This window comes from Lampetra fluviatilis, chromosome 35 (genome assembly GCF_964198595.1).
Source record: "Lampetra fluviatilis chromosome 35, kcLamFluv1.1, whole genome shotgun sequence".
NCBI classification, from domain to species: Eukaryota; Metazoa; Chordata; class Hyperoartia; order Petromyzontiformes; family Petromyzontidae; genus Lampetra; species Lampetra fluviatilis.
Genome location: NC_136309.1, coordinates 1,846,594 through 1,990,772, shown reverse-complemented (window position 1 = coordinate 1,990,772; position 144,179 = coordinate 1,846,594). Strand labels below are relative to the sequence as shown.

At 50.4% G+C, this 144,179-nt stretch overlaps 2 protein-coding genes across 3 annotated transcripts; both read left to right on the top strand.

Annotated features, from left to right (window-relative positions):
• Window positions 1–37,890: 37,890 nt before the first annotated feature.
• ITGB4 (integrin subunit beta 4) lies at window positions 37,891–97,436 on the top strand. 2 transcript variants are annotated; one of them, XM_078872675.1, is made up of 42 exons: window positions 37,891–38,553; window positions 52,198–52,280; window positions 52,570–52,655; window positions 52,838–52,933; window positions 53,938–54,016; window positions 54,814–54,945; window positions 55,718–55,814; window positions 58,286–58,457; window positions 59,524–59,787; window positions 60,995–61,084; window positions 62,081–62,209; window positions 63,403–63,567; window positions 64,553–64,629; window positions 65,779–66,002; window positions 66,861–66,964; window positions 68,080–68,169; window positions 68,841–68,970; window positions 70,014–70,136; window positions 71,439–71,557; window positions 72,739–72,775; window positions 73,500–73,685; window positions 74,576–74,679; window positions 75,127–75,185; window positions 75,508–75,531; window positions 76,048–76,196; window positions 77,191–77,370; window positions 78,031–78,179; window positions 78,932–79,136; window positions 79,632–79,973; window positions 80,638–80,777; window positions 81,403–81,583; window positions 82,182–82,319; window positions 82,717–82,899; window positions 83,456–83,617; window positions 84,088–84,255; window positions 86,704–86,799; window positions 88,523–88,690; window positions 89,516–89,704; window positions 90,294–90,449; window positions 90,985–91,155; window positions 91,706–91,840; window positions 93,755–97,436. In XM_078872675.1, exons 2-42 carry the CDS (start codon window positions 52,217–52,219, stop codon window positions 93,868–93,870), a joined length of 5,679 nt encoding a protein of 1,892 aa, XP_078728801.1. In that variant the 5' UTR covers window positions 37,891–38,553; window positions 52,198–52,216; the 3' UTR covers window positions 93,871–97,436. The 2 variants fall into 2 exon arrangements, with proteins under 2 accessions (XP_078728801.1, XP_078728802.1); XM_078872676.1 differs by lacking the exon at window positions 86,704–86,799 and having other exon boundaries at window positions 37,893–38,553.
• Window positions 97,437–101,985: 4,549 nt separating this feature from the next.
• LOC144944490 (uncharacterized) lies at window positions 101,986–130,490 on the top strand. The gene is made up of 16 exons (XM_078872674.1): window positions 101,986–102,239; window positions 104,138–104,248; window positions 105,157–105,232; window positions 106,542–106,701; window positions 108,011–108,059; window positions 110,130–110,188; window positions 114,740–114,775; window positions 116,323–116,375; window positions 117,654–117,786; window positions 118,813–119,042; window positions 119,954–119,999; window positions 120,835–120,900; window positions 123,083–123,142; window positions 124,382–124,464; window positions 124,838–124,929; window positions 126,085–130,490. Exons 1-16 carry the CDS (start codon window positions 102,203–102,205, stop codon window positions 126,117–126,119), a joined length of 1,326 nt encoding a protein of 441 aa, XP_078728800.1. The 5' UTR covers window positions 101,986–102,202; the 3' UTR covers window positions 126,120–130,490.
• The last annotated feature ends 13,689 nt before the right edge of the window (window positions 130,491–144,179 follow it).

Sequence of the window (144,179 nt, the reverse complement as noted above, 5' to 3'; positions counted from 1 at the left end):
AGAGGGACCTTTTGGGACGAGTGAATGCCATGGCACAGCAATGGGTCGAGAGCCCTCGTGGACACGCAGACACGAGCCCGTGGCCGTTGCCGTGCCAGGAAAGTGACATTTTACAGCAAGCAAAGGATTCCTGCCTGCACTGCATGCGATGATGGGCCACCGCCACACCTGTGTTGGCCGGTTGTTTTGGTGCGTCTAAAAGCAACTTCGGCAGTAGCTGGGACCAATTGCCATTGCCCAAGAGGCGTACGCAACTCGTCGGCCTTCAACAATGAGCAAGATCGCTGTTGTAAAGTCCCGACGTTCACCAGACAGTGGCACAGAATATTATTCTTTGACGGCCACCCACACACACACATTGCTTAACGTGCGTAACTGCGGTCCGGGTACTGCCTGGTGGGAGTGTGATGTATCCTCGCTTTGTTGTGATCACGTTTTTTAGTTTTTGTAGTGAAACCGCGCAGATCACACACACAAAACTCTTCTCGTCACGGAGCATAAACCATCGCGTGAACCCCGATCATCCTCGGAGCATCGAGCAAAGACGGTCACTGCACCGAATCCTTTCGGATGCGCTTCTGCGGCCGTCGTGAACGCTCTTGCGATATTACGAAGCCACTGGAGCTATGCGCTTTCAAATGTATATTGAAATTTTTTTTCTTTAAAACTGCTTTTTGTATGTAGTTTGTTGTCCTTCCCCCGCACCTCCGACTAGCACGGTCGGCTACGTACGGTGCGAAAGAAGTTCAACGAACATACGTTACTCATGACCCATGGCCACTTCTAGCTGTAAGCCTCCCCAAGTCGTCGCTGGCTGTCTCAGTCTGCCGATGCAACAATCCATCTCGCTCTACTGCACATGATATGCTAGCTCCAATGTTAGCATCTTGTGATAATGGCTTGCCATGTTACCGAAATTGTCACTTGTCGCTAAGCGGTGCTCACGTATCCCTGTTTTAAGTGTGAAATGTCCACGCGGCTCCGACAGATGGGGCTGATGTAGCAATAATGGCACGTCTCTCGCTGCTTGTCACCACACTGAAGTTCACCAGCGTCGACTCGAGACACACCAGCCCAGATCGCCAAAGAACATTCCACTTTGTGGCACCTCGTAAGGTTCCACGGTGCGTCTTCTGGTCGCGCCGCGTGTCGTTCGGCGCGGTGTCCGACGTTTCGTGCCACGTTTTTTTCCTTTTTCTTCCTCAAGGTGCTCGGTTTCAGTTTTCAGTTTCATTCATTAGGTACAGCCCTGTGAGCCATTCGGCTCTTGAATCGGGTGCAACCGCAACAAACAAAAACATGAACAAGAAAACATCTTAAAGTGACTACGCGCTTATTCTGGATCGTCGGCGATCGTGCTGGAAAACCACGCAAGAAAGTTGAGCGACAACTGGCAGAAACAAACGCACTGTAGTAACAAAAAAATACAGCGGAACGTCACCACCATTGACGACGGGCTTCGGGTCAGGAGGGAATTAAGCAAACCAACAATGTTAAGTCCGGTAATGACGCTTGCGAGACGGGGGATGATTATGAACGGTCGGTCACGTGGGGCTGCCCGGGGGGCGAGTGGGCCCCTCGCAGCGGCAGGTCCCCGAGGAGGATGAACGACCCCGGCTGGAGAGGGGAAACTGCCGATGCACTTGCACGCGTGCCTGGCAATGCTACGCCATCAACGCCGGCTCAACGTCACCACTGCAATCTGGGCGCAAACCCAGGCTGGCCTCTGCTGCCTTGGGTATGCCACGTTGAATAGTTTCACGGATGCGTTGATGTGTGTGTGTGGAATAGCCCGAATGGGTCTTTCATAATCAACGTTTTTTGGTTAGATCGCGTTATTTATAAATGTGTCGTAACCCTCCACCACCCGACATGGCCAATCAGCAAAAAAAAAGTGTCACGTTGACATTTATAAATAACGCGATCTAACCCAAGAACGTTGATTATGAATAATATTGGTCGCGCCTACACTGCTGGATGTGAAGCCTTACACCAAGACGACAATGGGGTTGGTGAAGATGGTTGCAGGACTGAGGTTCAGATGTCACATTACTTTCGCTACGGCTGGGAATATAACTTGGGTCACCAATTTCAAAGCGGATTGTGCTAACCATTATACCACTGCTCCCCCCCTCCCCGCGCCCGTCTGTAATAGGATTTAGTTTCTTATAAGGAACACGGGTTCACACTGAGCCACACTGCTCATGAACTCATTGCCTTGTGTTTACAGCCCTGTGTGGATCCACTGCTGGGTGAAGGCCTCCCCGTTCCAGCTCAGTCACGGGGGTTGTTTGACCATACTTCACCATGCTGGTCAACGTGGGTTGGTGTGATGGAGTTGCCAAATGCTCGTTGGGGCATCACTCGCCACGGACGTTATCCATGGCCAGTAAGCGAACTTATCGCCAGAAAGGATGACACCTATTCTTATTTTTGATACTGGCAAAAAGGTCCCATGATATGGCTGCTCACCCCGAGCTTAAATGATGTGTGCGTTGTATTTCTACTGTTCGATCTCTGGTCTGACACTGGTGAGACTTGACCATGAAGAAGGCTGTCTGGTGTAGAACAATCCGTTTCAAAGACAACATGATCAGAGCATGTTTTGTTTGCATGTTCACCGTGTGGTGAATGCAGTACCTTGATTCCTTGCAAAAGGTTTCTATTGGGTGTCTGAACATCTTAACACAACTCCTGTTTTGTTGCCCTAGAGGGTAAAACCTGTTCTTATTTTTCATAAGCGAACTTTGGTCGCCGGTTTCAGAGGCGAGTGTCTAAAAGACGCCGCGTCACCTCTGCCGTTCAAACGCCTCGCATTCTCAATGCTCAACATTGCCGAAGTAAAGGAGATTATTAACAAAGCTGCCTTTCTTCACACTCAACACGCACGCGGATTATTATATTTTCAGTGGAACAACCGCCGTGAAACCGACTCCTGCACGGGGCGAAACACTCGAGTGGTGGTGGTGGATTGTGGTGGTGGGGGGTGGGTTGGGGTGGTGGTGGTGTGAGGGGGTGGTGGTGTTAGGAGGTGGTGGTGATGGTGTTAGGGCATTGTGGTGGTGGTGGTGGTGTTAGGGGGTGGTGGTGGTGGTGTTAGGGGGTGGTGGTGGGGGGGGTGTCGACCTGGGTAGTGTAGCGGTCAGCGCGCTGCGCTACGAACCCGGCAAAGCATTGAAAAAACAAACAAAAAAACTAAATGATGAACGAAGCAAAGTGCCGACTACACCGAGCATCTTCTTGTTTTCTTTGATCATAAAAAGAGAGAGAGAGGGAGGGAGGGGAGCGAGGCTCAAAGTCTGGTCGCGATTCGTAGCCCTGCAGCAGCAGGGACGTTGTCGTGCAGACGCGTCCCTGCCGCGCTAATCGCACACCCGTCAAGCCCCTATCAGAGCCCCCGCCTGATTACAGACCAATGTAGACCTGATTGGTCACCCCGTGCCCCCTTATAAATCTCAACGTTCATCCTGTAAAGGCCCCATCGCAAGGGAGAAACGCAAACAAATAGACAGACACATCTTTATTTTATTTTTGTCGCCTGGATTGAAACGGCTGCACGCCGTATGGACCTGAAAACTCAATTCCTCTGTACAAGAATAGGGGGTAATCCGAATGGGTTGACAGCTATGCTACTATACACTACTATACACTACGCTATACACTACACTCACCACTACACTATACATTACACATTTTACACTACTATACGCTACACTATACACTACACTCACCACTACACTATACACTACACTATACACTACACTCACCACTACACTACACTATACACTACTATACACTACACTATACACTACTATACACTACACTATACACTACATACCTGTCAAACCCTATCAGTGCCGATGCGGCAGGTTTGACCGCGCAATTCAATTTAGAAGGGCTGTTGCGTCCGCACGCCTATTGAACTTCTTTCGCGCCGTACGTAGCCGACGAGCGCTAATCGAAGGTGGCCCAGCGCATACTGTTTGACGCTGTTTAGTGAGGATTTAACAGTGTGCGTGATCTCAAGCTGGCAACACGCACAGTTGGGAGGTATCCACGCGGTAGGGTCGACGCCAACAATTGTCCAAGCTCTGCGCTCCACTCTCTATATGTACATGACGGCGTTGTCGGACAATTAATGAGCGTTCACATGTGGGAGGAAACCGGGGCACATGAAGAAAACCCACGCGTGCGAGGGAGAAACGCTCTATCCCATGCAGACGTCACAAGTGGAGTGCCGTACCGCCTTCTCGTGGCGAGCCAGGGTACATGGCACACGGTCCACGACAGTTGTGCGATCCACCTACCCTCGCCTGAGCGGTGCTGGATCGCAGGCGTGCATAGCCACTACCGCCCGGCTAACACCTCACTTCACCTCGGGACTCTTGTTCAGGAGGGTCCTGCGTTGAGATGCTTGGCCGATTCTATAAATGAGGCTTCACGTGAGAGGAAATCGAAGGAAGCCGGAGAGAACCTGTACAAAATGGGTTTAGTTTGTAGTCCTTCCGCCGTACCTCCCAATTAGCACGTTTGGCTACGTACGGTCCGGAAGAGGTTCAACATACACACACAGTTTACACACATTACCCATGGCCGTGCCACTGCTGGCTGAAGGCGTCCCCAAGTCATGGCTGTCTAATAGTGTGCTAATTGCAACAATCCATCGAGCTATACTGGACATCATATGATAGCTCCAATCCATATTATATTAGTAAGGTTTGTCACGTAAACAGAACGTGCCGATTCGTTACCAGTACAGCACTAACCGGTGTGTTGGAGAGCAAATCCACAACATTTACAACTCGAGTACGACGTTTCGCCAGTAATTACAACTAGCATCATCAGGCCACAGCCATATTCGTGGAGACATCCTCTTGTTTCGTTCCTGAAATAGAGGAGCAGATGCGATGACGTCCATTGTTAGCAGCTTGTTATTATAATGGCTCCAATGTTAATCCAGACACATTGGTTAGCATCCCTCCAATGTCTATATGTTTCTGCTATTATGCACTTCTCAGCTTCCATATGGTACAGTCAACGTCCAGGGGACATACAAATAAGAGGGGCTGATATCTCACGCTGCCATTCCCTGACAATTTGCTGTCGTCACTTTACAGCCTCTCGACTACAACACCTGGCAAGCCCTGGCGGTCACGTGCCCCGCAGTAGGATTGCGTCTCAACCCTGCACAGCTTCTGAGAGCTTTCATGGTCGGGTGCTTTTAGACCTAACTGTGCTGGTGAGAGAAACTAACAAGAAAAACACAAGTTGAATCTTGCCCAGCATTTGCCTGCTTCAACAAACCCTGCTGTTTAGTAGCAGCCTTGGTCAAGCGGACACCTTGCGTGATGTACAACAATGGTACAGCATCTCTCTTGCACACGATCTCGAGTGCTTATTAGTTTGCTGACCTGTCTGTAAGCACCTTTGGGCAATGTTGTGTCAAAGTCACCTGTGTACGTTCAATCATAGGGGACATAAAACAGATTCTCATGAAAACTGAAGAAAAAATCCCTTAACCAATCACTCCGGAATTTGCAACACAGCTTGCCAACAACGATATCTGTTTCGTTTTTTTTGGCAACAGTGGCAATTAAATTCTTTCAAAGAAAGATTATTCTTAAATTTATTTCGAAGATAACGTTGCACTGCCTACCAGCGCTGTTAGCGTGCGTGCCTTTAGACCGTGACCACGTGGGTGTGAGCGGTTTGGGTTGCCACCTATGGTACTAACGACAATAAAAAAAACCCGGGACATATCATGGGAAGAAGAATACTGTATGTCACAATGACCAGAAAAATATAGAACTACACGTAAATGTATTGTCTTGAGTGGTGTTGTTTTATCGCAACTGTCACGAATCTTGAATGTTAATGTCGTGGGAAGAAAAGGCAGATTTTGCAGTACAGCAGCTACCTCCAACAGAGGAGGATACGAGCCATACCAGGACAGCTGGCAACCCGAGCAAATGGCACACCAACGTGTGGCGTCTGCATGTATGTGCGTGACCACTGACGATTATCTGAACCGGTGCTGGGCCTCCCGTAAGTTGACACAGCCTTAAATGAGTACCTAGTTTGGAGTGGACACATCGCCCCAAGGGAGACAAAGGCAGCCTGGCGTGATGCCGGCCACACACCCCCACGTGTGCCGTGCTGATCTTCATAGGTGCTTGCTAACAGCACTTGCCCAAATCGTCGGATAAGGCGATACGGGGGATCTTTGTCTTTGCTGTTTCTAAACGCGCGTTCCTCAAGCTGGCAAACCAGTACAACGAGGCCCCCTTATTGGATCGGATCGTCAGCTTGTCGGTCACTGACAATGTTGTTGAGCCACTTTTTTAGCCGGAGAGAGTTACAGCTTTTCCTCTGCACGCAGAAGCGCTCCTGTCTCCAGGGCTCTGCATCTTGGGCAGTAACAGTTTACGTGTTTTCATGTTGACCAATATTCTTTGGCAAGCTACACACGCGCAGTCCATCTGCTCAATAAAACTACAAGGCGTGCCCCTTTTCGGTTGAGTGGGATAGCATCCAGAACCAATGGTGGAAATTCCACATTCCCACGGCATGCCGCACTTTCTTTGCATAGAAACACCACTGTCTAGTGGCTCCAGTAGCCGGAGTGGTACTTGTTTTTATCAATTCCAGAGAGGCGATGGGCTGCGTTGATCCTTGACCCGGATTTGAACTTGCGACCTTTCAGTTGTTACGAGTTCAGTATCAGAACTCGTTCAGAAAACAAAGAGATTCGGCAATAAAAGCCAGAGGGGTGAACATTAAGTCAGCAGTCTTATTGTCAGCCTGTGCAATGTACTTTTAAAAAAAAATGTATGCCCTGTAACAAAACGAGATCAATTGGCAACTTTCATGTTTATCCTGGGTGACCACATTTCACCACCTCGGTCTGTGTGGGCCAGTTCCAGGGAGTCCCAGTATCAGTTCAGATCTCTCAGCGATGACTTTGGAGCCCCGATTCAGAATCACAATATTTATTTATACCGGAGGAATCCGATGAGCTATAAAGCTCGTTTTTCAAAGATGTCCGGTAGGGGCGGGTAAGAACGTTGCAACAATTAACTACGTTTCGGAAAAGTAAACAAATCACTTCAACTTATATACAAGTAAAACTAAACTACTTTTATTTTACCAGGTTAATCCCACTGAGCTATTCGGAAGCGACCTGGCCACAAATGATCGCCTTAATAGGTGATCGCTAACAGCACTTGCCCCAACAGCCTGTGCAGGCTACCTGGGGGGTCTTTGCCTTTGCTACGCCGCCTGGGGGAGGGGGTGGGGTGAATAGTGCAGAAGAAGTGTGCAATGCGCTAATCCACTGTGCCACCATTCACCCTCGCACATAAAAAAAACAGCAGGCAGCATTTAATATTTGAAAGTGACAATTAAGACATGAATTCGCACGCACGTCTGACACCAGGAACGTGTTGCCGACCTGCGAGAATGTTTCTGCTCGCCGTGAATTCATCTTCGCCGCAGTTATTCTTGAGTAAATATGCATTCAAACATTTTTTTTTATGAGAGTTCCCATTAAAATGATCACTGCGACAGTCGCCGAGTCGGCAACGGTCATGAAGACATGACGGCCGGTCTCTTAACCGTTCACAGTGACACCCCCCTCGCCTCCCCCCCACCTCCCTCCCCGAGTTGTAAAGACGTTGAGTGAATGCGTGGAGAAACAAGAGGCGAGATCAAGCGTGAATAATCACAGCGGCGTTCCTGCAAGTTCCCCGTCAAGTGCCCAACTCGGCGCAGATTCATCTTCTTGGTTCTTTCGGTAAAGTCACGTAGAAGGGAAGTAATACAATTATAAAAAATAAAACATAATAAAACAATTCTCACGACGTTTCGGCCACAACGCAAGCAGCCGTCCTCAGGTGAAAACCAGGTCTGTCGAGGCGACAGCGTCTGAAATCATTCATTTTGAAAAAATTCATTCAGACGCTGTCGCCTCGACAGACCTGGTCTTCACCTGAGGACGGCTGCTTGCGTTGTGGCCGAAACGTCGTGAGAATTATTTTATTATGTTTTATTTTTATAATTGTATTACTTCCCTTCTACGTGACTTTACCGAAAGAACCAAGAAGATGAATCCCTGCAGTCACGAAAGCTTCAAATCGAAATTGAATTCGGCGCAGATTGTTCCCGATCGGAGGGCGGCGCTGTGAAACGAGACGACGCGTCTCGCTCAGCACGGCCGCCGCTGCACTCCGCAGGCTTTTTTGCCGAAGCGTAATGTCGCATTTTTAGTAATTTTCTGTGTGTCCTCCTGAACTGTTCGTGGGCTCGTCTCTGGTCGATGAATGCGAGCGGGGGGGATGGGGGGGGTCGAGTATCCGCGTGGCTATGGGCAACGGGTCCTGAAAAGGGACACAAAAAAACGCACGCATCAGCTCCACACTTTTTTTGCTGTGGCATGAAAGGGTCCTTTGTGTGGTCTCCCTCGTTGCCTGCCTGCCTCAACTCTGCAGAGAGAGGCGGGCCACGGTGGCTGTGAGATGTTAACTACCTCGCCCGGTACACAGGAGGTCGAGGGTTCCATCACGACCCTGACGCCTGCTGCTGTATATTTGGAGTTTGCGTGTCGCTCTCTCTCATCATCATCATCACGGTGGTTAGGAGATGTTAACTACCTCGCCTGGTGTGCAGGAGGTCGTGGGTCCGATCACGACCCTGACGCCTGCTGCTGTATATTTGGACTTTGCGTGCCGCTCTCCTCGTGGTCGCGTGCATTTTTCTCCAGGTCCTCCCGATTTTCCCCTCCACATTTAGAACCAATATCACCACGCGTTCAGAGTTATTTGGCTGCAACAACAAAAAGTCCACGTGATAAGCCACTTCGTTGAGCAATCATTTGTGATAGCCAGTGCTCAGTGGGACCTTACCTGGCAAAATAAAAAAAAAAGAAATATAATTAAATGAGTTGTTGCGTTAGCTACAAGTAGCAGGGGAAAAAGCTCCCAGCCAGCGCTGGGCCCAACATCACCGCACGCGGCTTCGCTCTGCTCCTTCTCATCCTCCCTCCCCCTCACAGCCAGCAAATGTCACGGGAGGCGACGTCTTCGCTTCTCACAGGCAGCCGTGGGTCACTTTGTGCGGCGCATAAAGAACACCCGCAGGGCGTCGTCAACTCGCGTTGCAAACCGCCTCTGACCCACCACCATCACCACGTGCGTTGCGCGGTGTTGAAGCACCGCCAGCCAATGCATTGCCACGGCGTTGCATCCAAGCGAATGTAAACGCCACTCACACAAATCAGGAATTCATCAATATACTTATTGATGGATGTGAGATGTGTAATGGAGGGGGGGGGGGGGGTTGGGGGGGGGGGCTGCAGCGAATGAGGTGACAGGGGTGTTTGATTTGTAAAAAATAAAAATTTAAATCTGATGTTGCTGCGGCGCTTCTGCGGCCGTCTGGAACGCTCTTTCTTCCGATATTAGGAAGTCACTTGGAGCTATGTACACTTTTACATCTAAATTGCAAACTAATTTCTTTAGAACTGGTTTTTGTGTTTAGTTTGTTGACTTTTCCCCGCGCCTCCGATTATCACGGTTGGCTACGTACGGTGCAAAGGAAGTTCAACACGCGGTATTTAGACCACACCGCAGGCCACAACACTAATCCTTGTGCCACTCCCCTCTCGCACCGCTCGACTTTGGAATTCCATCTCATCGTCTCTTGTGCCAAGTCCTTGCACAATAACCGCACTCAGTTTAAGAAACGAAGTCACTGCTGTTCTTTTACACGTTCAACCGTGCTGTCTGTTGCTGGCCGTCTTGGCCCTGTCCTTAGCAGCCGCGATTTATTTTTAGGTAAAATGTTTATCCTTCTGTTTAACACGACCAATATAATCCATGAAAGAGGGTTTTTTGGGAGTTAGATCGTGTAAATATTAATGTTGTGGGCTTACCCTCCAACACACAACCGTGTGCTGAACTAGTAATGAATTGGCACATTTTGTTTACGTTACAAACCCTTATTAATTGGCTGTGTCGGGTGGTGGCGGGTTTAACGACACATTTATTTTTACGCGATTTAACCTTAACAAAACAACCTCTATTATGGTTTAGGGGCTGTCCATAAATGACGTCACGCGATTTTGGACGGTTTTTTACCCCCCCTCCCCCTTCGTCACACGGCGTCAAAAAAAGTCAGACCCCCCTCAAATATGACGTCACAAAGCTCTGCCCGTCCCCAAATGAAACATGCTTCAAATCGCTTTAAACTATTGTCATTGTAGTGCGTATTTAATGTGGCGCTGCACTATGATGTTGTAGGAGAAAACAATTATTAAAAAGTCCATTGAATTAAGTAGAACGTGTTGTCTATATTTATTTAAAGTTGCGCATTTTGATGTAACGTCACATTTCTCAACCCCCCCCCCCCCCTCGTCACACATCGTCACAAATGTCTGACCCCCCCGCCCCCCAGGTGTGTGACGTCATTTATGGACGGCCCCTTATCTTTCTTCCAGTATATTTCTGTCATGGAAACTAAACTGCACAGATGACCCTATCGTTGTGAATGCCACATCGTACGTCGCTTGCTCGTCCAGGTGCCGCGTGCCGCCTTTGTGTTAGAGATGCGGCTACGTTCGAGACAGACGGAAACGGAAAGTTTGTTGAGCAACAGCGGCAATCAAGGGGGGGTTGCGGTTTAACGGTGCGTGGATCTCCCGGGGCTCAACTCGTTACCTTCAGTTGCCATAACCCAGTGCGGTGGGCTTGGGAGGGTGTTACACGTCTACATATCCCCTCGGGATAACGTTTTGAATTGGCAATGCTTGGCATGCTTGAGCCTGGTTAGTGCGTGAATGGAGACTGTGTGGGAGTGGCGAGGGTTGTTAGGGTTCTGATCGCGTGTTTGACTTCTTTCGCACCGTACGTAGCCAACCGTGCTGATTAGAGGTGAGGGAGGCAGGGCAACAAACGAAACACAAAAAATAAATTTCGTTTTCAATCCAGATTTTTCAATATATGTGAGTCTGTGCGCCTCTGTGTGAGTCTGTTGGGTCTCTATGTGTGTCGGTGAGTCTCTGTGTGAGTCTGTGGGTCTCTATGTGAGTCGGTGAGTCTCTGTGTGAGTATGTGGGTCTCTGTGTGAGTCGGTAGGTCTCTGTGTGAGTCTGTGGGTCTCTGTGTGAGTCGGTAGGTCTCTGTGTGAGTCTGTGGGTCTCTATGTGAGCCGGTGAGTCTCTGTGAGTCTGTGGGTCTCTATGTGAGTCTGTGGGTCTCTGTGTGAGTCTGTGGGTCTCTGTGTGAGTTGGTGAGTCTCTGTGTGAGTCTGTTGGTCTCTATGTGAGTCTGGGTCTCTGTGTGAGTCGGCGAATCTCTATGTGAGTCTGTGGGTCTCTATGTGAGTCTGTGGGTCTCTGTGTGAGTCTGTGGGTCCCTGTGTGAGTCTGTGAGTCTCTGTGTGAGTCTGTGGGTCTTTGTGTGAGTCTGTGGGTCTCTATGTGAGCCTGTTGGGTCTCTGTGTGAGTCTGTGGGTCTCTATGTGAGTCTGTGAGTCTCTGTGTGAGTCTGTGGGTCTCTATGTGAGTCTGTGGGTCTCTGTGTGAGCCTGTGGGTCTCTGTGTGAGTTGGTGAGTCTCTGTGTGAGTTTGTGGGTCTCTATGTGAGTCTGGGTCTCTGTGTGAGTCGGTGCATCTCTGTGTGAGTCTGTGGGTCTCTGTGTGAGTCTGTGGGTCTCTATGTGAGTCTGTGGGTCTCTATGTGAGCCTGTTGGGTCTCTGTGTGAGTCTGTGGGTCTCTATGTGAGTCTGTGAGTCTCTGTGTGAGCCTGTGGGTCTCTATGTGAGTCTGTGGGTCTCTGTGTGAGTCTGGGTCTCTGTGTGAGTCGGTGAATCTCTGTGTGAGTCTGTGGGTCTCTGTGTGAGTCTGTGGGTCTCTATGTGAGTCTGTGGGTCTCTATGTGAGCCTGTGGGTCTCTGTGTGAGTCTGTAGGTCTCTGTGTGAGTCTGTGGGTCTCTGTGTGAGTCTGTGGGTCTCTGTGTGAGTCTGTGGGTCTCTGTGTGAGCCTGTGGGTCTCTGTGTACGTGCATTGAACTTATCTCGCACCGCACGTGGCCAACTACGCTAATCGGAGGGGCGGGTTAGCAATGGCTTCGAGGTGGCCACGCAGGAAATGGAAGCTCTTGAATCTATCCGCGCGTGGGCTTTGAGTGTCACCCCCTCCTCGTGTCCGTGGGTGGGTTGTCTCTGGGCTCTGCGGTCTCCTCGAGCAAAAAGCCAAACTGTCACTGTCGGAATTGGACATCGCCTCCACGCGCAGCAGCAAGGAGCCACCTTCCACTGCCCTGGCGCTGAGATGTTGCCCTACCGATGGGTGCAAATGCGTTCGCGTTGGCCGGGGGACACCTTGTAAAAGTCGGCCGAGTTTCATTCACTACAATTTACCGTCACGTTTTTTTTGTTTCTTTGTTTTGAAACCAAACGAAGCGTGGCAGCGGCGCACTGGTAACCGGCCACGTACAGTAGAACGTTTAGCCACTTGATCTGCAAAGCGAAGGAACGACCCAATGGACTCGAGGCATTTTCCAGTTTCAGTAAACAAGGCGCTTCGCACGGCCACCCGAGGCACCGCGCGACAGGAATGCGACGTCGCCTTGACGCGGCGAGTCGCGCCCCCGTTAGCCACGGCTCGGCCCAGGTCATCGGCGACTGCGCGGGGTCAAACCTCGTCTGCTGCTTCTTGCTGCGACAGCCACCCGCTATGTACGACGATGAACTCCCCCGGCACGCAACCGGTGGTGCCGAATCAGTCAATGAATTTGGCACGTTTTGTCCACGTGACAAACCTCACCGAGCGGCTGCTGTCGGGTGGAGGTGGGTGTACGACACATTTTTCGTGATCCAACCCAAAACCACAACAACAACAGCAAACTGCATCACCGTATGTACGTACGTGTGAACTTCTTTCGCGCCGTACGTAGCAGTGCTCGAGAGAGGAGTGAGGCACGAAGTTCTACGTTTACCGGCTCGACCCCAACCTCACCCGCCATAGGAATGTGGAATTCCCACCGCCATGGCTTAGGGTTGTGGACGGCACATGTTCACCGTCTCAACAGCTCATCTGAGCAGGGATTACTTTAGTGAGCGTTACTCTCACACGGTGGGGGCAGTGGGAGGCTCAGTACCGGATTCTCCTAGTAGCGCAAGTAGCTACACTTGTAGTAGCAACTACATGTGTAGTAACTACATGTGTGTAGCTACTACATACATGTGTAGTAGCTACACATGTGTGTAGTAGCAGCTACATGTGTGTAGCTGCTACTCCATATGTAGTAGCTACGAGCCCCGCACTTTCAAGGGCCCCGCGCTAAATGCTTTCAAGCTATCAACTCCGGTTCAGTGATTCTGCACTTGCTCTATTATTATAGTACTATACCGCCTTCAACTTTTACGAACGACTGGGTGTTTAAGGTTAGCGGTTTGTCGTATTATCCGGCTGTATAGCAAATGAAAAAATACAATTACTTTACTATGCAAGTAAAAAATGTGTGTGTTTAATATGTACGTGTTTTTTATATCTAGGGCCCCTTTATACCATCAATCATATGCTAGAGGCCTCGCACCAACTTCATGCGGCACTGGGGAGGCTCCATCGCCTCCAGGCGAGCGGCCACGCACAGATCCCTCCCCGTGCTCACCGTGGCCACGTGAAGGTTGTGGTCGCAGTTGCCATGGAGGTGGGTGGGAAGGTGGGGGGGGGGAAGGTGGGTGGGGAAGGTGGGTGGGGAAGGTGGGTGGGGATGGTGGGTGGGGAGGGTGGGTGGGGATGGTGGGTGGGGAAGGTGGGTGGGGAGGGTGGGTGGGGATGGTGGGTGGGGAAGGTGGGTGGGGAGGGTGGGTGGGGATGGTGGGTGGGGAGGGTGGGTGGGGAGGGTGGGTGGGGATGGTGGGTGGGGAAGGTGGGTTGGGAAGGTGGGTGGGGATGGTGGGTGGGGAGGGTGGGTGGGGATGGTGGGTGGGGAAGGTGGGTGGGGAGGGTGGGTGGGGATGGTGGGTGGGGAGGGTGGGTGGGGAAGGTGGGTGGGGAGGGTGGGTGGGGATGGTGGGTGGGGAAGGTGGGTGGGGAAGGTGGGTGGGGAGGGTGGGTGGGGATGGTGGGTGGGGAAGGTGGGTGGGGAGGGTGGGTGGGGATGGTGGGTGGGGAAGGTGGGTGGGGAGGGTGGGTGGGGATGGTGGGTGGGGAGGGTGGGTGGGGAAGCTGGGTGGAGAAGGTGGGTGGAGAAGGTGGGTGGGGATGGAATGTGCCCCCGCGTCGTCCCCTCGTGTGTCCACACCCCCCGCTAACACCGTCAGCCCCACACCCCGGGGAGGAGGAGGGACTGGGGACCCAGACCAGACAGGGCCAGAGCGGGCTGCCCCGTGCTGCCCGAACGCCCGAATGAATGAATGTTCGCGCGAACCACAAGCACGCAGAGAGGGCGCGCCGCCTTAGCCCGTGCGCGCAGACGGCACACAGACATGTCGACATTCCTCAGGGGGACCGCTCAGCGAACGGGCTGTTCTTCTGAAATTATTTATATTATATGTGTGTGTGTTTATTGTTGAATCACGTAAAAAGCCCCCCCCACCTCCTCCCCCCCACCAACAACAAAAAAGGCCGAAAAACTGTCAGGCGGTTCAAAGGTGTCAATTTGACGAGAACATCCGAACATCCATCACACGACGGACACGTGAGTGCTGCCAGGAAAACGAAATAGATTTAACGACATGCGAGAAATGTGCACAGCTTCACAAAACTTCATGAAGAAATGGACTTGAAAAGCACCATTGGTACGCATGCAGTTCGTTTGATGCTGGTGGTCTGGACAAGGCTGAGAGCTTTTGTGCATGCGTTTGCTAATTTGTGCGTATGTTGTTAATTGTAATTTCGAAGGTGTAACAGATTATGTATTTATGTTGAACGTCTTTCGCGCCACGCTGAACGGAGGTGCATGGGGAAGGACAACAAACTGAACACAAAAAGGCATTTCTCAAGAAATAAGTTCTCCATCGAGATGATTTAAAAGTGCATAGCTCCAGTGGCTTCCCAATAATTGGACGGAAGAGCTTTCCAGACGGCCGCAGAAGTGCATTTGTTAGTGCGCGATGCCGCGACTGTCTTTAAGAGTTATACCTACTCGGGTTAGACCTATTATCCAGATTGTAAGACACACTTTCCCACCTTGTATTGCAAATCAAATGTTTGGGGTGGGTATACGGAGGATCTTTGTCTTTGGGGCCAGATTTGTAAAACCTTAATTGACACAGGGGCACACGTTTGTGGTGCGTGCTATTTCCCGGTGCCTCGTATGAGAATGCAGTATTTACAGTAACGTTTCTTGGACGGAGCAAGGATTATTGAAAGAACTTGAAACAAAAGACAGTGGGGGATAATTGCAAAGGGAAGAAGCGATGAGAAAAGTGTTGTGACCTGCAGCGTGGTGGCTAACCACAGAGTGTATGCGATGAAACAGTCCGGGAGACCAATCCTCATCATGGGTGGAGGAATGAATGAGTGAAGCGAATTATTATTTGACCAGGTAAGGCCCCTCTGACCTAGCTCTATAGCTCTTTTTAGTAGGCAACCTCGCCACAAATGATAGCTCAACGAAGTGGCTTATCGTGTGGACATTTCTAGCAGCGAAATACTCTAAACGTTGATTCTAAATGTGGAGAGAAAAACCGGAGGACCCGGAGAAAAATCCACACGAGAAGATGGAAACTACAAATATACAGCAGCAGGCGTCAGGGTTGGGATCGAACCCACGACCTCCTGTATATTAGAGGCGAGGCCAGTCAGCATCTCGCCACAGCGGAGCCCCTTACGTCTGAGGTCCCTTCAAGTGACCTCTTATCCACACTCGGGAGCAGCACTCTACCGCCTGGCATGCTTGACAGAGTACTGATGTTTATCGCATGACAGTCAAACTTGATCTGTTTTATTCTGAGAGCTGGGATTTATAAAAAAAAAAGAGCTGAAAAACCAAACATTTCACATGAGAACTTTTTTGTACACTTGAAAACACCTGGTTCAATTGCAGTCCAGTCTACGTGAGCCTCTGCGTCTCTATGTGAGTCACCACACTTGAGAACTCTGTTTCATTCACGGCTGATTGAAACCCAAATTCGAGCCCAGAACCTCAGCATTGCCATCTCAGTGCTCTGTTCTCTGAGCCACCTCTTCAGATTTATTTTTTATTGAAAGTTAAAAGTCATAAAAAGCCACGTAGATGTAGCCCCGCACTGTGCGTGTGTGGGCTTGTTGTAAAGATGGCGGGAGTGGGCCTGTTGCCAACATGGCGGACATTGCTGGTGTAGATGGGTACATTTTCTATGGTTCAGTGTTTATGCCTGAGGCTCAGAGAAGCAGGCTAAAAGAGGCACTTTAAAGCAAAAAGTACCTTTCAAGTGTTTACTGATATTCCTTATACCTCGGGGTGCAACGATATGCCACTCTTTCGACTGTTATGTTTCATTGTTGATATTGGAGTTTCACAAACCAAACCCGTATATATTTCTTAGTCTGCCTCGTTGAACACAATACCCGGTACCAGATCTCGGTACAAATAAATTCCGGCCACCGGAATATAGATGACACTTACATAAAACTCGGAATGAAAGATTGTAAACGGCAAATTTGAAAACATAAATATATCCTGTCCCATTTCTAAGCCCACAAAACATCGATTCTCTCACACGAAATGTAATGATTGTATCGTGAGATTAAAAATTAAGAAGAGCGATATTTTATTTACATCGCATTTACATACAACCCCATCTCCAGACGCCTTCCACAGCCAATATGACACGGTGAATCGACACGCTCATCTCTGCACTATAAAATCTCCAGTCACAGATCGATCCGTTAACCCCCCAATCAGAGGATGTAAGGATTTGTATTTAAAGTTGTTTTCCTTTGAAAGACTAAAGCCTCTGTCATTACTAATCCTAATTGTTATGCTTCTCTCCAGACGATGATGATTATTGTTATTGTTACTGCAATGGGTGTTCGCAAATCCTAACTCAATTTGGGACGGGACACTTTTGGGATTATGAAACGACGTGGATTCATCTTCTTGGTTCTTTCGGTAAAGTCACGTAGAAGGGAAATAATAAAATAATAAAAGTAAAACATAATAAAATACAAATTATGTTTTATTTTTTATTATTTTATTATTTCCCTTCTACGTGACTTTACCGAAAGAACCAAGAAGATGAGATAATAAAATAATAAAAATAAAACATCACCTGCAATGGGGCCTCACTCAACATGAGCGTGGCAGTGGCTTGTGGTTATCTAGATGATGGACCTACACACGACGGTGTTTTTCAGCATCTAATTCTGTAATTGCCCTCGAGCAGCCCACTGTGGCCCAGCAAGTCGGCAAGCCTGCGGCTCCGGAGAAGCATGCGGCTCTTTACAAACTGTTGTGCTTCACCTACGACTAACGCGGTTGACTACGTACGGTGCGAAAGAAGATCAACATATATACATAACGGCGTTATTCAACACATTCCTGCGGAGGGAGCTGGTAGGAACGTTGGGTTGCTCGGTCAATGGCCAGGGTCAACGGCGGCGTGGTGTGTTCCGCAAATATGTCCGACTGTGAGGGCGGGCACAAGCCGGCGTGAGTAGGTTAAACGTTGAGTTTTATAAGGGCACCACGGGGTGGCCAACCCCCCCCACCCAGCCCCACCCCTCCCACCCCCCACCCAGTCCCACCCTCCCCACCCATCCCCTCTCCACCCTCCTCACCCATCCCCACACCACCCAGCCCCTCCCCACCCTCCCCTCCCCACCCAGCCCCACCCTCCACACCCAGCCCCTCCCCACCCTCCCCTCCCCACCCAGTCCCTCCCTTCCCACCCAGCCCCTCCCTGCATGACGGACGGACGGACACAATAATCCCCTGTAGGCTGGTGTAACCAGAGGTTCCTACCAGTATTAAGGACCGTCTCATATTTACCCCACGGTGCACCAGACTTAGATTAGGATCAGCTGTTTGTCTTGTTTTGATTTGGGCTCTGCGGCACTGCATTGGCATGCAGGTGAAACGCGTGGGGCTCGCAGGACACACACACACACCCACCCACACGCAGACGATCTTCAAAACAAAACGGAATCTTATGTTACGAGATTTAAAACGCTCGAATCTCGCTTGCGTTGGCGTTTAAACACGTGCCATATCATTGCACTGTTAGGGGGGAGTGGTGGTGCAGCGGTTAGCGCTCACGGCCAACACCACGTGACGAAAATCCGAACCGGTGCTGGGCCTACTCCTAGGTAGACTCAGCCTCAAATGAGTTCCTGCTACTTTTTGGGACAAGTGTTCACGGACAGCACTTGCCCCGAAAGCCTGTTAAGAGCTATACGGGGGATATTTGTATTTTTTTGTAAAAAAAAAAATGATTTGCTTTTAAAGTAGCGCTTGCTTAAATGCTGTAGTAATTAAATCCCCCTTTGATCACATGTCAAGCCATGACAATGCCCTGCTGCAGTCTGGCCTAGGGGAACCCCAGTGGAAGCTGTCCCAAAGTGCGCTCAGCAAATGGGCGTTTGTTTGCCAGCAGAGGGGAAGTCACGGGGATGAAGATATTGGGAAAGACGAGGTGGTTTGTGCGCCGCGGTCTTTCAGCCGCAGCGCACATTGCGACTGTGGTGAGGTGTTCCCTCCTCTTCTTGGTTCTTTCGGTAAAGTCACGTAGAAGGGAAGTAATAAAATAATAAAAATAAAACATAATAAAATAATATAATAATAATAATATAATAATGATAAAAGAATAATATAATATAATACTATAATAATATATTAATCTAATAAAATAATATATTTTTATTATTTTATTACTTCCCTTCTACGTGACTTTACCGAAAGAACCAAGAAGATGAATCCCTGCAGTCACGAAAGCTTTAAATCGAAAAGTGTTTCCTCCTCTTCTGTTGGGATTTCTCCGTGCATTTGTATTCGCAAATTCGCCGCACCAGCCTCTTATCAATAGACGCGCCGTACAATACACGAATGCTGTCAGATTCCATTACATTGACATGCGACGAACACACTTTGCAGGGCACATAAATGTGGTTTTTTACCCCCCCGAGTGCGGATAAAAGAGTCAAATTCGTGCACACCTGCACACGCGTTTCTGCGATGTCATCTTCTGGGCTGCCCTCTGACGCAGGGTAGTGCACTGCTCACTCACTCCCAAGCGTCATGAATAGAAACGTCTTCACCTCCTTTGACCTCCAAGCCAAACGTCCTCTTATTGCATTGCGGTTGCATTGATGTTGCGTGTGATTGTTTTCCACCACCTCCGAGATAATTGTCGGAGTTGCCACAATGCCCCCGTCCTTCCATCACGCTCGCTTGGCCAATCTCGCCCCCTGGCAGGAGGCGTCTCTCTCCGCGTCCACTCCGGGACCTTCGCCTGCTCTCTCTCTCTCTCTGCCATTGCCAGAAATATCTCCATCCATGGCAATGGCAATCAGCACAATTTAATTACAAAATTGATTTCTTTAAAGCAAAACACTTTAGGGGGGGCGGGGTGGGTAATGCGGGGGGGGGGGTGTCCAGGTGGCTGCTGCACCCCCACCGCACACAGCAGACGCTGGAGGCAGCAGAGCGCGATGCCTCTTCGGCCTTCAACGCCTCGAGCTCCCACATGACCCTCAACGCCTCTTGACCTCTGACCCTCTTGAACTCTGCTCCTCTTGACCTCTTACACACAGCACTCACCAGACAGGGTCACAGCGACTTTTGCTAAAGATATATATGTGTGTGTATGTCTCTTCTTGGTTCTTTCGGTAAAGTCACGTAGAAGGGAAATAATAAAATAATAAAAATAAAACATAATAAAATACAATTCTCACGAAGTTTCGGCCACAACGCAAGCAGCCGTCCTCAGGTGAAGAACAGGGCTGTCGAAAAGACAGCGTCTGAATGAATGTATTTTATTACGTTTAATTTGTATTATTTTATTATTTCCCTTCTACGTGACTTTACCGAAAGAACCAAAAAGATGAATCTGTGCAGTCACGAAAGCTTTACATCGAAAAAAAAGTGTACGTCTGTTGTACGTGCAGCAGAGCTGTAATGCTGTTGCACAGGGCGTGGTATTGACCACCCAGCACCCCCTCGTCTATTCTGCCTCCGGCCTCCTGAACAATAACTTCACCAAGCCCCGATCCTTATCACACGGCCCCATCTACAGGGGGGGGGGACCGGGGGGGTCATGGATTAAGGAGTTGCCGCTGGTGGACCGGTTCAGTGTGTGGCAATTACTGCACAGGGAGAACGGCCGAAGTGAATCCCCGCTCACACAGCCAATACACGACACCAAGCTCCTACTGATCGCACGGATGCTTTTATGGCTTTATTTTGGTGATTTTTGAAAAGTTTTTCGGTTTGGCCATGTTCGTTTGTTGTAGTACAGAGTTAGACTGATGGCCTTAATCTAAGTTGTCTTGTGGTTGTTGTTGTTGTTTGACTTGCATCCCACTGGGATTTTTGCACACAGTGTTGGTGTACGGTGCTTTTTCTGCAATATTTTGCTGTCTTTTCTTGGATTTTCTGTTTGCACATAGTCACTTTAAGATGTTTTCTTGTTTATGTTTTGTTTTTGTTTGTTGCGGTTGCACCCGATTCAAGAGCCGAATAGCTCACAGGACTATACCTAATAGATGAAACTTGAAACTTGAACTTGATGCGCAGAGAGATGTTGTCTGCGTGTCGCGGTTAGCGCGCTGCGCTACGAACGCTTACGAACCGGGTTCGATAAGCACTCACGGCCAATACCAGTGACGATTATCTGAACCGGTCCTGGGCCTCCCCAAAGACTCAGCTTCAAACGAGTGCCTTGTTCGCTGCGTAAACATCGCCACTCGGGAGACAAAGGCGGCCTGGCGTGGTGCTGGCCATCCACCCCCTCGTGTGCCGTGCCGGCCTTCACAGGCGCTCGCTAACAGCACTTGCTCCGATAGTCTGTTAAGCCGAAACGGGTGATCTTCGTACGTATGTGTCCGTGAGTGTGTGTGTGTGACGATTATCTGAACCAGTTCTGGGTGTCCCCTAGGTCGACTCAGCCTTCTTTCAAGCAGAACGTTTGATCACTGCATGAGGTTGGCTGCTCGCATTTGCTCTCTCCGCGTTCCACGCATTCTGCGCCTCTTCTCCAGCCACATGCACTGTCCTCATGTCTCGTTCCACCGCATTCTCCCATCTCACCCTCAGTCTCCCTCTACTCCTTTGGTCCCTTCACCGGTAGAATCTTCATAACCCTCTGCTCCATCATGGGACCTCCTTTGCCAGTACCAAAATATGATAATAGGGTTTTCCCCTTTTTTCTGGCAACAAAACAGGTGTTAAGATGTTAAAACACCAAACTGAAACCTTTTACAAGGAATCATGTCTGCATTAATCGCAATGCTTGTGGTCAGAATGCAAAAAAAAACATACTCTGATAATAAATGCAACCTCTTCTCATCGATGGGTCTTTGTGTGTGTCGATGCGACTCTGTGCGGGACTACGAGTCTCTCTGTGAGCGTGTGGGAATCTCTTTTGAGCGCCACGTTGGCGAGATGTTAACTACCTCGCCTGGTCTACAGGAGGTCGTGAGTTAGTACGCAGGCACTTTCGCGCCGTACGTAGCCAACCGTGTTCATCGGAGGTGCGGGGGAAGGACAACAAACGAAACACCCTGACGCCTGCTGCTTTATATTTGGAGTTTGCGGTGTCTCTCTCCCCGTGGTCGAATGGATTTTTCTCTGGGTCCTCCGGTTTCCACCCCCCTCCCCCCCCCCCCCACATTTAGAAACATGAGTTTTGATGTAAATTTCCACGTGATAAGCCACTTCGTTGAGCCAGATTGCTTCTGAAAAAGAACTACATCGCTCAGTGGACCTTGCCTTGTGAAATTAAAAAAAGTTTAGTTGAATGTGATTCTATGGTTCTCTATTTGAGTCTATTGGTCTCAATATGAGTCTATGGGTCTCTACGTGAGTCTGTGCAACTCTATGTGAGACTATGAGTCTCTCTGAGAGCCCATGGACATGTGTGAGTTTATGGGTCTCCTACCGGAGCCTATGGGTCTCTATGTGAGTCTACGGGTCTGTTCTTGCTGCACCATCTTCATCTCTTCTCCACAAAGTGTCCAAACCGTCTGAGTGTGCCGCCCGTGACTTCTTGAGAAATGTTCAAGAAGCTCTTCAAGGACTGCTTCGTGACGCAATGTATTAAGGACTCCGCCGACTCGTGATCATCACACAGCGCATTGCGGCACTTAAAATACCGAGTTCTTTGTACCGAATTCGAACAAAAAATGTCTCTTCTTGTTATTTTATTTGCTCATCCCCTGCTCTAAGCCAACAACGCAAAGACACAAAGCACGCGAGTGAAAGCAAATCAAACACGAATTATATGGCGCGCGGTGCGAAAGAAGTTCAACGTCCTGTGGAATGAAACCAGAGAGCCTGGAGGAAACGGCACTCTCGCGAGGGGTGCAACCACTCTCATCCCGCACAGATGGAACCGGCGGAGTTCACGACTCTGGCAAGGCGAGGAAGTTAGCACCTCCTCGACGCCCACGGGAAAGGTGACTTTCGTGACATTTGTGTGACCCACGAACCCTCGCTGCCAGACCTCCCACGCTTGCTGGATTCGCGGGCAGCCACGCGTGCCTCGTAGCAACGCGGGCAGCTACACGTGCCTCGTATCCACGCGGGCAGCTACACGTGCCTCGTAGCCACGCGGGCAGCTACACGTGCCTCGTAGCCACGCGGGCAGCTACACGTGCCTCGTAGCCACGCGGGCAGCTACACGTGCCTCGTAGCCACGCGGGCAGCTACACGTGCCTCGTAGCCACGCGGGCAGCTACACGTGCCTCGTATCCACGCGGGCATCTACACGTGCCTCGTAGCCACGCGGGCAGCTACACGTGCCTCGTATCCACGCGGGCAGCTACACGTGCCGAGGAGCCACGCGGGCAGCTACACGTGCCTCGTATCCACGCGGGCAGCTACACGTGCCTCGTAGCCACGCGGGCAGCTACACGTGCCTCGTATCCACGCGGGCAGCTACACGTGCCGAGGAGCCACGCGGGCAGCTACACGTGCCTCGTAGCCACGCGGGCAGCTACACGTGCCGAGGAGCAGCGCCGAGGCACGTGTCGGTGCGCGGGTAGCGGAGTCCGAGCACGGCGTGGCGGGGAAAGTGTCACCGAGGCAAATATTTACAGCGGATGTCGGCGCCAAGTGCACACCAGAGTCTGGGGTTCAGTCACCTCTCTGCCTTCTGCAGGGCAACGTTTGTAAAGTGTGAATTGTAACTTTTTTTTGCTTCTGAACTGCTGGAAAACACAAGAAAATTACAAGTATTTACTGTGTATTCCGTGCGGATCGGAGCGTACGGGGGAAGGACAACAAACAAGGCGTATGAAATTGATCGATAACACCTTAATGTAGAGAGGACCGCAGAGCTCAGTGTCGAGTATCTGGCGCCTGCTCATCGTCTGCCTGTCTTTGCCCGCTACTCGTCTGTGCTTCCTCCTCGAGCCTTTGAGTCACCCCCCCCCCGTCTCTCTCTCGCACACAGCTAAAGCTGGGAATGCAATGTTTTGTTTGCTTGAAGAGAGGAGTGCAGTGAGTGGTTTATGTTTGATTGTAACTGTTGTGGCTTGGCTCTCCAACACACCAGTGGTGCTGTACGAGTAACGAATTGGCACGTTCTGTTTACGTGACAAACCTTACTAATTGGTTGTGTCGGGTGGTGGCGGGTTTACCGACACATTTATATATTTATGCAATCTAATCCACCCAAAAAACCTGGATTATGTTTGATGAATCTGCCTTGATTTGAATGCATTCATTAGTTACACATCGGTTGATAAATATGCTTGATGGCTAAATGTTTATTTTTTATTCTGCTGCAAGATGTAATAACACCCTGCACATACTCAGGCACCTTCCCTCGTATCCATCTTGGTCCCGTCATAACCTGAATCCGGACCTGTCCCTGACGCACCTGGCCAACGTAGAAGTCTTTGGTTTGTTCAGGAATTCGTCTGTGCAAAAAAATCTGCGGACGCAAGCGGACGTGAAAATGTACAATCATACGTATACAAACTTACGTACAATCATATGTATACAAAAGTGCGTACAATCATATGTATACAAAAGTACGTACAAACGTACGTATACAAACGAGACGCGCGCATCTGACAGGACGAACGGTGAAGTCACAAACAGGCGGTGTACGGCAACGATTTCTGTTGCAAATACAACTCCAGAGATTGGTGGCATTGGTGTGAGTGAGGCCGTGTGTGTGCACGTGATACGCGTCATTGCCATTGCTTCAAGGGCTTTGGAAGTCTTCGTGAAGACGCGCGAAGTGCCGCACCTGCGATTAGCGCTCACGGCTACGTACGGTGCGAAAGAAGTTCAACATACAAGTGAAATCCTCCCTCGCCTAGGTAGTAACACCACAATGAGTCGGTCGGCCAGTTGCGCGCAGTGAGGTTAAAGTGTGGGCACTCCACCTATTCAAATAAATGTAGAATCTGTGCAAGAGCAGAACCAAAAAAAACCCTTCAGAAGAGGCTTTCTGTAGGTCTCCCACGAGCAGAGGCCACTTGTGGCAGGCAGTGGTGCGAGGGAGCCAATTGCACCTTCAGCTACAGCAGCATGGCTAGAAAAGAAGTGGCCTTGTCGCAAACCATTTAAAGAATTTAAACAAAACAAAAAATCATCATCATCTTCATCCGGCCCTGCATGGACAGTCGGTACGCGCGCTAGCCGCCAGCCCATCTCTGCCACAGTCCGTGACCTCTGCTACAGCCCGTGACCTCTGCCACAGCCCGTGTCCTCTGCCACAGCCCGTGACCTCTGCTACAGTCCGTGACCTCTGCCACAGCCCGTGACCTCTGCTACAGTCCGTGACCTCTGCCACAGCCCGTGTCCTCTGCCATAGCCCGTGACCTCTGCCACAGCCCGTGTCTTCTGCCACAGCCCGTGACCTCTGCCACAGCCCGTGTCTTCTGCCACAGCCCGTGTCCTCTGCTACAGCCCGTGTCCTCTGCTACAGCCCATGACCTCTGCTACCGCCCGTGACCTCTGCTACAGCCCGTGTCCTCTGCTACAGCCCATGACCTCTGCTACAGCCCGTTTCCTTTGCCACTCTCCACCGATCCGCGAGGGAGCAGAGCCACTACACGGGGCTCGCGAGCGGCGTGACAGACAGCCTCAAGAACCTGGCCACCAGAGGAATGGGAGCGATCGCTTTTGTTTCGTGAGCGGCGATTCCTCGCGTGCGGCTTGGACGAAGCGACGCGGAGGCCACCCCATGAAGGGGTGGGGGGGGGGGTCAGGCGCGCGTCATCGTGGAGGAGAGGGGGGAGTAGCGGGGGAGTATGAGATGAATGCATCTGCGTGCAGCCGCTGCAGTGTTGGGATTTCAAAGTGAGCACCTGCGGCACCCAAGAGACTACAACGAAACACTTTTATTTTTTATTAAACCAGGTAAGACCCACTGAGCTATATCCTGTAGCTCGTTTTTCAGAAGCGATGTAAAAGTGCATCGCCTCCATTTGCTTCCTAATATCGGATGGAAGAGCGTTCCAGACGGCCGCAGAAGCGTGCGTGAAAGCGCGGCTATGCAGTGACCGTCTTTGTTCGATGGTGAGCCAAGCGTGTTGAACTTCATTCGGGAGCGCCTAGACGAAATCCAGCCCGCATTCGAAGGGAGCGAACGCTCAACACTCTCGCCAACTGGCCACTCCACAGTGATCCGTGGTGGTGGTGGTGGTGCATCGTCATTCATTCGTGACTCACCATCGCAGCTGTCCTTTCCCTACATCTCACAGAATGTGACGAAACGTGACATTCTACACTCAGGTAAACGTTTGACGGAGTGGATTGAGTTTTGGCACAAGTTTATATATTTTTTAAACTCACAAGTATTTAAAATGTTCACGTAATTAGTTCCGTGTTGTTAATGCGCTCGGCCATTGCACGTGGACGCGTGGTAACCTCCGTGCACCCAGCGCAAACCAAACGAGAGCTCGGCAAAGCCTCTCCTACACACGCCAGTCAGCACCAAGGCAAATTACTGGACATTTGTTGCAATAATCTTCGGAATTTTAGACAAATAGAGGCGTTGCAATGGTACTAAAAGTCAAGATCTTTACCAATTTCGTTCTGTAAATACTTAGAAACGCATGACACATCACCGCCCACCGTTCCCACCCAAAGAGACACCGAGAGAGAAAGCGTCCGTGTAAATGAATCACACGGGAAGCCAATGATTTGCGGCGGTGGAATTCACACCGCTGCGTTACGTTGCGCCCCGTAACCGAGCGGGCACACACTCACCGCTCAGCTATGTGCGGCAAAGCCACAGTCAGCCACTCCACTACCTGTTCACGCTTCCGCCACCGTTGCCTGCCTGCCTCCCTCCCACCCACGATGTGTGCTGACACGCCCAGCACGCCACAGGCGGGGGCACGAGGAGACGGGCACCTGTGTGTGTGTGGAGTAACGTCGTCGCCACCGCCAACCCTCTCCCCGGAAACCGATTCCCGGATGGAGAACAGCTCTCATCCCGTGCCAACACGAAGGGGCCAGGGCCACGGAGCGTTGTTGGCAAATGGCGAATTTATTTGGCCACGAACTTGGGCGCAGTTTCAGAAGGCTCCTGCCATTTGGGATGTTTGGCCAATTGCACGATAGGAGGATACCAGAGTGGCCGGAGAAATCTCACCCGAGCGTGCAAGGGGGATAACGCTCATCACAGATACATTCAACCCACGTGTACAAAGTGAGCCGTATATTACAAAAGCAAACCCAATAGGAAATATTCACGTCCAATCAGAACGCCCCGTTTTGGTTTCGATCTGCTCCAAAGCCGAAAGACAAACACATGGCAAGTCTAACCTTGACTTTCTTTGCTTAAGGACTTTATAGTTGATTCAGTGACCGCTTTATGTTCACAGGAACAACGCAGACTCTGGGTTTATTACAAAAAAAACCACACCGGTGTCGGAATGCTCAAAGCGAGCGCTTTTGCAGGATGACAAAATTTGCGTGTCCCTCCAATGTCAGCGGATAAATGATTAAATGCGAGCCAATAAAAGTTGAACTTTATTCTTACAGGGCGCTGAGTTGGCATCGATTCTAATTGGTTACCGTGCATTGTTTGACCATGCATCAGAATAAATAAAGACATTATCATTCGTAACTTTCAAGTAAACCGCCCTGCAGAGAGGTGTGCGTAATGGACGCAGCAGCATTTCCCTTCCAGCCCCGCAGTTGCCCAGGATTGGTACAACCACGGCCCTGTTGGCTTCACCTGAGGATGGGGTAGTCGAGGGGTCCTGCTAAGCCCCCCACCCCCACCACCTTGTATGGTGGATCCGGGTGCTCCCCCCCACCACCACCTGGGAGGGTGGTGGGGGGGAGTTTGGGGGGGAGGGGTCCTCCTCTGCCCGCCTCCCACACCACCACCAACCCCTCCCACACCTTGACTAACCTCTCCGTGCTCACTGTAACGTTGGCACGGGTTACCAGGTCACCTCCTGTCGGTGGGTTACCAGGTCACCTCCTGTCGTTACGGAGAGAGCGAACTCAACAAGGATAGGTGAATCTTCTTGGTTCTTTCGGTAAAGTCACGTAGAAGGGAAATAATAAAATAATAATAAAAACATTATAAAATACTGTTTTATTAATAAAATAATGTTTCATTTTTATTATTTTATTACTTCCCTTCTACGTGACTTTACCGAAAGAACCAAGAAGATGAATCCCTGCAGTCACGAAAGCTTTAAATCGAAAGGATAGGTGGAGTGTCGCTACCGGAGTCACGAACATCGCAGGACAGCGCAATTAATGTCCGTCGTCCGGCAGGAATGCAAATTCAAGGGGGCGACTGCGCACGGCGTGGTCCGCGGTTGTGATGATGTATGTACGTACAGTATGTGTGTTGGACTTCTTTCGCACCGTACGTAGCCAGCCGTCATAATCGAAGTTGCTCGTGAGTGAAATTAGGGCTCCGATGTAATTTGCTGGATTCTCAAGTTCCCTGCTTTTTTCCGATAAAGTTCTCATGATTGTGAATTAAACAAATATTTTATTAGGGAAATCGATCGGATGGACAGACATCTGAAGCTGTTTTTTTATTTTATTTTAACGTTTTGCCGAATTAAAGCGTCGAGCGGGCAGTGAGCCAGTTTTTGAAGTTGGAGCTGCCATGGGTTTGGCAATTTCTTTTTCACCGAGTGCTGGTGACGATTTGAATAAAAGCCGCTTGGAAAACGTACGAGACGGATGCAAATCCATATTCATCCTTCCACAAACACCTACCCGACTCACACACAGGCGCACATGTACACATCCTTTTAAACATGCGTTTCCCATGCAATGAGAGCAAAGCGAATGCATTAAAACAAATAAGATGCTCCCCTCCACCCCCACCTCCTTCTTCCCCTCCCCTAAACACACGACGCTTCCACCCGATCGTTGCTGCTCCTCCGATTAGCACAGTTGGCTACGTACGGTGCGAAAGAAGTCCAACGTACTGTACCATACGAGCGTGAGTGGTGGGGCAGGGAGCCGAACCACCTTGTCTCTCCCCTGCCCAGTGCGGCACGTGGCCTCGGGGTTGTCGTCTGTACCCCAACTCCCCACCCCAGGGCCGGATTAAGGTTTTCGTGCGCCCTTCGCACTTTAGTTTCGTAGGCCTTGAGTGATAACTTTATACATCTGGTGCTGCTGCTGCTGCCCCCTGTCACTTCGACCGCCGCTGTCACAACGCCTTTGTCTTCGCTTGCACCGCTCTCTGTGGAGAATGAGATTGTGCGAAAAACACCATTTGAAGATGTTATTGATAATGCAATGAAAAAAATCTCAAAGTTCATCTCCGGTGTTAATTTATCTCTCACCTTATGAATAAAAAATAGACGATCGATACGAATCTGTGCCTATCCTTGCTATATAAATATATTTATTCAAGAAGATATCTTGGTGACATTTTTTTATCACTAACACAAAAACATGGTCAATTTGTGTGTTTCGCAGGCCCTTTAGTTTTCGTAGATCCTAGGCACAGCGCCTACTGTGGCATTTTGAATAACACGGCCCTGCCTCCCCCCTTCCCACCGCCGTCGCTTGCGCCTTTGTACCGGGCCCTTGTTTAATCATTGAAGAAGAAAAAACGATTTAAAAAAAACAAAAGTTAAGATGTTCATCATGGACTCGCCCCCCTCCGCTTCCACCGTGACCGCCCGCGCCCAACTTGGCTGGGACAACAGCGGGAGGAGACGGACTCGTGGTCGGACACCACCCAGACACCTCCCGGCTGCCACTGGGCGACCCTGCCACCACGTGTGCTGGCTCACAGAGGCCGACCAGGCTGACGGTGGGGATTCTTCCTCCATCACGGACGGTTCGTGTTGGTACGACCACGAACACGACTGAGACTGAGAATTGCAGCAGCAGCAGCCTTTGGTCAATCCACTGGTGGATGAAGACCTCCCGCCCCACTCCACGTCGGTAGTCGGGGTTGTTTGACCATACTTCACCACTTGGTCGCCGCAGGTTGGTGAGAAAGGCATTCAGACGCTGTCTTTCCGACAGACCTGTTCTTCACCTGAGGACGGCTGCCTGCGCTGTGGCCGAAACGTCGTGAGAATAATTTTATTATGTTTTATTTTTATGATTTTATTATTTCCCTTCTACGTGACTTTACCGAAAGAACCAAGAAGAGAAAGGCACAGTTAGCAGTTCCGATACCACTGTTCAGTTGCGCTAGCCGCGCCTGGGAATCGAACTCAGGTGACTGGTTCTTAGTGCAGTGCGGTAATCGCTCACTGTGCCGCTGCTGCCTTTCTGTTTTCATATTTCCCCCCTCCGTTAAACAACGGGTGCATTAATTTATAAAACCATTCGGGGATGCAGTACAATATAATTATATATATACCATATTTGTTTTGTTTGACCAGAAATGAAGAACTGACCTGCAGGAATTCTGTTTGTAATTTGAGATTTCGTGAGTGCAGCGAAGGGGTGCAGGGGGAACGGGGCCCACCTCTCGCATGAGCCGTGCAAATTCCACGTTTATGTGACACTTTTGTTGTTGTTACGGGGTCGTTCTCGCTTCCATGAAAGAAGTTCAATGTCACCGGGGTGGCGGCCCTCGAGGTGCGGAGCAGCTCAAAGAGCGCGGAGGCAAACAGCCCCGCCGGGTGCTCGGGTCCCGGCGATGTTTTGAAATGAAAGCGGCGTGAATTTGAGGGGTGCGTGTGGATCTCGGTGGAATGTATGTGTGTGTGCGAGAGTGTGAGTGAGTGAGTGTGTGCGAGTGTGATTGAATGAGTGAGTGTGAGTGAGTGTGATTGAATGAGTGAGTTTGAGTGAGTGTGATTGAATGAGTGTGTGCGAGTGAGTGTGTGCGAGTGAGTGAGTGTATGCGAGAGTGTGAGTGAGTGAGTGAGTGTGTGCGAGTGTGATTGAATGAGTGAGTGAGTGTGAGTGAGTGTGATTGAATGAGTGAGTTTGAGTGAGTGTGATTGAATGAGTGTGTGCGAGTGAGTGTGTGCGAGTGAGTGAGTGTATGCGAGAGTGTGAGTGAGTGAGTGTGTGCGAGTGTGATTGAATGAGTGAGTGTGAGTGAGTGTGATTGAATGAGTGAGTTTGAGTGAGTGTGATTGAATGAGTGAGTGTGAGTGTGTGCGAGTGAGTGCGAGTGTGTGTGATTGAATGAGTGTGTCTGAGTGAGTGAATGAGTGTGAGGATGCGGCGAGTGGTGGTGGAGTGGTCAGCGCGCTGCACTACGAACCTGGCGCACCGAGTTCGATTCCCGCTCACGGCCAACACCGGTGACGATTATCTGAACCGGTCCTGGCCCTCCCCTTGGTTGACTCAACTTCAAATGAGTACCTGGTGCGATGTGTAAACATCGCCACTAGGGAGACAAAGGCGGCCGGGCGTGGCGCTGGCCACCCACCCCTCGTGTGCCGTGCCGGCCTTCACAGGTGCTCGCTGACAGTACTTGCCCCAACAGTCTGTCAAGGCTATACAGGGGATCTGTGCCTTTGCAGGTGGATCTTATCACGAGGCCAGCGTTGGATCCATTTATACAAGGGTGGCATATTGCTCCGGTGTGATGGTCTGTACACCGGCCTTGTCCCTGTTTTAATACGATCTCCCAGGGCGGCAGTCTGACGCAACGGGGCAAAGTTTCTTAAAATGTCGCCGCGCTCTGTCCGCCCAGCGGCGCAAGTGGCGTTGGGTGTCCCGGGGAGACGAAGCGCTCGACCGATTCACATCAAAGACCTTGGCCGTGTTAGGACTCGTGACCTTCATATCCTGAGTGAAGTGATCGAGCCACAGCAGCACCACGTGCTGGTATTTTATTTTTTCAAGCAACAACAACAACGACTTTCGATTTAAAGCTTTCGTGACTGCAGGGATTCATCTTCTTGGTTCTTTCGGTAAAGTCACGTAGAAGGGAAATAATAAAATTATAAAAATAAAACATAATAAAATAATTCTCACGACGTTTCGGCCACAACGCAAGCAGCCGTTAGACGATGTCTCCCCGACAGACCTGGTCTTCACCTGAGGACGGCTGCTTGCGTTGTGGCCGAAACGTCGTGAGAATTGTTTTATTATGTTTTATTTTTATAATTGTATTATTTCCCTTCTACGTGACTTTACCGAAAGAACCAAGAAGAGCAACAACGACATTATTTGTTTTAATGTCATCACTTCATTCACTTGGTGGGAAGCCAGAACGAAGCAGACCGGCGATCGGCAGGTGGTCCAGGTGGCTGCTATCGAGAGCGAGACTCTGAGTGTGTCCTCGAACGCATTGCAGTTGCCCTGATGGCACCCACGACTCGCTCCTACGATGCACTTGCTACTCCACGCTGGGTGCAAGAAGCGCCTTAAGGGCAACTGCAATGCGTTGTGGGTTAGGTGGCGCGCCCTGTTGTTGTTGCTGCCGTTCGCCTCGTGTATTGTGGAGCTGCCAAAGGTGTGGGGATTTATGGGCGCGCTCTGACGAAGAGTTAATGTCACGACCGCTTTAGAGTGTGGGTAATAAAGTGTCGGTTGTTTTTTTAAATCTTTCTTTGACTTTCCCTACAATTATTTGCGTCTGTCAACTTTTACGTGACGTTGATAATTGCTTACTGTCGGGGCTATTTACACCGCTGTCGTGATTATACTTCAACAAGGCGTGAAAGCGTGCCGAGTTAATCAACGGCGTTGATGGGAGCACTGGCGGAGCCAGTGGGGGTGGGGTGGCACGTGCCCCCCCCCCCCCAATTATCCGTTCAAAATCTCTCATTTCGATCGGATCATTAGGGTTTATTAGTAATAAATCGACATTTTTCGACCCCCACTGCCACTGTGTAGCATGTTATTACGTGCCATGGACTCTATGAGATGATAGGGCAATAGTCCGAGTCCATAATTGCCAACAAGTAACGGCAAAGCGGTTATAAGCGACTCACAGAATTGTGCGCAGTTGCGTATACAGTCAACACGACTTCCCTGAAGGCATCAACACCTCCAGCGAGCGCGATGCCGATCACACGACGCGGTTCGAATTCGACCCTCGATCGATGGCTGCGCCATCGCCGCACACACGTCGAATAAAAGCAAGGGACAAGTCCTTACTCACTAACAAGTCCTTACTTACTAACAACTCCTTACTTACTAACAACTCCTCTATCATTTTTCATTGCTGGAGGGGTTGCCCCCCCCCTACCTGAAAATCCTGACTCCGCCATTGGATGTGACGAGGACGAGTGGTTAACGCACTGCGATTCAAACCACGGCGACCCAATTCAATTCCCGGCCATGCCCAAGTGGTATCTGAACCGGTCCTTGTGTCCCCCTCTCGTGAGCTGCCCAGTGTGGTGAAGTATGGTCAAACAACTCGAATGGCAGTGAAATTATGAAGGGCCCTCTGTTATTTCGTAAGCGCAGTTATGTTTTCTACTTCTTGATGAAACGAATTCTTCGGCGATGCTGTTGCAGTGCTGAACGAGCAATATGCGGCATTGACATGAACAAAAATATGTAGTAGGCGACGTTTTGGGTAATGGCCCTTCTTAATAGCACATACATGATTTATGTTATACATCGATGTGTTGAGTTGTTTTGTTTGTCATGAGAATGGTTGACGAAAATTCTCCGCTTTCCAAAGCAGAATTGCTTCTCAGCGACGGCCACTCCTGGAATCATGTGGCGGTGATTTAGGCGGTCGAGCAAGACAGCCAGCGTCCCAGGAAGAGCGGAGTGTGTCGCTGCGATGTCTCCGTCGTATGCGCTCATTCACTTCATTCAATTGCAAACCCAGTCATCGTGTCGTGCTGGGAGCGGGGGGGGGGTTGTGGGTTCACCGTGCTAGCGAAGACCACGTGGGGGAATGTGCGCGCAGAGAAAGAGAGACAGAGAGAGACAGAGAGAGAGAGACTTTTGACTTTTAAACAACTTTTATTGCCGCCAGCAGCAAAAGCACTGGAGGCGATTTCAATATGAAATACACAAAGTCACCAGCAAATAAAAGAAAACAAACGCTACAAATCGACGCGCTGTGGCGCTGAAAGCACCGCGCACAACACGAAATAAAAGCCACGTGGTTGTGGTGGTGTCATCGCGCATGCCACGGTGACGAGCGAGCGCTTCAGAAGGTGAACACGAGGGTGCCGTCCACGCTGGTGCAGAGGGCCTTTCCGGCTCCCCAGCGTTCGAAGAAACGTGCACATCACCAACGTGTGTGTGGTGAAAGAGAGAGAGAGACAGAGAGGGAGAGAGACAGAGAGAGAGAGACAGAGAGGGAGAGAGACAGAGAGAGAGAAAGTAGCCGGAGGGGAGACCAGACCCGCACAACGACTCACAATCTCGCACCGCAACTCGCGTTACCCTCCCTCCCTCCCTCCTGATCGTGCCCGTGTGACAGGGGCGTGTGCTGCTGCTGCTGCTGCCGCTACACAGGAGACCCACCCCCCACCCGCCACTCCCCGCTCCCACTGCCACATTCCTGCGGTGCAACGTGCAGCGACAGACACATTCACGTGGCTGGGCCGACGGCTCTCTGCCCACCAGCGAGGCGGGGTGCAAGGTGGAGGTCTGGGCAGGGATGGATCACCTGCCAGCAGCCCACCCCCGCCGCCCGCTATAACCATAACTGTATACCTGGGTCAAAAGTAATTCTCTCCGTCTAACTGTTAGAAGCGTGAACACAAATAGTTGGACTCATTTGAAGTTTTCGTGACTGCAGGGGGGATCCATATACTCTTTGGTTCTTTCGGTAGAGCCCACCTGATGATGATTGCTTGTGTTGCAATCGAAACGTCGTGATTTAATTTATTTTATTGTATACCTACGTGACTTTACCGAAAGAACCAAAGAGTATGTTGCACTAGTTTACAGACCCTTCGTTGTTCCACTGCTGCTGCATGATGAGGCCATGTTGGTGTTTTGACCATACTTCACCACGCTGGTCGGTGCAGATTTTTCAAGCGGAATGTTTAGATATCAATAACCGCCGGTGTCTGCCGTGGCCGGGAGTCAAACTCAGGTCGCCAGGTTTCTAGTGAAGTGGTACACATCGCTGCATGTGCAACCGTTCCACTCCCAACTCTTAATGAACGCGAATTTAGCCGTAATAATGTGTGGCCGTGTATCGGCCCGCTGTTGGATGACGATCTGCCCGTGCCGTGTTCGTCGTCGGGGTTGTTTGACCATACTTCACCACGCTGGTCAGTGCGGATCGGTTGGACGTCACGATGGACCCGGTGTAACAGGCTAGAATAACCCCTGCCCCGATTAACCCCGTGTATAGTTTGGCCCAGGCCAGAGTATACCCGGGGGGATAAAGTGTCCAATAGGCTAAACGATGCCCCCCGGGGCTTTAAACTAGACTGGGCCAGACCATACCCCTCCAGGCCAGAATATGCCCCATGTGAAAGTTCAAAGGAAATTATCCATACAGAGAACAGCCGACAACGAACTTCAATCGATTTCTAAAAAGCGTATCAATGGAAGTAAGAATCTCAATTTGATCAATTGAAGCATTTTTAGGGTTAGGGTTATTATTCACGTTTTTCTGGTTGAAGCAATTAAAGTCTATGCGTTTACAGTTTTAAATAAAATGTTGGAAAAATTTAGTAATTCATGTGTATATCGCTCAACACTATTACTATCATGGGGGTATGATTTTGCCAAGAGGAGCATGATTTTGCCTAGGCCATAATATACCCCAGAGTATAAATTGGCCTAGGCCATAATATACCCGGGTATAATCTAGCCTCGGCCGTTTTAACTCCGGGTATACTACGGCCTGTGGGTATACTACGGCCTGTTACACCGGGACCGGTTCAGACCGCTCGCCCCCAACGAAACAAGAGTTTTGGAAGGGAATCGCCTCTGCCTGCCTGTGTTGTTCAAGCAAATTGCACGTAATGAAATATAAGTACGGGTCTAGCTTTTTAGTTGTTTCTATTGTTTAGCTTCAGGGGAATTTGCCCCAGGGAATATTTGAACATTGTCAAGAAAGCCTTAACGATTTGAAATACACAAGTATTTGTTTTTATTTGTGGTCGTAATATTAGCGCTGATGAATTGCTGTGTTCTAGCGTGTCACGGAATGTCTACTCAAACGGTGTTGTAAAAGCCCTCAGTCCTTTTTTTCATAATTTCTCCAACTGCAGGATGATCGCAAAGTCATTTGTACGTACGTCGAACTTATTTCGAGAAGATGGGCTCGTTCATATGTTCTATCAACGCTAACACAGAACGCATTCTAAATTGTAGCCCAACTCTGCCGTTGAGACCCAGAAAGAAAGAAAACGAACAAGAGTTTGCTTGCTTAAACAAATTGCTACTTGATGATCAGAATCAGATTAATTATTGCCACTAGAAGAATCTGATGAGCTATCAAGCTCTTTTTCACATGTCCAGTCGGGGCGGGTAAGAACGTTACAACAACAAACAATACAAATACACGATAGTGGTGCAAAGTATAAGAAAGGAAAACAAATCACACAAATGATAATTGTTTTTTTACCCTTTTATCTGGCAACAAAACTGACACCTTTTTTCACAAGGAGTCATGTTTGCATTGGCCACAATACCTGCAGTCGGAATGCAAACAAAAACACAACTCTGACAATGTATGCACTGTCCTTGAAATTGATTGGTCCACACCCGAGACAGCTTTCCTTAGAGCCTAGTCTCACATGGTGTTGGACCAGATGACGCCAAAAGGCGCACAACTCAAAGACAATGCACCATCAGAGTATGAGAGCTCGGGGTAAGCATTTACACCATTGGAACCTCATTTGCCAGTAACATCATATTTTGTTACGGGCAAATGAGGTTCCAATGGTGTAAATCACACAAACACAAACAAAAACGACACTAAACCATCCCCATCCCACCAGGTAAAGCCCACTGAGGCATTAACTTATCAGAAGCGACCTGGCCACAAATGACAGCTCAACAAAGTGGCCCCATCATTTGGACATTTCAAGCACCAACATAATCTAAATCATCTCAATGCATGGTGGATTAATACACATTTGTAATTACGTGTGTAGGTGCAGAAATGAGTTTCGCCTACACTTCTATTTGTGTTTAAGCGAAAGTTATGGGGTTGGGGAGGGCGTGTTTTTTGGTCTGTAGCTACGGCAACGTTTGAAAACACTTCAAGAGCATCGGATGTTTGAGTTGAAAGCAACTGGAGTGTGTTTGTGGCACTCAGCATATGTGTGGTCTACACAGCCTGCTGGCAGTACGTAATGCCAGCAGCATTGGTGCAGTACAAGCAACCCCTGTGCCGGTTTCCAACATGCAGTGTCTCATCTTCTTGGTTCTTCGGTAAAGTCACGTAGAATGGAAATAATACAATAATAAAAATAAAACATAATAAAATAATTATCACGACGTTTCGGCCACAACGCAAGTAGCCGTCCTCAGGTCTTCTCGATAGACCTATTCTTTACCGAAAGAACCAAGAAGATGAATCCTTGCAGTCACGAAAGCTTTAAATCGAAATTTATGCAGTGTCTCATCAGCTGAGCGAGAGCTTGCTCCAAAACGTTCTGAACTCGCCGCGGTGCATCGGCAAGGATCGTCTCTTTAAGATGATGGTCCTCGTTCGACGCGACATTATCTAACACTGATTACAAAATCATGATCGTCGTTGTGCAGGATATCACTAACCGCAGGGAAAGGGCAGAGATTACGTCTACTTTGTATATCTGGCTCTCCGCGTATAAAGCATATAAAGGCATTTCTACCACAACCTATCAGACACACAACGGCATTGATTCAGTATCAGGGAATTGGTGGACCGGTTTCGCCAGTCAGTGTCTCATCAGCAGTCGGGCATTGCTTTAATCAATTCATTCGGCACATTTACTATAGCATGTAAACACTCGTATATCTACAGGCCCCGCACTAGCTTCATGCGGCACTTGAGGGCGCCCCTCTGTAAGTAACAGCGCGCGTGGCTAGGTAGGGCGCGAAAGAAGTTCAACGGTGTTTTTTCTGCAATATTTTGCTGTCTTTTCTTGGATTTTCTGTTTGCACTCAGCCACATATTCACTTTAAGATGTTTTTTGTTCATGTTTTTGTTTTTTTGTTTGTTGCGGTTGCACCCGATTCAAGAGCCGAATGGCTCACAGGGCTACACCTAATAAATGAAACTTGAAAACTTGAAAACATGCATACAGCAGCAGCAGTAGCTGTGGTACTCGGCGTGCGCCAAAGTTCCCGCCTGGACCTGAGTCATCCCCTACACCTGCGGTTGAACCCGGTGGATGTATCCGGCGAGGGGTGAGCGAGCACCCCCCAGGCGCAGCCGGGGGGTGGAGGGGATGCGGCGACCCCAACCTGAGTCAGGGGAACGGAGGAAGAGTGGGGGGGGGGAGGAGCCATGCGGGGAGCGGAGTGACAGAGGTAACGCTCACACACACGCGCGCGCACCGCACCACTCCCAAAGCCTCCATCTCCAGCCGCCTCCACGCTTGCCTTGCCGACAAACATCGCCCGTCCCGTCGGAGCCTCCACGCAGCACCCGAAGCGTCTCCATCTCGCGGCGCGCTCGTGGTGCCATCGCGCTCGGAGGCTTCCCGTGACCCCCACCCCCCACCAGCCGGAGCGTCCGAGAGACGGTGTCTGCACGTGTCCATCGAGGGCGCACGGCCGAGTCTCCGTGACTCTCACGCAGGGCTGGTCAACGCCTCGCCCCGAGTAGCGTGTTAAGACTTCCTCCCCTCCACCCCCCCAAGTCGTCTCTTGAGGAGTGTCCCCGCGTTCTCGTTCTCTGTCTGCCTCTCGACACTCGCTAGCACTCTCCTCCATCCTCCGCTGGCAGCGCGAGAGGGATTACCACTCGCGCCGCTCACGTCTGCTGGGCACGGGGGCCATCGAGACGTTCCGTTCCCTGTCCGTCTCGCCTGAGGTGGGGGGAGGAATCCACGGGGGGACGAGAGGCGGAGTGGAACTTTGAGCCGACAACGTTCGCTCGAGGCCCGCAACAGGTAAGGCGAGGTGTGTGTGTGTGTGAGAGAGTTGTGATTACGGCTGTGTGTGTGTCTGTGTGTGACTGTGGCGAGCGGTGGTGTAGCGGTTAGCGCTGCGCTGCGCTACGAACCCGGCCACCCGAGTTCGATTCGCGCTCACGGCCAACACCGGTGACGAGTATCTGAATCGGTCCTTGGCCTCCCTTAGGTCGACTCAGCCTCAAATGATTACCCGGTGCGGTGCGTAAAAACATCGCCACTGGGGAGACAAAGGCGGCCGGGCGTGGTGCTGGTCACCCACGCCCTTCGTGCGCCGTTCCGGCCTTCACAGGCGCTGCTGCTCGCTTGCCCCAACAGAGTGCTAGAGGGTAGGTGGGGGGGGACCTTTGTTTTTGTGACAGTCTATGCAGTATACACACACCGCGAGTGGAGCTATGCGCGTGAATTGCTGTGTGTGTACACGTGCGTGCGTGTACGCGTGTGTGTACGCGTGTGTGTATGTACGTGTGTGTGCGTGCGTGTACGTGTGTGTGTATGGGTGTGTGTGTGTACGCGTGTGTGTGTACGCGTGTGTGTGTACGCGTGTGTGTGTACGCGTGTGTGTGTACGCGTGCATGCGCGTGTGTGTACGCGTGTGCGCGTGTGTGTACGCGTGTGTGTGTACGCGTGTCTGTGTGTACGTACGCGTGCGTGTGTGTGTGTACGCGTGCGTGTGTGTGTGTACGTGTGTGCGCGTGTGTGTACGCGTGTGTGTGTAAGCGTGTGTGTGTGTGTGTACGCGTGCGTGTGTGTGTGTACGCGTGCGTGTGTGTGTGTACGCGTGCGTGTGTGTGTGTACGTGTGTGTGTGCATGACGGTCACTGCAAGGGGGCGGTCACCGCATCGCGCTCTTTCAGATGCGCATCTGCGGCCGTCTGGAACGTTCCTCCTTGCGATATTCGGAAGCCACTGGAGCTACGCACACTTTTCAATCTTTCAGATTTAAAAACTAATTTCTTTAGAACTGAGTTCTGTGTTTAGTTTGTTGCCCTTGCCCCCCCTCACCTCCGATTATTATCACGGTTGGCTACGTACGACGCGAAAGCAGTTAGACATACACGCTATACGCGTGCGTGGATGTGCATGCGAGTTTCCACCTTAATGTTATGCATTTGCACGTGTTTGTGTGGGTATGCATTCGCGCGCGCGCGGGTGTGTGTGCATTTATTCACGTGTATGTTGTCTTTGCGTGGGTGTTTGTGTGTGGGGGGGGCGGTGGTGTAGCGGTTAGCGCGCTGCGCTACGAACCCGGCGACCCGAGTTCGATTCCCGCTCACGGCCAACACCAGTGACGATTATCTGAACCGGTCCTGGGCCTCCCCTAGGTCGACTCAGCCTCAAATGAGTACCTGGTGCTGTGTGTAAACATCGCTACTGGGGAGACAAAGGCGGTCGGGCGAAGGTGTTGGCCACCCACCCCCTCGTGTGCCGTGCCGGCCCTCATAGGTGCTCGCTAACAGCACTTTCCCCAACATTCTGTTAAGGCTATACGGGTGATCTTTGTCTTTGTTCTCGTGTCATTTTTTGTTTTTGATCAGTTGTGGCTGTATGATCGATCATACAGCCACAACTTGCTTTTAAAACTTGCTTTAGAACAACTGTAGATGCTTTATCAGTATATATTTTCTCATTGTTTAGCATGTTCACGTATTTATTTTATGTTGAGTATTCAGGTGATTCAGGTGCTGTGAGTGGTAGATTTGTGCCAAAAAGCCACCACCACCACGAATGTAAACAAAAGTCAACTTGACTTGACTCTACCCCCCTCCTCCTCCGGAACGCATCGTGACGATCGTCTTCGTCCCACGTGACACGTCCTGGTTATATCTGTGCCTCGCGGACGTGGCGACCCCGTAGCTCGAGGTGGCACAGAAAGTGGAGAGCCATTTGTGCAAGGCCTTGCTGGGGAGAGCACCTGCCAGGGCTGCGAGGGTGAGTGGAAGAATATTCCTCTCACTTGATACAGCTATCGTGCTGTGACGGTTCCACCTGAAGACGGAAGCTTGTGTTGCCTCCGAAACGTCGTGATTTTTATTTTATTTTTTATTTTACTTTTATAAATTTTATTTTTTTTACCTACGTGACTTTACCGGAAAAACCTAAGAATATGAATCATTGCAGTCACGAAAGCTTCAAATCTAGAAATGAGTGGAAGAAGCCACGACTATAGCTGTAGGAGCAGGGCATCTCTCATCTGGGACGTGGTGGTGGTGGCTGCAACCTGAACACGCGTAGGGGGTTTGAAGGCACCAACACTGCCCGTAGCCAGGGCCGTCCATAGAATCTGAATCTTTATTTACACTGCGGGGGGGGGGTGGAATCCGATGAGCTATGAAGCTCTTTATCACAGATGTCCAGGAGGGGTTGGTCAGAAAGTTGAAACAACAAACAATGCAAATAAAATCCGATGAGCTATAAAACTTTTTTTCACAGACGACCAGGAGGGGTGGGTCAGAAAGCACAAAGTATAGAAAATATCAAATCACACAAAAAACAAAAAAAACTAATTTTTTTTATTTTACCAGATAAAGTGACGGAGGATTGATGACGAGACATTCTGCCATAAAGGCGACCAGCGCGGCATAACCCAAAAAGAACAAACGTGTTTCTGTGCACCGTATGTTGAACGCTCTCTCGCACCGCACGTAGCCAAGGTGCGGGCGAAGGACAACCAACTGAACACAAGCAATGTGGATCATAGCATTGGCTGAAGAAATCCCTCCCCCTCCCCCACGTTTAAAGTCAGTGCTGTGTAGTGTGTGTTGCCGTCTGTGTGTTGTTCTGGCATCGTTGTTGTTCTGACTAAAGCACAGCGAGTTGGCACGGTAGGGGCCACAGGTGGTGCCATCGGCCACTCATCTCGGTCAGTCGACCCGTGGCACATGTTGGGTCTGTCCCGTGACCTCCTGCCAGCGGGCGTTCGACACTTCACGTGGCCTTAACGTGCACCTAGCCTGGTACAAGCGCCGTGGTTACGTCACCGCCACTTCGTGGCGAATGGCGCTTGTTGTTGTTGTTCTGAGCCTTTAAATTCCCACTCCTCTGCCCCTCGTCCTGCGTCCCAACCTCTCCGTTCCTGAGGTCTCCTCGGCCGGTCGCGACCTCCGAGTGATTTGCTGCGTTGACGCGCTGCCTCCAAGCAAACCGGCCCCATTTCACACCGCACTCATCACATCGCGAAAGCTCAGCAGGTCTGAAGCCTGGATAGTGTTTGGATGGGCGACCGCCCCGTGCACAAACCGGCTGTCATAGGCGTCGTCGCTGCGTCGTGGGCAGTAACAGTGCTGTACAGCAAATAAACCCATTGTTGGACTGCACCTCTATGCTGCCACGTGTGTGCTAGCCAGCATTTGACTGACGCGCACCGAGCAGAGCGGTTAAGTGTGGTGCCAATAACGCGCCGTGGACAGGCGCAGGTGCTGGGATGTCCTCATCCAGCAGAGGATTTATACTAAAAAAGAATCGTGAGTGCATGCGCAGTTGTACGATCGACGAACTCCCTCGTCGATAGGAGCTGACGCCGAGTCTCTGAAAACGGAATCTTGCGCGTTGGGGCAGGTGAGTGAATCCAGGTGTGTGGGTTTTTTTTTATTAGCACAGAAAATGTCGGGGTGCGTTCCATTCCTGCGCGGTTAGCCTTTGGCTTTGTGATACAACAACACTCAGCCGACCGACACTGGATCGAGAATTTATAAAAAAAATATCTTCAGTGTAAGTGACCAAGCCCAACAGACATAAAATAGTTCGTGTGGCGGTGGCGTGACCAGGTGTGTGTTTGTGTCGTGTGTGGTGTTGTGTGCGTGAACGTGTGATGTATTTAGTCGTGTGTGTGGCATTAGGTGTGGCGTTAAGTGTGTATGTAGTGTGTAGTGAGGGCTGTGGTGTGTAGTGAGGGCTGTGTGGAGTGAGACACTGGGTGAGTGGTGAGGAGTGAGACACTGGGTGAGTGGTGAGGAGTGAGACACTGGGTGAGTGGTGAGGAGTGAGACACTGGGTGTGTGGTGAGGAGTGAGACACTGGGTGAGTGGTGAGGAGTGAGACACTGGGTGTGTGGTAAGGAGTGAGACACTGGGTGAGTGGTGAGAGCAACAGACGTGGCTCACGGCTCGTCGCTATCACCTCTCTCCACCAACGCAGCAGTTGCAAAGGTCGCTTCGTGTCCCCCCATTTGATGCCAAGAGCTCTCGAGATCCTGAAGCCAACAGCAGGGAACGTGTTTCGCTCGGTGTAGACTAAGCGGTCAGCAACAAACAGAGCGCTACTGTACTCGTGTTGTTGTTGTTGTTATTATTATTAACGAAGTTTGCCCTGGTTAGCAATGGGAAACGAATAACATTTCTTGAATCGAGAAAGGTTATGAAGCGATTGCGCTCTGGAGCAAGTGCATGGGAAGAAGCAGAAAGAGAAGCGGTGTTGGGATCTGCAGTTGTGGTGGTTAAACACAGTGTGGTGGTGGTGGTTAAACACAGTGTGGTGGTGGTGGTGGTGGTGGTTAAACACAGTGTGGTGGTGGTGGTGGTTGAACACAGTGTGGTGGTGGTGGTGGTGGTTAAACACAGTGTGGTGGTGGTGGTGGTGGTTAAACATAGTGTGGTGGTGGTGGTGGTTGAACACAGTGTGGTGGTGGTGGTGGTGGTGGTTAAACACAGTGTGGTGGTGGTGGTTGAACACAGTGTGGTGGTGGTGGTTGAACACTGTGTGATAGTGGTGGTTGAGCAGAGTGTGGTGGACAATACGAAACAGTCTGGCAGACCGGTTCCTCAGCATGCGTTGAGGAATCCATTGACCAGTCCAGACATCGCCTCACCCACCACTGGTGGACGTACATTGAACTTCTTTTGCGCCGTACGTAGCCAACCGCCACAAATCGGTGGACGCGATCCGTTCTTTCGCGAGCCGCGGATGCCAAGGGATGAATGGTGACCACGATCACCCCCCTCGACGCTTAGCCACCCCGCAAACGCCTTGCCCGGCAAGGGGCCGGCATTTGGGAGTACTTGGGAGCAAGTTCGCGTTGAGGCAGGCTGCTCGACGCCGAACGGACGACACTATCCAAACTCCGCGTCTCCATCGGGGGCGTGGGTGAGAGTGGCTCGTCAAGTTAGAATGCCCTGGCCATCTCGCTGCCTCGAGCCTCCAAAAAAACTCTCTCCTGTCCCCCGCCACCTTTCCCGCTCGAGTCTCAAATCCAGCGCTCCCGAAAGAAAGAAAGAAATTAAACAAATCCTGCTTCGAGCTTCGGTGCATTGAAAAGAGACGCGTGGTGACTACGGCTGTGGAGACAGGACACGTGACACGTGGTGACTACGGCTGTAGGGACAGGACACGTGACACGTGGTGACTACGGCTGTAGGGACAGGACACGTGACACGTGGTGACTACGGCTGTAGAGACAGGACACGTGACGCGTGGTGACTACGGCTGTAGAGACAGGACACGTGACACGTGGTGACTACGGCTGTAGAGACAGGACACGTGACGAGGGGTGACTACGGCTGTAGAGACAGGACACGTGACACGTGGTGACTACGGCTGTGGAGACAGGACACGTGACACGTGGTGACTACGGCTGTAGAGACAGGACACGTGACACGTGGTGACTACGGCTGTGGAGACAGGACACGTGACACGTGGTGACTACGGCTGTAGAGACAGGACACGTGACACGTGGTGACTACGGCTGTGGAGACAGGACACGTGACACGTGGTGACTACGGCTGTAGAGACAGGACACGTGACACGTGGTGACTATGGCTGTAGAGACAGGACACGTGACACGTGGTGACTACGGCTGTGGAGACAGGACACGTGACGCGTGGTGACTACGGCTGTAGAGACAGGACACGTGATACGTGGTGACTACGGCTGTAGAGACAGGACACGTGACGCGTGGTGACTACGGCTGTAGAGACAGGACACGTGACACGTGGTGACTACAGAGACCCATATACAGGTAGTCCCCGAGTTACGATGGTCCGACTTACGTTATTTTCGACTTACGATGGGGTCGTCGTAACGCATCTCCATCGTAAGTCGAGGACTGCCTGTATATATGCTACTAGCGGCTACAAGAGGGGGGGGCGGGGTGGGGTGTAACAAAGAGGGGGAGGATCTGGGAGCTTCAGGGACCTTGCGAGAGAGTTCGAGAAGAGGGGAGTGAGAAGGGGAGGGGGTCCTAGGACTCTGTGGGGGTCGTGGTAGCCACTGTCGTCGTTATCGCCGCTACTACTACTATACAGTCAGCTTCAAATCAAGACGATGCAGTCAGTCGTCGTTATGTGCTCAATGTCGTCCTCTTGCGTCATCGAGTCGACGCTGTGATGAGATCGTGTTGGGGGCCGTCCATAAATGACGTCACGCACTTAGGGGGGGGGGTCAGACTTTTGTGACGTTGTTTGACGAGGAAGGGGGGTGGTGAGAAATGTGACGTCACATCAAAATGCGCAACTTTAAATAAATATAGACAACACGTTCTACTTAATTAAATACACTTTTTAATAAATGTTTTCGCCTACAACATCAGAGTGCAGCTCCACATTAAATACGCACTACAATGACAATAGTTTAAAGCGATTTTAAGCATGTTTTATTTTGGGGGGGGGGGGGGTTGGGGGCAGAGCTTTGTGACGTCATATTTGAGGTGGGGGGGTCTGACTTTTCGTGACGTCGTGTGACGAAGGGGGAGGGGGGGGGTCAAAAATCGTCCAAAATCGCGTGACGTCATTTATGGACGGCCCCTTGTGAATAACGAAAGCCGCTACAGCCGGTGCCTGAGAAGTCGCTCCAGGTACATGCTGCAATGCCTTTCTCTCGCCACTCACTCTCGCTCGCCACGTGGTGATGACAGGCGAGGCAGCTTGGGCAGGGAGAAGGGTTCTTCTTACCTGTTCCTAGCCAGTCCTGCTCCTCCCCCCCACTTCCCTTCAGATACAAATACCAAACATCTGAGTGGATGGGGGTGCGGGGGGTAATAACACTTAACGATGTCTTCTTGGTTCTTTCGGTAAAGTCACGTAGAATGGAAATAATAAAATAATGCAAAAATAAAACATGATTAAATAATTCTCACGACGTTTCGGCCACAACGCAAGCAGCCGTGCGTTGTGGCCGAAACGTCGTGAGAATTATTTGATGATGTTTTATTATTATTATTATTTTATTATTTCCATTCTACGTGACTTTACCGAAAGAACCAAGAAGATGAATCCCTGCAGTCACGAAAGCTTTAAATCGAAACTCAACGATGTATAAACACTGGATGGCCTCCGTACAGATGGAGTAAGAACTCAGCTGTGAGTGACACAGCCTTTGGCTCAGCTGGCTGTCGTGAGAAGTGAAGACTTGGGCCATGTTTGTTTGTTGTAGTACGGAGTTAGAATGATGGCTTTAATCTAAGTTGTCTTGTGGTTGTTGTTGTTTGACTTGCATTCCACTGGGATTTTTGCACACAGCATTGATATACGGTGCTTTTTCTGGAAGACTTCCTGGATTTTTCTGTTTGCGCATAGTCACTTTAAGATGTTTTCTTGATCATGTTTTTGTTTTTTGATTGTTGCGGTTGCACCCGATTCAAGAGCGGAATGGCTCACAGGGCTATACCAAATAAATGCAACTTAAACTGTGAACACCGTCACACCTCGCAGGCCGTCGTACACTCACTCGACTTACCATACTTCTACCAGGGCCCTATTATCCCATAGGCCACAGTAGGCAATGTGCCCAGGGCCGAGGGAAACTAAAGGGCCTGCGAAGCATCAACATTTGACCGTGTTTTTTGTTTGTATGCAAAAAAAAATGTAACCAAGATATATTCCTGAATAAATATATTTATATTCTTGATTCTTTCGGTATAGTCACGTAGAAGGGAAAAAATAAAAATATAAAACAATAAAATTCTCACGACGTTTCGACTGCAACACAAGCAATCATCATCAGGTGTGAAATCCACAGCAAGAAAATGTTCTTGTTGTGGATTTCACACCTGATGATGATTGCTTGTGTTGCAGTCGAAACGTCGTGAGAATTTTATTGTTTTATATTTTTATTATTTCCCTTCTACGTGACTTTACCGAAAGAACCAAGAATTAGAATCCCTGCAGTCACGAAAGCTTTAAATCTAAATATCTTTATATAACAAGGATAGGCACAGTGTATATGTGGTCGTGCGTCTTTTTTTATTCATAAGCTGAGAGAGATTAACACCGGTGGTGAACTTTTAGAGATGTTTTTCATTGCAAAATTATCACTGTAACAAAAATATATAAATATATATTCCTTGTTCCTGGGTAGTAAGTGTTCTTTTCTAATTGCTTATTCCCCACAAACTTTGCTTTTGTGACCAGGACACAAAAGCAAAGTTAATCATTAATCCACTCCATTAATAATAATAGAGACATTTTCTCTGCTCTTGAGGCATAAGCAATTAGAAAAGAACACTTACTACCCAGGAACAAAAATCGTGTAACATAGTGAATTATCAACATCTTCAAATGTGTTTTTTCGCACACTCTCATTAGAGAGCGGTGCTAGGGATGACAAAGGCGTTGTGACAGCGACGGTAGTAGTGACATGGGGCATCAGCAGCACCAATTGCAGAAAGTTATCACTCGCAAGGCCTACGAAACTGAAGTGCCGAGCGCCCACAAGAACCTTAATCCGACCCTCGACTGTACGTCAAATCGCAGCGATTGACCCGTTAATCCAGAGCTGTAAATGGCTGGAAACGATCACAACAACAACAGCTTCATGCAGGCCGGGGCAATACATAGACACCACGAAAGAGCTTTTCAACAAAGCGATTCGCACGTTGTGGTGTGTGCATCTATTGGCTAATTAGTCCTGGATCAACTTCACGATCACGCTCATCGTTTACAACATCATTCCTGGACTCGCGTAAACATTTTACGGACATTTTTCCAATCCACTGCTGCAATATAGTGAGGAGGGGTGGTCACTGCGGATTTGTGAGGTATAGGTCCAGGAAAGGTTGAAATAGTCACAGCAAGGAATATCACTCGGCGAATTTCATCCAGCACCCAACTTTCAAACATTGCACGGTCCTACTCAATATACCCTTACGCGTACAAAGACGTCGCAATAAAGGAGCTGTTTCTACCGTGTTAGTTCATTGTATACACTCCGGTGAATACAATTGCATTAAGTCGTCTTAAAAAAAGAACACGTGTTGTGATCGTAAGTTCAAGTGTGCTCCTACCTATGGGCAGTTGTCTGTTTAGTTCTTCTAAATTCCATTAGGCCCATAACCTGTCAAAATGTACGGTTTACCCGTATTCTTGTACAGGGAAATAGAGTTTTAAACATGTAAATGTTGTTGTGTTTCTCCCTTGTGATGGGACTTTGTAGGATGAACGTTGAGATTTATAAGGTGCACGGGGTGACCAGTGAGGTCTGAATTGGTCTCAGGTAGGGCACTGATATGGGGTTGACAGGTATGTGGGCCCACCAGGTAGTGACCTATACTTTCGCAAGGGGTGGATATCAAGGGATAAATGGTGACGATCACTGTGTCACCGCTCCCCACCCACACACCTCTTTTGCTGACAAGGGCTGGAATCATGGGAACGTGAGCAGTTGGTGTTGCAAAAGCCACTGCGATGCAGAACGGATGATAAAATCCACAGTCTCGTGGTTCATCGAGGTAGCGAGGGAGTGGCTCTAAGGCAGAAACGCCTTTTGCCGGATCAACGAACGCGCGACACACAACGAAACCATCGTGATAAAAAGAGACGCGGGGCAAGTGCCATGCACAATATTTTCAGATTGCAAACAATTTTGTATTGGGTGTGGAGTGATACGTGAAGACTGCGTTACTTTATAACAGCAACAAAAAACTGGACAAAGTGAATGTATCACATGTTGACTCTATGTCATATTATAAACGTAAATATTAAATGAACGGGCCTTTGTCAATCCACTGCTGGATGAACACTTTTGCACAATAGTTGGCACACTGCACAATGAGCCCCAACGGCTCAAGTCGCATTTCTGGCGTTGGCTTTGTGTGTAGATTGTTGTCCTTCACCCACACTTCCGATTAGCGCGGTTGACTACGCACGGTGGGAAATAAAAGTTAACTGTACACACATCAGTGGGGTGAAGTATGGTGACACAAACATGCCCGACACAGTGTAGGCGAGGCCTTCCTCTAACAGTGGATTGACAAAGGGCTGTAAAAAAAAAAGTGTGACTTAATGATTTCATACGACAGGGGTGATATTGGCAACTTTGTACATATTTATCGAGGTTATTGAGGCATTTAGTAGTCTCTGTAGAGGATCGGTGAGTCATAAATACTTTTAAAGCACAGTCCCGTACAGCACTCTAACGTTTCCATGTGTTGGGGGCTGAATGGGTGCGGCACATACCAGAGACGAGATGGGCTGATGCAGTACGGGAAGACCTGAAGGTGAGCGGACTTAGCGTCCATCGGCTGGTGCCAGCAGTGTCAAGGTCAGCCGCTGTGCGAGGAGGTTCATGACAGACGCCACCGAACAGTTGCCAGCAACCTTTGAGCAACAACAAGTAGCGAAATGGCACTCACAACAACAAGCAGAGCGTCGGGCAGTTAAAATGCGCCGTGAGTTGTCACTGCACACGTGGTTTATCTGACAGTCATCTCAGTTACGATCGCCCATCACACCTGGGAATTTCCCGTGGCTCCTTGCCCTGTGAAACTTTGACACTCCACATGGCATCGAAGATGCACCTCGTCTGTCACAGGCACCAGAAGCGTGCGTATGCTGGGGAAGTGGAAGATGTTTGTAAACGTGTGCATGTCACCAGTTTTCCAGGAAAGTCCAGCAATAATGATACAACGTGATGCTCCTGACACCTGCATAACTGGATTTTGATCTGAGAGGGGACGGGCAGTGACAGCTCGTGTGCTGCGTGTGCTTTTCACGGCCAACAAACATCATTCCTCGGGGTTTCTTGATAGCTGCTATCAGACCGTCCATCGCGATTCGTTGGCAATAGACTGAAAGCCCTCATCTCCTCGGTCTGATTACTTTTAAAGCTGACCTACGGACCGGTACCAGCCCCGTTCTGAATAAGTGGTGATGTTTTTTTTTTCTTCTAAACTACAATTCTTGATTTATATACATATTAAAAAAAAATTGTTGCACGAGTAACCTCCAGCCTCCTGGTCGGGGTTTCCCGTCCACTACCACGGCCAGAAGATTCGAACGATGCCAGTTTAAAATGTTCACAAACCACATCAACAGAAGTAACAAGCACAACGAATTAATGCTGAATTGCAGCGCTGCGTCAATTCCCTCTCAGATGAAGGCCTCACGGCCCTTTGTTGGACACGCGGCGTGATGGCCCCTACTTCCCAATTGCTTGTCAGTGCAGGCTAGTGACAGGGCGGTGGTCCAAAAACAATTCAGATAGAGTATCACTCGCCACTGGTGTTATCCGTGGCCGGCAATCAAACTTAGGTCTCCGTTGTTCACGGCGCAGTACGTTGACCACTGCGCTTCCCACTCCCCTCCATGAGGGTGACGTGGTGAAAAATGTTGGTCATGTTCAGTTCAACACGTTGGCTTTCGCGACCAATATCAACCATAATGCAGGTTTTTTTTTTGGGTTAGATCGCGTAAAGATAAATGTGTCGTTAAATCCCGCCACCACCCGACACAGCCGATTAGTAAGGTTTGTCACGTAAACAGAACGTGACAATTCGTTACTAGTACAGCACACTGGTGTGTTGGAGAGCAACACAGCGATGTGGATATTCTCTATCCAAGACACCGGTGTGCTGTACTAGTAACGAATTGGCACGTTCTGTTTACGTGACAAACCTTACTAATTGGCTGTGTCGGGTGGTAGCAGGTTTAACGACACATTTATGTTTACGCGCTCTAACCGAAAAACAACACATGGTCATGTTCAGTTGACCTGAGTCGTACGTAGCCCATCATGCTTTGGGTAAAAATGAGCCCTTGGCAGTGGCATAACGAGCAGCGTGGGGAGCAGAGGGGGTGCATTGCCCCCCCCCCCCCCGCCCTGGTGGTCAGAGCTACGAGTTGGGGGCCCCCCCCCCTTGACAAACACCGTAAGATTTGTTTTCAACAACAGTGGGAAATAACACAGACGCTGATTTAAAACGCAGTTTAAATGTATTTTAATGGAAATGTTGCACGTTGTGTTCTACATTTTAATTGGAGCGGCAGCGTAACATTGCGCAGAGATGCCCACTACGGAGCTGTAGTTGGCTGCATTCTGCGTAGATGGAGCGCGCCCCATACAGCGTTAAATGTTCGAGACCGTGAGCGTGACGACGATGGGATGAGGCAAGAGGAGACACGAAATATGACAGCCCTGGGTGCGACCGTGCGAGACTTAATCAAACATTTTCTTTGTTTGCTGAGAAATGTGTTCCAAACAGATGACCGCCCGTCGCCCCCGTGTCACAGAAACCCTGTTTAGTCTACTCTGGTCTATCAGTGACATTTTATTGGGCTGCAGGGTTGGCCAATTTTATGGCCAGGACCTCGTGTGAACCCGCCGAGTTTGACTTTGCATGCGTGTAAAGTTAAGGCGCTTTGGTATTCGGTATGCAAGACTAAACCAGACCTTTGTCTTTGTGTTCGCGACTGGGCATACTCTAAGGGTAGATTTATGTACGTGCGTGTGTAGCAAGTCATATCTGAACCAGTCCACAGCCACCTCTAGGTCCACTCAGCCTTTAAATGAGTACCAGCTACAGTGATCCGTTGACATCACATTTGACGTGTGTGTGCCAGTGTGAAAATTTGCATGTTGGCTTGGGTCCATGCGTGTATGAATGCGAGCGCCTCCGTAACATACTTTACGTGCTCACGGCCAACACCAGTGACGATTATCTGAACCGGTCTGGGGCCTCCTCTAGGTCGACTCAGCCTCTAAATTAGTACCTGGTGCGGTGTGTAAACATCGCCACTAGGGAGACAAAGGCGGCTGTGGCGTGGTGCAGGCCACCCACCCACCTCGTGTGTCGTGCCGGCCTTCATAGGTGTTACTCGCTAACAGCACTTGCCCCAACGGTCTGTTAAGGCTACACGGGGGATCTTTGTTTTTGTTGCTTGTTTGTGGAGAGTGGTGGCGTAGTTCGCGCACTGCACTACAAACCCATTGAGCAGAGTTCGGTTCCCAGCCATGAATGGCGAGTGAAATCTGTACCAGGCCTCGGCCACCTCTAGATCTACTCAGCCTTAAATGAGTACTGTACGTGGTACAGTGTGGAAATATGAACACTGGGGATACAACTGTGGCTCTGGCTACCCCTCTGTGGCTGCCACACTTTTCATGGGGCCATACTTCTCGGTCAGCCCACGTCTTGTTATCAAAACTGTGCCAGTTTACCGCAGTGAAAAGTTCAACGTGGAAATACCGGTACCAAATCTCGATATAAAAATCAATTCTTGCTGCTACCCGGACAAAGACGCCAAATCCCAGACTGTCCTGGTCAACCTCTGACAAGGTGGCAATGCCGCACACCAGACATTGTCCCACTCACGCGCCGTGCCAGCACGGGCAGGCTGGCGCACAGGCAGCGTTTGGTCCTTGGGAGCTTACAAGGAGCTCAGTAGGCATGTCTGTGTCTGTCTTTTTCACCTGCAGGGACAGAGAGAGAGAGGGCATGGAGGCAGCGTGGCTCTTGGTGCTCCTGGCTGCCTTTGGCCTGAGTCACGGGCAGACCCAAGGTGAGTCAAGGCTAGAACTAACGAAGCTGTTTTTTTATTTTATTTTACCAGGTAAGGCCCCCACTGAGCTGTGTAGCTCTTTTTGAGAAGCGACCTGGCCACAAGTGATAACTCAACAAAGTGGCTTATCTCGTGGAAATTGATAGCAGCCAAATACTCTTAAACGCGTGATGTTGATTCTAAATGTGTATGGTGGCCCCCCCCCAACGAGTCGAGTGGTAGCAGGGCGGAATTGGGTGGGGTGTGATGCGTCTTCTCCCCTCCCCCCTCTCTGCCCCCCCCCCCACAGGGATAAACCAATGTCTCTCAAACAACCCCCTCACCTGCAGGGAATGCCTCAAGATCGGCCCCAAGTGCTCCTACTGCTTCGAGGAGGTGAGGTGCACGGTCGCACGTCCGGCCGACCACCGCGCCAAGCCTCTCGGCGGTGCGGAAGCCGCGCAGGAGGATGAAGTCTTAGACACGGGGGGAGGGGGGGGGTGCAGGAGAGATGAAGGAGCGACCTTCCATTGAGTTGGGGAATGACTTGTGCCCCCACCTTCTCCGGCGTGCGACAGGGTTTCACGGAGAAGCGCTGCGACCTGCTGGAGAATCTTCAGGCCAAGCGATGCGGCCAGATCACGATGGTGCGCACGTCCTCCGAAGTGATGAAGGTGAGCGAAGGGGGCACGCGACGCCCCGGCGGGTAACGAGGAACCGCCAACTGATGCAGCGTCCCGGGGTGGAGCCTCTTATCGCGGGTTTGTATTTTGGGGCGTGCCGACGACGTGCCGATCGATCATCGATCGGTAATGATTGAAAAAGAAAAGATCGTTCTTTTCGGACCCGCGCACATTTATTCCATCTGCGATAATAATCGGTGTTTGTGTCATGAGACGGAGGATCCGTTCGGAAAACTCACGGAACGGTACACGCCATGTCCCAGAAAACAGCTGCGGAAGACCGCATGTTTTGCAGGGCCCCTAAAAATCCTTCACGTCGCCTTTGGTCCCTTTACACATCAGGGGGTCGCGCCTCCAATGAGCATGATTGGCTACGTTCGGTGCGAAAGAAGTTCAACATACATACGTGTACATACAGGGGTCGCACTTTCCCAAGCGCTCCGAGGCTGTCGCACGATGGTGAGGCGAATACTTAAAATGTGAATTCATAGGGCTTCAAATTTGGTTGAGACTCGTGTTGCGCATTCTCGCGGAGCTGGAGGAACGAGTGAGTCTGTGCCGACAGCTGGCACCAATACCTCTTTTCCACTGCACTACCGAGCCGCGCCGAGGCTGTGCCGAGCTAGCCCCGCTCGCCTCTGGAGGCTCCGGGTTTCTTTTCCACTGCAGAAGCCGTGCCGTGCCGCTGGCATTGCACGTCAACAAATACTGACCCACGTCACACACAATTAATGCATCGTTATCCCCGCCCCTGGACAATGCTTGGCCCCAAGGTAGATTCGGATGTCTTGTGAGGTCAGCCTATCACGGTTTGGATCCGACTCGGCACGTCAAATACCCGGTGGAAATCCGCCGGTACCGTGAAGTGCGCTGGCTCAGCTCGGATGTGCTAGTGGGACAGTGGTACGAGTGGCAGGGCTGTCGGGCTACCGGTTTCAGCTGCGTGTGTGCGTGTCGACGAAATGCGCGTCCTCTCGTCTGATTTTGTGTTGCAGAGTTTGTCCACTTCGGACATGATGAGCTCACGCTACGCCCAAGTTTCTCCGCAGTCCATGAACATCAAGATGAGACCAGGTGAGCCACGAGTCCACCAGACATACCCACACAGCCTGTTTAGAATGAGCAGCGAGGATCGAACTCCAGGCCCCGGTCGACGAACACACTTCATCTAGAGAATGCAAAAAACAAGCGCTTTAAATATATATCACACGCGTAACAGGAATCTCAGCCGGCTTTGCATAATCAAGGTGACGTCGGCCATTTTTGAATCTATATTCGGCAAAAAGTTTCGTCTTCGCAGAGTGATAAAGGTGCAGCGATACAGTGGCACAGATACAGTGGAACAGACAGAAGTGCACAGGGTGACACAATGACGCAGATACAATGACGCAGACAAACATCCCCTCATCAGAAATCAAACTCGGGTCATGGTATAGACGCAGATTACGAGTGTTATGGGGTTCCCTGACGAGGTGGCGTGCGTGCGTGCGTGCGTGTGTATGCTGAACTTCTTTTGCACCGTACGAAGCCAACCGTGCAAATCGGAGGTGCATGTGCAGGGGAGCGGTAGTGTACCACTTAGCGCTGCGCTGCACTACAAACCCAGCCACACGAGTTCGATTCCCGCTCATGGCCAACAGCAGTGACGATAATCTGAACTGGTCCTGGGCCTCCTCTGGGTCGACTCGGCCTCAAATGAGTACCTGCTGCGTAAACATCGCCACTCGGGAGACAAAGGCGGCCAAGCATGGTGCTGGCCACCCACCCCCTCGTGTACCGCTCCGGCCTTCATAGGTGCTACCTGCTAAAAGCACTTGCCCCAACAGTCTGTTAAGGCTATACGGGCGATCTTTGTCTCTGTGCGTGTGCAGGGGACTCGCTCAAGTTTGACATGCAGGTAATTGAGCCCCTCAAGACGCCTGTCGACCTCTACTTCCTCATGGACGACTCCAACTCCATGAACGACGACTTGGACAACCTCAAGAAGCTGGGCAAACAGCTGGGTGAGTTCGTGGGCTCCCAGTGGGGGGGGCTCCTCGTCCAGCGGTGGATCAACAAAAGCGTCGCACGTGCACAGGGCTGCCCAAAGGTTCCTGGAGGGCCCTCGGCAGAATACCACGTGGGGGGCTGCTCTGTAATTCGCGACTCAAAAAATAAACAACACAGGCCTGCCATGCGGCCCTCTTTTGTAAACTAAACTCATTTTCATTTTACCAGGCAAGGCCTCACTGAGCTATTTCGCTCTTATTCAGAAGCGACATATCACGCATGATAGCTCACCGAAATGGCTTATCGTGTGGAAATTGATAGCAGCCAAGTACTCTAATCGCACGTTGATTCTAAATGTGGAGGGAAAAATCGGAGGACCCGGAGAAAAATCCATTCGACCACGGGGAGAGAAACATGCAAACTCCAAATATACAGCAGGCGTCAGGGTCAGGATCGAACCCACGATCTCCTGCATACCAGGCGAGGGAGTTAACATCTTTTGTGTGAGGCCTGGGCAAAATTTATCCCTCTGGGTGTCCATGCCCACGGACACGATTCGGGTACACGCTCGCCTCTACCGACAGCGTTGGCTGCACTCGTGAGCTCCGTGCTGTCCCGCGTTGCTGCGTCAATGTGCAGTGTCCCATCCGTTGTATCCTGTGTGCTGTGTCTCGTGTGTTGTGTCTCGTACACGTGCTCAGCGTCCCGTGCGCCGTGTCCCGTGCGCCGTGTCCCGTGCTCCATACCTCACGCACTGCATCTCGTGCGCTGTGTGTGTGGCTGCAGCTGGCGTCGTGCAGGAGCTCTCCGAGGATTTCCACATTGGCTTCGGCAAGTTCGTCGACAAGGTGGTGGCGCCGCAGACGGACATGCGGCCGGAAAAGTGAGGACACTGCGGTCGTGTTTTTCTAAACTATTAACTTTTTTTTTTTTACCAGGTAAGGCCCACTGTACTATTACAGCTCTTTTTCATAAATGGCGTGGCCAGTGACGTGGCTTATCACGTGTCAATTTATAGCCACAGCCAAATACTCTAAACCCACGTTTCTAAACGTGGAGGGGATAACCGGAGGATCCGGAGAAAAATCCACGTGACCACGGGAAGACAGATGGGTGCAAAATATACAGCAGCAGGCGCCAAGGTTGGGATGGAACCCACGACCTCCTGCACACCAGGCGAGGAAGTTAACATCTCACCACCACAACCGCTCATCACGCAGCCAGTGACGCTCCCTGCCAATGGCGCGTTTGCTGCTTGTTCTCACCTTCATCTTAAATCGCATTTATACAACGCCTTACTCCAAGGCGCTTGCAACAGTTATAAGAGTATGAATAAATAAGAATAGGTTTTACCCTTTCTGGCAATAAAACAGGTGTTAAGATGTTCAAACACCAAATGGAAATCTTTTGCAAGGAATCCTGTCTGCATCAACCACACACGTACTTGTGGTGAACATGCAAACAAAACATGACTCTGATATTTATATGGGCATTGTCCTTGAAACTGATTGGCCTACACCAGAGACAGCAGCCTTCTTTATGGCCTAGTCTCACCATCAGTGTCAGACCAGAGAACGACGCCAAAGGGCGACCAGGTCCCGAGTATAAAATAGTACGTAGCATCGTGGCGGTTGAGATAACGAGTGGGGCTTGTCATTAAAAAGAGAGCCCTCAGGCTTGGTGAAACTTTCCTGGGAAAACAAGCATGCTAAGACAACATAAAAAATAAGTTTTACGTGAATGGCGATAGTGGGGGGTTTGGCCACTTTTTGCAAGTTGTTGAACGTCCGTTGCGCAACGTTACAAGTGCAATCTCCTTGCACGCGGACGTAACACCTCGTCTTCTTGGTTCTTTCGGTAAAGTCACATAGAAGGGAAGCAATAAAATAATAAAAATAAAACATAACAAAATAATTATCACGACGTTTCGGCCACAATGCAAGCAGCCGTCCTCAGGTGAAGACCAGGTCTGTCGGGGAGACATGTTTTATTTTTATTATTTTTTTTATTTTATTGCTTCCCTTCTACGTGACTTTACCGAAAGAACCAAGAAGATGAATCCCTGCAGTCACGAAAGCTTTAAATCGAAATGTAACACCTCGTGTCGTGGGCTCGTCCCGTGGGGGTGGCCACGAGATGGCTGCAGAGCAGCGGATTCCGGAATGCGCCTGTGCGGAGCTCTGCGCGTCAATTGCACCGCAACGCTCCGGCTCAAAGCTGCGGCTTGGAAATGATCGTCGAGGGAGCCGTGCTGCCAGTTCAAGAAGGGGGGGGGGGGGAGTGGAGAGGAGTGCGGTCCGATGCACTGGGGGGAGCTTGATCCGTGGACCCGCACTTGGGCAGTAAAGATAAAAGAGAGAAAGGGGTGCGAATATCCGAGGTTGATTGTGCTTGCATGGGACGAGGTTTTTTTTATTTTAGCAAGTGCTCCGTTACATGTTTTACACGTCGCATATGTCAAGGACAACGAGGCGCGCATCCTGACTGCACCGTTGCTGCGGTAGTGCGCCGCAGGAACGTTGGTGAGCTCCGTCTTAAGCGGGGCAACAGGGCATTCATTCCCTTGTGTTCGGCAATGACGGGCAATTGCCGTGCACCACTGCGAGGTGGGCAGCTGGGGCGGTGGTTGGCACACCGATCAGTGAGTTTAATTCCAAAAATAAAGGGTTTTTTTTGGGGGAGGGGTTGGATCGCGTGAATATGGATGTGTCGTTAAACCCGCCACCACCCGACACGGCCAATTAGTGAGGCTTGTCACGTAAACAAAACGTGCCAATTCGTCACTAGTTCAGCACACCGGTTGTTGGGCGTTGGAGAGTAAACTCGCAACAACACGAACAATTTGAGCACGACGTTTTCACTGCTGGTTTACAACCAACCTCGTCAGGCGATTTGCCAGAATTGTGAGGAAGTCTTCCTGCTTCCGGTCTTAAATAGAGGAGAGTCAAGGTGATGGCATCATCGTGAGCCTATCAGGTGCGAAGACCACAGGGTCTGTGTGTGTGTGGGGGGGGTGTTAATGTAGTCTTTTTAATAAATGTTTTCTCCTACAACATCAGAGTGCAGCGCCACAATAGTTTAAAACGATTTGAAGCATGTTTTATTTTCAAAATGGAAAAATGGTTTGGGGCGGGGGGGCAGAGCTTTGTGACGTCATATTTGAGGGAGGGGGTCTGACTTTTTGTGACGCCATGTGACGAAGGGGGTGGGGGGGTCAAAATCGTCCAAAATCACGTGACGTCATTTATGGACGGCCCCAACAACCTTTGCCGGAGGTCGAGTGAGCGGGGAGCATCGATCAACATCGACGCGTATCCTGCCCCCCCCCCCACCCCGCCCGCCTTACCCCCCCAGGCTGAAGCAGCCGTGGGAGGACAGCGACCCCCCCTTCTCCTTCAAGAACGTCATCCCGCTCACGTCCGACGTGCAGCACTTCCAGGACAAGCTGCAGGGCGAGCGGATCTCGGGCAACCGCGACGCTCCCGAGGGCGGCTTCGATGCCATGCTGCAAGTGGCCGTGTGCACGGTGAGGGCACGGGGGGGCAGGTTGGCGAGGGTGGCACTGCGCTCGATGACGTAGAAGTACTGTACAACGACGGAGGTGGTGGCGGGGGGGGGGTGTTAGCGAGCACCTATGACGGAAGGCAATGCACCGTGAGGGGGTGGGTGGCCAACACCACGCCCGGCCGCCTTTGTCTCCCCAGTGACGATGTTTGCACAATGAGTCGACTCGGGGGAGGTCCAGGACCGTTTCGGATAATCGTCACCGGTGTTGGCCGGAATTGAACTCGGGTCGCCGGCTTCGTAGGGCAGCGCGATGACCGTTGCACTCCTGCTCCTCGTGGAGGACCACGCACACACTGACACACACACACACACACTGACACGCACACACACTGACACACTGACACACACTGGCAACAGACAGACACATACTGGCACTGACACACACTCCCTGACGTGCCCTCCGTACCTCGCCATGCATTGAACACGTTCCTTCGGAGTGGGCAGGTAGGAACTTGGTTGGACAGCGCATGACAGACAAATATGCACGACAGACAGACAAATAATCCCTGGTGGGCAGTGTGGAACCTGTTGTTCCTACCTGTACATTTTTTGATACTCCTACTGATTCTCCTACTGTTATGGAGTGACTTATGCAGCCAGCTATGGCTGCAAAGTTTGGTCGTACATGTTATGTATATCGTTTTTATTTGAATCACAGTTCCTATGATCACTGTTACATTGCTTTTATAGCTTTATTTTGGTGATTTCGAAAACGTTTTGGTTTATCCATATGTGTTTGTTGTCGTACAGAGTTAGACTGATACCTTTAATCTAAATTGTCTAATGGTTGTTATTGTTTGACTTGCATCCCACTGGGATTTTTGCACACAGCATTGATAATCGGCGCTTTTTCTGGCAGACTTTGCAGTTTTTTCCTGGATTTTTCTGCTTGCGCGTAGTCACTTTAAGATGTTCCTTGTTCACGTTTTTGTTTGTTGCGGTTGCACCCGATGCAAGAGCCGAATGGCTCACAGGGCTACACCTCATAAATGAAACTGAAAAAACTTTTTTTTTAAACCGTGCAGAAGGAGATCGGCTGGCGCAACCGCACCACCCACCTGCTGGTGTTCTCCACGGAGTCGGCCTTCCACTACGAGGCCGACGGCGCCAACGTCCTTGCGGGGATCCTCAAGCGCAACGACGAGCAGTGCCACCTGACCCCCGACGGCGACTACACGGAGGGCGAGACCCAGGACTACCCCTCCGTGCCCACGCTCGTGCGCCTGCTGGGCAAGAACAACATCATCCCCATCTTTGCCGTCACGCAGCACGCCATCGAGTGGTACACGGTGAGGCCCAGGCCCCCCGCTCCACGTGTCACGCGGAGCGCGCTGGCGTGTGTGTGTGCCGTGCCGGCTCGCTAACAGCACTCGCCCTAACATTCTGTTCAAGTTAGACGGGGGATTCTAGATTTGAAGTTTCCGTGACTGCAAGGATTCATACTCTTTGGTTTTTTCGGTAAAGTCACGTGGGTAAAAATAAATAAATGAAAAAACAACTAAATTAAATCGCGACGTTTCGGAGGCAACACAAGCTTCCGAAGCTTGTGTTGCCTCCGAAACGTAGTGATTTAATTTAGACGGGGGATCTTCGTGTGTGTGTAAGGGGAGCGGCGGTGTCGCAGTTAGCGCGCTGCGCTACGAACCCGGCGACCCGAGTTCGATTCCCGCTCGCGGCCAACATCGGTGACGATTATCTGAACCGGGGCCTCCCCTAGGTTGACTCGGCCTCAAATGAGTTCCTGGTGTGGTTTGTAAACATTGCCACTGGGGAGACAAAGGCCACCGGGCGTGGTGTTGGCCACCCTTCATAGGTGCTACTCGCTAACAGCACTTGCCCCACCAGCCTGTTAAAGGCTACACAAGGGATCTTTGTATGTATGTTGAACTTCTTCCACACCGTACGTAGCCAACCACGCGAATCGGAGGTGCGGGGGACGGACAACAAACTAAACACAAAAAGCAGTTCCAAGGTCACGTGGTGTGTAGCTGGACCATGTGGCCCGCATGCCCAGCCACCGCATGCCCAAGCAGCTTCTGTTCCGCCAGATAGATGGGGCTAAACGGGCGCGGCATGGGCTAGAGTACAGGAGGATGTGGAGCTGATTGGACTCGCCGATGACTGGTAGCAGCAGTGTCAAGATCGACCTCTGTGGCGGAGGTTCGTGTAGGACGCTTCTGGGGAGTTGGAGGCAGTCGCCCTCCAGCAACAACGGAGGGCGGAGGAGCGATGCTCACAACAACGAGCGGAGAGATCCGGGCGGCTAAAACGCAGCAAGTTGGCACAGCAGGGGGCACGGGTGGCGCATCTGCCAGCCATCTCAGTCAGTCAACCGACGGCACCTTCGACACTTCACGTGGCCTCAAAGTGCACCTAGCATGGCACAAGCGCCGCGGTGACGTCACCGCCTGAATTAGTGATGAACGGCGGTTGTTGTCGTCGTTGTTGGTCGAGGGAAGTCGACCGCCCGTGTTTCTCGTGCCCGTGTCTTGGCAGAGTCTGGCGAAGTTCTTCCCGGACTCGACGTACGGAGAGCTCCAGGAGGACTCCTCCAACATCATCCAGCTGCTGCAGTCCTCCTTCAAGGTGCGGCCACCGTCACGCCCAGCGGCCTGGCGCCCCCCGTTGGGGGAGGGGTGTTTTGTGTTACCTTTTACGACGGTAAAACGTCTCTAAATTTCGATTTAAAGCTTTCGTGACTGCAGGGATTCATCTTCTTGGTTCTTTCGGTAAAGTCACGTAGAAGGGAAATAATAAAATGATAAAAATAAAACATTGTATTGTATTTTATTATGTTTTATTTTTATTCTTGTATTATTTCCCTTCTACGTGACTTTACCGAAAGAACCAAGAAGATAAAAGGTCTCTCTTGTCCAATTCTCCACGATCCGTGCTTGCTGCCGTTATCCACACGCTCCTAAGTGATCCGCGCACACCTTGTCTGCGTGCTGAATTCTCATTATTTAGCTTCTTTTTTTATCTGAGGCTTTGTTTGGAATGTTTATTTCTGCTGTAGATGAATGGGAAGAGAGTTTGGCGATTTCTAACACCTCATACGATTAGCACAATTTACATTTTCTCTCGTGTTTTTTTTTACTGAATCAAAGGTTGTGCATAGCTGATCATCAATACCTGTTAGATCCCTGGTTCCTTCTGGTAACAAATACAAATAGCCCTTGGGTTTCCACCTCTGAGGTTAAAAAATCAACGGGACATGTCATGCGAAGAGGAATATCTCACGCTACAGGAAGGGGAGGAGAGCTACATGTAAATGCACCGTCTTGTGTGATGTACTATTATTACTACGACATAAATAAAAAAAATTACCGGGACCGTTAATGTCCCGGGAAGGCCCACAGATTTCCCTGGACAGCGTCTTCAAAGTGAAGGGCGATCGTCGGCAAAACCACAACAGGGGGCAGCCCTCAGGTGCTGTGCCCCACAGGCAACCTATCCGAGGGGCAAATGAGGTTTGTTGCTTGTCAGTCGATGTAAGAGTCGGACTGCGGCGGTGTTGGTGGCGACCGGCGTTCCTCTGCCCGGCCCTTCTCTAATGCGCCGCGCGCTCCCGGCCTTGTGCAGGCTCTGCGCTCCAAGCTGCAGCTGCAGGCCGAGGGGCTCCCTCGCTACCTCAAGGCCGAGTTCCTGCAGGTGGCGGCCGACGGCACGGAGAAGGACGCCAGCGTGGTGACCGCGACGCCGGGCCAGATCGTGAGTGTCTCCTCCTCCGCTGGGTCACGCTGTTGTCCGGCGGTGACGCAGGCCCGGCTCCTGGGCCCAAGCGGCGGATCACGGCAGCAGCCCTGCCTCATGACCTCGTTTTTTAAACTCTTAAAAATGATTTCTCCTTTGAGGGAAATCGATTCTCTGCGGTGGAATTCAGCCAATTTATGTGGAACAAAAAACGACTTTCATATTTTTATTTCACCAGGTAAGGCACCACTGAGATATGAAGCTCTTTTGCAGAAGTGACCTGGCTATCACAAATGATAGCTCAACGAAGTGGCTTATCACGTGGACATTTATAGCAGCCAAATACTCACGTTGATTGTAAACATGGCGGTAAAAACCTGGAGGACCCGGAGAAAAATCCACATGACCACGGCGAGAAAAACATGCAAACTAAAAATATACAGGTGTCAGGGTCGGGATCGGGATCGAACCCATGGCCTCTTGTTTACCAGGCGAGGTAGTTAACATATCGCCACCACGCCATTAGCTCAAAGAGGGGGGGGCAGAGAGGAGCAGCATACAGAAACTCTGAGAGTGAGGGAGGGCACGACCCAGTCATCTATCATGCGTTCTGCTGTCGCTCCCTCGCTCTGTGTGTGTGAGCAAAGGCTGAAGCTACGAACCGACACTAGGGTCAAATGTTGTACCCACACTTTTTTTACTTTGACTATCAGAATATAGGAGGGGCTCGGTCTTCTCCACCCCCCTCGATGCTGTGGTGCAGACCCACGGGCTGTGGCCGAATCAGCCTGCATGCGCCTGATGTCGTCGGATCTTGGAAGTTGAGCAGAGTTGAGCCTTACATGAGAACCTGCTCTGGGATTCCAGGTGTTGTAGGCATCAGCACTCGGCATGGGAGACTGCTTGAGACGAACGGGGGTTGTGGGCTTGGGCAACAAGGTAGCCAGGAGATGGGAGTATGGCAGATGAGTCCTGTCCCCATGCACGGTCCCTGTGCCCTCACGTACTCACGTCCCGCATGACCCCCGTGTGCCCCATGACCCCGTGTCCCCATGTTCCTGTGTCACTATAACTCTGTGACCCCCATCTCCCCTCTACCGCCATCTCCCCCGAGACCCCTTATCCCCGTGCATCATCTCTCCGTGCTCTCACGTGCCCCGTGACCCCGTCTCCCCCCCCCCCCCCCCGCTACCACCCGCGTCGCCGTGCAGGTGAACTACCGCGTGAAGCTGACGGCGGACGAGCGTTATAACGAGCGGTCGCTGTGCGACATGACACCCAGGGAGCGCAGCAACATCAACTTCACGCTGAAGCCGGCGCGCTTCTACGACGGCCTCAACATCAACGCGGAGATCCTGTGTGACTGCCCGTGCGAGGTGAGCTGAGCACCTGGAACCTTCCAGTTCGTCATCTGTCGCTCGCTCCAGCAGTCGCGCTACGTCGAATAGCAGTTGGTGCAGCGGCAGTCGGTTAATTCGTCACCAGCCGTTTTGCCGCATGCCACCTGTTCGTCAATTTACGACCGTTGCGGTAGATGCCCCTACGTAAAATTGGTGAGAGAAGCACGCAATGGGCCACCGTGTGGTACGATTCATCGCTGAGAGTCAGTCTCAGGCAGAGGGAAAAAATGAAGGTCTTGAGACTTACACAGGGCAGGGAGTTGACAGTAAGGATGGCTGGGGGAAGAGAGTTCCAGACATTGGGGACAGCAGAAGATAATGAGCAACCTCCCTGGAGCAGTAGCTCAGACTGGAGATGTAGGAGAGTGCGTGGAGGGGTGTAGAGTGAGATGAGAAGGGAGAGGAAGGCAGAGGTGAGTCCACAGAAGATCTTGAAGATGGTGAGAGCGATCTTTGATTGATCCGGAATTCGATTAGGAGCCAGCGAGGGGCCCGAGTGATGATCTGCGACGGTCTGCACTCAAATCTCCGATTGTCGCACTTACGATTAGCGCGGTTGGCTACGTACGGTGTGAAATAAGTTCAACATACATGTTGTACTTATTTCATATATGTTGAATTTATTTCGCACCGTACATAGCCAATTGCGCTAATCGGAGGTACGGGGAAGGGGAACAACAAACGAAACACAAAAAGCAGTCCTCAATAAATGAGTTTTCAATCTAGATGATTTAAAAGTGCATCGCTCCAGTGGCTTCCTAGTGTCGGAAGGAAGAGCATTCCAGACGGCCGCAGAAGCGCATCTGAAAGCGCCGCGATGCCGCGGCCGTCTTTGCACATACGCACAACACAGCGAGCCACGCCGGTGTAGGCTTCACGCTGACTCCCCTCCGTCTCGCTCCCCCCCCCCCCCGCCGCCGCCTCTCCCCGTGTCCTCGCCCTCTGTCTGCCACGCCCGCAGGCCACGCCGGTGTCGAACCCCATGTGCAGTGGGAACGGACGCTTGACCTGCGGCCACTGCTACTGCAACGATGGCTGGTACGTGGCGGCGCTCGCTCGGCTCCACCCGGAACGACTTCCACCTTTGCCTTAGACTCACGTCACGAGTCGACCGGCAGGCCGCGTGCGGTGGTGGGGGGGGGCGGGTAAGGTCTCCCCCACCACTTCCAAAAGAGAACGACTGGCCAGTGGGTCACTCGCACCGAGACGTGGCCCGGTCGATGGCGCTGGTCAGGTTGGGGACACCTCACAGGTTGGACCGCGTGATGGTGGCCCATCCTGAGTGTGGGAGGGCAGTGATTCTTCACCTTCACTGCAGCCTTGCACACCTTTGGTTCTCCATAAGAATGTTAATAAACACACAGGGTTTGATGAAACAAAGTAGTGGTGCTTAGTTTGTGTTTTTCGATTATTTACCTTTATAAAAATTCTGACAAGAAAGGGCATCTCGTACCCCCAGGGAGTGTGTGCATCTCAGGTGAAGAAGAACCACCACTTCAGAGGGGTTCTCTAGAGAGAGTTGCCTCGAGTGGAGGCCCTTCCGCCAGCAGTGGCTTGAGCAAGACGTTGCGGGGTTGCTCCTTTACCTATTGGGTGCCACGTTGGCTATGAGATGTTAACTACCTCGCTTGGTATACAGGAGGTCGTGGGTTCGATCCCGACGCAGATGCCTGCTGCTGTATATTTGGAGTTTGCGTGTCTCTCCCCGTGGTCGCGTGGATTTTTCTCTGGGTCCTCCGTTTTTTCTCCTCCACATTCAGAATTGCCGTGCGTTTCGAGTATTTGGCTGCTATGCATTTCCACGTGATAAGCCACTTCGTTGAGCTATCATTTGTGATAGCCAAGTCGCTTCTAAAAAGAGTTATATAGCAGCTTAGTAGGCCTGACCTGGTGAAATAAAAAAAGAGTTCATAGTTTAGTTTATTGCGCAACTACCAATGAATGCTAGTTGCTTTTGTGAACGCTCCCATGAGCAACACATTCCTTGCACAAGCGCGGATCGGCGTAGCGTGACTAAAGCAAGCTTGGCGAGACGTGAAGAGTTGAGCTTTTGGGTCGTCCCAACAAAATAAATGACACAAAAGTGTCGGGGGGGTGGGGGCGGCAGGGAGCCGGGGAGGAGGGGGGGGGGGGGTGCCCACCCGCCCGCGCGTGCCCATCCGTGCGTGTGCCGCCGTCCCTGCGCAGGCTGGGCTCCAACTGCAACTGCAGCAAGCTGGGGACGTCGCAGTTGGTGAACGCGGCGTCGTGCACGCGGCCCGGCGACTCGGAGCCCTGCTCGAAGCGCGGCGACTGCGTGTGCGGCAGCTGCTTCTGCTGGCCGCGGCCCAACCCGCTGGAGAAGTACTACGGGCAGTACTGCGAGTGCGACAACTTCCAGTGCCCGCGCGCCAACGGCATCATCTGCAACGGTGCGCAGGCGGGCCGTCCCTAACCCACCGCTGGCGCGGATCTTGCCCCGACAGTCTGTTTAGGCCATTGGAACCTCATTTGCCAGTAAGAAATATGATAATTGTTTTTTTACCCTTTTATCTGGCAACAAAACTGACACCTTTTTTACGAAAAAAAAAATTATCATATTTTTTACTGGCAAATGAGGTTCCAATGGTGTAAATGTTTCACCCCGAGCTCTCATACTCTGATGGTGCAATGTATTTGAGTTGTGCGCCTTTTGGCGTCATCTGCTCCAACACCATGTGAGACTAGGCTCTAAGGAAAGCTGTCTCGGGTGTGGACCAATCAACTTCAAGGACAGTGCATACATTATCAGAGTTATGTGTTTTTTTGCATTATGACTGCAGGTATTGTGGTCTATGGAAACATGACTCCTCGTAAAAAAAAGGTGTCAGTTTTGTTGCCAAATAAAAGGGTAAAAAAACAATTATCAGTCTGTTTAGGCTTCACCCTGGGGGATGGGGGAGATGTTGTACGTATGTTTGTATGAACGCTGAACTTCTTTCGCGCTCTATGTAGCCAACCGTGCCAATCGGAGGTGCCGGTGGGGAAGGACAACGAACTAAACGCAACAAAAAAGCCGTTAGAAAGAAATTAATTTTCAATCTTTCAATGTGAACTCCCTTTGCCTGGCATGCGTTTCAGGTATTTGGCTGCTATCAATTTCCACGTGGGCCAGGTCGCTTCTGAAAAAGAGCTCAGTGGGAATTACCCGGTAAAAATAAAATAGTTTAGTTTATTTTATATAAAAATTCTGGTTTTAGTTGCATCTTTCTGTCTCGTCTCTGTGTCCATGTCCGTGTGTGTGAGTGCAGGTCGCGGCGACTGCAGCTGCGGGAAGTGTGAGTGCAGTGCCGGCTGGACGGGGGAGGCGTGCCAGTGCCCCCTGGGTGTGGAAACATGTCGCGATGGCCGCGGGGTGAGTGCCACACTCACTCACTCACTGACACACTCACTCACTCACTCACACACTCACTCACACACTCACTCACTGACATACTCACTCACTGACACACTCACTAACTGACACACTTACTCACTGACACACTCACTCACTCACACACTCAAAGACAAAGAGACACTCACTCACTCACACACTCACTCATTCACTCACACACTCACTCACTCACACACTCACACACTCACTCACTGACACACTCAAAGACAAAGACACACTCACTCACACACTCACACACTCACTCACTCACACACTCATTGACTGACACACACATTCACTCACACACTCACTCACTCACACACTCACTCACACATTCACACGCCAAGAAAAGACAAAGGGTTTCACACTCACAAAACAACAACAGCCGCCATCCACCACTAAGTAGCGGTTCAAGTTCAAGTTCATTTATTAGGTATAGCCCTGTGAGCCATTCAGCTCTTGAATCGGGTGCAACCGCAACAAACAAAAAACAAAAACATGAACAAAAAACATCTTAAAGTGAATATGTGACTAAGTGCACCACGGCGCTTGTGCCAGGCCAGGTGAATTTTGAGGCCGTGTGAAGTGTCAAAGGCTTGCTGGCAGGAGGTCACAGGACAGACCCAGTTGCCATGGGTTGACTTGACTGAGGTGACTGGCCAATGCGCCAACTTGCTGCGTTTTGCCTCATCGGCGCTCCGCTCGTTGTTTTGAGCGTGGCTCGCGTAACCCTCTGCTATTGTTGGAGGGTGACTGCCTCCAACTGCCCAGTCATGTCCATTTTACCGGACACAATGATAAAGATCCCCCGTATAGCCTTAACAGACTGTAGGGCCAAGTGCTGTTAGCGAGCACCTATGAAGGCCAGAACGGTACACGAGGGGGTGGGTGGCCAGCACCACGCCTGGCCGCCTTTGTCTCCCAAGTGGCGATGTTTACACACCGCACCAGGTACTCATTTGAGGCTGAGTCGACCTACACGCACGCTCACGCGCGTGCATCAGCGACTGCTCTATCCACTGCCACTGTGGCTGCGTGGCCGCGCTGTTCCCCCTCTGTGGCGAGAAGGGGAGCTGACGGATTCGTTGTGTTCGCAGGGAATCTGTAACGGCCGCGGGACGTGTCGCTGCGGCGTGTGCGAGTGTGACAAGCAGCAGTTCAGTGGCTCCACCTGCGAGGTCTGCCTGGTGAGTGGTGGTGAGGGGGGGGGGGCAACGCAGCTCCACTATTTGTACCGGGGTCACATCCTGGAAGAAGCTTTATGCGGTAATTCTCATGTGCCGTGGGGTGTGCGTGTGGGCGGGTGTGTGGGAGGAGCCGGAGTAATAGGTGCTCGCTAACAGCACTTGCTCCAACAGTCTGTGGAGGGTTATGCGGGGATCTTTGTTTTTGGTGCATGAAACTCGAGGTAGGTAACAATACACCCTGCCAGAGATTCTGTGACTCGCCATGGTTTGGTGGCATGATCCCCTTTAAGAATCAATGTTTTGTGTGTATTTTTTATCCCATCTCATTGACATTTTTCCAATTTCTTTTCACTATCTCATTCATACGGTTTTATTTTCTCCGTTAACCTGAATCTACCATAATATAATTCGTGCATAATTTTACATAAATCACAAATGAATTGATTCCCACGTGCACAATTCGACGTGCGTATCACGAGCGGAGGGTTTCGACCCGCGGCCGGGAATCAAACTCGGCTCACCGGATTCCAGAGAGCGGCGCGCGAGTCGCCGCTGTGCCGCCGTGGAAACGCCGAGCGAGTCGGCTGCCTGCCACGATGGCTCGTGAGCGACACCGATGACTCCGAGTGCCCGGCGGTGATGCGCGTGCGTGCGTGCGTCGGTGCGAGCAGAAGTGCCTGGGCCTGTGCGAGGACACGCGCTCCTGCGTGCAGTGCCAGGCGTGGGGCACCGGCGAGAAGAAGGGCGACGAGTGCGGGCGATGCTCCCCGCAAACCGTCATGGTCGACGAGCTCAAGGGAGGTCGGTGCTTCACAACACGCACGCACATACACAACACGCACACACACAACACGCACACACACAACACGCACATACACAACACGCACGCACATACACAACACGCACGCACATACACAACACGCACACAACACGCACACAACACGCACGCACATACACAACACGCACGCACACAACACGCACGCACACAACACGCACGCACACAACACGCACGCACGCACACACACAACACGCACATACACAACACGCACGCACATACACAACACGCACGCACATACACAACACGCACGCACACACACAACACGCACACACACACACACAACACGCATGCACACACACACACACAACACACACACAACACGCATGCACACAACACGCACGCACGCACACACACAACACGCACATACACAACACGCACGCACATACACAACACGCACGCACATACACAACACGCACGCACACACACAACACGCACACACACACACACAACACGCATGCACACACACACACACAACACACACACAACACGCATGCACACAACACGCACGCACGCACACACACAACACGCACATACACAACACGCACGCACATACACAACACGCACATACACAACACGCACGCACACACACAACACGCACACACACACACACAACACGCATGCACACAACACGCACGCACATACACAACACGCACGCACATACACAACACGCACGCACACACACACAACACGCATGCACACACACACACACAACACACACACAACACGCATGCACACAACACGCACGCACACACACAACACGCACATACACAACACGCACGCACATACACAACACGCACGCACATACACAACACGCACGCACACACACAACACGCACACACACACACACAACACGCATGCACACACACACAACACACACACAACACGCACACACACACACACAACACGCATGCACACACACACAACACACACACAACACGCGGTGAACGTGGCACCAACGCTGGCCGTGGCCGCGCGTGTCGCGCTCGCCTGCCGTCTGTCTGCGCAGCCAACTCGGTGCTCGAGGTTTGCAAGTTCAAGGACGAGGAGGACGGCTGCGTGTACCACTACACGGTGGAGAACTCCCCGGACGACCGCAGCGAGTACAGGATCGAGACGCTCAAGAAGAAGGGTGAGAGGCCGCGACACGGTCAGACGTTGCCGGGTGGCTGGCTCCGGGAATGAAAATAAAACTAAAACTGTGCGATTTTTTGGTTTTATGCAAACATCAGAATCAGATTATTTTTTATTTTTTTCCCTGGATAAAAAAAAAAACCGACGAGCTTTGAAGGTTTTCTTTTTCACACATGTCCAGCCGGGGTGGGGGGTCAGAAAGTTACAGCAACAAACGATATTTAAAATAATTAACCCGTAAAAACAAAGTTTTTCACTATAAATCCTTTATATGCGTGGCGGCTAGAGTCTTCTCGTCCTCTGGCTTGAGATGGCTGCCACCTATGGGTCAGATGATTGCCTGCCACCATTAAGCAATTGGTAATTAAATATAATTTATTTTTTCCTAAAAAGTGTACAAATTTTTTCACGAAAATAAATTGTCACGCACAACGAGTCTGTGTGCAAAATGTCAGCTCGATTGGATCACGGGAAGTGGGTTAAAAAACGACCGAAAGATTTGCACGGTCGTAAGCGCGCAAGCAAGCAAGCAAGTGAACTTAATATAAAGGATTTAAAAACGATCGGAATGCAGAGAATAGGAAATGTAATCAAATCGCGATCAATAAATATAAATAACGTATAAAGGTTCAAATTTGACATCAATTCTCAACTCCCAAGGGCAGGCCCTGAAAGGTTAGTTAATCGAGATGCACTACAAATGAAAATAATAATTTTAAACATTTTGGCAGTTGTGTTGCTCGCAGCGTTTGATGATTTGTATTGCTGTGTTTGCATTGATTGCGTGAGAGTCTGCTAAGCCTCACGATAAAATGTGGGGTCACGCCGGGCTGATCTACCTTTGCGTGGCCAATCGTTGTGACGTGTGTGTGTGTCAACGATGAGGGAACACGCTCAGGAAACTTCCTGCAGGCTACTTGAGAGTAGACGTGCCTTGGGATTTCGACTGCTTCATGTTGATGCTTTTACAATCACGTAAATGAATAATGACGATGTCGTTTGGGTGTAAACGGTGCGATGTGATCGCATCGTACAGTGTGCGGCGGCGTTGCGGTTTGGTGATGCGATTCAGCGGTGACATTGTGCGGTGGTCCGGTGGTCGCGACGATGTCATTTTACTGCACGGTGGTGATGTGGTGCGTTGCTGACGTGTGGTGGCGTGGTGCGGCGGTTGTGACGATACCGTTCACTGTGCGGTGCCGACCGCACGCGCGGTGTGGTGATGACATAGCGGTGGCGGCGTGGCGCGGTGGTGGTGACGCCGTCGTCGTGTGCCGTGCGCTCGTTGTCGCTTCCCCAGAGTGCCCGGCGGCTGGCTTCCTGTGGCTCATCCCCCTCATCATGCTCCTCATCCCGCTGCTCGGCCTGCTCGCCTTCCTGTGCTGGAAGTGCTGCGTCGGCGGCTTCGCCTGCTGCAAGGTGACGGCTGACGCACGGCGCCCGGAGAGGAACAACGCGCCGGGAGCATCCGGCCGCTACAAATGTCCACGTGATGATGATAAGCCACTGAGTGGAGCGCTCCTTTGTGGCCAGGTCGCTTCTGAAAGAGAGCTATATAGCTCAGTGGGCCTTGACCTGGTGAAATAAAAATGTAGTTTAGTTTAGACCAGGGCAGAGGGATACAGGGGCAGCGAAGTGACCGGTACAATTCTCTCGTTATCACTGTGTACACGCTCTGCTTGAGGGTGACTGCGTACAGCTTGTACGGAGTGCACGAAATGCAAGATTGCTTTCGGAGTGAGCTGCAGACTCCTTCTCAGCGTATGGAGAGTGTGTGTGTGTGTGTGTAAATTCATCGTCCAGGCTTGAAGCTTGCGAGCCATTGTGATAATAGCTTCGAGAGGAGCGCCTGTTTTAATGCACTCCGAGACGCTGGTATTCACACCTTTGTCACTTTTACGTTACAACTACAACAGACGTTAAGACCGCATTTAATGGGTTTACCTGAAACTTCAGTGTCACACTGATATTATACTCGTCATGTGGCGGGAAGAAAGTGGTGGTACGGTGGTTCGTACAGAGGCAAAGATCTCCCCTATAGCCGTAACAGATTGTTGGGGCAAGTGCTGTTAACGGGCAATTATGAAGGCCGGCATGGCACACGAGGGGGTGGGTGGCCAGCACCATGCCCGACCTCAGCGGCGATGTTTACACACCGCACCAGGTGCTCATTTGAGGCTGAGTCGACCTAGGGGAGGCCCAGGAGCAGTTCAGATAATTACCACTGGCGTTGGCTGTGAGTGGGAATCGAACTCGGGTCGCCAGGTTAGTAGCGCAGCGCGCTAACCGCTACACTACCGCTCCGTTCGTACACACACACGCACTCGCAATGAACCTGGCGACCCGAGTTCGATTCGGAGCCACGGCTGTCTTTGGTTCCACCCCCACAACTTCACCAACTCGCAGTGAGCAGCCCACGTAGGGAAGTGCGGTCGAATGACCCCTTCTGACCGGCACGGCTGCGTGGGGAGGCCTCCATCCGGAAGTGGATTGACAAAAGGGTCTGTGGATTAATGGAAATTATTACCCGTTACGTTGTCTGACCGTGTGACGCCTCATCAGTATTCACATCTGATAACGTGGCTTCTTTTTCTCCACAGGGATACCAAAAGGTTCCGATTGGAGCCTGGACTAAAGGTGAGCACGCAGCCGTTTTCAGAGCTCATATCAGGCCTAGCCTGAATGTAAACGCCTTCCTGGGCAAGCAAAGCATTCCACATTATGTTCTGATAATGATCCTACCCTTAGCTACCACGTGGGTGCACAGAGCAAGCTTTAATAAAGGTGCCTCAATGTTTAAACGGCCGTGCCAGGAGATCAAACAGGCGGACCGCTGGCCTTGCAACGTGCAGTGTGCTCACCATTACACCAAGGCGGATGAGATGGGTTGCTATCTACACGAGACACGTGGTGTCTACAGTAGAAAGGCTATTGGGGACATTGTCTACGTTTTTTTTAACATCCAGGTAAGGCCCACTGAGCTATGTAGCTTTTTTCAGAGGCCACCTGGCTTATCACAAATGATAGCTCATCTAAGTGGCGTATGGTGTGGAAACTTACAGTAGCTCAATACTCGTAACGCACATTGATTCTAAATGTGGAGGGGAAAACCGGAGGAGCCGGAGAAAAATCCACGCGACCACAGGGAGAGAGAGAGACACGCACACTCCAAATACATAAGCAGGCATCAGGGTCAGGATCGAACACACGGCCTCCTGCATACCGGGCGAGGGAGTTAACATCTCTCCACAGCGGCACCATTTCATTAAGGGTCTACAGAAGGTGGGCAGTGTCTACGGGAGACACGGGCGGCGCGGTGTCCTAGACGTTGCCGGAGTTTTGCCGGTTCGCTCGCCCACAGGTCGCACGGTGGGCTGGACGGAGGACCAGTACCTGTTCCACCAGAACGCGCTGACGGCCGACTACGTGGACACGCCGCTGGCCCGCGCCGGGCCCCTGGGCGGCCCCGACATCGTCAAGTGGAAGGTGACGGACAACGTCCACAAGCCGGCGGCCACCATCCCGCCTCCCAGCATGCAGGAGACAGGTGCGCGAGAAGCCGGTGTCCCGCACGCCGGGGAAACCTTTCGGCGGCGCCAACCTCGCCAGCCTTCGGCGCTATCGTTCGCGTCTTCATCGTTTCATTCCCCCCCCCCCCCCCCGATGATTTTGATCCCCAATTGTGCTGTCGGCATCACGTGACGAGACCGAGTGACCGTTCGGGCCTCTTGCGTTTTAGATTCTTTGGATTATTTTGCTGCTGTACATTTCCATGCCGTGAGCCACTTTGTTGAACTGTCATTTGTGGCGAGGTCGCTTCTGAAAAATAATAGTTCAGTGGGCATTACCTGGTAAGATAAAAGTTTCGTTTCATTCGTATAATATTTTTCAAGTGATTTGTTTCCCTTTCCAACACTTTCCTTTTGCATTGTCTGTTGTTATGACGCCATGACCCCGTGCCCCGACTAGACAGCTGTGAAAAAGAGCTTTATAGCTCATCGAATTCCCCCCACTCCCACCCCACTATGTTAGAGAGCGGCCTATGTTTCTCCGCACGGTTGGAACCCAGCGGCCGCCCTGGTTACCACTGCGGACGTATTCACTCTCAAATATTTTGCGCCGTCCGCTTCACGCTGGACGCTGAAGACCCCTCGGCGTCATTCGGCAAAAGGAGGCGGCCGTGTACGCCAGAGTCACAGTCCACATTTTTGGAAAATGATGAAAAAATAAAGAAAAATTTGCCCACAAATATTTCATTTCAGAACACGTTGTAATCATCGCCTCCATAAGAATGACGTGAAGACGAAATGTATGAGTTTACCAGCATAGGGAAGACGATAGTTGTCGGACGTGGTTCTGACCGCACCATCCCCGCCCCTCACAGCACTTGCCACCACCGTCTATGTCGGCTATATGGGGGATCTTTGTCTTTGTCAGTGTACCATGGCATCACCCTTCGTCTGGCGCGGCTCATGAATGATAACCTGGCGCAGCCGGGAACTCCGGAGAACAAGACCCTCATCAAGGAGGTGGAGCAAAATGTGAGTGGCACGGAGCACTTCCAACCACCACACACACACACCTCTAAAAATACAAAGATTCCCCGTATAGCCTCAACAGACTGTTGGGGCAAGTGCTGTTAGCGAGTAGCACCTATGAGGGCCGGCACGGCACACGAGGGGGTGGGTGGCCGGCACCACGCCCGACCGCCTTTGTCTCTCCAGTGGCGATAATTTCACACACCTCACCAGGTACTCATTTGAGGCTGAGTCGACCTAGTGGAGGCCCAGTAGGCCCACTGGTGTTGGCCGTAATTGGGAATAGAACTCGGGTTGCCGGGTTCGTAGCGCAGCTCGCTAACCGCTAGACTACCCCTCATCATGATCATCATCACCACCCCGATCGTCACCACTGCCCCACCAACGTAAGATGACACCGTGGCGCGGCTCGTTCTGGTTCAACCTCGCGTTGTGTTTGCGCGTTTGCAGCTGAACACGGTGTACGGCAACGTCATCGGAACGCAGACCGTCCGCAACACGGTGCTGAGGTGCGTCACCATCGTCTCAGCGTCCGCCACCCACTGAATCGCACCGACAATGAGCAGTGCACTTCACTCGGATCGTTTGGTGCTGTTGCTGACAAAGTGTAGTGGTGCTGCTAACACACTGTGTTCATTACTAATGCTGTGGCCTTAACAGGACCAAACATTTTTAAGAGGCGATGTTTGGCAGTGGCCCTTCTGCATAACATTTGCTTCAGAGTGCACGTCCTTTTTGAGACGTTCATGGGGTAAATAATTGGCGTTGTTATTATCATGACCATTATGCATAACACAAACTAATTCATGCCGAATTGTTTTGCTGTTACAGATTGCAGCCGAATGCTGGCAAAAGGTGAGAGTTTGTCCCTGAAGGGTTTGCCTTACACCTCCCACGCAGATTGTGTACCACGAGCAGACGTCTGATAACAAATAAATTAAGTTGAAAATAAACGTTGAGTTTTTTAAGAAGTCAAGTGACCTCAAGCTTCTAAACTATTTATGTTTTCATCTGATGCCCATTAAAACATACTTCATTGCATACAATCGTATAGATTTTATTTTCATGAATTTAATCTGCTATGTATGTATGTATGTTGAACGTCTTTCGCGCTGTACGTAGCCAACTGTGCTAATCGTAGGTGCTAGAGTTTTCCTTGGGGGTTCCAGCGGTTCAGCAGTGGTTTGCACGCCATGCTACGAATTCGAAGGCCCGAGTCCGATTCTCGGCTACAGCTAACGTCAGCGGCGGGCGATATCTGAACCCTCTCCTTCTTCCCGCGTGTCGTCCCTGGGTCCCGTCTCTCTTTCTCTCCGATGACTCGTTCCGTCTCTCCCCCACCGGCGCCGTCGCGAACCTCTCTCGGCGCAGGGACAGGAACGTGGTGGTGGACACGGTGCTGCCGGCGCCGCGATCGGCCCTCCGGGAGATCATGGAGACCACGGAGAAGCAGGTGAACCTGGGCGCCTTCAGCAAGGTGCCCGTCGTGCCGGGCTTCTACACCGTGGCCACCGACCGCGGTGAGACCCCCGCACGCGCGGCCGCCTCCACGGCAAACAAAATACCCCGGCGGACGAGAGCCGTATAGGTCCGCGCTGAATGGCTCTCCGATGTGTTTTTCGGGCGTTGTGTATCGCTGCGTGATGCTCGGCACGATGTCCGACGTCGTTTCGCCCCACGTGCTGCTGAGCTTCTCCAGGAACTGAGGTGGGCAGCTCGATTTCGCTCTCCTTTATGTAGCGCTGCTGCTGCTGATGCAGGTGTTGCCGGTTCTTGATGCTGATTGGCTCAGCTCTCTGGCGTAGGGCCGCCCAATGTTGTGCCTCTTGGTCTGCGAGCATGTCGGAGTACCACGATGCGTGCATACGAAGGGCAATGGGAAGTCCATCTCAAATAAACAATGGGACGTCTATATTCTTGGTTCTTTCGGTAAAGTCATTCGACCGTACTTATTATTTCCCTTCTACGTGACTTTACCGAAAGAACCAAGAATATGAATCCCTGCAGTCACGAAAGCTTTAAATCAAAATGGGACGTCTGTGAATTGTTTAGGCAGGCAAAGTCTCTTGAAAAAGAGGCGTTTGGTCTGAACAGTCTCTCACGTGGTCTGACATAACTTAGAAGAAAGAACAAATGAATTTCATTGAGCGTGAAACCACTGTGACATTGAGCCCAGCGCGGTGTTAATATTAGGAAGCCACTGGAGCTATGCACTTTTAAATCATCTCGATTGAGAACTTATTTCTTTAGAAATGCCTTTTTGTGTTCCCCCCCCCCCCCCACACTTCCGTTTAGCGCGGTTGACTATGTACGGTGCAAAAGAAGTTCGACATACGTGCATAGAGACCGATAGACTCACACGGCGTCCCATAGGCTCACATAGAGACCCACACATCGATTGAACACTCTAGATTGAAGACTCAGTTCAACGCACGTACATGCGTACGCACACGCACGCACCGTGAACTTACCCGACGCGTCTTTGACGGCGCGGCGCGACGCTGTCCCGTGCAGACGCCCACGGCGAGGTGGAGTACCAGGAGGGCGTGGACGTGCAGGACGTGCGCGTGCCGCTCTTCGTCAAGGAGGAGGACGACATGGAGAAGAAGCTGCTGGTGGAGGCCACGAGCGTCCCCGAGGGGCTGGCACGCATCACGCGCCGCAACGTGCACATCACCATCATCAAGGACATGGGTGCGAGCCGCAACGGTCGGGGGGGGGGGGGGTGGGCGGTGGTCTCGTCGCCGTTGCGTCAAAGCACTCCTCACTGCATTGTGCTCGAGTCTCCGCCAACGCCCATTGGCTGGTGTGGCCCAATACGATCGGGCTGGTCCCTACGACCAATCCGGCACGTGGTGGCGCAGGGGATGTCGTCTCCCTCGCCCGGTGCGCAGGAGGTCATCGGTTGGACGCCGGACCCTGACGATGCCCGTGGTGTATGTTTGGAGTTTGCGTGTGCTCGCTCACCACATTTATGATCAGCACCCGTTTAGATGATTTGGCTGCTTCTATAAATTCCCACGTATGGTGGTGATGATGATAATGACGTCAGTCACTTCGATGAGCTATCATCACGTGTGACCAGGTCGCCTCTGAAAGCACAAATTGACAATAAGGGACGTAAAATTATTACAAAAAATCCAATTCTTTTATCACCGACGTTTCTTTCTTAAGTTCATTCAGCCAGCCGGCCACAATTGGGCAAAGCCTATCCCACTCTCCACGCAGGCAACCGTAGAGCAGCACAGACTAGCTCGGCGTTCCTAGCCCAACGTCGAACGCCAACGACGACGTCTCTAAGAGCCGTCGCGTCACCCGTTTCCCTCTTTCCACCGTCGCGCCTCGTGGCTGCAGCCAAGAGCATCGTGAGCTTCGTGCAGCCGGCGTACACCATCCGAAATGCCGTCTCCAAGGTGGTGGTGCCTGTGGACCGCAACATCCTGGAGGAGAGTCCTGCCCAGATCAAGTACCAGACCCACGACCTCTCGGCCATCGCCCGGCAGGTGCGGCCCTTGCACGCTCACACAAAGATCTCCCCCCACCACCCCACCCCCCCACCGTATAACCTTAACAGACTGTTGGGGCAAGTGCTGTTAAGGAGTAGCAGCACCTATGAGGCACACGAGGTAGACCTAGGGGAAGCCCATGAACGTTTCAGATTATTGTCACCGGTGTTGGCCGTGAGCGGGAATCAAACTCGGGTCACCGGGTTCAGTAACGCAGCGCGCGAACCGCTGCGCCACCGCTCCCCGCCGCTCGCTCGCTCGCACCACTGTGCTATGAACAACCGGGACACTTCATCAAGAGTGTCTCATCACATTGCCGGAATAGGGGAGAGGGTGCTGCAAGGACGTTATTCTCAAGATTATGAGACACGCAACTTTCCCCCCCACATGTTTTTCAAAGCATCTTATCGTGCACCCCATAGTCCGGTAGGTGTGTGTGTGTGGGAGCGGTAGACTGACGAACGGGCACATTATTAGAATTTGTTGCGTTGTATTTAATACAGAAGAGTGGTACTGTGGAGGTAGGTGGCTACTCGGCTGGGCGGCAAAGTGGCAACCCTCCGGCTGGGAGACTGGCGCAGAGCTGAGGATTTAATTTTATTCTCAGACAACGGGGAAGGTTCACGCAGGCCACAGGACAGCGCGCGCCCACCGGCTCGATTCCACTCCGGGCCAGGTATGACTCGTGACGACCCCCTCCCTACCTCCCCCCCCGCCTCGCTTCGGTCGCTTGGGCGCGGCGTGCTCAGGACTACGAGCCCACGGAGGGAGTGCTCAAGTTCACTCCGACGGAGAAGGACAAGGAGATCTCCATTCCGATCCTGCCGGCACGCAGTTCTCCATCCCAGCTCTACGCCCAGCCGCGCCAGTTCGAGGTGGAGCTCTTCGACCCCAAGCTGGGCGCCCGCATCGGCCGCTACAAGCGCTCCATCATCACGCTCCTGGATGACCGCGGTGAGCGGGGTTCACTCGGTATTTCACCGCTCGCTTGGGAGACTCAAGCCAGGCTCGGAATCGGCGATCTTTACTTTAGGCCGCAGGAGGAGGAGGAGGGGGAATCCGAGGAGCTGTGAAGCTCTTTTTTAATAAATGTCCAGTAGGGCGCGGGTCAACAAGGTTACAACAGCAAACAATGCAAAAGAAAAACGAGTGCAAAAATAGAGAAAACGGTAATAAATTAACAAAATATTAATAATTATTTAGTTAACAGAGTCCGATTTCTCGAGATTGGGCAAGGCAGCCAAAACAACAACAAAACCAGTCCTGGACCACACCGAGATAATGCAGAGTCCCCCAACAAGTAGGTGACACGTGACAAGCAGCCTTGGCTGTTCTATAGCTAAGGTGGCAGCAGCGGCGGCGGCGGCCTATGTTTCTAGCACCGCAGCAGCGGGACGGCGGAGGCAAGCCGCGCGACCGCCCGACCTTACCTCCCCGCGTCCCGCACAGACCCCGGCCTGCTGGAGTTCTCCAAGACCTCGCAGGTGCACAAGCAGGGCCAGGCGGAGATCCACGTGCCGGTGGTGCGCACGCGCGGCCACGACGGCGACGTGCGCGTCAAGTGGAAGACGCTGCCCTCGCTGCCGTCGCGCCCCTCCGCCTACCAGAACATGTCGGGCGAGCTGGCGATGCCCGACGGCGAGATCCAAAAGAGCATCACCATCCCGTACCGCCAGCCCGTCGACCCGACGCGCGACGACAACTTCCAGGTGGTGATGTACGAGCCGTCGGGCGGCGTGGCGCTGGGCCAGCGCAAGGAGACCGTGGTCACCGTCAGCGCGCACGGACAAGGTGAGCGGAGCGCGCTCCGGGGTTTTGGGGACCGCCGCCCGGCACTCGTTATGGGCCGCGTGTGGCGGTCGTGGTCGTGTTGGGCAGGCCCGGCGGGGAACTGTCCGGGTCATGCTTTATTGTGCAGGCCAGGTAGCTCTTTTTTCTTTTTTCAGGTAAGGCCCACTGAGCTATGTAGCTGTTTTTCAGAAGCGACCTGGTTTTCACAAAGGATAGTTCAACGAAGTGGCTTATCACGTGGACATTTATAGCAGCCAGAAACGCTAAACGCACGTTGATTCTAAATGTGGAGGGAAAAACCAGAGGATCCAGAGCAAAATCCACGCGACCACGGAGACAACATGGAAACTCGAAATATACAGGCGTCAGGGTCGGGATGGAACCCACGGACTCCTGCATACCAGGGGAGGGCGATAGCATCTCGCCACCGCAGCGAGTTGTGTAGGCCAGGTATTGTACAAGCTAAGTGTTACATTGGACTGGTGTTGTACAAGCCAGGTGTTGTTGTGCAAGGCTACGTTGGACAGGACCGTCGTTACATTGACCAGGTTGTTACACAGAGCAGGTTTTTGTGCCCAGCGGTTGTTGCTGTGAAATCTCAGCGCCGGATGCTGTGTTTGCGCTGGGCGGGCACTGAGCTGTGCGCTGGGCGCGTGTGCCGCAGAAGTCATCGTGCCAGACAGCATGCAGAAGTCACACATGGACATGTCCGGCCCGGGGGACGTGCAGGCCGAGGCTCTGAATGGGAAAACGATCCGCATCAACTGGACGCCACCGCCCGGAGCCACCGTTAACGGATACAAGGTGCGTAACTGCTGTTTGTGTGTAGCTTGTTGTCCTTCCCCTCCGATTATCAGGGTTTTCTATGTATGGTACGAAAGAAGTTCAACGTACAGTACATACAAGTGCCAGATTATCCATGTAGCAAAAGTAGCATATGATACGGGTCCTGCACTTTCAAGGGCCCCACGCTAAATGCTTTCAAGCTGTCAATTCTGGTTCAGTGATTCTGCACTTGCTCTATCACTATAGTACTATACCGCCTACGTTATTTCCCACAATGCATTGTCTCATCTGTTCCATCTCGTTTAGTCAATTGGCATAAGCAGTAAAAAGCTGCATACAAAATTGCATGAAACTAAATCCATCACAAGCCTGACCCATCCACCCGCTGCCCGAGATGCTCGAGGCTTGTGACTGGAGGAGGCGGCACGGTTGGATACGTACGGTGGAAACAAATGACAAAATGTGCAGTGGACACCTACGCGGCTACCTGCCCATGGATCGCGATGACGACGACGATGGTGATGACGATGGCCATCCCTCCGACGTCTCATCGCGTTGTGCCGCGCGCCGTTCGCGAGCGAACGCGAGAGATCCGCTCCGACAGCGCGCAGGAGCGTCACGCTCTGACTCGGTGGCCGCGCAGGTTCGCTACTGGATCGACGGGGAGGACGAGGGCGACGGGCAGCTGGTAGAGACCAAGACGACGGAGGTGCAGCTCACGAGCCTCTACGCGTACTGCGACTACCTGATGTGCGTCTACGCCATCACCCCACGCGGCCTGGGGCCCGCGTCAGAAGTGGTGACCTGCCGCACGCTTGAGGAAGGTGAGGCTGCCCGTGGACCCGGTGGTCAGCTGATCTGTGAGATCCGTGGGATATGTTACCAGTTCCATCTGATATATGTGTATGTATGTATGTACAGTTTGTGTGTGCGTGCGAGTGTGTTTGGGCAAGTAATTTGCTGACCCGCCCCCACTGGACATCTGAGAAAAAGAGCTTCATAGCTCATCAGATTCCTCCCTCCAGAATAAATAAAGATTCTGATTCTGATATGTGTGTGTGTGCTGCGCTACAAATCTGGTGACCCGAGTTCGGTTCCCGCTCACGGCCAACACCGGTGACGATTATCTGAACCGGTCCTTGGCCTCCCCTAGGTCGACTCGGCCTCAAATGAGTACCTGGGACGGTGTGCTAAAAAAAGCACTAAAACTGGGGAGACAAAGGCGGTCGTGCGTGATGCTGCCCACCCACCCCCTTGTGTGCCGCTCTGTCCTTCATGGGCGCCCGCCAACAGCACTTGCTCCAAAAAAGTCTGTTCAGGCTACACGAGGGGGGGACGGGGAGGTGGGAAATATCTTGACCTTGGCACGTGTACAAACGCACGTGTAAAACGCACGTGTGTGCCACCCGCGTGCGCGTGCAGTTCCCGGTGAGCCGGGCCGCCTGGCCTTCACCATCGTGTCGGCCACCACGCTGCAGCTGAGCTGGGGGGAGCCGCCCGAGACCAACGGCCTCATCACGGGCTACGAGGCGTCGTACACGCCCATCAGCGAGGACGGACGTGAGCCCCCCCCCCACTGCCCCCCCTCCCCCCGCCAGCCGCAACACCGCAGAGCGCACGGGGCACGCTGCGGCGTATCATGTGGTGCGTCGGCACACGCTGCGCAGTACATAGCGGACAGTGTATAGGACGGAGCACGTGGTGCAGAGTGGATGGTGGATAGTGCATGTAGTGCGTAGCGCATATTGCACATTACACAATGCATATTGCATCATGTCACATCACACATAGTGTGTAACGTATAGCACGATGCATATTGCGTAGTCCCTTCGTGCACAGTCCATAGCGCAAAGCATATCCGGTAGTAGTGCACACCGCACATTCGACAGCGCACAGCAGAGTGGATAACGTTTCATAGCAGCAGCACTATCAGCAGCACGGTCGTCTGTTGTCGCAGGCTCCATCGGGCAGACCAAGCGCGTGGAGGTGCAGGGCAACAAGCGGCGCGTGATGCTCATCGAGAACCTGCGGCCCATGGTGCCGTACCGCTACCTGGTGCGGGCGCGCAACAGCGCCGGCTGGGGGCCGCCCCGCGAGTCCACCTTGAACATCGCCAACCAGTCCACGCGGCCCCTCTCCAGTGAGTGAGCCCCGGCGCCAGCGGTTCGCTCGCCTGGGAACGCCGCGGCGGCGGCGCGTTGATGTTGCAGTGCGGTGGCAATGAAGGCGACGGGCGACGTGGCTGCCATTGTAGAGTCTCTTGTTCACCCGACGCGCCACACCCCACTGCAGTCTGCCTAGTGGTGGAGGGTGTGGGGGTTGGGATTGAGCCGGGTTCTCAAGCGCAGTGAGTTAAACGGTGTCAGCCCGGTCAACGGCGACGTCTTTTACCGTGCAGAGATCCACAGACTCACGTGGAGACCCTGGCGCTCACCGAGACTGTGCGTTGATTCTCAGGTTCCGCACTCGATGTGACTAAATTGCAGCTCTGAGGATTTCAAACATCGACTGGACTGAACAATGTGGCCCCCTTGCTAAAGTCTCTTTGCTCACCCATCCCTGGTGCAGGGGTAGCTAGCCCACCCACCCCCTCCACTCCATTGCCCACCCGCACCCCCTGTTCCCCTGTCCCCCCGCACTGCCCCCCTCTGCACCGAATGACCGCGTGCTCTGCCCCCCCCCCCCCCCCCCCGCAGTCCCCATCATCCCGGACGTGCCCATCGTGGATGCCCAGGGCCCCGACGACTACGCGGGCTTCTACATGTACGGCGCCATGGAGGGCGGCGGCAAGGCGCTGCCCAGCACCTCCGACGACTCCTACAGCTACCATACGCTGCCCTCGAAGCAGGGCCAGACAGGTGAGTGACAAAGGCAAAGATCCCCCGTGTAGCCTTAACAGACCGTTGGGGCAAGTGCCATTAGTGAGCACCTATGAAGGCAGGCACGGCACACGAGGGGGTGGGTTGCCAGCGCCACGCCTGGTCACCTTTGTCTCCCTAGTGACGATGTTTACACACCGCACCGGGTACTCATTTGAGGCTGGGTCGACCTCGGGGAAGCCCAGGACCGGTTCAGGTAACCGTCACCGGTGTTGGCCGTGAGCGGGAATCGAACTCGGGTCGCCGAATTTTCGGTCGTGCAGGGTGCCAACCGCCATCTCTTGACACAATGCCGACGGCACAATTGGGATTTGAACCCAGGTGCTCTGACCTCTACGCCACGGGACCACCGCCTCCGCCGTGTCTCTCCCCGACCCCTTCACGTCGGCGTGGCCGGCGACGTCGCCCAAACTCGCCGCGCGTTCCGCCTCCTCCCCGCGTGCCAACAGGCGGCAGTTCGATGACCACGAGCACGACGATCCACCAGAGCCACCAACACCAGACCATGCTGGGCACGCTGGAGCTGCCGGGCATGTCGGGCGGCTCGCAGCACATGCACACGCTCACGCGGAGCACGCACGGTGGCTCCTCAACGCTCGGTGACGCCTACGGCTGGGGTGAGTCGGGGCGGGCGGGCGGGTGAGCGAGCGACGCGCTCGGATTTCAGAGAGGGGCACAAAGTTTCGGGACGTTGTCGTGAAAAGAAGAGGGATATGTTTACCGCATTGGATGAGGAGAGACTCACACGTAACAGTCGTTGTCTTGAGTGATCGTGTTGCTGTTCCACAATGTCCCCGGGAAGATCTCCAAGAACAACAGCTGCCTCAAGCATAGGACGATCCGCTACGCACAGCGTACAAGACGGGCGGCAAACCGACACGTCGCCTAATGCTGGCCTTCCTCTGGGCCTCGGGGTGGGGGCTCGCAGGTTGGGCGTTAATCCCAGGCCTCAGGTCTGTGGGAGCCTTACAGAGGCCTCAAAAAGCCTTGGGGGGGGGGGGGGCCTCATCTGACATTTTGTTCCCAGGCCTCCCCAAACGCCTTTGAGTAGGCCTGGGCCCCTCCTCTATTGAGGGGGGGCAAGGACGGCCAGAGTGGTTGAGCAGAATCGAAACGGTGCTTCTTCCTTGATTGCACGCAACCTTATTCTCTTCTTGGTGTGTTGCGCGACACCCGACGTTGAACGCTGCAACCTCGTTGCTTCTCGAGTGCGAGGCAGTCGCACGTCACCGAGTCATCCACGATTGACGTGTGGAGGTTTAGAGGGGTGAAACGCCCGTGATAAAATGGTGGACTCTTCACACGGCCCAGCCCATGCAATGTGTGTATCATTTTATCCACCTCACCGCTCGACCTGCTGTTTGATAATAACTCTTTATTGACGGATGATACCGTTGTAGTCACCTTGTGTACCGTGTTCCCTCGTTATTCGAAAGGGGTCCGTTCTGGAGATGCTCGTGACGAGCTAATTTTGTGGATAATGATATCGGCCTGTGAAAATCTTTTTAACGAATTACCTTAAAGAAATATGTAAATAAGCTATTAAATACATGAATATTATCATAACACAAAAAAGTAAAAATGCACGTGCATTTAATAAAAAACAAATATTTAAGGAGTAAAAAAGACTTTTTATAAATGCGGTCGTGTAGCATTCCAGATGCTTTTCGTGGATAGCCAAAATCGCGGATAGCAAGTTTGCGACTAACGAGGGAACACCGTATTACATTCCCATGGTCTGTGAATGAACCGACGTGTGGGCCCATACACAGTGCACGGTGGGAGTCTCTTGCGGGAGAATAAATAATCCTGCTTTGACCGAACGGCGAATGCGACTCGGTCAGATTTCACGACCGGCACTTGGAGCCAGCGCGGAGCCTCGAGCTACGACGATCTGGACGCGCGGGAGCTAGGGAGCGTCGTCATGGAGACATCGGCTAGCCAAGTGTCCACTGTGCTGCACGAGTCAGCGGTGTCCTACCACAGCCTGCAGCAGACGAGTAGTCGCTCCGACACGGCACCGCCGGGCCTAATTGCGCCGACCAATCGGGGGCCCAATCGCTGGATTTCGGCCGATTTTGCCGGGGGATCCACAACTGAAACGCGAATGAATGAAAATCAAGGGGTGGTGGAATACGATTGCAAAAGTGATTCTTGCATTTGCTTCCTAAATCAGAAATCTGCCCGTGTGAATGAAATTTTCTACCGATTGTCCAAATTGGCGATGGTGTGTACGGTCAACTGTTGATTTGTTTGTGGGGTAACGACCGGGGTAATGCAAAGCATATGTGAAGGTAGTATAGAGAGGTAACCTGTTGAAGGCCTCGCCACGTCGTGTCGGTCAAGGGGGTCGTTTGACCATACTTCACCGTCAGTACGCATTGGTGAGGGCTGAGTGGTGTGGTGGGTGGTGGAAGCAGGATCGGTTCAGATAGCACTCACCGATGATGTTAGCCGTGGCTGGGAATCGAACTCAGGTTGCCGGCTTCATCACGCAGTGCGCTAACTACTGTGCCACCGCTCCCCCCAATAAGAGTCGTTCCCTTGACGCACGGAGAAAAAAGTCTCAAGTCTATGATTCAGGAGGCCCCTGCATTGGAATGTTTGGCCAAATTCCCTTAACGCTGGCTTCGTTGTGCGACGCAATAAAATGTATCTTCATGATATATAATATATTCAATATCGAAATGCGACTCCATATCGAGGCGCTGTAGAGGCCGTCAGTGATGGGCAGAGGAGCATATTGGAGATTGCCAAGTGTGGCCTTCAAAGGGGGGCGGGTAGTCAACAGCACGGGCGCCTGGGGGGAGTGAGTGCCAGACTTTGACGTCCCTCCCGACGGTCTCACCTCCCAGGCGCTCGTGCGCCCTCACACGATGCCCCCTACAACGTCCGTCCGTCCCCCACCCCCCACCCCACACGGAGCTCCCGTTAATCGACCCCCCCCCCCCACCTCCTCCACTCCGAGCGAGCTTTGCGGCGGCGTTTGCGAAGGTGACCGCGGCGCCTGGGAGGTCGCGAGGGTTCACGGGAGCTCAACGTGCTTTGCGTTTGCACCCCGGCAGGCCACGGGGCGGGCGTGTCGATGACCGGCTCGCGCAACCGCACGCAGTCGGAGGAGGCGCAGGAGGTGCTGCACCAGCTGGACTTAGCCCTGCAGCGTACGTCCTCTGCCCCCATCCCACCAACCAACCCCCCTCCCCCCCCCTGCTCCTTCCCCTTTCCCCCGAGACGCTTCGCTGCTGCGTAATCAAGCCGTACGATGATTTTGACAGCGGTGAGGGAGTGCTGGCGGAATGACGACGGTCACACTTTGCCTTTCAGCCCGGATGAGCGAGAGCTTTGGTGGCTTTGTCATGGCGGAGGGAGACCCGACATCGTCCCCTGACGGCTTTAGCTGACCGCGCTTTTGCATTGCAGGACTCCACTTTTGTACGCTTCGCAAATCAGCACCGCCCCTTGCGAATGATTTCTTTTTTTCTCCGATGACCGTCTTCATTTTTGCTAACATGCTTTTGCGTAACGTAGCGATAATAACAATTCCATGAGTCAGTTGAGAAGCATAATGAGCGTGACTAACTCGATTAACTATAATACAGGTTTTTTTGGGTTAGATCGCTTAAATATCAATGTGTCGTTAAACCCGGCACCACCCGACACCTCCAATTAGTAGTCTAACCCAAACAAACCTGTATTATGGATGATATTGGTCGTGAAAGCCTACGTGATAAACAGTTCTGCTTCTGCTTGTTTTTGCATAATATAAAATGCATCGCTTTTAAACTAATTAATTCATTAATTAATTTAATACTTAATGGCTGGGTCCTTAAATGTCAGTGTGGAATGATTTGTCGCCCCCAGCGATACAATGAATCGTCGCTATCGTTTGATTATTCTGTCACACTGCGGCTGCAGGGGCGGTGTTAACCTGCGTCACATGCTGCTTACCAGAATTGCACAGCACAGATTTGAACACGTGAAATTCAGAGCACGTATCTTAAAAATGAATATTCATAGATTAATCTTAAACACCGGGAATTCATCGAAGAATCGATGCATCGTTCCGCACCTAGTTGACGGACACGTTTCAGACTTTAAACTCTTGCCAAATGGGGTCTTCTTTAGATGCCAATCAATTCTGATGTATAACCTCATGTTCGTTACGCGAGTTAATCAACACGCGAGGCTTCTCTTGGCACATGCGGTGCTCATAATAATTTAATGGGCCATTTAGGTGAAGAGTCATAATGTATTGCTGTGCTGACATTTCTAATTGCACAATCGCAGGATCTTTATTTTGTCACAAAGGTCACCACCAATCAATGCGCGACTGTGAACACGGCGGTATGGGGAGCTTGTGTGGGCTTGGTGATAAGTAATGTGTATCACATTGGATTGAGCACAACGTGAGACAATGCTTCTAAAGCCTTGTGTGCGTGTGTAAAGTTCCAGTGCATGGGGTGGACAGGTCACCCCAGGGTTCAGAGACACTTGAGTCACCACCGATGAGATTCTGGGACCAAATCTGCGTTTCAACCACCTGCGATTAAATTGGGTGCTCAAGTTGCAGTGATTTGATGGTCTGATCCTGGTCACCAATGGCTGCACAGAGCATCGTGTCACATTTGATTTAGAACTTCATTTGGTTTAGTCCACCTGTGAGAATGAAGTTCGATTGACATGCAGCGAACACTCTTTCGAGGGCACATTAACGTCGCTACTAGGAGGCGAAGGTGGCCGTGAGTGGTGCTCGCCACCCACCCCCTCGTGTGCCGTGCCGGCCTTTCATAGGTGCTCACTAACAGCACTTGCCCCAACAGTCTGTTCAGGCTAGACGGGGGATCTTTGTCTTTTGTGTGTTCCTCTTTCTTCTCGGTGCCGCAGCCTCTCCCCGCAGCCCCGCCATTCTGGGCACGCCCGGAATCCCCGAGGCTCCCGGCCGCCTCGTCTTCTCGGCCACGGGCCCCACGTCCCTCCGCGTCAACTGGCAGAAGCCGCAGAGCGACACCCAAGTGATGGGCTACCGCGTGACGTACCAGTCCCTCTCGGGAGGTGGGCACCCGCACCGGCGACACCGCCCTCTCTGCAAGCTCACCACGGCGGTCGGCGACGGCCATGTTGTTTTATGAACCTCACTGGGAGCAATGCACTTTCAAATCGAGATTCAAAACTCATTTCTGTAGAGCTGGTTTATTTTGTGCTTAGTTTGTTGTCCTCTTTTTCCCCGCACTTCCGATTGGCGCGGTTGGCAACGTACGGTGCGAAAGAAGTTCAACATACACGCATAGAGACCCATAGACTCACACAGCGACCCACAGACTCACATAGATGGAAGACTCAATTCTTTCAAACAGTTTTTGTGTTTAGTTTGTTGTCCTTTCAGCCCCACCTCCGACTAGCGCGGTTGGCTATGTACGGTGAGAAAGAAGTTCAACATACATACGTACGTAGATAACCTAGTACAAGAGCAGTTCCACGATTGAGGCAGACTAACGGCACGGGTGTCCCCACCGTTAGCGTCGTGAGTGTTGGGACATCATCATCATCATCATTTCTAGACGTGGCTAAGAGACATAACGACCAGCCACATTTAGGACAAAAAGAAAATTGGTATTTTGAGTCGATCCAGGCCCTGAACGCCTGCTGTATATCTGGCATTTGCATGTTCTCCCCGTGGCCGTGTGGATTTGCCCACCCACATTTAGAATCGACGTGCGTTTAGAGTATTTGGCTGCTATCAATTTGCACGCGATAAGCCACCTCATTGGGCTATCATTTGTGATGACCAGGTCGCTTCTGAAAAAGAGCCGTATGGCTCAGTGGGGCCTAAGCTGGTAAAATTAAAATTAAAAGTAAAATTTCTAATTTATTTTGCAGGCTCCCCGCGGAACGTGGAGATCGCCGATCCCAACCAGGTGACCGTCACGGTGGACCAGCTGCTGCCCAACGAGGCGTACCTCTTCAAGGTGATGGCGTGCAGCGACAAGGGTTGGGGCCCGGAGCGCGAGGGCGTCATCACCATCGAGTCGCAGGTCAACCCGGCGAGCCCGCACATCCCCATTCCAGGTAGGCCGGCCTCACGTATCGACTCACCGCACAGGTTAGCTCACCTTGTAGGTCAGCTCACCTGACAGGTGAGCTCACCTGTGTAAAGGTACCTTGTCACTCTGACATGTTTGCACTGTTCCTTTTTTAAATCGCGTATGTTCATATGTCACTGTTAGACCAAAACACAGAGCTTACTTGCACCTGACCCTAACTTTGCTGGCACTTCTTGCTCTCATATTATATTTGCACAGTTTTTTTTCCCTTTGTGTTTAATTCATGACCGTTAAATACCTAGTCTGTTAATTGTGCAATTTACAGGATACTGACGTTTTGGTGTTTGTGTTGTTATTGCTACTGCCGTGCTAACGCACCACGGACCTCCCTTGTAAAGTAGCCCGGCAGTCGGCTAAACGGGACAATCATCTGCCCAGAAAAATCGAAAAAATTAAAAAACACAACACACAAACATCTCACGACACAATGCCGATAGCGCGATTGAAATAAAAAAAAAAATTGGGAGTGAGGGGGACGTGGAAATAAATGATGACCAACAATGTTTTGCACGTGCACCACGTGCGTGCGTGCGTGCGTGCGTGGATGCGTACAGGCTCACCGTTCACGCTGAGCACGCCCAACGCGCCGGGCCCGCTGGTGTTCACGGCGCTCACCCCGTCCTCGCTGCAGCTCAAGTGGGAGAAGCCGATGAAGCCCCAGGGCCCCATCCAGGGCTACGTGGTGTCCTGCGAGCCCGTCCACCCCATCGGTCGGTGAAGCCTCGACGCTCGCCGTTCATTGCCCACGCTGCATTCGCGCGTTTTGCATTCACGCACGCCCGGCACCGTCGCTCGCGTTCGCCATTGTCGCCCTCGCCGTCGTTCGTCCGCTGCTTGAATGAAGGCTTCACCGCCTCTCCCGGCCTTCCGATGTAAAATCCACGTCGCGTCTGCCCCCTTGAGCTGCTCATTTCATCCATCTCCAGTCTGCATCTCCAACGCAGCACCTGTCGCTCGGAGTGCGCGTTTGTGCGTTTGTGAGCTCTCACGGCCAACATCAGTGGCGAATTATCTCAACCGATCCTGATTCTCTCCGAGGTTGACTCAGCCTTAATTGAGTACTTGGTGCGGTGTGTAAACATCGACACTGGGAGGCGAAAAAATGTGTATCCAGGCATTGTGCTGGCCACAGCACCCCCTGGTGCACCGTGCTGCCCTCCATAGGCGCTGATTAAACGCGCTCGCTCAAAACAGTCTATGTACGATACACACGGGGTATCTTTATCTGTGTATTTATGTTATCAGCGGGCAGCGTGGGCGAGCCACGCATCTTCACCATCGACGACCAGGATGAGACGAGCCTGGTGGTGAATGACCTCCTGGAGAACGTGCCCTACAAGTTCAAAGTGAAGACCAAGACGAGCCAGGGCTACGGGCCCGAGAGAGAGGGCATCATCACCATCGAGTCTCAGAACGGTACTGCTCGGCAGCCCACGCGCGCAAAACACACTCGCTTTGACACGCACGCTCACTCGCTTTGACACGCTCGCTCGTTCACGTAGCACGCTCACATGCATGCACATACGCCATAGCAAGCATGAGTATGTACATGTGTGTTGTCTACTAAAAACCAGGGAGGAATAGAGAGATGTTGTGAATCTGCGTGGGATTACAAGACTCGATCAGGTCAGAAATGAAGGCCAGAGTAGTACCGCCCATCTCAGAGACAAACTGAAAACATATCAACTCCGATGGTTAGGGGGGGGGGGACACGTTGTAAGAAGTGAGGAAGACCGCAACGGAAGTATTGCGATGAACTATTTGGAAGCATCGGGGCGAAGACTGAGAGGGCAAGTCTAGAAAGAGGAGGTTCACAAGTGGTGAACCGGAATGTGAAGTTACTGTGGAGTGGACGTGGAGATGGACCAGGACAGGAATGAGTGGTGAAATAAGATCCAGGAAGGCAGACCCCCACAGGAGTTAGTTAAGAAGTGGTGGCGAGTCACGCGTTCTTTCGTGTGTTCAGGTTTCCAGCAGGACTTCTCCGGCGGGATGGACGTGATGATGCACCCTGCTTCCTCCCAGCAGTTTGTGTCCCAGTCCAGCAGCATGCAGAGCGAGGTGTTCGACTTCCCTGGGGACATGATGCAAGGAATCATGGGTACGAGGCACACGCGGCACTGACCAGTGCAGTCTGTTCGCCTGTAACGGTGGCAGTTGCCCTCCTGAAGAGCACCACTTTATGGAAAATTCGCCGTTATAATAAGTCATCTATATAAAAAAGGGAAATTTGTGAATATGTGTGTCTGTTCAAAATGTTTAGCGTACTTCCCGACATGCAGCCAACTTGAAATTTGCCATGTGGGTACTTTCCAGACTGTACACCATGCAAAAATAAAAATAAATTACTTTGGTAAAAAACATTTGGGGGAGGGGGGGCGCAATAATGCATATATTTTGCATGGCAAGTGAGCTGTGACGTCACATCTGTCATGTGACTGGCGCATGCGGAAGGGTAACGCATTGTAGTGTAGCGGTTAGCGCGCTGCGCTATGAACCTGGCGACCCGAGTTCGATTCCCGCTCACGGCCACCACCGGTGACGATTATTTAAACCGGTCCTGGGCCTCCCCTAAATCGACTCAGCATCAAACGAGTAACTGGTGTGGTGTATGAACATCACCACTGGGGAGACAAAGGCGGCCGGGTGTGGTGAATCCAAGTCGCGGGCGAAGCCAGGTAGTAAAGCTAGTATATTATATCGGGGTAAAGCACGGTCTGCACTAACACGTGCGGTGCGTACGCAGGCTGAATAAAGACTGAGGTGCGTGTGTAGCATCGAGAAGCATCCAGCAGCATCCCGCCCTGTGCGATGATGCTACACCGAGGCAGCCGCACGGCCGCTTACTCCTATTGGCGCGTCGTAGTTCCGTTCACTCAATCGCGTTGCATCCAATTCGCATCACGAGAACAACGCGCGGTGTTATAGGAGAACAGACTGAACTTGGGGCACACATTTAGCCTACCCACACAATACAACACAACACACGTAGCCAAACCCCACATGCTTCATGATGTACACAGTCAACAAAGACAAAGATCCCCCATATAGCCTTGACAAACTTTTGGGGCAAGTGCTGTTAGTGACAACCTATGAAGGCCAACACAGCACACTAGGATGTTGATGGCCAGCACCACGCCCGGCCACCTTTGTCTCCCTCGTCGCGATGTTTTCACACCGTGTCTGGTACTCGTTTTAAGGCTGAGTCGACCTAGGAGAGGCCCAGGACCAGTTCAGATAATTGTAACTGGTGTTGGCGTGAGCAGGAATCGAAGTCGGGTCGCCGGGTTCGTAGCGCAGCGCGCTAACCACGGCACCCCTACTCCTCACACGGCCAAAACCACACAGTGTAACATACACATGGCGAACACTGACGATACGGCAGACACAGCCAGGCCAAACTATAACACACGTAGCTGACAACAAACAACACGACCGACCAATACATGCAACACAACACACATAGCCAACACCCTTAATACAACATACACATCGCTGATTTATACAATATCGCACAACAGCTGACAGCGAGAGGAGGTGGGTGGCAGCGATGGTAAAATCGTGAAATATTAGGAGGTTGGAGCTACCACTCGGATGCCTGGGTCAATTGTGGAAATGAACAGGAAGCACCAAGCAAACACACATACGTATGTTGAACTTCTTTCGCACCGTACGTAGCCAACCGTGATAATCGATGGTGTTGGGGGAAGGACAACAAACTAAACACAGAAAGCAGGTCTAAAGAAATGAGTTGTCAATCGAGATGATGATGATGATTTAAAAGTGCATCGCGCCAGTGGCTGCCTAATATCGGAAGGGAAGAGCGTTCCAGACGGCCGCAGAAGCGCATCTGAAAGCGTCGCGCGATGCGGTGACCGCCGTCTTTGTTCGATGGCAGCAGCCAAAAGCCGCCGCCGTTCCTTGACGAGACCGGCAAGGCGTGGTGATTCATTTGTGGCGAGCACTGCTCGTGGTGTGACACGTAATGACTTCTGTTCTCTGTTCCTGGCCGCAGGTGTAACGCAGATGGTGGGTCAGACAGGCATCATCACAAAGAAGGTCACCACCGTCACCAAGACAACCAAAATGGACTCGGGCACCGTGTCCAAGCAGGGGGAAATGAGGTTCTAGGGGGCGAACACTGACGACCCCTGAACTCCCGACGCACGCACGCACGCACGCACACTCACACGCACGCACGCACACTCACACGCACGCACACTCACACGCACATCCCTTCCTCATTCATGCACGCCAGCACTGGCTGAAATGAGCTTGCATCTACAATAATTGAATAGCAGCGTCGGCCCGTGTGTATCTTTGTGCCTCCGTGTTGGTGTTTGATATTTTTCAGATGTCAAAAAGCCAAGTCCTCTTGTTTCCAGTGCGCGGTAATTGTTGATAATGACGCGAATGCAGTACAGCGGTAGTTATTGTTTCATGCATGCGGGTTTTCGACCCATACAAGTTCTTATATTTTCTTTAATATTTGCTTGTTCTTTTCCGTTTTTTTGTTGGGGTTTTTACGTTATTTTATCGCGTTTTTTAAAAGTAAATATAACATTTATGGAATTTTAGCGAACAAATAATCGAGTCTTACTAACGATGCCTTGTTTTCCATAGACGTTACAAAATGCAAGTTCTACAGTAGCTGTCTGAGGGCTTACACTAGAGGTTCGCTTGGCTGTGCTTCTCGTAGGCTTGTGTGCACTTTACGTGAGCGGTGGTCGTCGTGGGCTGACAGGGCCCCTGTGTGTGACAGCAGCGTGCACATGAGAGGCGGACGCAGGACAGGGCCCGACAGGGCACGCGGTTAATTCCACAGCATTTTCATTGCTGCTTCAAAAAGCCCTCCGCTACCATCCGTGGCGAATTATTCGTGAGAACAAGACGACATTTCATAGGTTTGCATGCTGCGCCTTGCCTGTGAGACCTAATTGAATATTTTACAAACCTTTAGTGCCTTTGTGAAGAACGCTCATTATGAAATGGCTTTGTAGTTCACCAAGTTTTTACTTTTTAATGTAATTCTAGTGCCAAACAAACATTGTGGAAAATGCATAGCACTCATAATAAGGTCCAGAAATCAATAATACATTTCTATATATATAATATTCTTGGAACAATATGTGTTACTTCAAGAGCTTAAGAAGCGTACATAATGGTACGAAAGCTTCATACTCTTACTACTTGTACAATTTGCAAAGAAATACTGACACCTCATTGGGTCACTATTTCCGAATGGGGCTTGGTGTGGCTCATGGCTGCCCTTGAGAAATCAACACTGTGAACGGCATGGGTAGATGTCACGAGCCTGTTAACTCACGCAGGAGAGAGACCTGGTCAAGTTGTTTACAAACTACATTTGTAACCGCGCGAGTTTGTTGAACAACGTGAGCGCGTGCCTCATACTTGGAACCCGACATGTTACCCCCTGTAATTTGACGGTTACAAAATGCCCCATTGGCATCGACATGATAACGGCTGGGTTTGTAAGTTAACTGCATTTAACAGCAAGACAATAACACAAACCTCTGCCAATCATCGTGTACTGCACTCTTGAACCAAAAGATCTTGCCTCAGATATTGTTTGTGCGGTGTTGGGATACTCGCCCACGTAGACCGTGTCGAAAGGCTGTTTTTGTGAGGAATTATCTCAATGACACACACGCCCTGTGCCAGTCCTTACTCTTGTTTATCCTTTATTCTACAGAGCATCACATTCCTCATTTGTGAACACGATGCGTGGTCGTGGCCACGAATTCCTGCAGACTGTAGTCGTTTCTTCCCTCTTGCAATAGTCATACGGCATTCACCATCACCGATCCCAGCACCGTCAATGTTAGGCCCCTCCGTGAAGCTCTTTGCTTTACATTCTTTAATAAATGATTTGGAATAATTCATGATGATGATGATGATAAACCTTGCCTTGGAGTAACAGTTTGGCAGGATGCATAGATTCCATTCACCTCAACACAAGGACACAAAAGCCCTGATTTCCAGAAGTGGTCGTTTATTGATGTAAAAATGTTAAGGAACTGTACAAATTTAGCAACAAAAACAACCCCATCAGCAATTTGTTCACTTTCGCCTGATAATTATGACATGGACCTTTTCTCTATCGGGTATAATTAAGCCGATGGCTTTTAACTCAGATATAAGCAACAAAAAATAGCTCGAGTTCGTGTTGCTGCTTCGCTTTCAAGTAGCAGTTAGGGTTTCATTACAAGACACCCGCTGGAACATGACGTGGCCTGCACGGATGTTCCGTAGTTGAGGCGTGTGGATGATATATTTTTTTTTCTTTATTGTGAAACAAGACGAGATGTTGAGGCTACAGTTGCCACCCATCCATGCTTGGCAATGACAGAGCACGTTTCGGATGGATCGCCCTCAGCACCCTCTTGGCTCCCAAAACAACTTTGTGTGATTTTTCTAAGCGCCAATGTTCCATTTCTCTAAGCGTTCGATATACGACTGAAGCACGCCACTGTTGTATGCAATCTCTGTCCATATTTTGTTAAATTCGAGGGTGGCGACGGTAGCTTGGGCCTAAACGAGGACACGCTTTGAATCCTGTATCTCGGTCACAAGATGAGTGCCTTGACCAATGAGTGCTGTGAACTTTTCGTTCAAGTGCTGTGGGCTATTATCTGCGTTTTCACATCAAGGGCAAGGAAATCCAAAGTGTAATGGAAATAAAGTACACAGCAAGTATTATGTGTGTTATTGGCACCAAGAGCTGATAGCGCATAGTATTATTGTACGCCAGAATGCTACCGTGGTGTCATGGTTATCACACTCGATTTGCAATCGGGGGCTTTGCCGGTTCGATCTCCTGGCGTGGCAAGTGAAACAATGAAGCGAGTCTATTAAATCCCCCTCGCCTCTGTCCACCGAGCAGTATAAACGGGTGACGCCACAGGCGATGGGCAGGTCAAAGTGTGGGTCGCCCACCTCTTGCAAGACGTCTGGCCAGCATTGGAAGACTAGGCCAAAATACCATCGAGAGGGCCTCTCAACCTTCTTGTAGTGGACGTCCTTCAGCCAGCAGTGGTGTATGAGCCGATAATCGCAGGGCCGCATCTTTACCTGTGTGTTATTGTATGTTGAGATGCCCATTACAGTACTGCTATTCCGTTTTGTGGTCACTACAACGCAGTTTTTTTTCTGTGGTTGATATTCGCTGTGCTCCTCGGTCGCCTGTCCTTCGACGCGTTGGCTGTCACACACAGCAAGGGGCTGCAGTTCCATGCTTTTTTTTATACCAGCATTTCATATGGTACAATGGTGGTGTATTTTTTCGTTCTCCTATGGCTCACAGGGCAGCAGTGGATGTCATTTACTGGAGTAGTCGTCGCACCGTAGTAGTAGTAGTAAAAAAAGACTGGCAAAATGTCAAAGTTTTCATTGGGCTGGTCAAGTCCTCCCGATTCTTGTTTTACCCAAAATGCACTTGCTTTCGATCGTGTTGTATTTGTGTTAAACTTACTGGTGTTACTGCAAACTGGCATGTTTTTTTTACTGTAATACATAACGGTTTTTTTGTTTAAAATTACATTTCTGAAATATTGTGCATTCCTAAAGGTAAGGTACTACTGTATTAATGCTTTAAAAAAAATCATTTTACAATTTGCAAAAGAAAAGCTTGAAATATTTTTTAAGTTGTAAAGGAAAAAAACAAATAAACGTTTTCAAAAGAACATGGTGCTTTCCGAGCGATTTTAAACCCTATTTAGAACTTGCAGAATTTGGCAACAATAAATGATTTTTTTTGTTATAGTGGTGCACAAAACACAAATAAGAAGAACCAGCAATACATTTGTCAATATCACTGCACCATGGAAGGGGGCGGGGGGATATCCAACATGTGACATTCTTCTTCTATAAATGTTACTTTACACGCTTGACTGTCACGATGTTTGCCTGGCACAGCCAACACTATTTGGACCGAGCTGCCTCAATTTTTTCCAGAATTTGAGTTTCCCAAAACACAAGGTGTGATGTTTTCGTGATGTGCTCGGTTGCTGGAGTCACGATGTAAGAATGGGCAGGTCTTCCCAGATGTACTTTCCAGTCAAGTGCCGCGGTGGCGAGAGATGTTAACTACCTCGCCTGGTATACAGGAGGTCGTGGGTTTGATCCCGACCCTGACGCCTGCTGCTGTATATTTAAAATAAAATTGTAATAGAACTGCGGACGGAGTAGTTTATCCACCGTGCTACGAGAAATGAATCCGGAACACAGCGATATGCAAGCGCGCATGATTCCCGGCACACTTTCATACATGTGGTGGTGAGATATTAATTACCTCGCCTGGTATACAGGAGGTCGTGGGTTCAAACCCAAACCCAACCCTGGCGCCTGCTGTATATTTGCAGTTTGCATCTCCTCTCCGTGGTCGTGTGGATTCTTCTCCAAGCCCTCCCACCATTTCCCTCCAGATTTAGAAAGACGCGTTTAGAGTATTTAGCTGCTAAACATGTCCACGTGATAAGCCACTTCATTGGGCTATCATTTATGGGCAGGTCGCTTCTGAAAAAGAGCTGTATAGCGTAGTGGGCCTAATATGGGGAGGAAAAAAGTTAAGTTCAAAATATATCTGCAAGTAAAAGCAGTGCAGGATTAAGCTAGTGCGGGGCCTGCAGCATATGTTATAAAGGGGCCATAATATTTAAAAATCACAAATATTACAACACGTAAAAATGTTACTTGCACAGTAAAGTAATTGTATTTTTTCATTTGCTATACAGCCAAATACGACAAATCGCTAACCTTAAACACCCAGTCGTTCATACAAGTTGAAGGCAGTATAGTACTATAGTAATAGAGCAAGTGCAAAATCACTTAACCTTGAAAGTGCGGGGTCCGTAGCATAAGTAGTTACTTTTGCTACTAGGATAATCAGTGTTGCTGATCTAATTAAATATGTAACGTTAAATGTTAATTTTAATATATAGACGTATTTAATTGATATGCGTGGCCTGAATCCTGATGTCTGGAATTCAGTGCAGCCCATGATGTAAAATTAGGCCCAGAGAATTCAGGACGTGGCCTAAATTCACGGCCAACTCGAATTGACAAAAGTTTAAATTTGAAACGCGCTGCCATGACCGCAACTCAAAGCGCCAGTTAATATGGCTATCGGATATGTGGCATAAAACTTTTCACTAAAGTAATATGTTACGTATTACTACACTTTCTTTGCCTGTCTGTGTTCCGTTGTGTCACATTGTATATGCCGTTCACTCGTTTATTTACAGAACATGAACGTGACACTTACGTAAAGGACTACATTTTACGAAGACGCTTTGCAGGGCTTTGCGATGTCGCAACGCCCCACGTGCCATCAGCGTTTTGGCGGTAGACACAACTTGTTAATCTAGACGATAAGGCTTACATAATATAGGGACGAGAACGGGGGAGAGATGAAGCAAATTATAAAAAACGTTGGCGAGCGACGGAGGCAATCAATACAGGTGGGATGATAAGCTTTGGGTTACAGCAGGAGAGGTAGAATGGAGACATTTCCCGCTCGCCATGAACACAGTACAGGTCAACGTCTTGTCTGTGAACCTTCCTGTCCACAATGGTATGTGACGCCTCAGGGATTGCTGCATATCCACCTGACTTGCGGCCAAGATGGGTTATTTATATTTATATTACATCCTCACTGTGAGCATTTCCAACATGCCAAACTATCACTCAATATCTCAGTGGTGTGGTCGTTTGTGTTTTGTTTAACACGTAGGCTTTCGCGACCAATACCATCCATAATAGAGGTTTTTTGGGGGGATTCGATCGCGTAAATATATAAATGTGTCGTTAAAACCCACCACCACCCCACACAGCCAACTAGTAAGGGTTGTCACGTAAAGAGAACATGCCAATTCGTCACGAGTACAGCATTAGTGTGTAGTGTATAGTGTAGTGTATAGTAGTGTAGTGTATAGTGTAGAGTAGTATACTAGTACAACACACCGGTTGTGTGTTGGACAGCCAAGCCACACCATTTACAATTTGAGTACGACGTTTCGCCAGTAATTACAACCAGCTTCATCAGGCGACAGCCAGATTTGTGGAGAAGTCCACCTGTTATGGATGATATTGGTCGCGAGAACCTACGTATTATGGACTTTCTGAGATTTATTGTATACGAGCTTGCATTTTTGAACGTGCCACCCAGGATACTGTAGAAGGAACCCCACGATCATTGTGTTTGTACAAACATGAATCCACCCAAGTGAAGCGGAGCTAATTCGTCGTATCTCTCACACACACACGGCTGTGGTGACAACACAGCAAGCAGCAGCATGGCCTGGCGACGTGGCAAAGGCTGGAACAGTTGCGAGGGGTGCGGCGTTTAAGGTTTGATTTCGTGTGTGAACTTTGTCACTCGTCTCTTGAAGGGCCTTTAAATGTCAGCACGACTCAATGCAATTATCTGGCATTTTTGTATGTGTGTGTGTATGTGTGAATACTGTATCACGCAGCATTGTCGCAGTGGGTGTGGTGGCATTCCAGGGTGTGGCTGGAGTCGCACTCCGACCTCTCTCCACTGGCGAATACGGCAGAGATTGCGCACGGCGATTCCAGAATGTTGTTAGACATCTCTCGTCGTCTTTGGGCGGAAACGCGCTCGGCGATAAACCATTTGACTCGCTCGACTTAATGGCTCCAACGCCGAGTGAGTGGCTTGGCGTATTCTGCTGTTCTATGTCGGATTTGAAGATCGGCCTTCACCGGGCGCTTTGCAATGTATAACGAGGTCATTTTTTTATCTCTCAAACTCTTCAACGGTTTTTGTGCAGGAAAATGTGAAAACCATTGTCCATGTAATATCCTTACATCGATAGGGTCTTCCCACGCTCTTGCCAGTCTCCCTCTCTTGATTTTTTTTCCCGGTGGAGCTCATTTACACTCACACCTTTGCAGTGCCGGATTAAGCTAGTGCGGGGCTTGTAGCATGATGTTATAAAGGGGCCCTAAATATAAAAACACATACATATTTAAACACACATGTTTTACTTGCATAGTAAAGTAATTGTATTTTTTCATTTGCTATACAGCCAGATAATAAGACAAATCGCTAACCTTAAACACCCAGTCGTCGTTCATAAAAGTTGAAGGCAGTATAGTACTATAGTAATAGAGCAAGTACAGAATCACTGAACCGGAATTGATAGCTTGATAGCATTTAAGCGCGGGGCCCTTGAAAGTGCGGGGCCCGTAGCTACTACATATGTAGTAGCTACTACACATGTCGTAGTAGCTACTACACATGTAGCTACTTGTGCTACGAGGATAATCCGGCACTGCACATTTGCTGTTCTGTCTCTTTACATTGTCAGGAGATGGCCACAGAAACAGCGAGGCTGCACATTGAACATGCACTGAATTACATCCGCAGTGTGTGAATAATACTTAAGTCAAAATGTTGATCATCTTTGCTGGTGGTGGAAATTCCACATTTCTATGGCAGGTACGAATCCACCTGCATGAGGATCACTGTTGACTTACCACAAAGTGCTCCTCACTTTAATGGCCTCATCTCGACCAGAGTTTGAAATCTTGATATTGAGACAATTAGTCTCATCACTGTTTCATTTTCTATAACTCATCATACTTTTAGCATAGTTCTATTATTTATTTAGGGGTGGGATGGTGGCACGCTACACTAAGCACCAGGCTACATGAGTTTGATTCCTGGCCACGACTAACATCACTGGTAATTGGCATCTGAACTAGTTCTGGGTTACCCTGATTTCACCCCCCCCCCCTCCCAATTCACCAACATGGTGAAGTATGGTCAAAAACCACACATGACATTGGCACGTTCTGTTTACGTGACAACCCTTACTAATTGTCCGTGTCGGGTGGTGGCGGGCTTAACGACACACGTTTATATTTTAGATTTGAAGTTTTGGTTCTTTCAGTAAAGTCACGTTGTGTTCCGCCCGAAACGTCGTGATTTAATTGAGTTTTTTTCACTTTTTTAATTATTATTTTTATTTTCACCTACGTGACTTTACCGAAAGAACCAAAGAGTACACGTTTATATATTTACGCGATCTCACCCCCAACTCAAGACAACCCCTGCATGTCAACATGGAAGGGGAGGGAGGTGGGGCTTGAGTCTGGCGGCAGCAGCCGCAGCTGCCGCAGTGCGGGCCCCGGCCACCAGGTGGCGCCGTGACCACCCCGGTAGTCGGCGATCCGGGTCTCCGCGTCGTCAGTCTCTCCCCCACCCCGAGTCATCTCCCATCCCCTCTCGGCCCCCCCTCTCTGCCGCCCCCCCCCACATCTCGGGGTGTTTGGTGAGCGCGTGGAGACGCCGAGACGCAGCCGAGGGGACTGCTGCTCCTCGCGCCGCGGGAGAGGAGAGAGAGGACGCACGGGCCAGCCGAGGGGCAGCCGAGGGGCAGCCACTGCCCACTGGACAGCCACTGCCCACTGGGCAGCCATGTCCCGGAGGGAGCCGCTGCTGCAGAAGCTGAAGCGTGAGCGCGGCGCGGAAACATGCGCGGTCCGGGCAGGGGGGGGGTGTGCGCGGGGTGAGGGTTGAAGGGTGAGGGTCGCAGCCGGGTGAGGGATGGGGCAAGGTGAGGGATGGGGCAGGGTGAGGGATGGGGCAGGGTGAGGGATGTAGCAAGGTGAGGGATGGAGCCAGGTGAGGCATGTAGCAAGGTGAGGGATGGGGCAAGGTGAGGGATGGGGCAGGGTGAGGGATGGGGCAGGGTGAGGGATGTAGCAAGGTGAGGGATGGAGCCAGGTGAGGCATGTAGCAAGGTGAGGGATGGGGCAAGGTGAGGGATGGGGCAGGGTGAGGGATGGAGCCGTGTTAGGATGATGTATTGAGACTGGTGCGGCTGGAGCCACGTGTGTGCACATGGATGCAGCCGGTGGCTGGAGTGAGCCAGTCGAGTTGAATTACAACCGCTGATGTGGAAGCCGTGTGAGATTGAACACCTGCCCAGTGCCGACGCTGCGGACCTCTAGGGGCGTCACGGTGGCTATGAGATGTTAACTACCTCGCCTGGTATACAGGAGGTCGTGGGTTCGATCCCGACCCTGACGCCTGCTGCTGCTGTATATTGGGAGTTTGGGGCCGTCCAAAATGACGTCACGCACCTAGGGGGGGGGGTCAGACATTTGTGACGATGTGTGACAATGTGTGACAATGTGTGACGATGTGTGACGGGGGGGGGGGGTTGAGAAATGTGACTTCACATCAAAATGTGAAACTTTAAATAAATATAGACAGCATGTTCTACTTAATTGAATAGACTTTTTAATAAATGTTTTCTCCTACAACATCAGAGTGCAGCGCCACATTAAATACGCACTACAATGACAATAGTTTAAAGCGATTTGAAGCATGTTTTATTTTTGGGGGGGGGGGGGGCAGAGCTTTGTGACGTCATATTTGAGGGGGGGGGGGTCTGACTTTATGTGACGCCGTGTGACGAGGGAGGGGGGTCAAAAATCGTCTAAAATCGCGTGACGTCATTTATGGACGATGGATTCTTCTCCGAGTCTTCCGGTGTTTCCCTCCACATTTAGAATCGTGCGTCTGAGTGTATTTGGCTGCGATCAATTTCCACGCGATAAGCCACTTCGTTGGGCGACGATTTGTTGAAAGTATCGCTTCTGAGAGCGAGCTCATTGGGTCTTTACCTCGTAAAATAAATTAAATAAATATTTATTTACTCTTACAGGAGAGGAGAGAGGTAATCGCGGATCGTTTCATTATATTCGATTACAGCTTTGCCCCCCCCCCCGACACTGTGACTGGGAGCGCAGCTTCAGTGAACGGGTCTGGCGAGCAATGCGACAGCCCCGTCACGTGCGCGGTGCACGATGCGTACGTGTGTGTGTCATGTAGCCCGCATGCCCAGCCACCGCAGGCCCAAATAGCTTTTGTTCGGCCGGATAGAGGGGGCTAAACGGGCACGGCACGGGCTAGAGAAGAGATGGAGTGATGTGGTACAAGAGGATGTGGAGCTGAGTGGACTTGCCGATGACTGGTACCAGCGGTGTCAAGATCGGCCTCTGTGGAGGAGGCTCGTGAAGGACGCGACTGGGCAGCTAGAGGCTGTCGCCCTCCAGCAACAACAGAGGGCAGAAAAGCGACGCTCACAACAACGAGCGGAATGCCGGGCGGCTAAAATACAGCAAGTTGGCACAGTAGGGGGCACAGGCGGTGCATCGGCCAGTCATCTCAGTCAGTCGACCTGTGGCACCTGGGTCTGCCCCGTGGCTTCCTGTCGGGAGGCGTTCGATACTTCACGTGGCCTCAACGTGCACACATCCTGGCACAAGCGTCGTGGTGACGTCACCGCCACATAGTGGCGAATGGCGGTTGTTGTTGTTGTTGCGTGTGTGTGTATGTGTTCAGGGAGCGTGCTGACCCTGCAGGAGCAGGGTACACCAACAGTGAGCGATGCCACCCCAGGGCTCAACACCTTCTGTGAGAACATCGAACACATCCTGCGGAAGGGCCTGAAACGTGAGCTTGGAGCACACCGTGCGATTCCGTGCTTGTCAAAGAGGATTGAGTCCATTCAAAATACAATTGCGCTCTCGAATGTGTAAGAAGGATGAGCGCTGAGAGGCGGATCGGTTGGTGGCTAATGCTGTGTGTCTGGGTAATGAGCCAGCGTAGGTTAGAGTCTAATAGCTGTCAACCCGTACGGTTTAACCCCGTATTCTTGTACAGGGAAATTGAGTTTTCAGGTCCATATGGCGTACAGCCGTTTCAATGCGGGCAAAAATGTTTGTCTTTGTTTGTGCTTCTCCCTTTTGATGGGACTTTGTAGGATGAACGTTGAGATTTGTAAGGGCACGGGGTGACCAATAAGGTCTGAATTGGTCTGTCATAAGGTAGGGCACTGATAAGGGGTTGACAGGTATGGAATCTAGTTTCAAATGCATAGCTGCCGGTGATTAAACCGAGTTCTCAAGTGTCGTGAGTTGATTTTCTCAGTTAATGTTGTTAAATTCCTTCTCTAATAAAGAGTGCGTGACAAATACAATGTTGTGCCATCGAGTGTGCATGAATGGCCGACTGAAAGGACTCAAGAAGTGCCTTCCCATGATGCAGGCCGATGCACTCCTCACTCGAAGCATTCCAAATTGAATGTTTCCATCTTTTCCCACTTAAATCTTTTTGAGCCATTCATAGATTCACTCCTGGATGCCACAATCCGCTTTCTGCGCGTGCGAACTTATACCTCGTCTCTCAACCACAGCACTGTTCCTTATCCACGATCGTGTTCGCTCCTTTCAGGCTGCCATTCCACGACGGCTCTTGTCCGTTGACAGTCTTCCCCTTCGTATTAGTGATACTCATAACGTTCAGTAGCTGTCATTCGTTTCTTAAGAAATATCCTATTTTTGTTTTTTTACATCTTACAGAGTCTGCGTTGAGTTTTACAAACAAGGACTACTGGAACTGGATTGAGGCCCTCTCTGAATTGAGCTACTGCACAAGGTACTATTTTACTATTTCTGTTCATGTGTATTGACAGTCGAGTAAACTAAACCAAAACTAAACTATTTTTATTTGACCAGGTAAGGCCCACTGAGCTGTATGGCTCTTTCTCAGCAGCGACCTGGCTATCACAAATGATAGCTCAACAAAGTGGCCTATAATCATGTGGACACTCATTGCAGCCAAAATACTCTAAACGCATGTTTCTAAATGTGGAGGGGAAAACCGGAGGACCCGGAGTAAAATTCACGTTACCACGGGGAGAGAGACACGCAAACTCCAAATATGCAGCAGGCATCAGGGTCTGAATTGAACCCATGACCTGCGTATCAGACGAGGGAGTTAACATCTCACCACCGTGGCGTCCTTGACAGCAGCTGTCGAGTGTGCAGGCAGTGCAACTGCACCGGGGGCCCATGGGAGCAGCAGAACCCCCAGGCACACAAGGCCATGAAGAGGCAGGGACATTTTGACGGTTGGGCCCCATTTAATTCCTTGCACCGGTGGGGGGGCAGTTTCTGAGCGTGCTCAGGTCGCTCCGCGTTGTGGCGATCGTCCTGAGTCACGCGTACCGGCAGATGTCACCTCGCAATTGCACGGCGGTCTCGATAAAGATCACTTTGAACCACCGCGTTGACGATCGTTCTCGTTTGTGCAAGGAGCCCCCACTGGACTGCGATCTATTTGAGAGTGGTGCGCTGAACACGTTTGTTGAACTGGGCTTGCAGTTGTTGTTGGCTTTGCTTGGATCGTCCAGAGCTATTAACACAACGTGGTAACCATGGTTAAATGAGAACAGAAAAAACTATATATTTAAGCCTCAGAGCTGGAATTGAGGCATGTTAAGTGCTAAACCAAATGGCATCTGATGTTTTTGTTTTCATGCAGGCATTGGTAACCGGGCTGAGACCATCACCTCGCTACGACTGAGAGCGCAATTTAATCACTGGCGGCTGAATTATGGATTTGAATCTCAACCGTGCCCACTCAGCACTCCGACCTCTGACCCACCACCCAGCCGCTTTGCTAAGCCACTTTATTCGCAGCTTAGCGTGGTGTAAATATAACATCGTTGCCCAAAGCAACAACTTCTCGTTGCGATTAGCACGGTTGGCTACGTACGGTGCTAAAGAAGTTCAGCGTACATACATGTACGTATGTTGAACTTCGTAAGGCAGTGAAACACGAACGCACATTGAACTTCTTTCGCACCGTATGCAGCCGACCGTGAAGGCGCTGCCGTCAACGGCGAGCGCGTGTTGTCGGCTGCCACAGACGCGCGAAACACGCGGCGCGTTTGTTCCCCAAGGAACGTCCCCCTGCTCTCCTTCCTGGTGGACACGGTGAAATCCCGAGCGGACATTTTCACGGCCCAAGGCCGGGGCCGGCTGCTGGTGCGGGTGGCGCTCGCCAAGAAGGCGCTGAGCTCCGTCGTCCGTGAGCTCGCACGGCAGCCCTGCATGCTCCAGGTGGCGCGACGCGGGCGGATTTTTTTTTTCTGTTAAATATAGACGGTGGCAGTCCGCGACTTACGAAGGCAAATGTGTTCCTGAGGCCCAGTTCGTAAGGCGGAACACAGCAATCGACTGTGTGTTTAAATGGCCGCGCAGACACTCGCCTCCAGCACGAGGCTGACTCAATTACATGTCGCGGAGGATCGATCAGGTGGGCAAAATAGTGCCGTGGTTCAATTTGCGTTTTAAGTCAATGTTCGTAAGTCGAAGACTGTCTTAATAGAACTTTTAAAATATTTTTTCCCCGCAATTATCGCGTTTTGTGTTATTCGTCGTCACGTCACCATCAAAGTGGTCGGTACCGGCCTCTTGACAACGCCAGTAACTTGCGAACGTTCGCACGTATTTGAAATGCTGTCGCCTCATGAAACGTATTTGTCTTTATTTCCCCGCTTTGATATTTACCGGTGTGGTATCAGCGTCATGTGAAGTGATGAAGTATATCCATTCAGAACTCTCACGAGGCAGTGAAACACCCAGTTTTAGAGAACGGCTCGCGGAAGCGGATGACGCAGAGCTTCCTCTGAGATTCCTTCGTAGTGACCACTGGCTCACACTAGGGGGCAGCTCTTCTCCACACACACTCTGCCTCTTGACAGGAACAAAGACAAAGAATCCCCCGGATAGCCTATAAAAGACTGTTGGGGCAAGTGCTGTTAGCGAGCAGCTATGAGGTGTGGCAGTGAGTGGCCAGCACCACGTACTTTGTCTCCCTAGTACCGATGTTTACACATCGCACCAGGTACTCATATGACGCTGAATCGACATAGGGGAGGCCTAGGACCGGTTCAGATAATCATCACCGGTGTTGGCCGTGAGTAACGTTCATAGCATGACAGTCAAAATGATAACTCATCCTCAGAGCTGGAATTTTAGTCAAATTAAGTGCACATCCAAACTTTTATGTGAAGGTGTTTTTCGTGCAGTCATTGATGACCATCAGCCTAGACCATCACAGGCGGCTGCCTATATTCAAACTCAGGATTTAACCTCTGAGCCATTGGGTGAAGGCCTCTCCGTGCCGTATCGGTCGCGGCGGTTGTTACTTTCACGCCGGTTCTCGTATCACTCGCCGACTGATGTTAGCCATGGCTGGGAATCGAATACGGGTCGCCGGTCTCACCGTGCAAGGTGCTCATGACTTGGGCTGCACTCCGCCCTTGTTTGACACAGGTGTAGCTCCATGTACATGTGTTAGCTACAAATACGTTGGATGTAACAGTCATGCTGTGCTCATGGTGATTTTCGTGTTGCCGTTCTGTAGCAATGGTACGAGCCCGATTCTTCCATCATTGGCAACGAAGACATGTTGGGTAACAAACCTCTCCTCTTTTTTTAAGAACACGAATCGTTCACATGAAGCCTATGCATAGCCCACACCACGTGGCAATCAGTCAATCCCTTTGCACATCCGCACCATCAAATGCACTCTGACTTTCTAGAAACGTCCACAGGCCCCCTCCGTCTGGCTGAGTCAGGCTTTCGAGCAGCCCTGAGCTTGGCTCCAGACCTCTGAGTTGTCGGCTTGTCAGCAAAATCCCGCGCGTTCGAAATGTCATCATCATCATCATTATCATCAGGACCTGGCAATGTGTCTGAAGAGCGCCAAAGGCTCCTGGCTCTGACTATTTCAGACACCGGCTGACGTGCTGCGTTCGGTAACGGACTTCGGCATTTGTGATAAGCTCGTCACGTGACAGCTTGAGTGTATTCCTTTGCTTGAACAAAGCACATTGCTACGCCTTTTGGCGTCATCTGCTCCAACACCATGTGAGATTAGACTCTCAGGAAAGCTGTCTCGGGTGTGGACCAATCAACTTCAAGGACAGTGCATATCATTATCAGAGTTATGTTTTTTGTTTGCATTACGACTGCAGGTATTGTGGTCTATGCAAACATGACTCCTTGTAAAAAAGGTGTCAGTTTTGTTGCCAGATTAAAGGGTAAAAAACCAATTGTCATTGCTACAACTGTTCACTTTGAGGCGGAGGGATGAGTCAATCCATCTATTAACGTGGATTTCTTCAGCTCACGATATGCCACGCATCTCATCACAGGTGTCAGAATGTTTCCGGTTCGTATATCTGTTGCATGTGATGGGTTTCCATGGCCCCCTGCTGCCAGATGGACTGTACCGTCCCTTCCATGTTGCGTTCGACTTCCTTACTGCAGGACGCAACGCCTCCCATTCATCCTCCTCTGCTGCTTGCGCTGCTCAAATGTGGAATGATCTCCTGTCAACTCCTCTCCCAAGTTTCTGCAGCTGCGATAAATTCAAGAAATACTTTCTTGTCTGCTGTACAATCCACAGTACTCTCTCTATGATAATAATTTAGAGCCTCTAGTGGCTGCAGGGTCCATGTGAACCCCAATTCACACAACTTGTGAGTTGAAAACGCTCAATTGTGACATGCACGGCCATGAGAATCAGCTTTAATCGCTAAATCAACGCATCACGACGCTTTTCACACACTTTTATTTCACTTGCCCTGCTGTCTGTTTATATTCTTTCAGACGTTAATATCTTTGGATATACGAGGCCTAACGAGCTGAAATGTTGCACACAGACTCGTCTATCGCATTGACAATTCAAGATTTAATTTAAAGAAGCGGTCCAGGTCCCGCCAATCCTGCACTTCGTGTTTGTTGCAACAAAATAATGTATTGCGCTATTTCAAATATATTATAATTATCCATACAATAATGAACCATTGTTATTTTCCGGATTGAGATCCTAAAATGAATATGTACATATACAAATTATTTTTAACGAGATTCACGTAAAAAATTGTCAAAACCAAGTTTTGTCATGTACACACTTTTATTTGCACTCAAAAGTAGACAACACATTATTTTGACCCCAGAATGACTAAAATTTGATGTGCTGAATAAAAGTAGGCAGTTTCCTTTCGATATGTTTAATTGACTTTATGCGCTACGCTTTTGCAATGTAAGGTGGTACCGAATTATTCTCTGATTACGGACCATCTATGTATGTTACGTATGAATCTACGCCTCGTAGTAATATAATGAGAGTAAAAATGCTATTTTCAAGTCCTCAAGACTCTTTTTCAGGAGGACCCTGCGTTGGGATACTTGGACAATTCCATGTCATGAGAATAAACCAAAGCGCCGGGAAAAACCCCACGAGAGAATGAAACTCCGAGCTCCAATAGGTAGACGGATCCAAGAATCCAATGTTCTGCCATCTCCTGCCCGCCTTGCAGCCAAGGCCTACAGAACCCTGGTATTGCCAAGCTTGACCCGGCTTAGTCTCCCAATTTTCAACGAGATTGGGTCCGTTTCGTGGCGAGTTGGCACCGTGGCTTTTGCGATCGCTGTGCGCTCCGTGGTGTGTGGGGTTTTTTGTGTGTGCTCTGCAGAGCCATTCTTGTCGCTGGTGAATGCTGCTGCTCAACTGTCTTTCAACCTGGAGCTGGAGGTAAGGTGGTGGCGCGCAAGTGTGAACATCAGCCTCTGGTGTGCCAGTCTGACCCGCGTCGCGTTTTTTAACTTGCAGCGTAAACGTATGGCGATGTACACGCCCCCCCCCCCCCGGCAATATTTGACCTGTTGAGGTTGAGGGTGGGGATTCTATTCACTGATTTTATTCTGGATGAGTAGCGCTCATGTTATCTTTACAGTCTTCACCATGGCGATGCCCCAACCCGTGCCACGTGTTTGGCCAGATTAAAATTAATCGGGTGATGGTTCAGGCTTGTGTAAACATAACCGCTGTTTGTCCGACACAAACATGAACGCCTCTTCGTCTTGTGATTTATATTAATCGGGAAACCGTCCTTCCATGATAATAATAATTTACATCTGAAAGGAGCATTTCATCCGTAGATCCCAATGTGCCATGTGTGGAAAGCAGGATACAAACAGAACCATTATTAAATGGTCAGAACCCAGGGGTAAGGCCAGTTTAAAGAGGTGAGTTTTGAAGACAGACTTCGATGTCGCTAAACAAAAGATCTCCCAGATCTTGTAAAATATGACAATGTACACATTCTTTTTTTACCTGATCCATTTCTTTCATGAAACATATTTCTGTGAAAAGCTCTCAAGAAAGACTTGGGAATGAGCGGTTTCTTGGTGCTGCAGTTGAGAGTCTGTGCCACAAGGTGGTGCCACAACCAAAGAGCGACTGGTTTTGTTCGGCGAAAATGAGCCGCTGACTCACTGCATAAGAAATTACTTCAGTACATTACTTCAGTAAATTACTTCATTAATTTTTTCCCCCTTAACATCAAACTATTCACCGTTTACAGGCAATCCACTTCTGCATAAAGGCCATCATACCGATGGTTCTAATTGTTCTCCAGTTCACATATTGCGTATCGAATGAATTCAAGCGATGTCTGCAACCACTAGTGGCTGCTAAAGTCAGAATGAAAAAAATGCATGTAATACATTTTCCTGAATGGAATCCGGACTCCTGGAACTGAGTTTGTGGGTGGGACCCGCTGCTACTTGGCGCTCGCTAAGCAGGAAGTGCACGCGTGCGCACCAGCCAAAAGCTCGCGTCAATTCGCGTGCCAAACTCCTTCAATCCGACACTCGTAAATCCCATTGAAGTGGTCGGTAATTTATTTCCACAATTCGTTCGTTAAACGACGGTGAAGGTTCTTCGCCGAAGGGCGCCAGTTCATCCTTAGCTGGCCCAAGATGCGACTTGCTGCGAGGCCTTCTGCCTCCTGTCATACCTGCGTTGAAGCGCACAAATTCCGGGCGGAAGACGCGGGGACTTGCCTTTTCTACCTTGGTCCCCGTCGTCTTCTGCTGCAGGCGTTGTGTGCCCCCCCCCTCCTCTGCCCCCCCCCAGTTTTATTGCGCGCACACACACACACACACAGTGTTGGCAAGTCGCTGCTTGCCGCAGAGATGCATAATGGGTGTAAAAGACACGGCCGCTTGGTTTTAAAAGCTTCAAGATCTGAGAATGTGCCATGTTATAAAACCTGAGTTCACTGCCTTAACCATTCTTTTTTCCGTTTCTCCCACGAGAGATAGTTATTCGCTTGGGAATCGTGTATGTCTGTAGCCCCTGTCTTCACCAACACATTATCTACAAATATAAGACTTTAATCAAACAGAAACTCCTGAACTCTCGTTGTTAGTTGCGGAAATTCAAATAGCTGGCAGGTGTAGTTTTACTACATTTCATTTTAAAACTCCCAATGTTGCGCAAAAGCAAACACTGTTATGTGATAGCACCACCACTGTTAGCCAAGACCAGAAAGTAAACTCCGCTGTTAAAATTCTTAGCACAGTGCTCCAACCAGTGTGCAGCCACTCCCCCCTATCTACTCTGAAGTTCTTTGAATTTTTACGTGTACGTATATGTTTCTATCGGTTCAAGTCCTGTTCTTAAATTTTACAAAAATATTCATACTTTTTTTAGTTTTTTAATCTTCGGCCTTACCTGGTTCTTCTGGTAGTGTGGTGTGCTATGAAACACGTTCATTATGGCAATCTCGAGGGCTCAATGGATTCGGTGTTTCCATCGCGTCACCGATCCAACCAGCGGAGCGAGAATCTGTGCGCTCCATCTCTACGATGAATCCTGGCCGCACACGCTCACGCTCATTGCGTTTGGGATTTGCACTCAATATCTCAGTGGTGTGGTCGTTTGTGTTTTGTTTAACACGTAGGCTTTCGCGACCAATACCATCCATAATAGAGGTTTTTTTGGGTTAGTTCACATAAATATATAAATGTGTCGTTAAAACCCACCACCACCCGACACAGCCAACTAGTAAGGGTTGTCACGTAAACAGAACGTGCCAATTCGTCACGAGTACAGCACACCGGTGTGTTGAAGAGCCAAGCCACAACATTTACAATCTGAGTGCGACGTTTCGCCAGTAATTACAACCAGCTTCATCAGGCGACAGCCAGATTTGTGGAGGAGTCTGTTTCATTCCTTATATAGAGGCGTAGATGTGGTGACCACGTTTCTGCGATCTTGATCAAAGTGGTTGGTGCGAGGGATTACTGTGTCAACGTACATTATGCATGCGCATTATGCGAGCCCATTGATCTTGTCCTTCCTGTCTATTGTGTGTTTTGTGCGTATTATGTTTGTTTGGCTGTACTCCTTTCGGCCTCGGTCTTCCCTAACCAATCGACTTGTGGTCTCGATGGACTGTCCCTTGGTTGTAAGTAAACGTCATCTCTCCACCTCTGTTTGCGTTTGTGCGCTTGCACCGTGTTGCTGCAATTCACTCTCTAATTCCTTTTTTTTGGCTGCTCACCCTGCAAGCGGATTAGACTCTTGCCGACGCGCAAATGTGTAGTTTGTAGAGCCACGCTTTTCGCCGGTAAACGAATGGGGGAGGCACTCCACGAAACGTGCGCAGACATTGGATCGTTCATCCTTCAGGTTTCAGACATAGGAATTTGGAGCTCTTGTAGACGCTGCTTGTTACAATTTGAAACAAATCTTTATTCAAAAGTGAGTTTTACTTTGCAGGTGGGAGGATATTAATAATGTAATGTCACAATCCCCCCTGCCCTTTCACATGCTCGCCACTCCATTACCCCACGCACTTCTGACAAAACCCGTGATCAGTTTCACTTTATTTTGAATTACCCTGTGTGCCAAGAAGCCCGTAAATCGGGTCTCATCAACAAAAATACAACACCACTTCTCCGACTTGCGCAACAAGTCACAGTAGAAGATCCCGGGGCCGGCCCAGGACACGCTGGCGGCACGATGTCGCTCGGCTGGCCTCTCGGAATTACCCAGGAAGAGCTAGAGTCTGTGTGTAGTGTATAGTAGTGTATAGTGTAGTAGTGTATGGTGTATAGTGCAGTAGTGTATAGTGTAGTATTGTGTAGTAGTGTATAGTGTAGGAGTGTATCGAGTAATGTATAGTAGTGTATAGTCTAGTAGTGTATAGAGTAGTGTATAGTAGTGTATAGTGTAGTAGTGTATAGAGTAGTGTATAGTAGTGTATAGTAGTGTATAGTGCTGTAGTGTATAGAGTAGTGTATAGTAGTGTAGTGAATAGTGTAGTGTATAGTGTAGTGTATAGTCGTGTAGTGCTAGTGTCTGTCGCCAGGGAAAGGGAGGTCTGGACGGCCCTTCTCAACACGCTGACACCACGACCCTCATCAGGACACGCGGAGTGAGAAACGAACGGACGAAGATAAGCGAAATAAAAAATAGCGAGCAAATCATAATCGCAATATTTTTTTTTTATAATTAAAATTAAGTTAAATATAGATCGTTGTCAAATAGCACGCTGTGATGGCAGGTCACTTCTGTGCTGCTGCCCTCATACTCAGGAACTGCCCTTTGCCAGCTGCCCACCACCACAGTACAAGTCCATGCTCAAGAGCTTCCCCTTTCTCTTCTGCCCATGGCTGTCCCCCGTTTGTGATGTGCCTTAGAAAATTAGTAAATACATATTAACATGCAGCCTTTCGTGAATGCGTGGACAAAGTACTCCCCCGTGCCATGCCGGTCACAGGGGTTTTTGGCCATACTTCACCACTCTGGTCAGTGCGGGTTGGACCAGCTCAGACATCGGTCACCATTGCTGTTGGCCAAGGCGGGTAGTCGAATATATGTAACCACATTTTCAGTGGTTCCCCGTGAAGGACATATCCTGCTGTTTTTTACAGCGTCTGTACAGTCTTATCGATGCAGCTACATTTGGTTGGATGCTCCTCTGATTAGCACAGTTGGCTACGTACGGTGCTAAAGAAGTTCAACATACACCCGCATAAATCCAAACACTATTGCGAAATAGATAAGTGGGCAATATATATTTTTCATATATCTTATCTCTCCACGTAAAAAAAAACATTAAAAGTTTTTTTTTTTACACAACCCATCGGCCCTACGGCCTCCCTTTCAGCAGCATTGATTGGGTAGACGCAAGCTGTGGATCGGGTTCGACACGGAGCGCCTCGTCGCCAGAGTGGGGCTCGCTTGAAAATTGTATTTGTGTTGTTTCTGATGTGTCGCCTGTGCTGGCAGGTCTCCACATTCCTGGATGAGAGCTGGCTCCTTCCCGTGAGTAGTACACCGGCATGCTAAAGCAGACAAACCACAGAGCGTTCGCGGGTCACAAGACTCCTGAGGAGGGCTTGGCAGTACAGCCCGTGCGAATTTAGCAGGGCGCAAGTTTGAACTTGCACTCGTGAGCTCGGGGGCCTTTGCACCGTGCAGGCCAGCGCCGATTCGTGTGGCACTGCGGTGTCGCGAATATCGCCGCCGTTGCGACGTCGATGTGATGATGAAACCTGTGAATGGCGAGGAACGACCATCGTCACAGAAAGATAGCGCAGGTCCGGCAAACCGTTAGTTTCACACATCTCGCAGAAACGTGTAAAGAGCACTCTGCCTTTATGTATTAAGCAAAACACACCGCCGACAGCTACTTTTGATGGTCAATGAAGACGGGAGGACCATGATGAAGTTCTTCAGGAAGATCTGATGGATTATTTTTTTGCGTATTGCACAAAGGCCGAGTGTTTTTTTTTTTTTTACACGTATTCGTGTGATATCTGAGTACCGTTGGTGTGATGTCACACCAGGCAGCGTGAGTTCCCCAGGTGGTATTATTTCAAATCCGCCTCGCCGCACAAACGCGCGCAAGGGAAATGTGGTTCAGTTGTTACCTCGTCACTGATATTATCTGTGGCTTGGATTCAAACCACTGCGTCAACCACTGCACCACTACTCCACCCCACATATCAATATAAACATTATTTGGTGATGCTGCATTGGCAGCCATGTACAAGCACAACACCAACACATTCGTCAAAAACACTGCCTTAAAATTAAAAAATATATATATATTTGGTGACATAGCGTGCAATTGCTCTTTCTCACTGCAATTCAAAGTAAACGTTCTTATGCTCAATGGGGAAAGGCCATTGCCCGAACGTTGCTTATGTATTTGTTTTTCTTTTAAGGCAATGCTATTGACGAATGTTGCAAAGGTTCCTATAATACATGTAGAGCTGTAAATATCACGACATTGCAACACAAGAGGGCACACTCACTCCACTGCAACACACCGAGGCCTTGCCTCGCAGGCTATCATTCTCTTCATGGTTCTTGCAGAAACATTTCAGTCGTGGGCGTGGTGGCGCTCAACTTAAGTCCAACACTTTATGGGCCACGTTTGATGGATCGCAAAAAAAATTTGAAACTCACAAAATCGACTGTCGACTGCAAGGTGGCCTCGAAGATGACAGGGCAGCAAATGGGTTTGTCAACCCATCCGTGTGGACTTTTTAAGCGTTGCACACTCATCTCATGTTTTGCGGCCCTGAGCCAATGAAAGAATGATCCCACATTCCTATGCCGGGGGCAAGTGTTTGCATAGGATGACCACTGTTTACTTACCCACGAAGTGGTACTAATTTTATCGGCCCCCAGAAGGATGATGGGCTGAGTTGGACCCCTGACCAGGATTATAGCTTGTCACCTTTCACTTGCGAGCCAACCACTCAAACACCGTGCCACGCAGTCAGATTTCCTGGTTAAATAAATAGTATTATAATTACTAATATCGAATTAATCACACGGCCGTCCTTGTTCCTGTGCTGCAGGTGCGGCACGTGTACGAGTTTGTCCCCTGCAAGGAGCTGGGAGCCCTGCTGTAGTGAGTCTCTTGTCTTCGTGACCTCACACCCATTGAAAGTATCAAAAATGAGAAGACTAAATAATGAACTCTGGAATTGAATTGTGACCGAATTGTCACATTGGTATTTTTTCAGTTGGTGCATCATTTATAGTCTGCTTCCCATTTAGCTACAGAAGCACTTCCAAAATATGGCCAAGGTTACGTTCCAGGTGCGCAGGATATTAATTACGATGTTGTCACTTGAAGGGTTATTTACAGCCTGCACAGGTAAATCTACACATCACACTTGTATCGAAACTTAAAACTAAATGACTAAAGTTTTTATTTTGCCAGGTAAGGCCCACTGAGCCATACAGCTCTTTTTCAGAAGCGACCTGGCCACAAATGATAGCTCAACGAAGTGGCTTATCACGTGGACATTTCTTGCAGCCCAGAAACTCTTAAAGGCACGTTTCTAAATGTGGACGGAAAAAAACCAGAGGACCCGGAGAAAGATCCACTTGACCACGAGGAGAACGTGCAAACTCTAAATATACAGCAGCAGGCGTCAGGGTTGGGATTGAACACACGACCTCCTGTATACCAGGCGAGGCAGTTGACATCTTACCATGGCGGCGTCCTCATCTATGCAGGTGTGGTGGGAATCGTGCGCGCTTGCATAAGCTGTGTGCAGGATTAATTTATCGTACCACGGTATATAAACCTCCCCGTCCGCAGTTCTGTTCCAAGTTTAAGTTTATTTTGTGAAAGCTAGGTGAAAACTCTAGTGGCTGCCGGACACAAACTGTGAATCCCTGTACCAAGCGGCGATGCCACTGGGCCGCGTCGTTGCCCAACTTAGCGACTGCATCGCGTTTGTACCTAAGCGCTGTAATGCAGTCGTACGGTCGTGATGTGCCAAGCTTGAGGACTTCTTTTAAAAGTAAAACAAATTACGTGATTTTATCCGTGAAAATAGGCCTCATTTTTACTTGTTAAACCTAAAGTAAAAAACTTCTTAAAATACTCTGCAGTATTAAACTAATGTGGGTTTCCTTTTGGTCCCTTGGCTAAGAAGGATGTTCCCAATCATGTATTAATTATGGCATCATAGCGAAGGGTGGATTACCAAGTCTTCCATTCTCTACCACCATTAGTCGTCTCACGATGCGGCACGGTATTTATTGGCCGCGCGCTATATTCGTGCGCGCTCACGAGCGCTCTGCGGATCGGTGCTCCCGTGCGACACGAGCTGCGATCGGTCGCCGCCGCCGTCGTCAGCTGAGCGCTCTTGCCGCCCCTGCGCCGTGCCCTTAGCTACGTGAACGGACGCGCCCTGGTGGCCCAGCTGACGGCTGGGACGTACGTGGCGGAGGACGGCCGGCTGACGCTCGGAGACGTAATCGACGAAATCAACGGCGTCTCCATTCACAACTCGGCCAAGGGCCAGGCAAGAGCCAACCGCCCCTTGGGCGGGGTGGGGGGGTCCCGATGTTACACAGAGTGGAAACGTTTCCTGCGCGCAAAAGAAACGCAAATTCGCGCGCTCTTTTCGAATGCCGTGCGACATCTCACGTTGAAAGACAAAGCGGCTCCGTTGTTTCTTGTTTTGCAACACGGTCGAACCGTTACCGAGCCGTTGAGTCGCAGTTCGAGTCGCTGCCATCTCCCGTGGGAAGAATAATTTCTGACGATAGTAGAAGATGGTAGAACTACGAGTAAATGCGTCATCCTGAGCGATGTGTTATTATGCAGCTTTTGATGGCAGATACCTCAAAAAGCGGACCTTCCTGGGAAAACTAGGACAGATGACAACCCTAATAGCGGCCCCTGAACTGTGTAATAAAGGGTAGGTTGGGAGGCCCAACACCCACCCTGCCCTCTCGCCTAGGCAACATAGCCCAGGGCATCCCAACAGGGGATCTAGGCAAGGTATGGAGCCTGCTTAGCCGATGAATAAAAAAAATGTTAATTTGAATTTTAGGTAAGTAATTAAAGGCGCAAATAAGAAAACAGTCAAATAATTTATATCATTAGTGTATTACCTGCCTTGGTAAACATTTTCACGCAATCGTGTGCATTAAAAAAAGTTCAGCCATGTTGGGTTGAGCATTACCACTGGATGCCATCCAGGCTATTGCAGCTGTTGTTGCTTAGCAACAAGACATTAATGCAAAGGCTCTTTGAACAAAGTCACTCTGTGATCCAAAGCAATTTTAATTCTGCAGTATTACACCCCGGGTTAAAACTTGGCGATAAAAGCTCATGCTAAAACAGATTTGCCTTTCTGGCAGAGGCGATAACCTAATCTTGCGCGGCTTTTACCGAAACATTTGCCGCTAATTAAATATTTCCGAGGGGGACGAACGCGCGCTTGGAAAGCGTCGCGCAACTCCTTGCGTGTGCGCGAACTTTCGTCCTCACATTGCCCGTCAAAACAAAAACCGCTCTCGGCTCGCGCTCTCCGCCGTCGCAGGCGCTGTCGCTGCTGAGGAAGGCGCGGGGTGAGCCCGTGGTGCTGACGGTGACGAAGCGCGTGGGCCGGGACGGGAAGGTGTTCCCGCCGCTCAAGTCGTACTACAGGCGCCTGCACGAGGAGGCGCCCGAGCTGCACGTGCCCCGCGAGGTGGAGGAGCGGAAGAAGGCGGTCGAGTCGGGAGGCCAGGAGGCGACGGCCAGGCCCAGCAAGGTTCTGCTGGACGGCAGGCAGGTGGAACGTGGTCGGGGCGCATGAGCGTCGGTCGTGCAATTGTACGTTTCACAGCCCTTTGGGAAATCCGACCGGGAATTGAACTCCGTACCCTTATACATGGGACCTTTTTTAGCCAATATCAAAATTATTATTATTTTTAAATGAAGAGGTTTTACCCTTTCTGGCAATTCAACTGCAATTTTGTTAATATGTTCAAACACCAAGTAGATAGTATTTTGCTCTTTCGGTAAAGTCATCAGGTGGGAAAGCTTTCCCACCTGATGACGGACGCTTGTGTTGCGCCCGAAACGTCGTAATTTATTTTATTTTCTACCTACGTGACTTTACCGAAAGAACCAAAGAGTATGGATTCCTGCAGTCACGAAAACTTAAAATCAAGACCAAATAGATAGCTTTTTGCAAGGCATCAAGTCTGCATTAACCACATGTACCTTGTGGCAAAACATGCAAACAAACATGCTCTGATGATGTATTGCATTGTTTTTTAAACTGATTGGGCCTACACCAGAGACGGCCTTCTTTATGGCATTGTCTCACCAGCGTTAGAGCAGATAATACCACAAGGCGAACAGCGCAAAGACACTGCAAGTTTCAGAAGACTTGTAGCTCGACCGGAGCGGCAAGTGTTCGCATTTTGGCGTTCTCCGGTCCTTGCCAGCCACCCTTTGAAATACAAATGACCAATTACTTCGGTGACTTAATTAATTGAAACGTGTAATTGCGTTGGAAGAGAACCGCAATTATCGTTGTCAAAACCGGAAACGCACCACCGACCTGAACAGGTGCATGCCGGACAGCACTTGGCCAGGACAGTCTTGTCAGGCTGAACGGCGGCGGGGGGCGGGGGGCGGGGGGGGGAAAGGGAATCTTTGGTGGTTCTGACAGGTGTGTCTCGCCCTGCCAGGCTCGTGCACACAATGAAGTACCTGGGGAGTGTGCCTGTCGGCAAGGTGAGTTCTGATTTTCAGCAGAGACACTGCAACTGTGCGGGGGCGATTAAAGCAATTATTTAATAATCCTAATCAAACGGTCGGAATCCTCTTAGCCCGGTACCGAATTTGCCCGTCGCTTTTTTATTCAAATTAGTAACGTTTAGGATTGAAGATGAAGGGTACAGTTCTGTTATATTTTAAGCCACACCGCTGCTGACAGAAGGGCCTCCTTTAGAGGGAGCCCGACAAGAGGGCCTTGGAGTTTATTCGATTCAGAAATTGCTCGGAAAGTCAATCGGACAGAGGAAGGTATATCCTTACTTCCAAATGACGCACCCTCATTGCGAACAGGATAAAAAGTGCACGTCCTTTATATTTTGTCGACTAAATGTCATTCTGGATGCAGTGAAGGCATTTCGATTTGAAATAAGCCGCACGTGATGGCTTCTATATGGAGATGAGTGGACGCCCATCATGGAGATGGAGTCATCTCCCCGGTGGTCATCCTCTCGGGCGTGTTCTCGCCTTGGGCTGCCATTCTTTCGCCAGTCTTGTCCGTCGGCCATCATCTGTTCGAGCAATTCATCTCGCCCAAGCCCACTTGATTTCCTCAACAGTCAATACAATATCTCTCCTTGGCAATTCTTCCCTGATGCATCTCTGCACGCTTCTTTGCGCGCTCTTTTCATCTTTTGTCCCTTCTTTCCTTTGTCAACGGTCCCGAGTTACCGATCCACACGTCGCCGTGGCTGGCACCACCGTCCGCACCGACTAAAACCGCCTTCCGTTTCTTCCGGGCGCAACAGTCACTCTGCCAAACAGAGCCCAACGCGGGTCTCGTCTTGTGTCGCAGGAGGGAGAAGTGAAGTCAATAAATCTTGGAATCCAGCTGGTGCTCAAGGGCGAGCCACAACCACAGGTGAGCCCGCCCCCCGCGGCACCGACCGTGCGCCGCACTCCGCTCTCGAACCACGGGCACTCGACTGGATGTCGGACTTCTCTGGGATAAATTAAGATTGTGATTTTGACTCTCGTATGAAAAGCACAGTCGGGGGGGGGGGGTGCTCCTCTTATCCGCAAACTCGATTATCCACGCACTTTCGCTTATTATCGCCTATAACATGTTCCTGATGAAAAGTATTATTGAGACAGATATTCTCCAGTGTGTAACAACAATACATGCCATACAAACGTAGCTGGTGTAAAAAAAAGAAATACACATCGCTGGAACTGCTGCATTAATTATTTATAGAATGAGACAATTCCACATGAATGCGTGTGATGCCGTGTTTCCAGGAGGCAGTGATGTTGGGCTTTTGTCCTTTCTAACAATGTCTGAGACATTACCTCAATTGGGAAACATTTGCTCGCGTCACGGGTAAAGTGGCAAAACAGCAGTGCTGCAGAAAACCACCACGGGCTATCAGCAAGAGTAGCTTTATTGCAAACACACACACGGACAAAGAACTTAATTTCGCCACGATGAGAACCCCCTTGAGATTTCACAGCTCTTTGTCAAGGGAGCCCTGGATCGTGACTGGTATACAGGTGGACACAACCCGCCAGTCGAAATGAAACGTTCAGCACTTACCAAAGTGGCGTAAAGTTTGAGAATGGATACAAATCGGAAGTTAATTGCGCAGTGTTTCACTGAAATATGGTTCATTGCAATTACGTTCATATTTGCACAAGTAATGGATTAAAGTGCTCATTGCAAACTTACTGTGAAGGAATAGTTTTTCATCATAAGATAATCACAATATGCGTGATGTTTTTGCATGTATGTGGAGCTTCATGGTAAAAATACATTTTTCAAAAGATCAAGTTCCAAATTGCTTTTATTGCAACAATAAAATCAATCGATCAGTCACAGGCCCCAGCCTGGGCGTAGCGGTTATCACGAGGCATCACCCGGCAACCCCTGCCCCACGCCCGACCCCCACGCCCAGCGCAGACTTCGGAGATTACGATGTCTGAGATCGGCCTCAATTATTGCGTGTCCAGGTCAACCTCGGCCTTCCCCCCCCCCACTCCCCCCCAGGCCAATACCGATCCCCGAGGAAGGGCTGTCGATGATCGCGCGCAGAGCTCTCGTGCGCAGAGCTCTCGTGCGCAGAGCTCTCGTGCGCAGAGCTCTCGTGCGCAGAGCTCTCGTGCGCAGAGCTCTCGTGCGCAGAGCTCTCGTGCGCAGAGCTCTCGTGCGCAGAGCTCTCGTGCGCAGAGCTCTCGTGCGCAGAGCTCTCGTGCGCAGAGCTCTCGTGCGCAGAGCTCTCGTGCGCAGAGCTCTCGTGCGCAGAGCTCTCGTGCGCAGAGCTCTCGTGCGCAGAGCTCTCGTGCAATCCACCAGCACGTCAGCCCAGGGCGATGTGTCCTCAGAGCCGAAGCCTCCCGGCTCTTAATTCAGGCAACGGCTGACGGACTTTGGCATGGTTGACGGTGCCCAAAGTGGCGAGATGTTAACTACCTCACCTGGTGTACAGGAGGTCGTGGGTTCAATCCCGACCCTGACGCCTATTGTATATTTGGAGTTTGCGTCTCTCTCTCTCATCATCATCACGGTGGCTATGAGATGTTAACTATCTCACCTGGTATACAGGAGGTCGTGGGTTCGATCCCGACCCTGACGCCTGCTGTATTTTTGGAGTTTGCGTGTCTCTCTCTCTCATCATCATCACGGTGGCTATGAGATGTTAACTACCTCACCTGGTATACAGGAGGTCGTGGGTTCGATCCCGACCCTGACGCCTGCTGCTGTATATTTGGAGTTTGCGTGTTTTTTCTTTCCGTGGTCGCTCAGAACATACGTTTAAGAGTGTTTGGCTGCTATAACATTTCCACGTGATAGGCCACTTCATTGGGCTATCACTTGTGGCCAGGTCGCTTCTGAAAAGGAGCTACACAGCTCAGTGGGCCTTACCTGGTGAAAAACTAAAAATAATGAAAATCTTTCTTTCCATCGTTATTCGTGATAGGCTTTTTTTCCCCCGTTTTAACTGCGGTGCAGTCAACCGCAGTGCACGTGCACAACGTTTCTTAAAAGCGCTTACCGCGTTCATAATCGCGCGCGGCTCAGGTGAACGCGCGTCCGCTTGTGTTTGCAGGAGGTTTACCTGGACGTGCGGGAAACGGAAGTTGTCACGGTGCTCAAGAGCACGGTGAAGGTGAGCGGCCCCCGGCCCGGTACGGAACGGCTCCCAGCGGAGAAAACCGCTCCGTCCTCGGGCTGCTTGGAGGCTGCGGGAATATTATTTCTGACGCCGCGCGTTTTCGGCACCGCGCGGAGGCGGCGTAGGCATTATTAACGGGCGTATGCATCGACGCAGCCAGGGGTGGAGTGGTGACACTGCATTATGAACCCCGCGACCTGGGATCAACTCCCGCCGACGGCTAGCATCGGCGGCGAGTGATACGTTAGAATTGCGCGTTCGAGAATCAATTATTTACAGTTTGTGGAATTAATATGTTCATGTTGCGTTCATGCCGATGTGGTGGGCAAGCATGCACGAATGAGACTGAGAAGGCTGAGCAAGAATACAAATAGTACGGTGAATATCACACTTTATATATGTTCTTAAAGTTTTGCTGGCTGGGTGCCATGGATGGGCAAATTCGCAAGTGACAGTTGCGCAACCACGCCCCCACAGCGTTGAGCCAGGATCGTGCGTTGCGATGACATCACGCCGCCCACCCTCCATCCAATCCCTCCCCCTCGGCCGTGTATCCCGCTCAAACGCGCGGGCAGTGCTTGTTAGTCCAAGAAAACAGAACTTGATTCTTCAATAAAATAGCGGCTCTGATGCACGACAATTCGTTGAATCTCGTGCAGTGCTAGTTAGTCCAAGAAAACAAAACTTGATTCTTCAATAAAATAGCGGCTCTGATGCACGACAATTCGTTGAATCTCGTGTAGGTGGTGGATGAGTACGTGTGTATCTGTCAACGTGTGCCACATTGCCAAGGTTAAATCTGGGATGGGAGGATATAGCCAGATGGCTGAGATGTTCGGGTGCTGAGCTAGCGCTGCTGAGATTTTAGGATTTCAGGTTCGAATTCAAGAGAGCTGCCCCTGATTACACACTGGGCTTCAAGTGTTGTGAGTTGGTGGTCTCAGCTCCGTCACCAGTGACTCCACTTATTTCGGCTAAATACCAGCCGTTGAGAATTTAAATGTTGGTTTTGTTTTGCTGTGCGACAAAATGTGACTCTCTGTGTAGCGAGGACGGGCGACAAAAAAAACTGCTCTCCCTTGGTGTCGAAAACGTTCCACACGGGGGGTGAGGGGGGGGGTACGATACGATACTGTGAAGTGAACATCGTCGACACGGCCACTTGAGAACCTTTGCGTCGCGTTTACCGTGTCGCCAAGCGACGCATTTATAACCCTCTTGTGTTCATTTCAGCTGTTGATTACTCATGCCTACACCGAGATCTCAGCGGTGGGCCGACAGTTGGACAAGCCCTCGCTGTTCGGCTACTGCGTATGGTACGTTGGAGGGCTGAGAGGGAAGGGTTTGGTTGCGGGCGAGTGTAAAACTGGCATCGTAAACTCGGGGAGTGTAGCGACGCATCGATTCGTCGATCAACATCGATTACGTAAGCTGCCGATAACACGTGTCGGGTCGCGCGCGGACGGAACGACGGTTTATACGTGTACGCGTTGTGTGTGTGTGTGTGCGCGTTGTGTGTGTGTGTGTGTACGCGTTGTGTGTGTGTGTGTGTGCGCGTTGTGTGTGTGTGTGCGTGTTGTGTATGTGTGTGTGTACGCGTTGTGTGTGTGTGTACGCGTTGTGTGTGTGTGTGTACGCGTTGTGTGTGTGTGTACGCGTTGTGTGTGTGTGCCTGTGCTTTGACTGCAGCTCGAAAGGTGCCGATGAGGTCAGAAGGTTTGAATGTTACGTGTTTGACGTTGGCAATGGTGACCAGTGCGAGGAGATCATCAAAAGGATAGGTAAGGCCTCGACTTGAGCTTGCGACCAAATCACCGTTGATCGCGCTCGATCCCGTCCATAAGCTGAGCCACGGTTGAGCCAAGTTTGTACTTCGGCGGGAGGACTGCCTGGGAACACCAGGCATCGTGGTAGAGCTTTTCCTTTCGGATGTGTACAGCAGTGGATTAATGAATCCATCTGTGTGGAGCATTGAACGCTGTTGGCTCGTATGCGTGACGGGTTTTCTCGGGGTATCCGGCTTTCCTCCCCCGTGAAAAAAAAGCTCAGTCATTGGATTGGCCAAGTGTGCCAAATCAGGTAACCTCCCAAAGGTGAGTCTTGAGACTCGGTGAGGCTTTACCGGATAAACATTGTACGGTTATCATTTTGGTTTAACACGTAGGCTTTCGCTGCCAATATTATCCATAATATAGGTTTTTGGGTTAGATTGTGTAAATATAAACGTGTCGTTAAACCCGCCACCACCCGACACAGCCAATTAGTAAGGGTTTTCACGTGCTCAAAACATGGCAATGCATAAAGAATGTTGCACACACAATGTATGTTACAGTTATTGTTTTCATTTTCGCACGTGCAACACGCCCGTTGAAGACGTCATCTGGAAGTTATCACTCGAAATTGGAACTTAAGCAAACACGCAGCTCAAATAACAGTGGCTTTCAGAACATGAGCTTGAAGCTTCATAAAAATCAAGTTGCATTGATTTAATTAATAACATTTCATGGGGTATCGCCACGTAATATATTGTATATTTTAGTCTTATCATCAGCCTGTTGGCCTTCTACGCTGCATATTCACCAACAGAATTCGTTAATACGTGCAAACTCGGAACCATCGCATCACGGAATTAAATTGCCGAATTTTGCGTTTACACTTTGCGTAAAAACCTGGCTGACTAAAAAGGAGCACCCCCCTCTGTTGGCCGCTGTGTGCCACCCCACCGGTGCGTGCTGGGTTCCGTGACTTTTGACAGCCGGGAACTTGTAACGCGCACCGCATTTGTCGTCTGGGCACGGCACGAGCGTACGTCGACGTAGACGCCCTTGCGGAGTTCTTTCAAGAAGACTTAAAAACAAACGCTGGGCCGCGAGACCCCGTCACGCCGACCTGCCGTGTGACGCAACGCTGCCTCGTCCTCTCGTTCTGCGTTCCAGCGAGCGGCTTCGACAGGACCCAGTGGACGGTGTGACTGCGAGCCGAGCAGGATTGCACCGGGCCTTCCGCGCCGGCACTGCCGCCAAGGCCCCCGTCGCGCACAACGTGCTTTTCTGTAACGTTTACATCAAAACCCTTCGACCCGTACCCTTAACTGGAAGCAACCGTACAGAGGTCGTCACGAGCAGACGTTGTTCGTCACGCTGCTGCTTGTCGCACACCTTCCTTCCCTCCTCGCCGCTGTTCCCACCATGGCCCGAGCATGCTTGCCATGGGCCCCGAGGCAAGGAATGAAATGGGGGCCACCCCCCCCCCCCTCTATCCAAGTTCCTGCCTCTCTTCATAGTCCGGCACCGGGGCCCCTCCAGCCTTTGGGGGCGGTTGCACTGCCGGCACACTCGATAGTTGTGGCAATGGCTGCCCAACCCTTCCCACTCATCCCTCCCTCTGCCCTTTGTCCTGCTTTCTTCACGTAGCCGCCACACATCGCATTCACACCATGTGTATATATGTAGCACTTCTTTGGCACCCGTACGTAGCCAACCGTTCTATATCGGAGGTGCGGGCACATCGGTGTGCATCCTTACCCATTCAACCCTGTCGGCACATTTCTCATCGTACCAACTGCGGCACGATAGCTCGTCGCAACCTTCCCCGTGTTCATCTCTTCTCTCGAGCCCCAGTGACGCCCAACATGTGCAACCCATTTCTTTATTATTTGCCCCAACACGCTTGGCCAGGGCGATGGGCGAGTGAGGGCAGCAGGGCAACTTAGCAAGAAGCTCCTGGGTTCAATTTCCAACTCGGGCACTTTTCTGCGTGGAGGAGCTGCTATGTTCTCTCTCAGTTCTGCATGGGGTGTTTTTTTTTTATTAAGTTCTCTGATTTCCTCCCATAGCTGAAATATATATGTGTGACTGGTATTGACCAAAGGTTTCAATGCAACAAAAAATTACCTGCATATTACACCTTTGGGATTTCGCGTATAAACAATGCTCCCCCTCCCGACCTTCCTGACAATACGTCTTAAGCCTCCATGGAGACACTCCAGTATTTTTAATATTTATTTTTGGAGGTTCTCCGAGGGCCTGCTACGGAACCGTTCGTGGCAAGGGGGGCTACTAATTGTTGGTCTTCTACAGTAAAATGTATTTTTTTCCATTGTTTCTCTAAAGAGTCTTAGAATGCGGTTGCATGAAGATACTATATGAATCAAAATAGTTATTTTGACTTGTTCATATTTACCACAGCCTGATGAACATATTTTAACAGTAATTTAAGAACTGTTTGTATTTATCTTCTTGGTTCTTTCGGTAAAGTCACGTAGAATGGAAATAATAAAATAATAAAAATAAAACATAATAAAATAATTCTCACGACGTTTCGGCCAAAACGCAAGCAGCCGTCCTCAGGTGGAGAACAGGTCTGTCGAAAAGACAGACAAACTTCGTGAGAATTATTTTATTATGTTTTATTTTTATTATTTTATTATTTCCATTCTACGTGACTTTACCGAAAAAACCAAGAAGATGAATCCCTGCAGTCACGAAAGCTTTAAATCGAAACTGTTTGTATTTGTTTACTGATGCACTGGTGTAGCAAGGAAATCGCATGTGCGTGCTCCCTAATGCGCTGGGATTCCGCATTGGGTCTGTACTGGCGATGCAATGCGGTTTAAAATGTTTTCATTCCAAAATGAATGTCAGCACAACTTGATGTGGTACAAGGGCTTCCACCCATCTGGGTTGGACCAGGACAGTCCACAAATTGTCATCTACGTTCAGATGAAAGGAATTCATTTATACCAATATCTATCACCGGTATTGTGATAAAAATAATACATTTACACTTGTAAATCACCTTTCACTGAGGGTTCACAGAGTACTGTGCAGAGCTAATAAATGGTAATATAACAATAGGTTTTACCCTTTCTGGCAATAAAACAGGTGTTACGATGTTAGAACACCAAACAGAAATCTTATTCAAGGAATCCTGTCCACTTGTAGTGAATATGCAAATAAAAAACATGCTCTGATAAAACATCGCCATTGTCTTTGAAACTGATTTCACACAATGCATATGAGTACGTGTGATTAATGCAGACAGGATTCCTTGAAAAATAATTATGTTTGGTGTTTTAACATCTTAACACCTGCTGTTTTATTGCCAGAAAGGGTAAAGCCTTATTGTTATATTTTGATACTGGCAAGAAAATAACGTCCCATAATAAATAGTAAGATGAAAAAACCCAACAGTAAAAAAAAGCACGCAGGCTCATGACAAGAACATCCCACCGAATGAAATGAACCCCCAATGGGTAAATAATAAATAAAAAGACCGAGAGAGACTTTGCACTGATACCGAAAATCTGGTGGTGGTGGTGGGGGGGGTGCCACAGCTTGGAGGCCACACAGGGAAAGGACCAGTTGCCCATCAAGCAGAGGGGGTCGACCTTGGCACGCACAGCAGCAGCAGCAGCAGCAGGCCAGAGTCGTAAGACCCGGACGATCCTTGCTGGCACGCGGGGATGGAGAAGATCACACGTGCACGACGGAATGGCATCATTAAAGGGCATTGTCGGCTGCGGGGGAGGAGGAGGAGGATCTTGAATTCCAATTGAAACTTGACTGCCAGCCAACGAAGAGAAGCACGGCAGACGGGTAGCGTGTTCAGTGGCGAGTGTGCGTGCGTGTGTGTGGGAAGTGGAGCCCATTTAACAGCGCAATGAGTGTGCCATAAAACGGTGTAGGCATCTTGAGACGTCGACGCGAGAGGAGGCGAGAGGCGTGACCCAGCAGCGCCTCGGCGGTCACGTCACCACATCAGCCGCAGGGAAGTTAGATCGCATTCCAAGCCTCGATGGGCACGATAACGTTTATAGCGCCGCATTGGCTTCGATGCGCGGTCATGCGATCTCCCTGTGTGGATTGTGGCCCACGTAACCCGGGTAAGACGAGAAGCACTGCTGCATCGTAAACTCGCAGCGACGCACACTCGTGCCACTGTTCACGTTGCGCGCGCACACACCCACACACACAACCACACACCCCCACACACACACACCCCACACACACACCCCCACACACACACCCCCACACACCCACACACAAGGCCGATCTAAAAACAAAGCGAACTGGTGAAGAATGAGCTCACGGTGCTGGTGAGGGTGTGGGCTGGGGGAGGGCCCTGAAGCTTCTCAACAAACCGGTTTTTCCTCGGGCGAGCACGTCATCGCAACAGGACAAGCTTTTTTAAATCACCTGTCAGCCCAGTTAAGCACCCTGTCATTCCATCCACTTGTGCCACAGACTCCACAATGCTCCCCAGTCAGCCTGCCCTGTCCGCAGTGTTAATCCAACGAGACCCACCACCGTAATGCAGAGGTCGCAAACGGGTTTTCATTCCTTACCCGTACCCGGCCGCACTTGGGTCGCAAACGGGTACCCTTACCCGGCCGGGTACGGATAGCCGGGTATCGGGTAGGGTACGGGTATCGGGTACCCGGTTGCGACCTCTGCCGTAATGCCTACCGCAGCACGTACATGTCCCCCAACCACACCGCTGGTGCTCTAGTTGTGGTACTTTTCCAAGAGAAAAAACACATTTTAAAGGTCTTAATATTCTCTTGGTATCCCCCTTTCCCCAATGTATCACAATTGTGCTCGGAAATCTCGGCAACGTGCTCCGTTGGAAGAGATTGCTCACGTGACTTCTACAAGCGGCCTTCACACAAGAGGGTTGACACTTTCCCGCACACACACACGCGGCTGTAAGATCGTCACCCGACAGACAGGTTATCTCATTCTCAGAGCTGGAAATCGTCCAATTTAATTGCCAAACCAAATTTTCTTTTACGGGGCTTTTTGCGTGTGCAGTCCTTGGTGGCCGGGCCTTAGACCATACACTTGGCACACTCGAGAATCTGGTTAATCACGGATGGTGAATATTCGCATCCAAACCCAGAATCTGCGTGGTGCCGACTCAGCGCTCTTAACCCCCGAACCAACCAGCCACCTCAAATGTTGAACTCCATTCCCGATATGGTGTTGTGTTGTTGATAAAGAACACATCTCTCTGGAGGGGGTATTACCCTGCAGTGCCAGAGGGTAATAACTGTAATTGATTTCAAGATGCTTTTCTCAGGTGGAAGTAAATATGTCAATACTGTGGAACAGATTCCATCACATTGTCGAAACTGTATTTCGCGAAGGCGTGGGACAAACCCGTTTTATGAATATCCATGTGTTGAAAGTAATTGTGTATGGCAAGCTGCACCCTATCCGTGGGTTTTATTAATTCTCTGGAGTTTTACAAACGTATTGAGCTTATGTTTGCACGCGTGGCGTGATGTGCTGCAAGTTGTAAGGGGATGGCTGTGTGGGAGGCTTGTTTTGATGAGAGAGAAATTAAAACACTCGAGTCGCGCCTGTGTGTCCACGAACATCTGATCTTTATTATTGGTCGGTAATTGAGTTCAGTTCATGGTAGATGGTGGTCCAGATGTCTTGTGCCCCCCCCCAATTAATTGACCCCTAATATTTTTTCCTTTGTATATTCTTTTCTGTTTTAAATAAAACTTACTTTCCTTTTTTATTTTAATTAAATGGGGGCTACAAGACATATGGACTACCCAGTGCAGTGTGCTTGCCGCCGCACCAACCACTTTCACCGCTTATTATTCAGTGCTATTTTGAACGATTGCAACGCAGCATGTGTGAGGCTGCAAGCTGCAATTTCGATGTAAATCGTCTAAATGTCACACGCCGTACCAGTGGCAGAGATGTGCGTGTGTCCGTGATAACTCTCGATGAGATTTTCTTTTGACAAAACGACGTTTATTGCTGCGGTTATCATTTCGAAATGATATTCATTCCACCAGATAGACAAAACAAATATGACAATAATCTTCAATTGTAAATGTAAGTTGTTTATCTTATGCCGTTTAAGATGATGTGTAGATAAGCCACCGTGTGTGAGGATACAGCAGTGCAGTTGTCATGTTGTGTTATTGCCAGAAAACAAAATATCACTACGCGTTTGTGCCATTTAAATTGAGATGCTTTGCACTTAAATGGGCACACCCTGTGCCATGGTTTTAATGGTACGAACGATTATTGTGACTTTCCGATGGAGCTCGTGTGGCCAAAATATTCTTCTGCGCGACATTTACTCCAGAATGACATGTCAGACATTGTCACGGTTCATAAAGGTTTCCCGCACCTCTGGTTAGCACAGTTGGCTACGCACGTACGGTCAACTGGAGAGATTTGTTTAAAGATGAAAAATATATTTTATTAATCATCAGTTGCATGAAGGCCTCCCCCCAGGCTGTCCTGTCATGGGGGTTGTTTGACCATACTTCACCACGCCGGTGAGTGCTTTGGGAGTTGGAGGCTGGACCGCCAATGATGTGAGACGTGGCTGGGAATTGAACTGAGGTCACCTGATGCGGAGTGCGGTGTGTAAACCACTGCCCCCACTTCCCGGCAGAGGGATTCTTGGCCGGCATAAATTCGGTTCCCAGAAAATGTTCTGCAGCAGTGTTGCAGTTTTAACTCGATTTATTGTAAATATAAAGATTACTGGTTCATCTCATTATTCCTATCAAATTGACCCCAGGAATGTGCACAACCTTCACAATTTTTAAGTGTAAGCCTTCTGCAAGACACGAACAGATTATTCACGTTCCACTCTCACCTCCCCCTTGTGCAATATACACCGATGCATCATACTGAACATCAAGTACGCATGACAACTTGTGCGTTTTCATATGTTGCAAAGCAACTGATGCTTCTGCGCCAACTATAATAGCAGTAACATTTTCCGTGTGGATACGGCCTTGGTTCTGAGGTTAAACATATTTTGCTCGAAACGTGCACACGGACCTAATCTCCCAATATCATCAGCAATGGCAATTTTTCGGCAATGTTAAAGAAATGTTAGAAATGTGGTTTTTTTTTGTAAACCCGAGAAGACTACCTGGAGCTGTCTTTGAGGTATTTAATGCGTAATGCAAAGGAATTTGCTGGGAGTCAGAAGAAAAAAAACACCGACTTCTGTCGGTGGTTGTTATGTTACGCTTGTGGGAGACTTCGAACGCTCATTCCTTGCGATATTCGGAAGCCCACTTGAAGCTATGCACTTGTAAATCTACATCGAAAACGCATTTCTTCACAACTGCTTTTTTTGCGTTAAGTTCGTTGTCCTCCGCCCGCACCTCCGATTCGCACGGTTGGCTACGTACGGCGCGAAAGAGGTGTGACGCACAGACACACACACAGGTACACACACACACAGACACACACACAGACACACAGACACACACACAGGTACACACACACACAGCTCCCCACACACACAGACACACAGACACACACACAGGTACACACACACACAGCTCCCCACACACACAGACACACAGACACACACACAGGTACACACACACACAGCTCCCCACACACACAGACACACAGACACACACACAGGTACACACACACACAGCTCCCCACACACACAGACACACAGACACACACACAGGTACACACACACAGCTCCCCACACACACAGGTACACACACACACAGGTACACACACACACAGCTCCCCACACACACAGGTACACACACACACAGGTACACACACACACAGACACACACACACAGGTACACGACCAGGGCTCAAGAGGAATGGTTGGCAACCCTCGCATAAATGGCAGGGGTGTTTCTCGAAACCGAACACACTTTGATGGCATCGCGGTGGCTTTCTCGGACACTTGACCCGCTGATTAATTTCCACTGTGCGTCATGTTCAAACATCTTTTTATTGTTCCATGACCCTGTCGCTCGTGCACATTTCTGGCATGCCTTGCGACGTCACGGGCGCACGTGTGTGTTCTGCCGCACGGTTACAATATAAAAAAAAAAACATACCGTAGGTGTTAACCCCAAGTACTAATCATATAACTTTTAAAGAGTCGTCGTCGTCGTCCCCCTTAAAGGTTGGTAGCGAGGCCGTGGGCGCGTCACCCCGTAGCGTCTGTTGCCCGATGTCCCGTTGGGTGTGAGCGTTCCATTGTTTACTTAACACGCACACGCCTCGCTGGGATGGGTCTCCTTCGGAGGGCGGACGCGCGGCAAGTTGTCTCCCCTGGTGACGTTATTGCGATGTGTGGTAGACCGTAGTTGCATTGCTTTGATCACGTAATTTAGTTTTGTTTGTGCAGAACTGGAATGCGGGAGTTAGGGTGGAGGAGGAGTTCTCGGGGTGTGACCCCCCCTCCCTCCCCTCCCTAACTATGACGTCACTCATTCATATGTCGTCGTCGATATCATCATGCCAATCCCAGCAGCAGCATCATCATCACCATGACATATTTGTCATCATCATAATCATCCCCTCGGGCGCATCATCATCATCACCATCATCGTCTTCGTCGTTATAATCCTCCGTCATTACTCATGTCACCTGACATTACCACCGTAGTCATCCACGTGACCTTCGCTCGGTGACCCGAAGGCACGTGGGCGTTGTCGTGAGCGGAGCTTCGTCCGACTCGGCCTTGCTCGCTGTCTTGTCGCCCGAGTCGGGATCGTGAATTGCGTTGGGGCTGCGTTACAATGACCGATGTGGAATGGCCAAACAGGCCCTGTTCAGGTATCACTTGCCAACGTGGAATGGCCAAACAGGCCCTGTTCAGGTATCACTTGCCAACGTGGAATGGCCAAACAGGCCCTGTTCAGGTATCACTTGCCAACGTGGAATGGCCAAACAGGCCCTGTTCAGGTATCACTTGCCAACGTGGAATGGCCAAACAGGCCCTGTTCAGGTATCACTTGCCAACGTGGAATGGCCAAACAGGCCCTGTTCAGGTATCACTTGCCAACGTGGAATGGCCAAACAGGCACTGTTCAGGTATCACTTGGCAATGTGGAAGGGTCACACGGGGCCTGTTCAGGTATCACGTGCCATGAACTTTCATCAGTCACAGGCTGGGAATCCAACGCAGATGGCCAAGTTCATGCCGCGGTGCAATAACCAACTCCGATTGAACAATGTGTGAGGTGCATTCAGTTGATTTCGATTGGCGAGGTCAAGAGGTCATCACGGCCATGCCTTAGATGCCACTACACCTCGCCATCACTCCATTTCCTTTTTGGCTAGAATCCCGTGGTCGTTAAAACCTCAACACCAACTTCCAAGATCCACGCCGACGATATCCACTCTGCCCTCGGCTCCTCCCTTTTGGCTGCTGACCTCTGCGGGTGCCACTCCAACGCCTGTTCCTTTAAACTCGCCTTCGTCCATCCTACACACATTCCGGCCACCGCATCCTCCTCTTTCCGATAACATCGACAGCTCGTTGTGTTCACATTCTTGCCACGTTACATTTCTCCCGGAGCGTTGGAATCCGCGCGATGCGACGGCTGCTTCATTCTCGCAAACGTCTACGGAGGCGCACGGTTGTGACCCCCCCCCCACGCATCGGTAACTGGGGTCAAAAAACGGCGTTGCACCATCTGGGCCATTGGTCACAACGGGGGGGGGGGTGTTCGCAAGGAGCATGGACGTGAGAACAGCGCAAACGACCATCGACATTTGTAGCTGTCAGAAACCAAGAATGATTAAATTGGAATCTCGCAGCGCAAGTGCTCTTGGGAGTCGGGCCAATACGTGAATAATGAGCTTATTGTATCCTGTGCGAGTGGGAAGGCGATTGAGATTATTCAACGACGACTCCCCTCCACACACACCTCTCTCTCCACTCCAATGGCATACGCGGATTCGCTGTATGATTTTGAAATCGGGCTCATGGCACATGCCAGGCTATTGCATGCGGTAGATCGCATAAGGCATGCTGGGGACTAATAAGTGAGCTGAATTATTGGGCCAAAGGGTATATTTTTTTGTAATTTCAACATTGTTCGCATATCAAGGACTTTCATTGATACCTCATTCATTTAACATTGGTGGATAGGTCCTTGTGTGTGGTCCACCAACTATGTGTGTTTATAGTCCACCAACAATGTGTGTGTGGTCCACCAACTATGTGTGTGTGGTCCACCAACTATGTGTGTGGTCCACCAACTATGTGTGTGTGGTGTCCACCAACCATGTGTGTGTGTGGTCCACCAACCCTCGCTGCCTCCACAGTGGTGGACTACCACACGAGCTGTGGGCGTTGTTTCATCACAACTCACAATATGTATTTATACTGGAGGAATCCGATGAGCTATAAAGCGATTTTTTTTCACAGATGTCCAGTCGTTTGTTTTTAATTCCCCACGCTGATCAGCGCAGGTTGGAGTCGGGATCGACGTACGCTGCCCTCTGCTGATAACGCAACTTCACAGCAGCCCACAACACCCGTCTCATGCATTCTACACGGTAGGCACCCATCCAAGCGATATCCAGACTCAACCTTGCTTAGCTGCTGAGATCTGATGCATTCGAGTCTGTTTGGAGTTAACCATATCAAGTGAAAGGCCCCTTTCACTCTCTACATGTGTTATTATACAGCTCGGTTAGACATCCGGACCACGTAATTTGACTTACGAACCCAGACACGTGGACAGAAAGCTTTCGTTTCAACCACGTGAGATGCCGTTGTGACTGAAGGTATTTTCTAGCAAGGAAGGCCAGGGTCGACGAAATGAATATCGACTTTGCATAGCAGTGTTCAGCATCCCGAACAAATTGTGTTCATTAACAATTAAGACGACAACTTTTCAATTGGACACAATACAAAGATCCCCCGTATATCCTTTAACAGACTGTCGGGGCAAGTGCTGTTAGCGAGCAGGACCTATGAAGGCCGGAACAGCACACGAGGGGGTGGGTGGCCAGCACCACGCCCGGCCGCCTTTGTCTCCCCAGTGGCGATGTTTACTACACACCGCACCGGGTACTGATTCGAGGCTGAGTCGGTGCGGCAGTTGTGAAACAATGGTGACATTTTTGTTGCAATTCCCCCCGCCTCTGCCCACACAGAGAAATACATAGTTGTGCTGTTCGCCTTTTGGCGTCCTCTGGTCTAACACTTTTTGAGACGAGGCTCTAAAGAAAGCTGTCTCTGGTGTGGACCAATCAGTTTCAAATGCAATGCATCATATACTAGCAGAGCATGTTTTTGTTTTGTTTTGTTTGCATGTTCACCACAAATATGTGCCGTTAATGCAGACATGATTCCTTGCAAAAGGTTTCAGTTTGGTGTTTTAACATCTGAACACGCCTGTTTTATTGCCAGAAAGGGTAAACCCTATTCTTGCGCGGCGGCTATTCAGGGGTACAACACCCACTGTAACACTCCCATCACGCACGCGTGCGCGTGTGCGCGCGTGTGTCTAACGCGGATCGCGATGCATAATTCATCGACTCAGGTGTGGCGGGAGGCACACAAACGGGTTGAGCGCCTCGTCGGCTCCCTGGGTCACCGCTCGTGCCCATATACGGTCACCTGCAACGCTTTGCCTGCAGGCTGTGGAGCTCAGGCGGCGGAGACCAGCTGGGCGTGCACATCACGAGAGGCACACGCGCACTCGAACGTCACTCCCTTGCGTTTTAATTTTTAAAAAATGTTTTACATTTTTTTTGTATTGTCTATCTACGTGACTTTACGGAAAGAACCAAAGAATATGAATTCCTGAAGTCACGAAAGTTTTAAGTCAAAATTTGGGGCGGGGAGGGTGCAGCAACAGCAGCCTGAGTTGGGAGACAGCGGAAGGGATCTCTGTGTGTGCCGTCAACCCTCGTGCAACAACTTCTTTGGTGCTGGTGGTGCTGGTGGTGGTCTTCTTGGCGTACGGCTGCTGATGTAGACCCAGAGCAACGACTACGATTTCACATGCAGCTGGTCAAGACCAGTGTGGGTTGTTGAAGGTACAGAGGCAGAGACGCGGGAGCATAGAGGTACAGGACAACAACGGATTTTGCTGCAGTTCCCCCTGCTAGGCACCATGTAGGTCCACGTTCTATCGCGAGTTTTTGTTGTTGTTATTCGTTTCTTATATCCGCCTGCCTCTGTCCACCTAGCAATATAAATGTATACACTACGGTTAGCTGAACAGTAGTTGTGACCGGGATGTCTGTCCAGCATGGAAGATGAGTCCAAATATCATTTGGAGCTCGTTCTCACGGAGATCCACCAGTAGTGGCATGAAGAAATAACTTCAGCTGTTTAGTGTGTGTGTATGTGTCCCCTTAAATTGAGTTATTCATTTGCTGTGTGATTTGTCGGTGCATTATTCATAGTTCTGGGTTTGCTAAATCTAGCCAGAACAAAACGGCACAAATGGGTGTCAGAAGATGTGACAAGCTGATCACTTGTAGGCCACTGAACGGCCACACAAAAAAATGTGGGTTTAGAGAAAGGGAGTCGGTGACTTGCGGCTCTTTAAGGACTGCTTCGTGACATTATTCGTGACGTTATTCACACGCAATGCGGCTCTTTCAATATTGAGATGGAGTCTTTTTTTAAACCGAATTTTCGAAAAAATGGCCCTTGTTGTTATTTTGGTTGGTAACCACTCGTCTAGAATGTTTCAAAACAAGTTACAAAATATCACATTGCTTCTCTCGTTCACAAAAAAAACTTGCTTTTCCTGTTTAGCACTTCGGATTATCGAAGGGGGCAAATAGCCAAACCGTGAAAATCCATCTATATATAACTTTCCTTTAAGCGATTTTTCTCACGTAATATCTAAAGGTAAAGTAATCCACAAAGTTTTAATCAACACACAGACACATGTACAAACATCACCCAACCTGTGTGCGTTGTGCAAAAAAAATCATCATGAACTGCATTGTTGGTCCTCGTGTCTGCGGTGATCATCAAATAAAAGTTGAGCAAAACGTGACGACAAATAGACAGCGGTGAGACAGAAGCAGACAAACGGTAGACCGGTTTCAGCCGTATTGGGACTCATCGGCATAAAATCGTCACCAAATGCTCACTGCACCATAATGGTGCTCTGATTCCAAGCAGCTACAAACCTTGAGTGTTCTGAACAAGAATACAATTATGGTTGGAGGAACACAACTGGAAAACACAACGGAGGGTGTGCACCCCTGTGCAGTTGTTGAAAGCTGTCCGGGATCAAAATGATGAAAGAATGAGGCAAGCCAGAAACAGCAGAGAGTGCTTTTGAAAAACTAGAAAACTAAATGCGGCCTAGTCAATGTGCCCAGAAAATAACCTTTTTTTAATCGGTGCGAATGACCTGCTATCACGTGTGGAATATACACATGACCCCTGACAACAACAACAACCACAACAAAATTGGAACGAAAGCTGAAAAGTTTGCACTGAAGCATGGAAACATGCACGCCGCTGGGCATGGCGCGGAAAGAAAAGGCAAGAAGGAAAGCCAGAGACAGTGGCACAAATGCAAGCTCGAGACGTCGTACTGACTATTCAAATGAATAAATAACTACACAGACTGCCAGGGGGTTGGGTAGGACACACCGTGGCTCGAAGGGACGATGCTCAATTGAAAGGCCTGGTGACGAGATGGGGAGGGGGGAGTTGCCAAAAGGAACAGGAACGCCCTAGAGGATGAGCACGGCTCATGTGCAGCAGTGAGATGGATTGTGGCCTCCCAAGCCCGCCACAGGTGGCGACAGCATTCGGGGAGACCTTCCTCCAGCAGTAGATAGATGATGATGATGACAAATCCAAGATGATGTTTTTTTCAACTTCACGTGCCGATTTGAGTAACATGACTGAAGCGTCGTCTTAAAACCGTGAATGTAGACTGAATGATTCGTCACGGAAGCTGGGCGTGGTGGTTATGATCAAGCAGGTAACATGAGAGCCCCACGTCACCATCACAAAGAGGAATGCAGACTGGCTTGACAACTGGATTTGCCAATCCCAGTTCATAATGCTGCTGTTGGAATCGTTGCTGGATTTGGGTTTGCGGTGATTAAATTGTGTGTGTGTGCGTGTGCGTGCATTGTTGCGGTATGACGGGGTTCGTGGTTTGTTGTGCTGCATGGATTATCCGAGTTTGTGTTGCGGGGCCTGTTCTCTACATTATCTGAGCGCCGCGTGGCCATATACAGAATTACATTCACGCGTGCCGGAGACGACGGTGGGTTTTGTTTTTAATAAATCGGGGAAACGGAGAAGGAGTGACTCCAGGACTCCATCGTTAAGTGAGCAGCGGCACAACGTGAACACAAGAGAGCGACGTCCCCCCCCTCCCCACACTGCACGAGGCGCGCATGAAGCCGTGAGGCGACCACGCAGTGGGACATCTCCCGACCTCGATACGAACCCTGCGAAGATCTTCTTGGTTCTTTCGGTAAAGTCACGTAGAAGGGAAGTAATAAAATAATAAAAATAAAACATAAAAAAATAATTCTCACGACGTTTCGGCCACAACGCAAGCAGCCGTCCTCACCCGAGGACGGCTGCTTTCGTGACTGCAGGGATTCATCTTCTTGGTTCTTTCGGTAAAGTCACGAAAGCTTTAAATCGAAATTTACCTGCGAAGATCGTCAAGAGTGGCCATCGCACCAGTTGGCATCGCCTGGCGTCATCCGTTCAGCCTCGTGTGGGACCTCTGGGCGAGTCCCGGCTGAATGGAGAGATGACGTGGATTGTCTTTATTTTTTTAAGGCCGATGGTATCTGCTTAACGAGCATTAAACCATCATCGCGCAAATTCCGGTCATCCTGGCAGCGGCTTTTGGCGAGCCATCGAACAAAGACGGCCACTGCATCGCGCGCTTTCAGATGCGTTTCTGCGGCCGTCTGGAATGTTCGTTCGTTCCTTGCGATATTCGGAAGCCACTGGAGCTGTGCACTTTTAAAACTAGATTTAAAACTAGTTTCTTTATAACTATGTTGGTGTTAAGTTTGTCGTCCTTTCCCCGCACCCATACTGGGAGTTGAACCTGGGCTGCCTTGGTGAAAACCAGGAATCCTAGCCAGGAATCCTGACCACGAGACCATATGGGAAAACCACTGGGCCAAATGGTCCTCTCACCCTTCTATCTGTCCCGGGATCAATATTTGCCACCGTGCTACTTACTGGGGGGGTGGGGGGGGGGTTTCTTCCACTCCGGTTGCTCTCCTTGCACCCCCACCTGCTCTCCGAGCTCACGCCGAGCGAGAGTTCAACAGACCCCTTCCTTGGACGTCGCCTGCGCTGATTTCAAAGCGGCGTTTGATCATCCGGTGGACATGGACGGCGACATACAAGGTGGTCTAGATGTCTTGTGACCCCCCCCCCGCCCCAAAATTGAGTTCTCTTGAACTAAGTTTTTTAAAGGAATGTTTATTTATAACATAAATTAATATCTGGGTCAATAAATTTGAGGTCACAAGACATCTGGACCACCCAATGGACGGCTCCTCCCGACGGCGCTAAGGCCACCAGGTTGAGGGTCGGGCAAGAGCTGTGCGAACCACTTCGCACTAACCAGTGCGGTGAAGTATGGTCAAACCACCCACGTGACTCATCTGGTGTGAGCTGGCCTGCGTCCATCAGTGGGTCCCGAAGGGCGTTTACATTTTTCTAAATATATTTAATGAAATATTGCCATTTAAATATGTGATTCGATCTCGCATACCTTGAACTTTGGAATGTAAATTATTTCTACTTTTAAACTGCCTCTTCGGGTTTATCTTTTTTTGCGGTGACGTCCGTGCCCATTGTGGATTTTAATCATTCTTCCTCATCCTCCTCAATATAACACTGCTGTAAGAAAACTGAACGCTTAAGGCAGCAACATGGAATGATGCCCCCCCCCCTCCCCCGTTGTGTAGGGGAACGGCGCGCGGCGCGTTTTATAGAAGCTCAGCAGCTTCCCAAAGAAGCAAGCCACGCAGCACCTGCCGCGAAACGTCGGCCAACGTGTCGGACAGACGCGTATTGTGGAAAAGTCCTTATCCGTGACTGCCTTATCCGTGACTGCCTTATTCGTGGATTCATGACCAGCGCTGCAGAAAGACTGTCGGGAAATTTTTTACATGTTCAACAAAAGTCTTATGACTGACACCCACTCCAATTTTATTATTTCGACCCGATCTATTAGAATTGTGTTATCGATATGGAGACGTGAGATTAATAATCCGCTCGGCAATCTCGCAGCGCATCACCCTGCGTGTGAGAGATGGCCCCGGGAGAGATTTCTCAGAGGACTTCTGCCACGTCCTACAATGGGTTATTCTTAAAGCTTATCCAGCACACATCGTGTAGGTATATATACACGGTGTATATCCAAGATAAAAATTATTTGCATTCCTCTTGTCAATCCACTGCTGGATTAAGTGCTGCCCGTGCCAATGGCAGCCAAGGTTATTGTTGCTTTGACCATGCTTTACCACGCTGGTGAGTCGTGTAGGTTGGTAAAATGGGAACCCAGGACCGGTTCAGATAATCAATCACCAGTGAAGTTAGCCACGTACACCCCCCCCCCATAGCTTCACCTTGTTTAAAGGGTGGCGCACGACACAGCCAATGTTAAACACAACTTCAAACGAATGTTAAATGCTGAGTAGAACGAGTCACGATAATATCTGCTGTTTATCGTGCAATTCTACTAATTCCTTTAACTTGACAAAAACATATTACCAGGCTGCAGCGTGTACAACATTCTTTGACACGTGTTGTGACAGGTAGTGTAAGATCTGACCATGTCCGGTCAGTGCTCGCCGAGGTGCCCCTGGTTTCCGGTTGCCGAACGAATACATGATAAGATCACACTCATTCCACAGAAAATGTTGGCCACGAATGAGCCACAATACCTGGCTCATCTGGTCAAGAAGCACAAACCATCGTGCGAGCTCCGGTCATCCTCGCAGCAGCGGCTTTTGGATAATCATCGAACAAAGACGGTCACTGCAGATGCCCGTCTGCGGCTGTCTGGAACGCTCTGCATTTCCGATATTAGGAAGCCCACTATTGGAGCTATGCACTCTTAAATGTAGATTGAAAATTAATTTTTTTCTAAACTGCTTTTTTGTGTTTAGTTTGTTGTCCTTTCCCCGCACCTCCGATTAGCACGGTCGGCTACGTAGGGTGCGAAAGAAGTTCAACATACACACAATAATTTAGTCGGACGGTTGAGTCTCCACTTCATCCAGGCCCCTACGCAAAGGCACTGATTGATGAGGGCCTTCCTTCCCACGCTGTGTCTGCCACGGGGCTTGTTTCACCACACCCCACCGTGCCGGTCAGTGCGGGTAGGTGAAGGCAATTCCCAAAATGAGTTCACCTAATTCCTTGCCGTCCACGTTAACCTTTGACCCCAGAATCAGGCGCAAGTCGCTGGGATCGTAGCGCAGTGCGATAACGACGCTGCCAACGCATCGCCCCGTTCCACGGTGCAGGAAACAGCAGCTGTGATCCGCAGGTGATGGTTGGTAACTGGAATTTTAAATATTGCGGTACGTCCTGGAACAGACCGGTTGGCATTATCACCTCGTGTTGGCATGGCCGCGTCGCTGAACGATGCGTTTCTTTCCTCGTGGTCTATGGTGAAAAATCACCCAGGTCATGTGACCGCAATCGTGGTCTATCTGCAGTGTGTTGTGGGGTTGTTGTTTGTTTTGTCAGTCACAAAGCGGAAGTCGGAGCATTTTTAAAAGAGATTGAGGGGATTAGACGTCTGGCGTGGGTTTGACGCAGTTGTGCCGATGAGTTTCCGAGTTGTACAGGGGTCTTTGAGCAGAACTGGAACGAAACGTCGGACATCAACCGGACCAGTTCAAAAACACATCGGAGAGATTAAGATGAGTCACTGCAGGTACTTGTTGTGTTATATCAGCTATCATCGTTGTCTTCTTTGTTACTGGAACATATCCGAGTGGAATGTGTGCAATCAGGTGAGTGAGTACCGATTGTATTCCATCTACTTGGCTTACAATTTATTTATTTTACTTAATTCATGAGCTTATTTTTTAACCCCCCTTATTGGATTTTATGTTAAGGGTTGCTCAACTCATAAAACATTACAACGATGATAATACGCATCTTATGAATACGACAAATTATTTGGTGATGCTGCGTTGGAAGTGGTGCACAAGAACACAATTGGGAAGGACCCAAAACGTCGCCAATTAATTATCGATTAATTTGTAAAGTTTTTTTTGTTTGTTCCGAAAACACACAGGTTACGCTGATGTATTTATATTTAATTAACGCTCACTCATGCTGAGCGCGTCCATGATGCATTGTTGCATCAACAAGATTCCGATGGGGAAAATTAGCGATAGCAATGAAAAGAAAACAACAGAAAAAGCACTCCCCGGGACTCCCACGCAGGAACGTGACATTGTCTACACTGAGCGAGTCGCTCGTTGTCGGAATTGAGAACACTGCCGCTGTTAAAGATTTGCGAAGTGTGGTGAATAAGGAAGGCGGTGGAGGTGTCGGGGTGTATTCTAGAAGCTAGGCAGTGTAGGAGGTGAGCGCTACGCTGCTATTCCCGCTCACGGCCAACACCAGTGACGATTATCTGAACCGGTCCCGGGCCTCCTCTAGGTCGACTCAGCCTCAAATGAGTAGCTGATGCGGTGTGTAAACATCGCTACTGGGGAGACAAAGTGGTCGGGCGTGGTGCTGGCCACCCACCCCCTCGTGTACCGTTCCGGCCTTCATAAGTGCTCGTTAACAGCACTTGCCCCTACAGTCTATTAAGTCTACACGGGTAGGGGATCTTTGTCTTTGTTTGTCTCAAAGCTGCGGGCTCTCGTCACAACGTCTTTCGTGGGTGTACTGTGTGTGTGTGGGTGTAGTGTGTGTGTGTAGTGTGTGGGTGTGTGTGTGGGTGTGTGGGTGTAGTGTGTATGTGTGGGTGTGTGTGTGTGGGTGTGTGTGTTTGGGTGTGCGTGTGTGTGGATGTGTGTGTGGGTATGTGTGGGTGTATGTGTGTGTGGGTGTATGTGTGTGTGTGGGTGTGTGTGTGGATGTGAATGTGTGTGGGTGTGTGTGTGGGTGTGTGTGTGTGTGTGGGTGTATGTGTGTGTGAGTGTGTGTGTGGATGTGTGTGGGTGTGTGTGTGGGTGTGTGTGTGGGTGTATGTGTGTGTGAGTGTGTGTGTGGATGTGTGTGTGTATGGGTGTGTGTGTGGGTGTGTGTGTGTGTATGT

Coding starts and splice junctions, on each gene's coding strand:
- ITGB4 (XM_078872675.1), top strand. CDS start 52,217: ATGGAGGCAGCGTGGCTCTTGGTGCTCCTGGCTGCCTTTGGCCTGAGT. Junction 68,170..68,840: donor CCACCTGCGAGGTCTGCCTG/GTGAGTGGTGGT, acceptor CGGTGCGAGCAG/AAGTGCCTGGGCCTGTGCGA. Junction 91,841..93,754: donor CATGATGCAAGGAATCATGG/GTACGAGGCACA, acceptor TCCTGGCCGCAG/GTGTAACGCAGATGGTGGGT.
- LOC144944490 (XM_078872674.1), top strand. CDS start 102,203: ATGTCCCGGAGGGAGCCGCTGCTGCAGAAGCTGAAGC. Junction 108,060..110,129: donor TGGCAACGAAGACATGTTGG/GTAACAAACCTC, acceptor TGTGCTCTGCAG/AGCCATTCTTGTCGCTGGTG. Junction 110,189..114,739: donor CTTTCAACCTGGAGCTGGAG/GTAAGGTGGTGG, acceptor CTGTGCTGGCAG/GTCTCCACATTCCTGGATGA.